At 44.8% G+C, this 141,674-nt stretch overlaps 11 protein-coding genes and 1 pseudogene across 16 annotated transcripts; 4 read left to right on the top strand and 8 right to left on the bottom strand.

Annotated features, from left to right (window-relative positions):
* Window positions 1-2,009: 2,009 nt before the first annotated feature.
* Window positions 2,010-3,406, bottom strand: LOC127763551 (F-box protein At5g07610-like). Its single transcript, XM_052288289.1, has one exon. It carries the CDS (start codon window positions 3,404-3,406, stop codon window positions 2,174-2,176), a length of 1,233 nt encoding a protein of 410 aa, XP_052144249.1. The 3' UTR covers window positions 2,010-2,173.
* Window positions 3,407-4,238: 832 nt separating this feature from the next.
* LOC127761492 (defensin-like protein CAL1) lies at window positions 4,239-4,992 on the bottom strand. The gene is made up of 2 exons (XM_052285790.1): window positions 4,826-4,992; window positions 4,239-4,691 (listed from the first exon to the last, which is right to left on the bottom strand). The coding sequence occupies exons 1-2, from the start codon at window positions 4,887-4,889 to the stop codon at window positions 4,513-4,515; spliced, it is 243 nt and encodes an 80-aa protein (XP_052141750.1). The 5' UTR covers window positions 4,890-4,992; the 3' UTR covers window positions 4,239-4,512.
* An 11,345-nt stretch (window positions 4,993-16,337) lies between these two features.
* LOC127763832 (phytosulfokine receptor 1-like) lies at window positions 16,338-20,290 on the top strand. The gene has a single exon (XM_052288628.1). The coding sequence runs from the start codon at window positions 16,568-16,570 to the stop codon at window positions 19,724-19,726; it is 3,159 nt and encodes a 1,052-aa protein (XP_052144588.1). The 5' UTR covers window positions 16,338-16,567; the 3' UTR covers window positions 19,727-20,290.
* Window positions 20,291-21,481: 1,191 nt separating this feature from the next.
* On the bottom strand, window positions 21,482-25,112 carry LOC127763833 (probable aquaporin PIP2-2). The gene is made up of 4 exons (XM_052288629.1): window positions 24,707-25,112; window positions 24,305-24,600; window positions 22,460-22,600; window positions 21,482-21,897 (listed from the first exon to the last, which is right to left on the bottom strand). The coding sequence occupies exons 1-4, from the start codon at window positions 25,023-25,025 to the stop codon at window positions 21,787-21,789; spliced, it is 867 nt and encodes a 288-aa protein (XP_052144589.1). The 5' UTR covers window positions 25,026-25,112; the 3' UTR covers window positions 21,482-21,786.
* Window positions 25,113-32,485: 7,373 nt separating this feature from the next.
* On the top strand, window positions 32,486-33,485 carry LOC127763628 (uncharacterized). The gene has a single exon (XM_052288392.1). The coding sequence runs from the start codon at window positions 32,647-32,649 to the stop codon at window positions 33,157-33,159; it is 513 nt and encodes a 170-aa protein (XP_052144352.1). The 5' UTR covers window positions 32,486-32,646; the 3' UTR covers window positions 33,160-33,485.
* Window positions 33,486-35,518: 2,033 nt separating this feature from the next.
* LOC127764380 (uncharacterized) lies at window positions 35,519-38,030 on the bottom strand (annotated as a pseudogene).
* Window positions 38,031-50,681: 12,651 nt separating this feature from the next.
* Window positions 50,682-53,358, bottom strand: LOC127764387 (auxin response factor 8). The gene is made up of 3 exons (XM_052289267.1): window positions 52,125-53,358; window positions 51,131-52,044; window positions 50,682-50,981 (listed from the first exon to the last, which is right to left on the bottom strand). The coding sequence occupies exons 1-3, from the start codon at window positions 53,184-53,186 to the stop codon at window positions 50,912-50,914; spliced, it is 2,046 nt and encodes a 681-aa protein (XP_052145227.1). The 5' UTR covers window positions 53,187-53,358; the 3' UTR covers window positions 50,682-50,911.
* Window positions 53,359-64,436: 11,078 nt separating this feature from the next.
* On the bottom strand, window positions 64,437-68,269 carry LOC127761258 (UDP-xylose transporter 1-like). The gene is made up of 8 exons (XM_052285522.1): window positions 67,949-68,269; window positions 66,856-67,008; window positions 66,482-66,666; window positions 66,344-66,411; window positions 65,820-65,952; window positions 65,501-65,662; window positions 64,750-65,022; window positions 64,437-64,653 (listed from the first exon to the last, which is right to left on the bottom strand). Exons 2-8 carry the CDS (start codon window positions 66,968-66,970, stop codon window positions 64,564-64,566), a joined length of 1,026 nt encoding a protein of 341 aa, XP_052141482.1. The 5' UTR covers window positions 66,971-67,008; window positions 67,949-68,269; the 3' UTR covers window positions 64,437-64,563.
* Window positions 68,270-73,645: 5,376 nt separating this feature from the next.
* Window positions 73,646-83,864, top strand: LOC127763073 (putative disease resistance protein RGA3). Of its 4 annotated transcripts, XR_008015666.1 has the most exons (5): window positions 73,646-73,829; window positions 74,918-74,980; window positions 75,831-76,059; window positions 76,137-76,258; window positions 81,102-81,539. XR_008015666.1 is itself a non-coding variant. In XM_052287659.1 (4 exons), the coding sequence occupies exons 3-4, from the start codon at window positions 82,087-82,089 to the stop codon at window positions 83,510-83,512; spliced, it is 1,347 nt and encodes a 448-aa protein (XP_052143619.1). In that variant the 5' UTR covers window positions 75,911-76,059; window positions 76,137-76,258; window positions 82,035-82,086; the 3' UTR covers window positions 83,513-83,864. The 4 variants fall into 4 exon arrangements, 3 of the variants coding, with proteins under 3 accessions (XP_052143619.1, XP_052143617.1, XP_052143618.1); XM_052287659.1 differs by lacking the exons at window positions 73,646-73,829; window positions 74,918-74,980; window positions 81,102-81,539 and adding exons at window positions 82,035-82,217; window positions 82,297-83,864 and having other exon boundaries at window positions 75,911-76,059; XM_052287657.1 differs by lacking the exons at window positions 73,646-73,829; window positions 74,918-74,980; window positions 81,102-81,539 and adding exons at window positions 81,624-82,217; window positions 82,297-83,864 and having other exon boundaries at window positions 75,911-76,059.
* Window positions 74,224-77,603, bottom strand: LOC127763074 (probable cytokinin riboside 5'-monophosphate phosphoribohydrolase LOGL2). Its single transcript, XM_052287660.1, has 7 exons — window positions 77,353-77,603; window positions 76,871-76,968; window positions 76,665-76,695; window positions 75,846-75,945; window positions 75,389-75,459; window positions 75,154-75,297; window positions 74,224-74,635 (listed from the first exon to the last, which is right to left on the bottom strand). Exons 1-7 carry the CDS (start codon window positions 77,494-77,496, stop codon window positions 74,489-74,491), a joined length of 735 nt encoding a protein of 244 aa, XP_052143620.1. The 5' UTR covers window positions 77,497-77,603; the 3' UTR covers window positions 74,224-74,488.
* Window positions 83,865-93,986: 10,122 nt separating the features above from the next.
* On the top strand, window positions 93,987-112,492 carry LOC127761516 (cyclin-B1-3-like). Of its 3 annotated transcripts, none has more exons than XM_052285824.1 (7): window positions 93,987-94,165; window positions 94,450-94,635; window positions 94,726-94,851; window positions 94,938-95,189; window positions 95,347-95,525; window positions 95,623-95,808; window positions 110,035-112,492. In XM_052285824.1, the coding sequence occupies exons 1-5, from the start codon at window positions 94,112-94,114 to the stop codon at window positions 95,419-95,421; spliced, it is 693 nt and encodes a 230-aa protein (XP_052141784.1). In that variant the 5' UTR covers window positions 93,987-94,111; the 3' UTR covers window positions 95,422-95,525; window positions 95,623-95,808; window positions 110,035-112,492. The 3 variants fall into 3 exon arrangements, with proteins under 3 accessions (XP_052141784.1, XP_052141782.1, XP_052141783.1); XM_052285822.1 differs by having other exon boundaries at window positions 94,447-94,635; XM_052285823.1 differs by lacking the exon at window positions 110,035-112,492 and having other exon boundaries at window positions 94,447-94,635; window positions 95,623-95,856.
* Window positions 112,493-112,945: 453 nt separating this feature from the next.
* On the bottom strand, window positions 112,946-116,370 carry LOC127761863 (protein CNGC15b). Its single transcript, XM_052286195.1, has 7 exons — window positions 116,306-116,370; window positions 115,485-116,064; window positions 115,181-115,393; window positions 114,791-115,080; window positions 114,586-114,697; window positions 114,235-114,471; window positions 112,946-114,145 (listed from the first exon to the last, which is right to left on the bottom strand). The coding sequence occupies exons 1-7, from the start codon at window positions 116,368-116,370 to the stop codon at window positions 113,534-113,536; spliced, it is 2,109 nt and encodes a 702-aa protein (XP_052142155.1). The 3' UTR covers window positions 112,946-113,533.
* Between the last annotated feature and the right edge of the window lie 25,304 nt (window positions 116,371-141,674).

Genomic DNA, 141,674 nt, shown 5'->3' with positions numbered 1-141,674 from the left:
TTACTCACTTCGCCTTGGAGTACATTATTCTGTACGCGAGACATCCAGCTTGTGAATTGTGTGATAGAGACAATTCACCGAGTGCAACTGCGCTGCTCGCGCGCCGAGGGAGCCTGCGACCATGGCGTTTCCAGTTCCCAACTTGTGAGGTGACCGATGGGGATGAAAATCCTTGCGATTTCAAGAAGGGAACACGGCAAAAGTACAAGCTGATTCGGAATTGGGACGTGAGTAGCTTTCTCAGCGGATAAGTTGACTTTGGTTCCCTCATATATATATATATATATAGGTTCAATCTAATTCATATCCTGTAACTACAATACCAGATATCCTAACTCTCTAATTATTAAAATCAGTGTAATTTGACTCCCTTAACGGATTTGAGAGTGGTTTTTTTGCTGACGTGGTACGTTGACCTGCTCTAACCGGCTACGTCATCATACAGGCCCCACGTGTCAGTGTCACATTCTCTCCTCCTTTTCTCATTTCCCAACACGATGCACCTAGCACGACAATGGTTGTGTCCTCCACCAAGGCACCGTCGACACCCTCCGCTGCTCTCTCGCCTCCGCAAGTTCTCCATCAACTCTGTGGATGCGCTCTGGCGTCGGACCACTTCCGAGCAGGTGAAGCAGCAGCCAGCCAGCTCCCGCGTGAGAAGGTGGCGGAGCCCGTCGGCCTCTTCGCCTTCCTGCTGTCATCAACCATGGAAGCGTTGCCCATCTTCATGCAGGAACAGGAGATCCTGGCCAAGGAGATATCGTTGGGCATATACAGCATGACATCATCCACGGTGGTTCCTTCCGTTCCAACTGGCGCTGACCGTGGAGTTCACAGTGGTGGTGTACTGGATGGCGGGGCTTCGAAGCAAAACGTTCGGGTATTTTGTGGTGCTAGTGTGGCTGATGTTGTACAAGGTGAACTCGGAGGGGATTGCGGTGAAGAGATACGTCGGGTGACGAGCAGCGAAGGACGGACAGAGGGGATTGCGGCGAGATATGCGCGGAGGAGATTGCGATCGGCTCAGGGGCTTTGACGAGCCCCCTTCCCTCGAGGCCGCGCCGCCGTCGCTCCGCCTCAAGCCGTGCCGCCACTGCGCCTCATTGACGACGAGCCATAGATCCGCGTTGAGGCCGCGTCCCTCGTTACGCCTCAAGGCTGCCGCTCCGTCTCGAAGGGCACCATCGCTGAGCCTCGAGGCCACCACTCCGCCTCGGGCACGACATCATTACTTCGGGCATAGAAAGATCGACTAGCTCGCATTCGCACTGCATGTGACTCTGGCGGCATCAGCCGCCACACAAGTTCACGGAGCACAATGAAGGGATGGGGTTGCTGCGCAAACTCACTAGGTGGAGCCCCATCAGGGAGCCCTCTTCTCAGCCATCACTGCCACTCAGCCTCCTCGGTGAGAGATGGCTTTGCCTTAGGCCACGCCCATATCTGCCAAAGCCACTGACCACCCTCCCCGCTCTAGCTCGTCGGTGTCGCTGTCGTGCAAGCCACGAGAGAGTTAGTAGAGAGAGAGAGAGGAGAAAGGGGAGGAACGGTCCCTGCCCCATGGGTCCCACGCATTATTTTTATTATCGTTGTTATTGTAACGTCACATGAGACTTGAAGACAACTTTAATTTAACAAGTCGACGCCATGATCAGCGAAAACTACCTTTATAACCATTAGGGAGTCATTTTGCACCGATTTCCATGTAGAGGGTTCAAAATATCTGGTATTTTGGTTAAGGGGTATGAATGAGATTGTACGTGTAATTGAGGGAGTCGACTTATTCCTTTCTCAGCTTAAAATTTCGGCCCAAAAATATCTACCCACACTATGCAATGGGCCAAACATTTACAATAGAGGAGCCCAACCACACCGAGCCCACCGCAGACGCGACCTGTCGTCTTCTTCATTTGCGCAAGAAGACCATATGCCATAAGCCCATAAGGGCAATGAAGCCGTGCTCTACAATGGAGCGGTTCAAGTGGGTGCCGGCGGAGCTCCGGCAACCTCCGGCGAAGATCATTGCCATCGAAAGTACGCAAGTGTTTTTGACGCAAAATACAGCATTTAGCGCCTAGTTGTAAGTATTTGTCACGTATATCCTGCCATCCTGATATCCACCAAACAAAGAGCCCAAAAACGGCCCTTTTCTTCTCAAACAAAACTGAACTTGTTACACGGCAAACAAGCCTGCGGTGTACGGATAAAAGTCGAACCAAGCGTAGCGGAAGAACCGAGGTTGTGGCGGCGCGGCATCTTCCCAGACCACCGAAATCGCCTGGTCCTCCATGCCGTAAGCCATGATCTTGCCCGGAATTCCGAAGAGCAGCAAGCTACCGTGCTCGGCGACGTGCAGCGGCCAGAGATCCAGGCAGTCGACTAGCCTAGCGCGGCGCGGCCAGATCAGGTGGTGCTTCCGCGTTTTCCGCTGTATATCCGGGTACAACTCCTTCATGCGCGTGAGGTCGACGCGGTACAGCACGCGCCACTCGCGGCAGTCTCCTGCCATCCCCACCACGTCGAAGCGGGCGGCGAGCTTCTCCTCCTCCGTGTAGCCGATCATCCGGAGGTGGCCCCGGCCGGCACCAGCTGACTCCCCGACCCCGAGGTAACCGCAGATCCAGCGATTCTCCGGCTGCAGATGCCTCGCCGGCGGCATCGGCAGGCTGCTCAGCTCTCCTTCCCCGTCGTCGACGGCGAAGCGGAGCAGGGAGCGCGAGCGCGATGTCATCCACACCAGCGAGCCGTTCCAGTGCACGCCCCGGGAGTGGTGGATCCCCGCGAACGGGTTGCTGCCGCGCTCGTAACGGAGCGCCGCCCTCCATGACCGAGCCTGGGAGGAGTACACGTGGACGCCGGCGAGCCCCAGCGCGACGACCTTGTACACCGGCGACCTGGACGGGTCGTACGCCAGGTTCAGGTGGCGCCCGCGGCCGTCCGGCGGCGTAGGTATCTCGACGAACCTCTTGGTGGCCGGGTTGCAGACGTAGTAGCAGCACCAGCGCGCCCCGGAGGCGACGCTGCTATCCATCGGCCGGCGGCAGAGGAGCAGCCCGTTGCACGAGCTGGTGACGTAGATCTTGCGCGGGACGGTGGAGCCGCTCTCCGGGACGGTGTCGCCGCTCTCCGGGACGAACGAGAGGTCGGGAGCAGCGGGATGCGTGGCGCTACTGTCGCGTAGAGGATTGTAGCTGAACTTCTTGTGGAGCTCGTTGCTGAGGAAGAAGCCGGCAACGGAGTGGCCGTCTCTGCTCCTCGAGAAGTTTGTGTGCATTAAATGGTGCTCCGATGTCACGGCATGCCATTGCTTGCACACGAGCCGCATACGAGCGGCATTCTTTGGAGGAAGCCAGGCGAGGATGTTGGCGATGATATCGTCGGAGAATAATATCGCCTCCCCTGCCATTTGAGAGTTGACACAGGGCTGCAAGAAGCCCAATTAAGAACTCAAGAGGGACCCGAAAAGAGATGAAGAGGATGTTGTTCTTTAATCAAAGCACTTTGTATATGTGATTAAGAGGAACATTTTTTTTTATTAGAGGATGTTGTTCTTATCCGGCTGGGCGGCTCGCAAAATTCCTTGCTGATATCGATAACTTAGATCGGAGCTCGCTCTCACGTGGAATCACCTGACAGCGTCCTTGTTTTTATTTGTGGTGAAATAAAATATGCAAAGTAGCGAATTTATGTGAAGAAGAACTTTAAATCCTTAAAAAATTGTGAAGTGATATATTACATATTAACCTATCTTGTGATTTTTTTTGGAATTTTTTCATAATCATTTAGGTGGCATGCAAGAAACGGGTGGACGTCTAGGTTAATATGTAATATATCACTTCACAAACATGCAAGTTCAAATTCGACTTGTACAAGTTGTAACAAAAATAACAAATCTGACTGTGAATATACGTATACTAGTTAGAGTTTGATTTGTTATTTTTGTTACAACTTGTAGAAGTCGAATTTTAACATGCATGTTTATGAAGTGATATATTACATATTAACCTATCTTGTGATTTTTTTAGAATTTTTTCATAATTATTTAGTTGGTATGCAAGAAACGGGTGGACGTCCACCCGAGAGATTAGAATCCATCCTCGAAGATCTCGGTGTTGTCGGAGACGTCTCCGCTGACAACGGCTGAACAACTCTTCAAGCTAAGGCCTGATAAACTCATTTTGGACCAATGGTGAAAGGAACACGCCGATTAACTGATGAAACGATCGTAAGCACACAGATTCATCACGTATGCCAATTCATTAATGCTGAAATGTGGAACCTTACATGACAGCAGCTTGCAAATACCCAACAACTAACTAAGCTGGAGCATGTATCCAGCGCGTACTTATTACTTATTCTAAGCAAGGATAATCGAAAGCAACTCAGCTAGCCTGTAAGCCAAGAACAGAAGCTCGTCATGAACAACAGACAAAGGAGAACACGTGACTACAATCTCTGCAGATACACAGCCGACGAGCAATGCGACTGCAGAGACAGCGGGGCTAGCATGCACTAGCAGACCTTCTTGCAGAAGCACTTGCGCTCGAGGCCGTGCGACTTGCACTCGCCGTCGGGGAAGCTCTCCGTCCTGCACACGTTGGCGCAGTTGTTGCTGCTCACGCACATGCCCTTGAACCTGTGGCTCTGCGACAGGCAGTGCCTCGCCTCCGCCACCTTGGTCGTCCCCATCTCTGCACACACAACCACACAACCATCACACATTGCACTGCATCCGTGCATGCAAAAAATGGCTTAACGCAGCCAATGTAGCATCTCTCGGATCTTTCTTCGGATGTATATGCAGTGCTCGACGAGGAGCACGTACCTGTGGCGACGAGGATGGCCAGGAGGAGGAAGGCGGACGCGACCATGCGACGAGACGGAGCCATCTGTACCGGCGACTCGAACTGCGCTCACTGATGAGTGATGAGGCTGCTACTTTGCTACTGCCACCGGTGCTGTGCTAGCTCTTGGTTGATGGGCAACGGATGGACGGGAGGGGTTTATATAGGGCAACCCAGATAATAAAGACGAGAACAAATTAATGTTTAAGCTGCAATGATCCAAAACTATAGACTGATTCACATGTTGCTAAGCTGGTAGCTCACCGCCCCTAATGCATTGTGGACCAAAAAAAAGAAATTCTAACAATTCGAGATTCTACTGGAGCAACAGTACAAAACGCCACCGGCCCAATGGGCAGCGGCCACTCCGGCTCTGCCAATCTGACGTGTACCTCGAGCTCGAAGTGGGCAGCATAGTGCTACTCCTTTTATCTTTCACGGGCCACGCTTACCGCTGATGGCAAATTGTGGACTTTAGCGGGTTGTTGCAACATTGCTCAAGAAACAGGGGAAGGGGGGGCTCGCACGCGCAACATGCTCGCTGAAATGCTGAGCTAGCCGGTCAGGCCGGGGCCCGTCCTATCGAGAGCATTCAGGGTACGGCTGATTCCAAACTGGTGGCTGGCAAGCCGCGGATCGGAGGTCGGAGGAGAGCAGCAGGAGCGCTCGTGACGAGATTGGGCCACGAGCTGAGCGCCCTGAGCCTGACCGATCGACAAGCAGGCGTGCGCCACGCGTGGACCGTCATCTTGGCCACGTTTGGGTGGCAGATCGATCGATCGCACTCCATATCAAAGTTTCATCTTACCCGTTGTGGATGGGGTTATCGTCATTCCACTTAAAACAGTTATCGCGGTAACCTTTTGTTTACCTGAAAACCATACGGTTACCGTAAAAATAATCGTGATTTTAAAAATTGAGAAGGTGTGATAACCTGCAAACCATGCTCCCGACGTGGGATTTTGTGCGCTGAGGAAGAAAAAGAGACGGTGAAGTGGTAAAACTAAACGAATTATTATACTATGTAACTTAAGTCACATGACTTTCAGCCATTGGTATTCTATATCTTGTTTGATTCTAAAATTACCAGATTTAAGTTATGGATCTTAATCCAAAATGAACGTGCTCGTGTTCCGTGCACAACACTGTCCGCTACTGCACATCAAATCCCCAGTGTGCCGACGCGTTTCGTCCATTCGAGTATACAAGGCGAACAGCAACACACGGCCCATAGGCTTTTGTCTCAAATCTCAATGCCCATCTGCTGCCGGAATAAGTTCATCTGAGGTCCCTTAACTTGTCAACAAATCCGATTTCCATCCCTCATCCGGAAAACCAGACACAATAGGTCCCTCAACTATCAAAACCGGTGCAGATTAGGTCCCTCGGCGGTTTTGAGGACGGTTTTGGCTGACGTGGTGCCTACGTGGCTAATTTGACTCGGTTTTCGTCTGACGTGGCATTGACGTGATGCTTACGTGGCAATTCGATCCGGAAAAAATAATAAAACCCGTGGGACCTACATGTCAGTCTCACACAGAAAAGTTTACTTTAGACTCCTCAATTTATCTCCGAGTCTTAAAATTGAGGCCGATATGTGTTGTGTTCTACCGGGCCTGGACACTGCTGCATCTTCACGGTTGTCAAGAGCGACAACCAAGAGGCAAGAGCCCGTATCGTTGAAAATGGGCAAGACGACATCGTCTCGAAAGAAAAGGAATAAGTTCACTTAGGGTCCCTCTATTTGTCGCCCAGTCTGATTTTCGTCCCTTGAACGCAAAACCGGGTACAACCCGTCCCTCAACTTATGAAAACTGGGCAAACGAGATCCCTCGGCAGTTTTGAGGGCGGTTTTGGCTGACGTGGCGCCTATGTGGCTTGTTTGACTAGTTCTCCGTCCTACGTGGCATTGACGTGGCGCTTACGTGGCATTATATCTTGAAAAATTAATAAAAAAACATGGGACCACCTGTTAGATGCAAAAAAAAAATAATTTTAAAATAGCGGGGCCCACGTGGGCCCACAAGTCAGATAATAAATATAGTGGGGCCCACATGGGCCCCACCTTTTTTATAATTTCTATGTGGAACTGACATGTGGGTCCCGCGAGGTTTATTTATTTTTCGGGTTGAAAATTGCCATCTAAGTGCCACGTCAATTCCACGTGGGACGGAGACCTAGTCAAACAAGCCACGTATATGCCACGTCATCCAAAACCGCCTTCAAAACAGCTGAGGGACCTCGTTTGCCCGGTTTTCGTAAGTTGGGGGACGGGTCGTACCCGGTTTTGCGGTCAAGGGACGAAAATCCGACTGAGCGACAAATAGAGGGACCCAAAGTGAACTTATTCCGAAAGAAAATATGGAAAGATTAAGAAAGGGACGGCCTATCTTAGATAAGTTTTTAAAAACATTTGCAGAAATGCAAAAGCAGCGCCTAGATAAATTGCGATCGTACATATTTCATAGAGTATAAAGGCATCGAGCTTATGCTATCCTTTTGCTGTCCGTGTCACCTGGCACTTCAAAAGCTCAAAGTTTGCGGTGAAAGTGAGCGAACAGTTTACCATGTATTTACTGGCAAAGTGCCGAACCATCTAAGCTAAGAACGCTGGAAACAAAGGGGTGAATATGATATAGTGAGTTTCTCATTATTTGAAAGGGCCTTTCTTCAAAATATGTAGAAAATTATAAAAGCGTCATTTGATTATGGAAACCGACCAACCGATCGAGGTAGCTGCAATTTACTGGCCATAATACGTGCCCCCACTAATCCTTTGTCGAGCTTTTTCTTCTTTGGGTTTTTCACGCGTTCGAATATGCGTTCTTTATACTCCTTGACGAGTTAACACCACCAAAGTCCTATTTCTTTCCTAGTGTTGCCGGCCTCTTTTACCACCACTGATGAAATTTGTAGTGCTAGTATAATTCAACTATGCAAATAGATGGCCTTTTTGTTAGCTAGAGTATATGCAAGTTGTCATGTTGATCTGCCCTTTTTAACTTTTAAGTTGGCTTATTTCCTCTGCCGCTTGAGAATTGAGACAATCCAGAAGGTTAGCTAGTGTATGTGCCCTTTTCTTTGACAAGGAGGACTTGGTAGTACCACTACTTTACAGTCAGGTTAATCACCAACAAATATGTTCACCCTCTTTTATACTTGTGGCACTTACATTCATAACCTAAGGTCATCGATGAAGGCCGCCTTTGCAATAGCTGCTATATATACACATGGAGCACCAAGCTAACAGTTTAGCAATATATTACCAAACCACCCACAATATAAAAATAGACGATTAATGCGGTACCATATTCCGTACGCACACTGGCACACGACTAATTAACCGAAGATTCGATGCACACACACATTCGGAAAAGAACACCGGAGAGGTCAATCCAAATTGCACCGCGCGCCAGCCAGTCCACCTCGCTAATTAACGTTCCACCTAAAGGCACGGACGAACCGGAGTCCACTGTATGGTGGAGTCACGCAACGGCAAATCAGATCGGCCACAACTCGAAAATAATCGCTGATCGGCCACAACTCTTGCGCCTCCCACGCGCCGCGCGATTTTCGTTCAACGTTGTGTTAGATGTGGTGTGGTGGTGCTCTGACGAGCCGCGACCGCGACCCCCCGGTTGGTTAGGTCGTGACAAGGAGATAAAGCGGCCGAGCCGAGCCGAGCCGAGCACAACGAAATCCTCCGCGAAATGGCGGGTCCGCGCGGTGGTGGCGGTGGCCGTCGCTCGTGGCGTGGCACACGTCGCGCTCGCGCGGTTTTGCCTTGCCTTTTTTTTTTATATCTTTTCCCCGCGCGTTCACTCGCTGACGCTATCTGCATCTGATCGAATCGATCAGGCCGCACGAGCGAGCGAGCGAGCGAGCGCGCGAGTGGTGGCGGGCGGCTGCGTGGGCGTGGGCACGGTGGGGGTGATGTCAGGGTGCGGGGAAAATCTGATTGGGGGGAACCGGAGGCTTTGGTGGCCACTAACGTGAGAAAACTAGCATTATCTCCGGTCGGAAGAGGATCGAATCGATCGGTGTGGTGGTAGACCACAGGGTTTAATTGGAAGATGGCTGTTAGTGGCCAGTGTGCTGTTGTGTGTTTACAGCGAGATAAGGCGCACCATTTCAGCTAGCTAGTACCCAGCCACGTACGGGAATCAGGTTCCGCGACTTCGATTAGTTTAGCTGACAGGCTAACCTTGCGCTATGATTGTTAATCGATCGCGCGGATATGTTAACCTTTTGCAAAAGAGACCGAAGAGATACGCACTAAAACATACATCCTCCGTTTCATACTATAAGACTTTCTAACATTATCCATATTCATATATATATTAATAAATATAGACATAACATAATATATAACACTCATATATATATATAACACTCATACGGGACTCCATGGTGCCCAGGCACCATGGTATGAAATACACAAATTCGTCCAAATTTTTCAAAAATTTCAAATTGTGAGTATATATCTAGTTATAAGTATTCGATTTATACATATACCTAGCAATAAAACAACTCAAATTTATCTTTATTTCATAATCCAATATTACATACCTAACTAATTATATTGTTGGATGTCATATACCTAGAATCAAAATCTAACATAAACATGTTTAAATTCAGTTCAAACTTGTTTGAACTAGTTAGTAAAGTAGTTAATATTAATACCTAAACATTTAAAAAAATTCATACCCATTTGAATTGAGTATATACTCAATTTGAATCATGGAGCCCGGGCACCATGGAGCACCAAACAAATTTTAATATATATATATACACACACACACTAGCATAGTGGCCCGCACAGATTGCGCGGCTAACATCATTATATTTTCTCTCATATAATAGCATATATGCTTTCTCATTATATTTTTCAAATATATTAAAACGACAACATAATTTTAAATTTTGCAATAACTTTACAAAACTACTAATGTGTAATGTTTATATTATATTTTATATACATGTTAGTTATTAATTATGTTTAGTATCAAATTTTAGTTATTTGTAAATTATATATATTCCTATATGGACTCTAAACTCGTCTTTTAATATTTATTTTTTTAATTCTAAATTTTCTTTAAATTGTATTTCTATATAGACTCTATGCTCTTCTTCTAATATTATTTATTTTTATTTCTGAATTTTTATTATTTCTAATTGTATTTCTATATGGACTCTAAACTCATCTTTCAATATTATTTAATTTTTAATTTCGAATTTCAGTTACTTCTAAATTGTATTCCTATATTGACCTTAAAATCTTCTTTCCATGTTTTTCTTAATTTCGAATTTTAGTTATTTGTAAATTTTATTTTTATACGGACTCTAAACTCTACTTTTATTTTTATTATGTTTATTCCAAATTTTAGTTAGTTTTAAATTCCTATATAGACTCTATATTCTACTTCTAATATTCCTTACTTTTTTAATTCCGAATTTCTATTTTTTTCTTAAGTGTATTTCTATAGACTATATACTCTACTTCTAATATTCCTTATTTTTAATTTCAAATTTCTATTATTTCCTAATTGTATTTCTATATGGACTTTATACTTTACTTCTTATATTCCTTATTTTTAATTCCGAATTTCAGTTATTTCCTAATTGTATTTCTACATGGACTCTATACTTTACTTCTTATATTCCTTATTTTTAATTCCGAATTTCAGTTATTTCCTAATTGTATTTCTATATGGACTATATACTCTACTTCTAATATTCCTTATTTTTAATTCCGAATTTCAATTATTTTCTAATTGTATTTCTATATGGACTCTAGTCTCCTCTTCTAATATTCCTTATTTTTAAATTCCGAATTTCAACTATTTCTAAATTTTATTTCTACTAGCTAAATACCTGTGCGTTGCAACGGAAAAAAACTAAAATTGCACTAAATATTAAATTATGGTTTAATTTTTTTATCTAAGACATATTTTTCAGGTGGACCTTGTAGTAACTTGTTTGAAACGGTCTGTTTTATGTCCACCAAAGTTCAACATCCTTTAAGGTTTTGTAGGAAAAAAAAGCTCTCACACCATATCAAACTGGGTTTAGTGGCATAATATCTATTGCCTACATATTTCCACTCGTCAGATTTCTATCTTAGATCCATTTACCATGACCTCATCGCATCGGATTCGATAGAGATGATAATAAATTGCAAGAAAAAAAATTACAATTTAGAATTATGATTCATCACTGATCCAAATTTTGTTTTGTACAGCACAAAATCACCATTTAGGTGGAAGTGGAATATTTTGTGATTATATTCTCCATACTATCTCATGCTACAAGCATCCGTTTGCACCAGGCTGATAACAAGACTGTTAAAATGTGTCTCTATGAATATGTAAATTTGGCATCTAAGGTTTCATTTATTAGCATTGGTGGGTAATTTTCATCACAATTTAGAATTATGATGGTGAGCGTCCGAAAAATCATTACATCCTAATTAAATAGCTGGAGGATATCACATGCCGAAAAAACAACATTCAGTTTTTGGTGAAAAGAATGTGCACCGTATGAGTATATTGCAGTTACACAAAATAAACATACATACATGAGAGTTGCGTGTTTAAGAAATCGATGCGTTTTGTATTTGGATGTGTGGAAAATTTTTGAATCAAACTCAAACAAATATGAACGTGAGAACAGTGTTACGTAGGATGAGAAGATGGGCTTTGTATTCATCGATACATCACAAAATAGGTGGCTGCCAATCTCGCATTACACCTACAAACGTTCCGAATTGATCACACGCCCATCGTGTTCTCGTGGACTGAGTCGGACACCTACCACAGTACCACGCGTGCATTGCGAACTGATATGGATACAGAGTCGGATGACAAACGAAAGGATAATGAGTAGATAATCATTTTTTAAAAAAGTATAGCTAAGGATCTAGAAATCGTAAAAGGATTCGGATGACGTACCAAAATCTTGGCAAAAACATCTTAAACTTTTATAATAGTAGAGATATGGACTCTAGTCTCCTCTTCTAATATTCTTTATTTTTTTTAATTCTGAATTTCAGCTATTTCTAAATTGTATTTCTATATGGACTCTGCCTTTTCTTTTTCTCCGATTAATGTGAGAATTTCTAGGCCATGAGAGCGAATGTGGAGGCTCCGTTTTCTATTCCTTTAATAATATAACTAGCTGGGTGGCCCGCGCAATTGCGCGGCTAGCACCCAAACAAAATCATATATTTTTTAAGTATGATTTTACTTAAAATTTATTAAATAGCTATCTATCTATTTCATTGTATTAAGACTTTAAAAGACCAAACCTTATCATCGTCGTGTTTCTAATTATATAGTTTTTAAAAGTCACACCAGTTGCTACCCTTTATGTCATCTCCTTCTTTATTTGCTTGCTCGATCTACCACTATTTTCATTCATTCTTTTTGGAACCTTTAAAAATTGGATTTTATAGTTTTTAGAGTTTATTGTCATGTTGGGTTTCATTTTTATAATTTCTAGATGTCCCATCAAACATTGCCATTATACTACTCTATGGCCCGTCCACTGTCTCTTCTCTATGTTGTCATTGAGATTTTAAAAATCAAACATAATTATCGTTTGGGTTCATTTTTTACTTTCTAGAAGTCCCGCCAAACCGTCAGCGGCTTTGCTATTGTACTCCTCTACGGCTCGCCTGCTGCCTCCCTTCTTTATTGGCATTGAGATTTTAAAATCGAACATGATTATCATTGGGTTTTTTTACCTTTTAGAAGTTCAAAACCTTTAAAAATTGGACTTGTAGTTTCATTTTTTTTATAATTTTTAGAAGTCCCGTCAAAAGATGCCACTATGCCCCTCTACAGCCCGTCCTCATTGTGATTCTAAAAATCGAACATAACTGTCGTTGGAATTCATTTTTTATTTTCTAGAAGTCCTGTCAACCGTCGGCGGCTCTGCAACTATACTCTTATACACCCTACCCGCTGCTTCTCCTTTTTATTATCATTGAGATTTTAAAAATTGAATATGATTATCAATGGTTTTTTTTTTTACTTTCTAGAAGTCCTGGCAATCGCCTTACTCGTTTGCTTCACAGCCTGCTTGACGTCTCTCATTTTAATCGTAATTAGGATTCTATTTGGTGTTTTATTAACAATTTTTATATCTCGTATCAACCGCCACCACTCTACTTCTTTATAGGCATGTTACTTAATTTATCTCGTCATGTGTTTTAGATGGTCTTTTCTTTCAATAATCTTTATTTTTATCACAAATTTTAGTTATTTATAAATTGTATTCCTAACTGATATCTTATTTTTCTTTTTCTAATTTCAGAATTTTTTTTAAAAAAATTTAGTTAATATCGTATTATGTTATTTTAATGTTTTATTTTTTTTATTTTCAATTTTCTAATTTCAGAATTTTTTTAAAAATTTTTTAGTTAATATCGTATTGTGTTATTTTAATGTTTTTATTTTTTATTTTCAATTTCAGTTGTTTCAAAATTGTATTCCTATTTGAACTCTCTTTTAATTTTTCTAGTTTTAGATATTATTTTATTTTTATTCTAATTTTAATTAATCTCGTATTGGATTCTTTTTTCAATATTGCTTATTTTTAATTTCGAATTTCAGCTATTTTTAAATTGTATTTCTACTTGGACTCTCCTTTCCTTTTCTAATTTTTTTTATTTCGAATTTTGATTATATATGGAAACTTCTTTCAATATTGCTTATTTTTAATTCTGAATTTCAGCTATTTTTAAATTGTACTTCTACTTAAACTCTCTTTTTTCTTTTTCTCCGATTAATGTGGGAATTTCTAGCCCCCACAGCGAACGTGGTGCCTCCTTTCAAAGCTGTTTTAATAATATAACAGATAGATGTGAGCCATGCTAGAAAGTCTTATAATATGAAACGGAGGAAGTAAATTGCTAACACAGGGTATATATGACTGCCCCCTAAAACCTCTGGGTAAACATTTTTCTTCTACTAAAAGGAGATACACTAGAGAGTGGACGCAGTCGAACTAAAGTGGATCCATTTTATAACCGCGTGTCGATCCGAGTCCATTCCTAAATATGAGAAACTCATAGCTGTGCTTAGTGGACCTACAACTCCACTCGTATAAGACCGGTGGTTAAACATATACCATGTAAAAAAAAAGAGCAAACTTTAACTACATAAAAATATGATTAGATATTTTTTTAGGACAGAAGGGTATGTTAATAACGTTATATACATAAAAATAGGGGAGGGGGAGTAACTTCGTTAGTCTCGTAGCCTAACAATGGAACAATTTGATGGTTTCATTGCATGTACGACACAGAGCATTTGGAAAATCATGATATTGAGCGTGCAAGTTTTTTTTTTCATAATTACTAAGAAACCATTTATTTACACGCAGCGTTTATCACACATCCAACCCTCCACGATCCATAATTTTACTACCCCCAGTAGGAGTTTCCCCCAACCTAATTTTGTTTTTAGTGGAACGACGTGCAAAATTCTAGTGTTGAAGTCCACCCTTCTGTCTCATGAACAATACTGGTAATTCTTTCGTGAAGAAAAGGAGGCAAAGGAAAAGCATGAAAGTTACCTTGGATACATAGTTGGAGGGTAAGTGGTGGCGTAGCATTTCGGTAACTGGCAACGCCTGCCTGAGTGGCCATATAGGCGAAATGCACGCCATCAGTAAAGTTGCATCGTATCTGGCCAGTTTTTACTTTTGATAGGTCCATGTTCTTGTTCTTGTAAGAAGACAGTCTACACACTTCAACTGCGGAAGTTACTGATGCCCGCCAGCTGTTAAGTAATTTCACAAGAAAGCGATCTGTTAGCAAGGAAGCGGTGAAATCTGCAATCTAATTGCAGCAACAGTTAAAGTTTCATAATCTTTTAAAATAATCACATGTTTGCCGTCTTGCTAATGTACCTATCAACTATCGAGTCCAATTTTGTCTCTTTTATTTCCTCAAAATAATAAAAAAAAATTAGGTGATTGTACTTGAATGGATTTTTCCAGAGAGACCCTCAGCCCAATCAAATTAAGGGCTCCTTTATCTCGCAAAAACAAAAGACTCTTTTGAAACACGAGAATTAATTTCATATGACAGTTCATTTCCACCAAAATTTCAATGAAATTCCTCTATTTTAAATAGTCATAGGCCGCATGGTACTACCAAATGACCACCTTGTCTTGGTGGCTTCGTCAACCACAAAGCTTTGGACCCAAGCCGCCGCCGAGCCTAGTAGAGTAGTAGTAGACCAAAACTCAGACGCAAAGCAGCAGAAATTTCTCCGGTCCTTGGCATTGTACAAGCTCCAAGTTTTGAGTTTTTGGAGCCGTGCATGCCGTGCGTATTCTCCCTAGCACTAGCAGTCGGGTCGGGGCGTTGGCCTGGCATGGCCGAAAGCGGCTGCACACGTGTCTCTTGCCGCTGGCGGTTGACTTTCCTGCCAACCTTCCTATACATAAGCCGTAACCATGTCGCCATCGTTCACCAAATTTCCTGCAGAATGTCCAGCTACAACATCGCATACTTTTCAGCTTACAAGCTACTGTAAAAAATATATAAATTTTAAAACTTAATTTTAAAGATGTTTTAAGATTTCTTACGATAATTTATTTTTAGTATTTGCTTTTCGATCGTCAAGGACGAATATGCAAAAGTTTTAGCTATAAATTATTTTTTTTAAACCATAACCGTTACGGCTTATAATCAGTTATGGATCGAAAAAATGAGCACCAATTTTTGAAGAAAAAATTCAGCTGTCACATTGATTGGCTTGGCTAATAAGCTGTAGACAAATAAACAATACTATGAAAAATAATTTAGAATAAGATTTTCATTTTTTTTTGTTATTTTTAGTGGTGCAAAAGCCAAGGAAAAAAACAGAAGAGGATAAAAAACGACTAGAATAATTTAAAATTATGTTTGAAAATTTAAATTTTAGACGCGGCTTATAAGCTAATAAGCGAGCCTAGCAATTATAGGGAACTGCTAGCTATCTATCCCCTGATAAAACCGTAGCCATTCATCTATGATTTCCATTTTGACATTATGGCCATGGCTAGCGTCAACTAAGTGCAGATGTAATGATGTTTGCAGCAATATGGTTAGCGTTTTCTGAATGCCCTTTGAGCAATTTGTGGGGTAATATCTTCAACGGCCTCGCTTTCACTATTTCTGAGAAGTAGACACGAAGGGGACTGCGAATAGTGTAGTTATCTGGTTCTATAATATCTATTAATATCCATGTGGTATGCAGGTTCTATCCTTAGAATGGCCTGCTATCGTGCTAGTTATAATAATCATCTCAATAAAAACTGCCGAAGGGAAGGAAAGCGAGAAAGAAAAGGATGGTTAGGCCAATTTCGAAAAGAAGTCAAAAGATCTCCGACCATGGATTGTTCGAGCAAGTTGACAGGGACAATCAATTCCCCGAAGAAAAATTGGGTCTCCTCCAGCTGAGTGCCTACACAATCACAGGTCAAAACCGGAGCACGCCACGCCGCCCCCTGACCTCTCCCTACTACTGTCGTATCGTCTCCTACCTCGCCTCTCTTTCCTTTTTTCCGTCGATTCACCATTGTTGCTTGGGGTGCAAGCGCCCAGCAGAGGCCAGTTTTACGCACCAAATGGCTTGCATATCACATATCTCCTGAAGAAGACCAAACGAGAAGCCATCTTCACTGCCCAGTCCGTGCCCGGCACCATCAGCATAGCTCTTCTTTCTTCTATGGTGTGTTCCTTGATGATGCAACTCACCACCACATGGCCATGGCGTTTCTTTTTCTGCTTGTTTTTCCATCTGCTGTTCCTCTTCCCAACCAACTCCTTGAATCAAAGCTACTGTGACCCTGGTGATGCTAGTGCACTGCTGGGCTTCATGCAAGGTCTCAGCGGAAGCGGCAGCGGCTGGACGGTCCCAAATGCCACTTCTGAAACAGCCAATTGCTGTGCTTGGCTTGGAGTCAAGTGCAACGATGGTGGCCGGGTCATCGGGCTGGACCTCCAAGGCATGAAGCTAAGGGGCGAGCTGGCAGTCTCGCTCGGGCAGCTGGACCAGCTCCAGTGGCTCAACCTGTCCAGCAACAACCTCCATGGTGCCGTCCCGGCAACCCTGGTCCAGCTCCAGAGGCTACAACGTCTTGATCTTAGCGACAATGAGTTCTCTGGTGAATTCCCGACCAACGTGTCTCTCCCAGTGATTGAGGTCTTCAATATATCCCTCAACTCATTCAAAGAACAGCATCCCACGCTCCATGGTTCAACGCTCCTTGCCATGTTTGATGCGGGGTACAACATGTTCACAGGGCACATTGATACCAGCATCTGCGATCCAAATGGAGTGATCCGTGTTCTCCGGTTCACGTCGAATCTCCTATCTGGGGAGTTCCCAGCAGGGTTTGGGAACTGCACAAAGCTCGAGGAGCTATATGTTGATCTAAATAGCATCACTGGGAGCTTGCCAGATGATCTTTTCAGGCTGTCTTCGCTGAGGGACCTGTCTCTGCAGGAGAATCAGCTCTCTGGTAGGATGACACCAAGGTTTGGTAATATGTCTAGCCTTTCTAAGCTGGACATATCTTTCAATTCATTCTCTGGATACCTTCCAAATGTTTTTGGTAGCCTTGGCAAGCTTGAGTATTTCTCTGCACAGTCTAACTTATTCAGGGGTCCGTTGCCTTCATCACTGTCCCATTCACCATCACTGAAGATGTTGTACCTGAGAAACAATTCATTCCATGGACAGATCGATCTCAATTGCTCGGCAATGTCACAACTGAGCTCACTTGATCTTGGCACAAATAAGTTCATCGGCACAATAGATGCTTTGTCAGATTGCCATCATCTGAGAAGCCTGAATCTTGCCACAAACAACCTCACTGGTGAAATCCCTAATGGTTTCAGGAATCTTCAGTTTCTAACCTATATCTCACTTTCAAACAATAGCTTCACAAATGTGTCCTCAGCATTATCTGTCCTTCAAGGCTGCCCAAGCCTAACAAGCCTCGTGCTGACAAAGAATTTCAATGATGGGAAGGCCTTGCCGATGACTGGAATAGATGGTTTTCATAACATCCAAGTGTTTGTCATTGCTAATAGCCATCTTTCAGGATCAGTACCTTCATGGGTAGCAAACTTCGCACAATTGAAAGTGCTGGATTTGTCATGGAATAAATTGTCTGGGAACATCCCTGCATGGATTGGCAATCTCGAGCATTTGTTTTATTTGGATCTTTCTAATAATACACTGTCTGGAGGAATTCCGAACAGTCTAACAAGCATGAAGGGCCTTCTTACATGCAACAGCTCACAGCAATCCACAGAAACTGACTATTTTCCTTTCTTCATTAAAAAGAACAGGACAGGCAAAGGGCTACGGTACAATCAGGTTAGCAGTTTCCCGCCCTCCCTAATTCTCAGCCACAACATGCTCATAGGTCCCATATTGCCAGGCTTTGGGAACCTTAAGAACCTGCATGTCTTGGACCTCAGTAACAACCATATTTCTGGTATGATTCCTGATGAGCTATCAGGCATGTCGAGCTTGGAATCCTTGGATTTGTCACATAATAATCTTACTGGAAGCATTCCTTCTTCATTAACAAAGCTGAATTTTCTATCGAGCTTCAGTGTGGCATTCAATAATCTAACTGGTGCAATTCCATTAGGAGGGCAATTCTCAACATTCACAGGTTCTGCTTATGAGGGGAACCCCAAACTCTGTGGCATCCGCTCTGGCTTAGCACTATGCCAGTCATCTCATGCTCCTACCATGTCTGTAAAGAAGAATGGAAAGAACAAGGGTGTCATATTAGGAATAGCTATTGGCATTGCACTTGGAGCAGCATTTGTGTTGTCTGTTGCTGTTGTACTTGTGTTGAAGAGTAGCTTCAGAAGGCAGGACTATATAGTTAAGGCTGTTGCAGATACAACTGAAGCTCTCGAGTTAGCACCAGCTTCATTGGTTCTTTTGTTTCAGAACAAGGATGACGGCAAGGCAATGACTATTGGTGACATATTGAAATCTACAAACAACTTTGATCAGGCAAACATCATTGGTTGTGGTGGCTTTGGTCTAGTGTACAAGGCAACACTACCAGATGGAGCAACGATTGCCATCAAAAGACTGTCAGGCGATTTTGGCCAGATGGAGCGTGAGTTCAAAGCCGAGGTGGAGACTTTATCAAAAGCTCAACATCCTAATCTTGTACTTCTGCAAGGTTATTGCAGGATTGGCAATGATAGGCTACTGATCTACTCTTACATGGAGAATGGTAGCCTAGACCATTGGCTTCATGAAAAGCCTGATGGTCCATCTAGATTAAGTTGGCAAACAAGGCTTCAGATAGCAAAAGGAGCAGCGAGAGGTTTAGCGTACCTGCACTTGTCATGCCAACCCCATATACTCCACCGTGATATCAAGTCAAGCAACATACTTTTAGATGAGGATTTCGAAGCTCATTTGGCTGATTTTGGGCTTGCTCGGCTTATTTGTCCCTATGATACACATGTAACAACTGATCTAGTTGGCACACTAGGCTACATCCCCCCTGAGTATGGCCAGTCTTCAGTAGCCAATTTCAAAGGTGATGTTTATAGTTTTGGCATTGTTCTTTTAGAGTTATTAACTGGAAAGAGGCCTGTAGATATGTGCAAGCCAAAGGGAGCTCGGGAGTTGGTCTCATGGGTTTTGCATATGAAAGAAAAAAACTGTGAAGCTGAAGTATTGGACCGTGCAATGTATGACAAGAAGTTTGAGATGCAAATGGTGCAGATGATCGATATTGCCTGTTTGTGCATAAGTGAGTCACCAAAACTGAGGCCTCTAACTCATGAACTTGTACTATGGCTTGACAACATTGGTGGTAGCACTGAAGCGACAAAGTGAGGCAAATTCTATAATAGCAACCACTGTGGAAATCCATGTGATCAAATTCACCCCCACCCCTTTCTCTTTGTATTAAATTTTCTTCCACAGTGATGTGAGATATTGTGTGACGATCGTATACAAAATAAGAGTTCCGGGAGTCTATCTAACCTGCTAATTCAATAACAGCAGAACCTTTTGTTACATGATGTGCAGTAAATGCAATTTTCTGATAGGTAATGAAATATGTTTGCTTTTTTTTTCATTGTTTTCTCTGAACTTTTGATATGTTGCTATGTGAGCTGTTGTAAGGAAGGACATAATTAAATGTTTCTTAATTCTTCGAACAGGTTTGGACACGCTGCACAGTTCAGTGTGTTCCTTACATTTCCCACCATACCCTACCCAACTTATAACTAAACATTGTGTCATTTTGGAACTTATAAATTAAAAATTACCATGACCGAGTACATGTACAAAATTTTACATTCCTATTTGCTACAAGCTTTAGACAATTATTTGAGATCAAAACTAGTTGTCTTTGGACGCCCACTTTAAGTCCTAGCCTGCCAACCTCTTAGAAACGAAAACAACATGTTCAATATTCACCCGGACAATCACCGGGCGGTCGCCTCTGTTACCTTACCGCTGGCTAAACGCCCTAACAAACGATTCCCTTCTACATTTCTAGTCGTCGGACGTGAACTTCAGCTACACGGCGCAAAACAGGGAGAAGCAAAACAGCAATCAACATTGGATAATTTGGATGCTAAAGCATACCTGGTGGTAGCCCCTTGGGTCAGGCATTCTGTCGAACAGGTGGCATGCGCGTGAGGCCACTCGTGAGTCCGAGCCAGCCACCACCGTCCCGGCCGCCGAACCTGGCGGCGAGCGTGCAAGTCCCCTTCCCACCGCACACCCAAGGGCAGGACTCGCCATCGGTGGGCGTCGCCGTCGTCGTCGTCCACGGCTGTTGGATGTCACGGCCACACCACGCACGCGACGCGGACGGCGCACCCCCACCCCAGGAGTGGGGTCTTCAGGAGGAGATCCGCGACGGCGACGCTCAGGACGGCATTGCGGCAAGATGGAACTTGGCCGCTTTCCTCTTCAGGTGCATTGCGTCGAGACCATGTGGAGGGGGGGGGGGGGGGGGGCATCCGCGGAGGCCGCCGTTCGCCGGCGACGCGAACCGGAGTGGACGAAGGCCGCCGCGGCAGTTGGCCTAACACCCAACGGCAAAGCCTTCGTCTCGGTAAATCTCCAGCCTCGCCGATGCGCTAGGCCCAGCAAAGGAGCGTGGCCTTCTACATGAGTCCGTGGGCTCGTGCAGGCCGAAGTTTCCAGATGCAAGCCCAAAGACACGACAAAACAGAAGTAAAGCCCATGTTGGGTTAGACATATTGGCCTATAAATAGGCCCATAAAAATCTCTCTCTCTCTCTCTCTCTCTCTCTCTCTCTCCCTCCCTCTTTGTTTTTCTCTTTTTTTGTTGTTTTTTCGAAGGAGAAAATTTGCTTTTGAAGGGAATTCTCCTTTTTGTTGTTGCTCTTCCTTTAAGTAGTAGGAAATTATGCAGCGAGTTTGTTACTTCGTATCAACGCATGATTTGTGTCTGCAATCGTCATCCTGAATTCATAAAGCTCACTCTCCCACGCAGCCGAAGATCGATGATAGAGATAGAAACGCAAGATCACAATTCGAAAGCACACAAAGCTAATTGCCTAATTTACATCTCCACAGACAAGCATGCAGAAAGTACTTAATAAATCGCACATAATAGTAACTATGATCTTCAAATTCACAAATTCTCCATATGAATATTACATACATGCAGAATGTGAAGGAAAATTAACCAAACTTGGAAGCACCAGCGGGAAGCAACATATGGCGGACATAGTTCAAAGGAATGGAGACCATATGCATGGATACATAGTACATAATAGTGCAGTAGAATCTATCCACGAGGCGAAATGCAGGATGCGAAGGCTGAATTCGTTGATCTAGTGCTGGACCGAGGCGGCCATCTTGTACGCGTATCTACACTTCAGCGCCACCTCGCGCGCGCCGCCGCCGCCGCGCTCAGGCGTTGCTCCGGTAGGACCCGAGCTTGGCGGCGCTGGCCCTCAGCACGTACTGGTGGTAGGCGGCGGCGATGGCGGCGCCGATCAGGGGGCCCACCCAGAAGATCCACTGAACAAACACAAATAACATCATCGTCAGAGTTAAACGATAACTTATTATCGCCAAAGTAACAAGCTATCATTAGCCAATTGTTATTGCTGGCTGATTATCTTCTAATGATTTGATTAGTCATGGTTCCAGCAAGCGTATGTAGTTAAATGATCGATCAAGACACGGTGTACGGCAAACGGGTGGTTGCAGATGTTGGCATCTTCTAGGTGGCTGAAAGGTAGTGGGGATTAGGTTGTATATTGCGTTCAGGGATTGCGTATGTCATGCATAAACTAGACAAATTACACTAAACAAATCGATCAAATGACACCAGCCACCTCTTTTAATTTTCTACAGACTTATCCTGAGCCGTTCGTTTATTCATGCATTTGTCAGCTAGCTAATGAGCATGAGCAATAAGTCAGCACATTTCCTGTGTGTGTCACTGTCTACTTAGTTTGAAATATTGTTAACAAGTACTAATAGATGGTTACTTGTGACCAAAGTTTGTTCTCAGTAGATAGTGATACTACTACTCCAGCAGCTTAATCAAGGTAATTACTAAGTCAGGGGTACGCACTTGGTCATCCCAGGCCTTGTCCTTGTTGTAGATAACCGCGGCTCCCAAGCTCCTCGCCGGGTTAATGCCGGTGCCGGTGATGGGGATGGTGGCCAGATGGACCATGAACACCGCAAATCCAATTGGGAGAGGAGCCAACACCTGATGAACACATCAACAAAAACGTTAAGGCAAAAATCATCATGCAAACATGTTATATGTTCGACATATACTGATGTCAAACAGCCAATGACAAAACAGAGTACAATAATTTATTTCGTTCCAAAACCATCTCCAACCCAAAAGTGACACAAAGTGGATTATGTTTTTTCTGTTAAAAATAAAATCGTCCGTGGTCCTGGAAATGAATGGTTCACGGTATCTGAAGGAGAAGTATATCTGTAGGATGCTGTGTTCGTTTCATATCGTCAGAAATTTCTCTTGGAATTTTGCTCTTTGTTCCTATCCATAGATCAATATATGTCCTCATTAAGTACCGACCATTTGCGATTTGCCACCTCACGTTTGCTGCGGACGATCGACAGCAAGACAGGGACTACTAACAGTGCGCTGCCTACGTGAGGGAATCGTCCTATCTGTTTATTGGCATGCAATGCAGCAATGCATATCCGGCAAGAAGATACAACTGCGTAGGTGTCTGATGTTGACTGGAGTGTAATGCACAATTAGGGTCACTTCTATTGTCTGATTAAGTTAATTTGTAAATTAGGCGTCATTAAAATGCTTAGTTAATTTCAGGATTCATGAACTTGCATGGCCTATTAACTACTGCACTCTGTTTAATCAGGTAATGTAAGACTCGAGAGTTATCTTCTGAAGAAGTCCTGTCTGTCATTATACAGGCGAAGGCGAGGGGTGGGATGGTTTAGCTTTGAAAGGAAATTAAATTGGGTATATGTTTGATTACCAGTACATTACCAAAATTTATAAATTAAAGGCAAAAAAGGTTCATATACTTTACGTATGTAGTTTGTGACCTTATCAAACTTTGGCGTGGTAGTTTAATTTTGAGAGTGGAAGGTTCCGGATTACAGAATGTTGATATTGTGTTGTGATGATGATTAGTGTTTTTCTTTCACCTAGCTATCAACCAAAACGATTATTTCGTCAGAAAACAAGAATAAACTCTTCTTCCACCTAATTATTTATTTATTGTTAAATGTTATATACTCTCCTTCCACCTAACGATTAGTTCGCAGCTAGAAGTCTCTGAAAATTAGCTGTAGTGTTTCTTAAAGCTTTGATGATCTGGGAGAACTGTTCAAAGTCTTACTGTGCATCAACATAGTTCAGTACAGTGCTACTCTATGAGTGTCTTATACGGGCAGCTGTACTAAACGTTTTCTCCATACTAATTATATAGTTCATGATTATATATATAATATATCTAGTTTCTACAGTATACTGAAGTAGGACTAAACACTAAATTAAGAGCAATTTTACAGTTCTCTTGGTACCTAGCTAAAGCTATTATGAATACCAAATTTATAATAGAAAAAGTGAAAAACCTCATGGTAACTCCTTAAAAACCGTAAAATTACTTCTAAATTAAATTAAATTAAGTTCTTCCTATGCAAAGCTAGCAAACCATATTCAACAGCTTCCTCAAGTCTCAACACTGTATCAATCGATATCCAGCCCTTCCATTTGGTCACTAGAATCAACTCTAAAGTACGGAGTAGCTATCAACGGTCAGGAAGTGTGCAGCAGTGGTTGGCTAGCGCTAATTAGTAGGAGTATCAGTTTAAGCCTTATTCAGTTACACTAGCGTATACTACTATGTACAGTGCATGCGTCAGTGTGCAAGTATGCAGCGTGAGGCGCGCACACGTATAATTAACTCACCGGGATGTGGGAGTCGCGGGCGTTGCGCTTGGGGTCGGTGGCGGAGAAGACGGTGTAGACGAGCACGAAGGTGCCGATGATCTCCGCGCCGAGGCCGGTGCCCTTGGAGTAGCCGTCGCTGAGCTCGTTGGCTCCGCCGCCGTACCGCGCGTAGTACGAGCTCTGGAACCCCTTGACGAGCCCCACGCCGCAGATGGCGCCCAGGCACTGCGCGATGATGTACAGAACCGCCCTGATCAGCGACACCTTCCTCGCCAGGAACAGCCCGAACGTCACCGCCGGGTTGATGTGCCCACCTGCACCATGCTCGATCACGCGCACACAACCGTGTTAAGTTCCTTTCGCTAGCCTTGATTCAGTTTTGTGTTGAGCGTGCATGATCTGATCGGTTTAATTTGGGACCTGAGATGCCGGCGGTGCAGTAGACGAGGATGAAGATCATGCCGCCGAAGGCCCAGGCGATGCCGAGGATGCCGACGCCGCTGCAGGCGGCGTCGGTGGTGTTGACGGTGGCGTCCGACTGGTGCTTGTACCCGATCACGGTGGCCACCGTGATGTACAGGAAGAGGAGCGTCGCGATGAACTCCGCGATCACCGCGCGGTACAGCGACCACTTGGTCAGCTCCTCCACGTCGATCAGCGGCGCCGGCGGCGGGTCGGTGTAGTCCTTCGCCGAGAACTCGCCGCCCTCCGGCGCTGACGCCTCAATGTCTTTCGCCATTGAGCTAGCTAGAATGCTAAGAACAACTAACCAAGCTAACGCTAGCTCTGTGCAGCTTGCTGCGGTTGAGTGTGGTGTCAAGAGGTAGGAGAGGTATATATGGGGGGGCGAGAGGATGACTCGTGCCACGGACAGGTCGAGCTCATATGCTCAATGATGGCTGGTTTAGGGATTGATTAGTGCCAGATTAGTCAAGGATAAGGGGATTAATGGTTTCTGGTTAGGGTTTTTTGTGTTAGAATTTGCCGACCACAACCGACTTAGCCTCATCATTATGTCACTCATGAACCTAACTGGTGGCTAGTGATCAATCGGAGGGATTATTCTAAGTGATGTGCTTACATATACTGTTCCGGGAAAAAACAAATCGGTCTGAACTGAACTTCAGCAAAGCCACTGTATATGTGACTTCAGCTGGGGTTTGAAGAGCTAAAAGGGCGGCTATGGTCAGGCATAATAAACTGGGGTAGTTAGCATGCATGTATTTGTAGGATCGTAAAGGGCATTTTCCACCCAAAAAGCTAGCCATTGAGGTGAGGATGTGGAACTATTTGACAATCTTCCCCTTCACACATTGGTGTCCTCAAAAGCTAGCCATTGAGGTGAGGATGTGGGACTATTCAACAATCTTCCCCTTCACACATTGGTGTCCCTCAGCCGTTCACCATATCCGATATACAGGGCTCCCCCACTTATATCTTAGGTCCTTTGCCCTTCCACAACCAATGTGGGACTATTCAACAATCTTCCCCTTCACACATTGGTGTCCCCAAAAGCTAGCCATTGAGGTGAGGATGTGGGACTATTCAACAATCTCCCCCTTCACACATTGGTGTCCCTCAGCCCTTCACCATATACGGGCCCCCACCGGCCTACGATTCATCAGGTATACGGGCCCTGCAGGCACCCACGGTCCATCAGGCCTTCACACGTGTCCATCGGACCAGAGATGTTAACCTAGTCTGGCTCTGATACCAATTATAGAATCGTAAAGGGCCTTTCTCACCCCAAAAGCTAGCCATTGAGGTGAGGGGCTCCCCCACTTATATCTTAGGTCCTTTGTTTTTTCACAACCAATATGAGACTATTCAATAGTATCTTCTCAGTTGTTCACAGTTCACTGCTGAATTTTTATTGCATGCCAAATGCATGTTTGATTTCTTCTGCTGTGCATAACTGAGCACACTGGCGTGCAAGCGAAATTCAGCAGCACATCGTTGTGTCGATTAGCCTAAGCGTAATATGGTAGAAACAGGTATAAGTAGCCTAATCTTTTAGAAATCTTATCCTGTACAGCCATTTATATACACTATACGTACTTGTCCACCAATGGAGATGCTCGGAAACTTTATTGCTAACAATAATAACAAAGACAGCGAATCGTTTCGTGGGCAGACAACGGGCTGTAGCTACTTACAAATTGAGATTCTTATCACCAGGCTCGATTAGTTGCAACCTACAAGCTGTAAGAGGTGACAGCATTAGCTGTCGTAGCTCGTCTTCTCCCACAAAGGAAATCTCCAGAAATTTCTGGCCAAAATCTTCAGGGTCTCTCTCTGTCCCAAGGACCAGCTGTGAAGAGAGTTAGAGACAGACACCAAACCCCAACAAAAGCCATGCATTATGATCCATGAACAAAAATAGCGTTGCAGAGAGCATATTCTTCATGGCCAACTTCTCATTACTGGTTGTCTCTCCATGAATTGTGAACTTGCTCTCCACTAGCTCCTAGCTAGCTAGCTGTACATAATTATGCATTTCTCTTCCCTGTACATGATTAAGTGGCCTGCGTCGTCGTCCTTCTCTCTAAAACACTCTTCCGGTTACCACAACTCATCCCTCTGCCGAGTCGCTTTCTGTGAGGAAAGACGCCCGCGAAAGCAAGACAGGGAGAGGCGCAGAACGTTCTCCTGTCTGCCGGAGTATATTTCTAAGGAGATCACATCCTGTTGCTGCCCTTTTCTCCGTTTCTTTTTCGCTTCGGATTCACGTTTTTTGTTTCCTCTCGAGATGCGCGACGTAAGTGTTATTTCCATGCGTCCATGTCGTAGGACGCGTGGGTGAACGGTGGCCTTCAGATCGCCGTGGCCGGCCAATCCGGCGCTGCCACCTACGCTCATCTGTGGCTGGCAAGAGCCGGGCGGCCCAGGTCACGGTCGCTGGTGGGCTGGTGGCCCCGGTCTCCCAATCATTCTGAGTTTCTGACGATGCGTCGCCGCAACTGTGCTAGAAACGCAGGACAAGAGATAAATAGGAGACAAATATACTCCTCACTCACCATGCTGTATGCAACCCACAGGATTCGTCTGCGTTGTGAATTTTGTGATGGTGTGTTGTACTGATTGATTGAACCGTTAAGCTGCGGCTGTGTGACTGTGTGAGCATGTGGGGCGGTGTTCGAAAAGGACGGCGAGCCAATGGCATTCCACAGGTGGATTCATATGATTCTCGTCTCCTCTCGAGAGGAGGCGCCTGAGCCAGCGAAGTTTTAAGCCCCATCGTTTCGCCAAACGGTATATCTGCAAATGAAAAATACTTTGATAAAAAAAACCCTCAAAATCGGCTTTAAATTTAAGGTTGAAAAATTAAATTTTAGCAGATAAGTATAAATATAAACGAAAAGATAAGGTTATTTGTTCATCTGAGATCAAATTAATCCGTAGATTGGTGTGCAGTATCATACTAGACTGATTACTAGTAGTTGACAAGTGGTACTTCTTTCGCAGGTCAACTTGGTTTTCCTTCCACCGAATAATAGCAAGTTTAATAGTATAGCCAACTACTGACTTCAAATCGTCTATAGTTAATCTAATAGCAAATTCATACAATAGTTACTATACTACAGAATTTATACATGATCCCACATGTCATGCACACATGCATTTTAGAGACCGTGCTGTAACTGGCTACAAATCTGTAGTCCGATGCTTTTCTCTCTCCTCTTTTATCTGCTCGAAATGTGTTTATCGTTAGCTTATAGTCTGCTATTGTACCTGCTTTAATAGGGTTGGTGTTATTGTAGTCTGGAACTCTTTCCAGGGACGAGGCTACAAAGTCCATGTAACGTGATATTGCGATAAAATTGAACATCCTGAACATAATGAATTTAGGCTGTACAACAGAGAAAAGTTCTTACGGCCCAGCCGAACAAACTGGGTTCGCCCCTCTTTAGCACACCACAAGTCCTATACTAGTAGTAATAGCCCATAAGAGCAAATGGTTCACTTCAGGTCCTTCATCTTGTCATGGAGTTTTAAAATCATCCCTATACCAGAATACCAGATAAACACACCCCTAATGTTGCAAAAACGGTTCATATTGGGTACCAAGGTAGTATTGCTTCTAGTTTTGACTGACGTAGCGGCTGAGTCCGCGTGGGATCCATGTAGGCCCCATATGTCAGCATCCCAATTTCTTCCACTTCTCCCCTCTCTTCCTATCTCAATCCAGGGCTAGGGGGCGGCGATTGGTGAGGATAATGGTGGCGGTCGATGAGGGGAAGCTCAATGGCGATGGCCAGCAACCAGTAGGGAGAAGAGTGGGGGCCAGCCGCTTGATCCAGATCTATACTTGTGCCCGAGTCGTCTACATTGCCTAGCGTGCTTCCCTCCCCATGGCCTTGCTGTCGCTACTCATCCGACTCGACCGCTTACATGTCTCTGCCTAGTGCATGTCCTCCACTCTCCACCAAAGCCTCGATCATCCTCTCTCCCACGACGATGAAGCGTTGCGTCGGCTCCGGCCACGGTTGGGCTGCCTTGTACGATGGCGAGGTTGCCAGCCTCGTGAATGCCCTCACGACAAGGAGATCCTCTTCCATTGTTCCCCCATAAAAAATGTTGTGTTCGTGTGAACCCAACGCCGAGCAGCTTCACTGTGGTGGCCATCGCCGGGGCACTCCACAAAGGAAGAGATCTCTGGTCGCTGAGACCATGACTACGAATGAGGTCGTTGCAGTGCATAGGACTGTGGAGCGGTGGTGGTGACGAGGGTTGAACCATGATATCAGATATATCGTGTCTCTCAATATTTCCCTAGGACCTCACGTACTCTGGTTTTGTTAGCTAAGAGACACGATATATAAGCTATTATGGTTCTAGGACGTGATCTAAACTTGACGACAAAATAAGAGACCTAAATAAGGAATAAGTTCACTTTGTGACCCTCAAAAGTGATCGAAATCTAATTCGTGACCCTAAACCACAAAACCAGATATCTCGACCCCCAAACTCTTAAAACCGGTGCAATTTGACTTTCTTGGTGGTTTTGAAGGGCGGTTTTGCTGACGTGGCGCCTACATGGTGGTATTGACCGAGTCTCCTTTACACGTGGCATTGACGTGGCGTTTAGTTGGCATTTGGAATTAAAAAATATGTGTGGGACCCATTTGCTATTGACACATAAAAGAAAATTGTGGGACCCACGTGTCCCTTCACTCTCCCCTCACTCCGGTTCCTTCTCCCTCCTCGTCGCTCCCTCTCTCTCTCACCCGCGGAGGGCGGCGAGGGCCTGAGCGGCGGTGAGCGGAGACGGCAGCAAGCGGCGGAGGCGCGGGCGTGGCGCGGCGGCCTGCGAGTGGTGGGGACACGGGAGTGGTGGCGGCAGGCACTGGAGCGGCGACGGCGGCGGCACCCGAGAATAGCTCCCCCGGCTCCTTGCCGCGGAGAAGGGTCGACGCGGAGGAGGAAAGCAAACGCCCTGACGACATGCAACTGGGGCGAACCATCCGATACCCCCGTTCAAAAACGCGACACCACATGGAGCTCCGGCGGCGAGCGTCGTCGTCGACGACGATCCGACGCTGCTCACGTCGTCGACGTTCGCGAACCACGTCGTGCGGCGACCTGGGAATCGAACTACGGCAGAGCTCGACGATGTTGTCTATCAGCGCCCGAACCTCCTCCCTATCTTGCTCGGTGTACTCCTCCCAGCTCTTCATCCCAACCTCGTTTATGAGGATGTTGTAGTACAAGCACTGCATCAGCCTGGCATAATGGATGAGAATGCGATGAGCGCCCAAGCGTGTGAGCTTGATGTACCTATCCTCGCACAATGAATTCAGGCCGCAATTGTCTCTCAGAAGCAACATGGTCCTCCTGTGTAGCCACCGTTTGACATCGATCTGGACCATGTACCACCACGACCGCCGCCGCGGCCGCCTCCGCTCCTGGAGATCTGCTACTGCTTGTTTGTCTTGCCCCTCCATGTTTGGTCCCTGCAACTGGAGATCTGCTGCTGCTTATTTTTGTCTTGCCGCTGCCCGCCGTCCTCCTGCTAGAACGCCTGGTCGCTGTCGGCGGGGAGGCGGTGGAGCTCAGCCCGGGCGCCGCAGCCGCCGCCGCTCCAGTGCCTGCGCCGCCACTCCCGCGTCTCCTCCGCTCGCAGACCGCCGCGCCACGCCCGCGCCTCCGCCGCTCCGGCCCTCGCCGCCCGCCACCCGCCGCGGGAGAGAGAGAGGGAGCGGCGAGAAGGGAGAAGGAACTAGAGGGAGGGGGGAGAGAGAAGGGACACATGGGTCTAACAATCTTTTATGTGTCAATGACAAATGGGTCCCACGTATATTTTTTAATTCTAAATACCTCTTAAACGCTACGTCAACGCCACGTGTAAAGGAGACCCAGTCAATACCGCCACATCAGCAAAACCTCCCTTCAAAACCGCCAAGGGGGTTAAATTGCACCGGTTTTAAGAGTTTGAGGGTCAAGATATCGGGTTTTATGATTTAGGGTGGATTAAATTTCGATCACTTTTGAGGATCACTAAGTGAACTTATTCCCCTAAATAAACTTATTGCCCCATGATACCATGTCGACCAATACGCGGCCGGATTGGGCTGGCCATAGCCCATATCATCAATAGATCAAACGGCCTACTTGGAAAGGTTCTTGAGCCTCTGGCCCATAGCCTGTTTGTACTACTTCTTCGACAACTCTCGCGCGTTCAAGCTGTTGCTTCTTTTGCGCGTTGAGCCGCTGAGGAAGTTTCCCGTTATCTCTGCTCTGCTTGCTCGAGTCTTCGCCTCGACGCAGCCCTGCATCCTATCGCGAGTTCGCGACAGCGTCACTGCGTCAGTAATTCACATCAGACGACCAACTGGCTCATCAGCATCACGTGCTGCTGCCGCAACCACAACGTTCCGACGGCTCCGGCGCACGTGGGGTCCCAAGGGAAATTTCGAGGAATTGAGGCCACCGCCAGGCCCGCACGCTCGCATGTCGGCACGTATCATGTCCAGCGCAAAACGGCACGAGCAGATATAGATACAGGGCCACAGGCCGCAGCTCATCTCCTCCTCGATCTCGTCTGGCTGCCGCTGCGGCAATGCCACTATTGCCAGCCACCACGGATGCATCCATACATGGATCGCCCCATCGCCGCCAAACGGGATGGCCAGCTCGCTGTTTCGTCGGACCGCTACACGATCTGTCCGATCGAGCTAATCCGCCTGCGCCCCGCCGCGGATACAGGCGCGAGCAGGGCGAGCCCACGTGGCCGCTCCCGCCTAGCCACTCCGGCGGCGACACGTACGTACGCCGACACCCGCGTGCCGACTGGGTCTCCTACGACGGTGCATATGTTGCTCCCCGCGCCGAAAGCGACGGTGAGGCGGATGCGCAGCTGCGGCCGCGCGCGTACGTGTCCTTCCTGGGGACATTGCCAGCCTTAATTGTATAATGCGATTACCTTATCCTCGCTAATTAGATGGATAAACTTCGTTTATCGCGTCCCAGAAGAATGCTGGTTCAGTGGTACTCCCTGCTGGTCTTAAGAGTAAAAAAACAACCATACTGTCTCGTGCTGCTCGTCTAACCTACAGGCGCACCTAGCAATAGCATAGCTAGCACCGCCCTTGTCTCTGCCAGAATCAAATGGTCTTGTTCGGATATGCAGCACATCGTATACTCCAAAATATTTTGCCTCAAAACCAGATAACCGGATCTACCTGGCTTCTTGTCTCTTCTATACGTGGTGAGCTCAGGTAGCTAGTGTAGTTAGCTGGAGAGGAAAAACTCTCCGTTACGAGCAGCTTGGCTAGAGAGACCAACTCGCGATGAAACTCCCCCAAATCAGTGTTGCTGGTTACGGATAAGCCTCTCTTTTCCAACATCGCTAAATCGTTGATGGACTCACTTATCCAAAACAAAAAGACACCGGGCCCACTACGTTTCCAACTGGCCAATCGCAGCTCGCCAGCAGGCGTTGCCCCCACAAAACCCAAACGTAGCCACAGCCTCAAGTCCGGATACGGAGGATACGTACGTGACACGTCGGAAACCTTACGGCCTCCGATCCCCGGGCCCCACCCGCAGCGAGACAGTCGTAGATGTTGTAGGTGTCGTCCACGTAGCAAATACATAACTGTACACGGGCGAGCCAGGGGTACAAGGGTCAATCCATATACGGCCTTATCCACTCCTACCGCTTTCTGCTCTCGTCCCTCCGGCTCCTATAAAATCCCGACGAAACCACCGCCGCGCAACCTCTTCCACTTCCCTTCCCTCTCTTCTTTTGCCGCGCTCCCAGATTCTCCGGTCGCCACGACTGCCTCGTGAACAATCTGCATCGCTCCGCGATTCGTGTTGGTTCTTTTTTTTGTTTCTTGGCATTCACGGCGGCGGCAATGGCGAGGAGCACGCGGTCGGCGGCGACGGAGCAAGCGTACAGCCGGTTCGCGCCGACGGCGGCGTCGTCGCGCGGCCGTGGCGTAGGTGGCGGCAACGGTTTCGACGAGTTCGACGAGTCGGACATCTGGGGATCGTTCGAGCCGGCCGCGGAGGTAGCCGAGTCACCCCGGGCGGCACGTCATCAGGTGCCGGCCGCCCGGCCGCCGGGGCGGAAGGCGGCGGCGGCGGCGTCGAAGCCGGCGGCGCACGGGTCGCTGCCGGTGAACATACCGGACTGGTCCAAGATCCTGGGCGACGAGTACAGGGGGCACCACGCCGGCGACTGGGAGGCGGACGACGTGGACGACGACGACATCGACGCGGCGTCGGCCGTGGCGGTGCTGCCGCCGCACGAGCTGGCGTGGCGCCGCCGCGCCGCGTCGCTGTCGGTGCACGAGGACGGGATGGGGATCGGCCGGACGCTCAAGGTCCGCGACGCGGTGTGGAAGAAGACCGGGTTCCAGGCCTGACACTTTAGCTTTTGCACGTCACCTCCATCCATCGAGCTGTTTTGTTTGAACGAACAGAGGATAGATTAATTTAACTCTCTCGAGTGCTATTGGTAGTTGGTGTTTTTTTTAGCAGCACTTAACTGCACAAGTGTTTCGTGCTTTTGCCCTTCTCTTTTTTTGGGCTTTTTTCTTTTCTTTTCTTAATTTTCTCGGCACATTCAGGAGAGGATCAGAAGAGGTAGTAGTCAGGTAGAGGAATTAGTGCTAGCTGCTTGTTGTTGATTCATCGTGACATGTACTATTTCTCGAGAGAATGAAGATGATAAGCACGACATTTTTGTTTAGTATTACTGTCATTTTCATTTGTGTACTGTAAAATTTTTTACTACGATTAAGAGTAATTAAAGGCAATTGTTACTGCTCGTCGTACACGCGCAGTAAAAGCGATTTGTCATGGAGCAGATTAATGCATGAATTCTCCTCAAAGCTGCTGACTGCTTGTCCTTATCTGGATCAGCAGTTCAGAGCGGATATAATTGGTGGCCAACCTTTTTTTTTCTCCCTTTGTGCCAACTGCAACATCCCGAGTCCAATTCTACAGCGGAGTGAAGGCATATGCCATCCGTTGCCGCTGGCATATGCGCCAACCGGTTTGGTTGAAACAACATCCTGCGATAGGGTGATACGAGTAGCAAGGAGAGTTTGCACGGCGACCACAACTGCAAAGTCGCACCAATGGTAGTAGTAGCACCGGAGACCGGGAGACGAGTTTTCAAGGGAAAAATGATGCAAAGGCTACGCCTACAAGCAATGCCGCGTCATTTCCCATTCACCAGTGATATCCTTGTTAGTACTTTCTTTTAGCCAAGATTTGTGTCCATTAATTGGATGCTTCGATTCATTTGGGTTATTACGCCACGTACTAGTACGTACCCAGCGCACATTGGAAAACCAGAAAAATACTTGTAATCGTCTGATCGAGCACAGCAAAAAAGCTCCGAAATCCCGGCGAAAGCATCTGCACAAGAAATACACTGAGGCCACGACCACGAGGTCGCACCAATGATAGAACTTTACTGGGAGGACCACACGATTGGAATCATATGCAACGTGTACAGCAGACGATACTCTCGCCAGTCACCAGTGCAAGCTATGCTGCATCAGTCTCCGATCTCCATCGTCTACCACTGGACCTTGTGTTCATCCAGTCAAATATTATTGTCACAAGGTTTATATACAAGCAATAGCGAGATTACACAATAGGCCTACTCTCGCAGTTAAGAGGTCTCTAAGCTATGCTGTCCCCGCGAAGCATCAAGCCTCCTTGATTTTCGCTAGGTCCTGTTTATTTCTCCAACAAGAGTTGGATGAAGATAAAAATTTCCGTTGCACGCTTTTCAAACTATGAAACAACGTGTTTTATGCGAAAACTTTCTATATAAAAGTTCCTCTAAAATATCATATTAATCTATTTTTTAACTTTGTAATAATTAAAACTCAATCAATCATATGTTAATACCACCTCGTTTTGCGTAAAAAAACCTAATCTTTATCTTCAGGAGTAAAGAACACCACCTAAGACGGTAGGCATCAGGGCATGGATGCAATTCGTTAGAAGACTTCTGTTTCGCTTCTTCTAAATTTTAGCTGGCCTGAGGGATGAGCGACCGTAGTGAGTTTTTGGGATCCGTTTTGTCTATGCTAGACCTATCCTCTATGTTTTCATTGTCGATGGTGTTCCACTAGTTCGTTTGCAGGTCGACTTGCATCCATGTCGCTATTGCTCCCAATATTCTCTTTTGTGACTATCTAGTGCGTGAGGTGGTGAACAGTCGTCTCGTCACCTAACTGGCATAAAGGATAGAGTCTTGGTTCTACCACTCTCCTTCTTTATCAATGAAAAGAGGCAGTTCTCCTACCCCTCACCCGCTGGCCGGCTTGGCTCGATTTGATATAGGTGCCGATTTTTTTAAAAAACCCGACACCTATAATATATTTAAGGTGCTTTTTTTAAAAAAAAATCGACACCTATAGTTAAAAAAATTGGCACCTATAGTTGCATAAATATACCGATTTAATGTATTTTCAACCCACTGAAGAGGGAAAAACACTATAGATGCCAGTTTTAGCTATTTTGGCACCTATAGTGCCGATCTCTATGTGCTTTTTTATGGTGATTCTCCTCCAATCCCCCAATTGCTTGTCGTCTCTCGTCTCTACGATGTTAGAGGATGTCATAGCTGACTTATCGAGACTAGGACAAACCGATGCACGTTTATCCTAAGAGCATCCCTGCCGAGTGTTCATTCGGCGACATCTACCCATTCCCTATGGTGACTAAGTCTTTGGATGCCGTCGTAAGTTGCACATAACGTGTTTAAGGTGTCGCGGCGCGATTCTATATCAACAAACATATCTAGTTTCAACAGCGGGAGAACTAAGAAACATTGGGGAAAAAAATGTTAGAATGATTCATCTTCTTGTGCAAAATCCTGAAATGTTGGGGGTAACTATTGAGTATTGAAGTCCTGATCGATAGTACTAGGTCGCATTGCACTCGTACATCCAGTTGTTCTCATTGGAACAGCTTCAGTCGAATCGAGCTCCTTCAGGAAACCCCTGATGGTCTTCTCGAGCTCTTCGCGGTCCATTTTCTTAGACGAGCTCGGGGCGACCGCCTTTTCTTTTTCAGAGTTCTGCAGGTAGCAGAAGCAGATCCCTGCTTAATCAGTTACTAATTCAAATCCAAATACTTTTAAGCTACACGGCGTTGGAGAAGCTCTGCTTGTACACATTGTGATGCTACAGAACGGAAGTGACAAATCTAAAATCTTACCGTTCACCCTGAACCAGAATGGCTGGTTTCTTCTGAAGAAAAGAACGACCACAAGAAATACGGGTATACGCACGAGAATTACAGTAATTCATACCTTTGATCGCTTCTGCCTCTTCTTTGGTTCATTCTTTGCGTCCAGCTTTTCTATCAGCTGCCGGCTCTGCGTTGCGCGCACAGGGAGAAGGAGAGAGTCAATGATCGATGCAAAAGTGCGACATCTGTAGTTATCTAGTGCGGTCCAGCATCACAGTTAGGCAATTGCAGAGAACAACGATAGCTTACCTGCTTAACAATTGCCATGTAGTCTTGCCGGCACTTGGCTTGCCTCATCTCGACCTCGTCTGACATTTGAAATGGTGAGCTACCACTGCAAATTTGCAATTCAACTACTTTCTGCTATGAACTTATAGCGTGTACTGTTCCGTGCTCATTAGCTATGCTTCGGTGCTTCTTATAGAAGATTTTCAGTGCATCATTTCTTAACGAAACAGATAAGACACGCACACACACTATGTCATTCTTAATGGCGAGACTATATTACTAGCACTTATGATCAAATGCAGACTTGCTGATTTAGGTCGTTTCACATTCAGTAAGGGAAGGCACAGTTTCCTCGCAGCCGCGGGAGCGCGTCGCCGCGTGAAGGTTCTTAAAAGAGAGAAGCCTTTTCGGCCCAAAAGAGGGTAACAAATGGGCGATGAACTGTTGAAACGCTGCGCTAAGAAATCCTTGCTCTGTGCCGAACTTTATCTAGCTTTTGCGAGTCGCCGGAGGAACAACGGAGGATTGGTCGGTTACAAAAGGAAGAGTGTGGGAGAAAGATATGCCTGATACTCCAGACTTTGACGGGAATTCTGCCATCTTTTGTTACCTCTTTTCAGTAGGAGAGGCTTCACTACCATGATCGGTTAGTTAGAGATGATAAGTCATAGAAAAATAAAAGAAGAAATTAAAAATAATTTATGAGTAAATATTCTATTTGGTTTAGAAACGCCTAGAAAATATATTATGATAAAAGAGCCCTACAATAAAACCAAGTTAACAAATAAACGCGTAGTGTGGCGTTGGCACACAAGACAAAACTTTATGATTGGCTAAAATTTATATTACCAAACTAGTACTCCTACGTGATAGAGGCTAGAATTTATACTTTTGTATTAAAAAGATAAATATGTGACAGTTATATATATAACAGACCAGCTCCTCATTTGGTAGGGCTAATAACAGAGTGAATTCTGATGAAAACAAGCGTTCTCTAAAACTTATTTAGCCATAATCGTGCTCTACTAGGTCATAAGGCAACGAGCTATCATGACAGCAATTGCCACGAAAAGCCTATATGCATAGTTGTTCATGGTGCAAAAATCACCATGGATAGCCCGCTTCCTCTCGAATGCTATACAAATTTAAATATTTATTGTTTTTCCCATTCATATTCTTTCCCCTTTTAGAAATCTTCAATCAAAACTTTCTACTTTAGACTTTGAACACAAATCTATAAAACTTTCTACTCTTAATATCAAAGCTTTTTGCCAAATATTATTGAAACTTTCTTAAAAAAAAAGTTTTATGTTCAAAACATTACCTTTCACATAACCATTCCTTCGAATTAAGAAATTTCATCTCAATACATTAAAAAAAATCTTGTTGACTTTAAACTTTCAAGTCAAATCTCTAAAAGTTTCTACAAGAATTTTCAATAGAAGTGCAATTTGCAAAAGCCGATGAAAGAGGGTATATATCTCACCTGCGGGTAGATCTGAAGAAGAAAAATGTGCACAACGATGACCTTGTGTCGTATCGTTGGGGACGAGGCACGGGTTGGTGGCTGAGGACTGAGGAGGAAGAAAGGGATACCAATGTCTCGCCAAGGAAGAGGAAGCAGTGAACCTCAAGCTCACTATTGTCTCGCCAAAGTGGTGGAAGAGGAGGGAGGAGGCACGGTAAGTTCACCAGCATCTTGCTGGGGAGAAGAAATAAGGGAAGAGGAAGCAAAAAGGGAAAAGTATAGCCAATAATTGCCTCTGTGTCATCATGTGAAGGTCCAAGAAGGAAAACCATTATTGGATAAGGTTTTCACTGCCTATCATGTCAATGAACGTCTGCTAATTAGACTCTTGTATAGCCATGTAATCATTAGCAAGTTAGGGCCATGTAATCAGTAGCAAGTTAGGGAAATAACGTTAGGGTAAAGTGTTGCATGAGATTACACTAGGATGTGATATTGGACTATTAGTATAAGAACAATCACATGGATTATACAAAAGGAGTGTGTGGTAATTACTTAATGGTAGTGATGCATATCTCATATCAATGATATGGTGAAAGAGGAGGGGGAAGACTAGTTGGAATTATGTGGGACAAAAGCCCATATTGTGAAAAATATTTTCTACAAAATCTCATAGGCCAATCGTATGAAAGGGTTGCATGTGAAATTTACAACCACCTTGCTAGGTCCTTACCAATAGAGAAATCCATGTGCGTGTCTGGTCCAGTTTGTCCACCATGGCTCATTTTCAACTACAATCAGGCACTCTGCAACTCTATGTCATTGCCAACATCCAATACCTGTTACGACATCTACTGCAAACCCGATCAGCATCGAGAAGAGGGATGGTGACCTTGATCTCAAGCACCACCTAGCTCAAACTAGGCAAGAGGAAACTGGGGACATTGGTCATTAGAGATGCATTGGATCTGGTGGCCCAAGATCCTACTACCCATCACATGCAGATAAGCCCGCCACCAAGCACCTATAGTCTTCCGTTGCTGTCAAAGTAGAGGAGGTGCAATACGGTGACCATCGAAGGGATGAGCCTCGAGGTGCAATGTGGTGACCATCAAACGTGAAGAGAAGAAAGTCGCTTAGCCTGAGAAGACGCCTAGTGGTTTGGCGACTATCGACAACAATGGTGATGGCACGATGTGAGGAGTGTATGGGAAGGAGGGGACATAAGAGTGAGTTACTGAGATACGAGGGAGTTATTAAGGTTACGTTGGCTACGGATGTGCTGCTAGTTTGCTTTTACCATCATTTTTTTTGTTTTTTCCAGTTTGGCCAACCAAGACAGATGTATTAAATTCGGTTAGTTATAATCAGTGACCGTTTTTTTTTCTCGGTTAGTTTGGTCTCAGACTGGATCTTTCAATTTTTATATCAAATTTGCCCTTTCCTAGTGTTGTGCTTGCTCAAAATAATTAGAGCGAATTCTTTCGGCTGTCTCAGGCTCTCGTGTCGGTATACAGGCTCTCGTGTATAAAAGCTGAAATGCACCGGTCATCACATCTCATACTTCGGTCGGTTCTGGGCAGGCTGAATCCTCCAATCGGAGAGGTGTGCTCGCGTGTTTGGTTTGACTGGTTTTGCACATCCACGAATAGCCGGCCAGTCGAGTCGGAAACCCAGTTTGACACGGTTTCCGATCCCACTCGCCAAACCGACTCCATCACCGAACCGACTTTCTTGTGGTAAATAAAAGCACACCAATCTCGCTCGCACCACGCCGAAACGCACGTCTCGTCGTCTTCATCATCGTCGCCCCGCGATTCCCGTGTTGCTTTCGAAGGTCGGAGGAGGAGAAGAGGAAGAGGAAGAAGAAGAAGAAGAAGGGAGCGGAGATGATCGAGGTGGTGCTCAACGACCGGCTGGGGAAGAAGGTGCGCGTCAAGTGCAACGAGGACGACACCATCGGCGACCTGAAGAAGCTGGTGGCGGCGCAGACGGGGACGCGCGCCGAGAAGATCCGCATCCAGAAGTGGTACAACATCTACAAGGACCACATCACCCTCGCCGACTACGAGATCCACGACGGGATGGGCCTCGAGCTCTACTACGACTAGCCGACCTGCCTGCCTGCCTGCCTTCGAGTATGGCCGATCGAATCGATCTTTAATTATGATGAATAATTCCGTCAGGGTTTGTGTGTCTTAGAACATCTTCTGGATATGATTTGGCTTGGTGTTTGTGTGAACGATGTTTCATACTAATAGAACGCTACTGTGAGCCGAATCACGTTGATTTGGGGGTGAATTTTTTGTTGCTTCCTGTTTCCTCGTTGGTGCTTATATATCTATACATATCAATCCGTGCCTTAGATCGGAAGATTGGTCGATCTCCTGTTGCAAATTGAGATCCCCCGATGCACTTTGTAGCGGATTATATGTAGGGCGAGAATTTTCGTGGGGGATTTGCATCGTTCTGTGCGGGTTCTTGATCTGAATTTGCAGAGTATGCAAATGGGGAAAGCGAAACTATTGTAGACGACGACCAAAAAGAAAGGATTCTCTGAAGTTATCTGTCTCCGGCCCATGAATTATCAGCGCAGGATGGCATAAGTTCACTCTCTATCCCTCTACTTTCCGTCCAGTTTGTTGACATCCCTTATCTCCAATACAGAAATCTCAATAATCCCTAAACTATATAGAACAATGCAATTTAAGTCTAATAGCAGTATAGATGTCTAGTTTCATTTACATGGTATCCTAGTCAGCAAAAAAGAAAAGAAACATATGTGTGGCCCACATGTCAGCCACCCTCTTCTCTCTTCTCTTTATTTCCCAAGCCTAATGGGAGAGGGAGGCGGCTAGCGGAAGAAGGGGGGATTGGCGGAAGAAGTGGGGATTGACGGGCGACGAGCCTAGGAGGGAGGGGGTGAGGCGGCCGGAGAGAGAGGGGGGAGAGGCAGCTGGCGTGCCTGAGAGGGAGGGGGAGGTGGACGACGAGAGGGGTTGCTAAGTGCGAGGGCACCACCGACATCGAGTCGTTCGACCTGGCGCACATGTCATGGAGGCATGAGTTATATGTCGTCGTCTTGACGGCGTCGTCATGAGAGAAGAGGAACACGAGGTCCTCATCATGCTCCTGCTGCGAGAGACAAGCACAACAGAGCGCAACTCCTTCCCGTCAAGCCACTGCATGACACGGTCGGCCTTCGAGCCTGCACCGATGTCGCCGGAGTCCACGAGTAGCAGGCCGCAGGGGATTATCTCCTTACCGACGAGCTTGGACTCCCGGGCCGTCTCTCTCCTTCCCCATCTCCCGTCGGCACCTCCCCATCCCTCCTAGGCCTGCCAGTCGCAGGGGATTATCCCCTTGCCGGCGGGCTTGGACTTGTCGACTGCCTCACCCTCCATCCCAAGCCTGCCGACCGCCTCCACCCTCCACCTCCCCTCCCCCCGGCTTTGCCGCCTCTCCCTCCCTCCAAGGCCTACCAGTCACCTTCCCTTTTCTCTGGTCGACCGCCTCTACCTCCCTCATCTCTGGCCGCCCGCCTCTCCCCGCACTCTCCGGCCAGCTGCCTCCCATTGTCCCCATTGCCACAAGGAAGGCGTATGATGCTTTTCCTAATTATGTACAAAGAGTACAGAATTAGGAAAAAAAACAAGAAAGAAGAGGACGGCTATCATTGTGGGGCTCACATACTTTTTTTATTCTTTTGCTAATTAGGATGTCACATCAGCGAAACCAGACATCTATACTACTATGAGACCTAAATTGCACAGTTTTATATAGGTTAGGGGTAAAGATTTCTGAAATTGGAGATAAAGATGTCAAACAAACTCAACGTAAAGTTGAGGGACAACAGTTGGACGTATATTCCGTGCAGGATAGGCTCAAAAGGCCATCAACTCACTATGCGGGCTTTCTTAATTCTGGTCCCTTCCTTTGGCCCATTGATACATCTGTCTGCCGAAAAGGCCTTAACGTCCCTCTTTGACCCATGGATACATCTGAAGGCCAAAAATACCTTAACGGCTTAACGCCCTTCTTGAGGACTTGCCCATTCATTTCGAGTGATTGGGCTGGGATCCTAGTTGTTGAGTCTCCCAAGCAAGCCCAAAATATCCCATTAACAAGGTCAGGATGTCCCAAAATTTCCAACTACATAATCGCAAAAAACAAAGTCTGTTTTTATGATCCCGAGGTCTGCCTGTCAAGGTTTTCTTTCTTTTTTTCTGCCTTTTGTTGAACTAGTAAACCACCTCCCCGGCAGGCTATCCACGATATTTGACTTTGAACAATGCCATTACGTCAAGGAATTAATCGTTGAAACTTCCAGGGTATCCCATGTCCCATGATGCAACGCCACAGTTCAGTATTCACACGAAGCATAGATCATCATCTATCTCTACGTTGAAACTTTCTGCCCCACCTGTCATCCGCACCAAACACATTTCCTGCAAACCTGGGATTCCAATTGAGATTAGCCACCACCACCGCCACTTCCCATGGCAGCAGAGTACCGATGCCCAAGGACGTTCGTGCACACAGGAATAGAGTTTTCCATTCCAAACCTCTCATAATTAGTCGCCATCCAACCGAGGCAACTTTGACCGCAAGAAACACACAAAACCAAACCAGAAACAAAAAAAAAAAAATGCCATTGTGTGCTTATCTTCTTCTCCGGGGACACAAGACCCACAAAGCCGGCACCGGAGAAAGTGCCGGCGTCTTTCCCTGGCCGGAGCTTAATAAAATGGCTAGCTGGTCAAATGAAGATGACAAAGCTAACCCAACCCAAGCCTAGATTGGTAAGCGCACCGGCGCGGAGTAAACAAATCCACACCTAACCTAAACAAACCCGGACACGAGTGACAGGCCGGCGTTGGGATCACTGGAGAATGCCTTTTTGTTGCGTGGATCTGGTGCCTGGTTGTGGCAGCTTGCTTGTGCATGGGCACTGAAAGCAAGGGCCTCGTCTCACCCGTTTTTGTTTATTGGCCGGCGTGTGATTGTGTATTAACTGAAAAATTATCTGTCACATACTCACAACATTGGAGTAGGTTGCACGTTATTGTAGCTTGGATCTCCTAATTTGTGCTGTTGGTGGGAAGGTCTTCTGTCTTCTGACTGTAGTAGCACTACTGTAGTAGAATTATTTGTATACCTACAAAAGCTTCTTCTTTTTTTTGGACAGGTATGATCATATATTCAGGGTTTTTCTTCTTTTCTCTGTTCTCAAAGAACTGGAGCAAATCATTTGAAGCTCCAGCTTTCTGGATGGGCCATAGATTGGGTACTTTTTTTTGGTCTGCCAGAACGTATCCCTACTATATAAAAATATATTTTTTTCACAAGATTGTAGTACTTGAATGTACTTCAAATTCACATGCAGTGGCGTTCCTATATTCATCTTCATGATATTACATGATCCTGGGTAGATTATTCGATTCTAACTGATTTATACTATGTTAATTAGTATATTAGATAATAATTAGACAATCAGTGTGTATAGGATTTATGGTATTTTTTCCTTCCGTGTTCGTCAGTGTTCACGTGAAGAGGAAATTTCAGCTGTGGATGTAGGAATACCGTGCTAGTTTGCGAGTGGTAGAAGTATGAATTATGAAATTCAGTACTAGTACTCCTGGAGATGAAAAGGATTGTAACCTTTACCTTGTCCGAAAGATGGCATGTCAAAAGATGCGTCTTCTTTTTTCTAAAAAAAAAGGACATGTCAAAAGATGATCAGAAAAGAGGGTGAAAGGTTCAAAGGCCCCATATATATGCACGGCACAAAAACGTGGCGTGCAGCGGGGCCCGGCGGTTCCCACAATGCGGCGGGACATTCGCCCTGGCGCTGTCATCACCGCCGCATCACCCGCACGAGCAGACGACGAGCATCATCTACTCTACCCATCCCTTCCCCCCTCTCTCTCTCTCTCTCTCTCTCTCTCTCTCTCTCTCCCCATGCATTATTTAATCTCTCTCCCTCTAATCCCAGTAAACGCAGTAGTAAAGGCACCCGCAATAGTAATCTATAGGTTCTCTACAAGAGATCCCATATTTTTCTACTTGGAAGAGATTAAATGAAGAGAGAGAGCAAAGCTATCTACTAACTTAGAGATAGTCTATAGAGAAAAACGAGGCAATGCATTAGAGAGCTATAGATACCTATGTAGATATACTATTAAGGTGGTTTACTATTAATCTAATCTATTGCTGAGATGTACATATTTTATAGAGAACATCTTACTTTATCATTGCGGATGCTCTAATACACAGGCAGGTGAGGGGGCAGGCCGGCATGTTGCAATGTGCCACGCCGTCCCCACCGCACCGGGTGGGCCGGACGGACGGACGGTGCTGACCTGAGACCTCCTCCTCCTAACCTCGCTGACTTCTCCCCCTCACGGCGCCTCTCGTAAAAAAGCCATGTGGTTTCGTCTCGCCACCGCTCTACTACTAGCAATCGGCAGCGAGAGAGAGCGGCAGCTGTTTGTTTAGCCACGGCACGCGCACCGGGACGCCGGGCGCGCCGAAGCCCCCGATTTCCCCCGCATCCCATCCACCGTTTTTCACCTCCGTTTTCACGGTGGGTGCATCTCGTGTGGGCAGGCAGGGGGACCCCTCGCCGAGAGGTGCAAAACACCGCGCGGCGCGCACGCGCGGAGGCCACTTTCCCAACCGCCGGTGAAGGGCGCCATGCGCCCCATGCATGCACGGTGCGATCGGGAAAAGGCGGATGCCACTTTGAGGGGACGATCCGTCGAAGAAAGGCAGCAAAACGCTGTGTGGTGTGGCCTGGTGGGGTTTAATCGTGCAGCGCTTTGTGGCAGTGGCCAGCATATAGCAACGCCATGCATGTTAAAAAGTGTTCGTGTAACTGTTCATGCATTGGCTGCTGTATAATACCTGTTAAAAGTAGTACTCACGATACTGCAGGCCTCCCTGCGGATTGCGAGTCCAACTAGCGATCGAATTGACCACCGGTATTGAGGTTTCTGGTTTAACCGACAAGTACTTGTAGATCAACGGCCTTCGGCCAGAAATTAAAGCTCAATTTGTCTGTTTGAATTTCTCGAAAAGTTGTCCAAGTTCAACATTCAGTAAAGTTCTGTTCAAAATTTTAAATTTTAAATTTTGTTTGGGAATCAAATACTTGGAATTCCGTTCCTCCTCCTTTTCTTTTAATTCCAGAATGTAAAGTCATGATTGAACCTTAACACGATAGTGGAGTCAAGTGCAAAATAAAGGCCTGTCGGTACGATTATCTTTTCGAAGCAAGACGATTAAATTTACGATGGGATTCATCGGATGCTCACTCTCATTCCTTTGCCGGAAGAAAAAGCTAAAAAGATGACGCGAAAGTTGATGGCCATGGCATATCAGCGCCGACAAGCAAGCACAATCATAATCATCTGAAACTAATTGGAAAAAGCTAGGAAAAGTGATACCGGTCAGTTCATGCCCTCGCTCTGATTGCCACATAAATTTGCTCACAGCTTGTAAAGGCCCTGATCCCAAACAAGCCTGGAGATGGACAAATATTTCGCCCTGTAGCAGTGGAATCATGAAGCCATCGGCAATTTCTGGGGTCGAAACAATCCCAGATGTGGCACAGTTTAAGCAGCGTGTATTATCCAGACTTGGTTCCTCTATTTCCAAATGTACCATCTTTTCAACTCTTCTCTAAATACAGGTCATTTTAGATTTCTGAGTTACCTTTCCACTTTTTCTTCCATTTTGTCTTTGTTAAATAAATGCTATCACTCACACAAAAAAAATGATTTATCGCCTTCACTGTAGTAGTGTAAGTAAGGACAACAAAGTTATTTGAGTTGTTTTTTTATTACATAAACCTAAAACGACTTACACTTAAAATCAAAGTGGTCGAGTCTGCTCGAATAAAAGAAACCGTAGAATCTTCCAGCATAAGGAGCTATCACCGGGGAGTCTGCTGGCTAAAATCAAAGAGAAGGCCAAAACATGGTCATTGGCTGGTGCGAGACATCTTGGTAGCTGGCTAGCTTTTTAATTTCTTAGCTCATCTGGACCAAAGGTCCGGAGCTGTGTTTCCTTTCGTACTAATAAAGTTTTCTCCATTCTCTATTCAATGAAATTGGCAGCTTACCAATTCGTTAAAAAAAAGTGGTCGAGTAAATATGGTTGATAGGGCTATAAAATTTCCATGTTCGTTAGTTAGAAACAACTTAATATATATCTATAGATATAAGAAACATGGGAAGCTAGGAACCGATAAGAATTTATAGTAATCTCTTTGGCCCGTATCTTATGTTTAACTAATCTATTTACGATCGAGTAAAGAGACAACTTTTTTCTCTTATTATTTATCCATATAAGCATAATGAGTGCTCAAACATAATACTTCCTCCATCCCATAATATAATGATTTATTGTACTAAGATGTGTCACATCTACCCAAAATCCCTTAGGGTATCCTCAATATTTGTTTCAAAAGTAGGTAGTAAGGTGGGTCCATGTAAGATGGCAATAGTATATTGAAGATGCACCACAATGTGTATATATGTGTAGGGTGGGTAACTGGATAATAAGGTGGGACCCATCTGAAAAAAGACTCCAAACATAAGCCATGCCACAATTAAAAAATAGATAGGACCCACCACAAAGTGCTATAACCTGGTAGTAAGCTTATGCCTTGATAGTAGCTATTTACTACTTCCACGATATATCTTATCTAGTAGTAAGAATATTTTAATTTCTAATAGCCACTTTTCCTGTTGATGCCCTTATATTATAGGACCTAGAGAGTATATACTTCTCTAATTAAAGTTATACATACCCCCTAAAACCACATCCTCCACTGAAAAGAAAGTTAAACTGATCACCATGTAAGTTCAGCAGGAACGTTTAGCCAATCCCAACACATGCAAATACAATTATGACGGCATTTAGAAAAACACAAGCATGCATGTCAACTTGCAGTGCAGAATGGAGGTCATAAAGTAAAGGATTACAAATACTCCATCCGTTCCATTGTAAGTGCAGTTATAATTTTCCGTGTCTAATTTTGATCGTTCATTTTATTTAAAAGTTCTTTTAAAAAATTTTAAAACATAAGTTACACATAAATAACTATTCATGTTTTATCATCTAATAACAATAAAAATACTAATTACAAAAGAGTTTTAAATAAGACGGACGATCAAAAGTTGGATACGGAAACTCATGGTTACACTTATAGGATAGAGGGAGTACTCTCCATTCACCCATAAAAAATAAGATTAAGTCACTTTCAACAAAAGAAAACGTAGTAACAAAAGTACAGCTAAGGTGATGTCTGTTGTACTTTTGCACATTTAACGAAAAAAGATAAAGTAGGCCATGTTTAGTTCTTTCAAAATAGCAAAAGTTTTTATAAAAGTTGGCAATTTGGTATTTGTTATTTGAGAGTCTACAGTAGTAAATTTTGCCAAAAAGTACATTGGGAGCCGTGATTTCTCTGTCTTTCCTAGTAAAATGACAAAACTTTACCATGTAACTAAACACCAACTAGCAAAACTTCAATGCCAAATCTTTTGCCACTAAAACTTTAACAAAAAAAATTACCACATTAAATTGATCTAAACAAGTCCGTAGTATACTCCATGTTTGTTCATGTCATACTTTTTATTCTCCCCGGGATCTCAAAACCCTTAAATTCGTGAACGGATGAAAATGTGAAATTCTCTTTGGACAGAGAGTACGTACTCCACTACAAGTAGCTAATATGTAACCGTGACTTACACTAATCTCTGCACCACAATTAGCCGCCCTTCCAAAAGAAATTATTTCTTATGGTACCCACAGATGAATTGCCGCTATTCTTTGATTGAATAGACCAGATTCTGTCGTACTACGTCTCATGGTAGGATTTTTCAAGAGCAAAATCTATCTATTGTATTATTAAAACAGCTTTGAAAGGAGACACCACGTTCGCTGTGGGAGGCTAGAAATTCCCACATTAATCGGAGAAAAAGAAAAAAAAGAAAAGGAGAGTCCAAGTAGAAATACAATCTAAAATAGCTGAAATTCGGAATTAAAAATAAGCTATGTTGAATGAAGTTTCCATATAACAACCCAATACGAGATTAATACAAATTCAAAATAATAATAAAATAAAATCCAAAATTATAAATTAAAAGGAGAGTCCATGTAAGAATACAATTTAAAAATAGCTGAAATTCGGAATTAAAAATAAAGAATATTGAGAGAAGAGTCCATATAAGAACCCAATACGAGATTAGTTAATATTCGGAATAAAAATAAAAAAAATTCGAAATTAGCAAAAAGAAAAGAAAATTTAAAGTAGGAATACAATTTAAAATCAACTGAAATTCGGAATTAAAAATAAGCAATAGTGAAAGAATAATCCATATAAGAAACCAATATGAGATTAATTAATATTCAGAATAAAAAATAAAAGAGAGTTCAACTGAAATTCAAAAGATAAAAAAATAAAAATATTAAAAAAAACACTATACGGTATTAATTAAAAAAATTAAATTAGAAAAAGAAAAAAAGATTTTAATTAGGAATAGTGGTGGCAGTTGATACGATATATAAAACTGTTAGTAAAACATCAAATAGAATCCTAATGATGATTAAAAGGAGGGACGGGCAAGACGGTTGCCGGGACTTCTAGAAAGTAAAAAAAACCCATTGATAAATATATTCGATTTTTAAAATCTCAATGAGAATAAAAAGGAGAAGCAGCGTGCGCGGGGTGTATAGGAGTATAGTTGCAGACCGCCGACGGTTGGCGGGACTTCTAGAAAATAAAAAATAAATTCCAACGATAGTTATGTTCGATTTTAGAATCCCAATAAAAATAAAGAATAGGCGGCGGATGGGCCATAGAGGTGTATAGTGGCATCGTTTGACGGGCTTCTAAAAATTATAAAAAATGAAACCCAACAAGACAATAAACTCTAAAAACTACAAGGTCCAATTTTTAAAGGTTCGGAACTTCTAAAAAGTAAAATTAAAACAATGATAATCATGATACATTTTAAAATCTCAATGACAATAAAGAAGGGAGGCAGCGGGCAAGCCATAAAGGAGTACAATGGCAAAACCGCTGACGGTTTGGCGGGACTTATAGAAAGTAAAAAAATGAACCCGAACGATTATTATGTTCGATTTGTAAAATCCCAATGACAATAAAGAGAAAAGACAATGGACGGGCCGTAGATGAGTATAATGGCAGCGTTTGACGGGACTTCTAGAAATTATAAAAACAAAACCCAATGAGATAATAAACTAAAAAAATATAAGATCCAATTTTTAGAGGTTTCAAGAAAAATGAATAGAAATAGTGGTAGACCGAGGAAACAAAAGAAGGATATGACAGAAGTAAGGGGTAGCAGCTGGTGTGACTTTTAAAAACTATATAATTAGAAATACAAGGATAGCTATTTAATAAATCTTAAGTAAAATCATACTGAAAAATATATGATTTTGTTTGGGTGCTAGCCGCGCAATTGCGCAGGCCACCCAGCTAGTTACAATTAAAATATACGATGATGTGAAACATGGAATACAACATATCCTAATATCCTAATAGATCGATGAGCGATCTAATTTACCCTTATCAGAATCAAACAAATATTCCTATTTTAAATAGTACCTATAGAAACTACTACCACCAGACACCCTTAAAGTGAGAAAAGCTCTCTTATGTTCGATTCTTTTTTGGCTATTTGTCAGATTATTTCTTCTGTGCTTTAAAAAATATATTTTATAAAATAGTTTTTTTCTGCTGCATTTCGACCATTTATTTTAAGCTTTGTTAAGTTTAGTTTTGTAAAAAAAAATTAACTATAATCGAGTAGATAATCTAAATTAGAACAGGGCTTGGAGTATCAAACAATGTGTCCCTTATGGAGTTGTAGGCTTGTGGTAGTAGTACACATCCGTGGTTTTGTTTGGGTGCACCGTACACGGCTCTATCTGACACTCGCCGTAGCCCAACGGTGTCGTATGCGGGTGAATTTTTTTTGGGCAAGAGACAGCAACTTGTCCGGCAAAAGTGTGCCATCGCATACCTTGTCATCCGTGGTGTAAACATTCTCTCAGAGCGGCTGGCAGCGCCGAGCCGGACAACGCCCCGTGACGGCAAGCGATATACTCCCATCGTGGCCTCTTGTTAATACTAGCAGGGGGGTGGTAGTACTTGACAAGATAATAAGGATAATAAGACCATGCATCTACAGCCGAGTCCTTCTTGGCTAGGCGTTGCTTGCTTTGAATCTTGTTGTTTTGCCACAGAGTAACAACGGGGCCAACAGCTATGGCGGGGAGCAAGCGTCCAAGGGGTTGGCGAAATATCAGCGCAAGGCAAACAAATGGCCAGGCTTCAGGTAAGAGACACGCACCGGCCATTATCCGTGGACCAATACGCGAATCGCGACGCGCCTGCGAGATCCGGCAGGTGAAAGGGGCAGTCGCTCCAGTAGATGAGGTGTCGGCCTCAGGTCAATCAAAGCTAACTCCACCTCCTAAGCAATGGCAGGAGCAGAACAAATCGCAGTTAATTTCACACCCTGAGCAACAAGGACAGGTTGAGTGTGTGTGTGTGTGTGTGTGTGTGTGACCCTGACGCATTTATGCCCGAAACGCAGCGGCTATACAGCTACAGCTAGCTCTCTACTAGCCAGGGATACGCAGCACGATGCAGATCACAAATCTCATCATCATGGGTAAGCGAGCTTGCTGCCAAGGCAAGAGAACCAAGAGGGATTGCCTCGCCTGGAGGCTGGAGCCTGGAGGTCAGGCCACCGGAGAGGTCAGAAATGGCGCAGCGCTGTCGTAATGATATCCCAGCAGCACACATTACATTGTGGCCTGCACCTGCGTCTGCGTCTGCATGCTGCATGCGCTTGTCCCTTGGGCCAAGGGGCCGCGGCATTCAAGTCTCTGATGAGTGGTCACAGGATTTTTGCATCGTAGTACACGGGAATCAACAAGTACACGCAGCTGATCGTTGTTGATGATGATGAAGAAGGATACAGGAGAACAGGATACCTGTGCAGATTGAGCTTTCTTGTTGAAATCTCTACCGCAGAGTTGGGGACATTACTAGTTGAACGGAAATTACTAGTGCTGCTACTACTGCTACTAGTTGATACAAAATCATAAGCTCATTCAAGCTGTACATACTACGGCGATGCTCCCGGTTGTCCTCTTGCTCTCTAGCTCCCTAAGTTGTCGCTCCCGGCGTCGGTTAGTATGGTAAGCCTCCTCGCCAACTTAATGAACTCGCTGAAATGTCAGGGAAAAAGACTGTTTCATCAGTTCAAAGGTTGCCCGCTACATGATTCGTTGCAACTGTAACACGAACAGCGGGCACATGACATGCATGATGCATGGGATGTTGTCATTATTATGTTGCTGTTTGATGTGTTTCTCACCTGAATGGCTCGTCGCCGGCGTGCCTCACTTCGCCGGTGGCGCCACGGTAGAGCACACGGCTCCTCAGCTCCGCGCTGTCGATGCAGAACATCTCGGACAGCCGGCCGTAGAGCTGCTCGAACGAGGCCAGCGACGAGAGGTCGAGGTTGCGGCCGACCGTGTCGGACTCGATGAACACCTTGCACTGCCCGGGCTCCAGCCCGAGCTCGGAGACGGTGCTGTTCTCCCTGAACCACTGGAGCCTCTCCGACGACGTGTTGTCGGTGGGGCTGTTCTGGATGACGCCGGAGCCCGAGCCCTCCGAGGCACCTTTCTCGGTGTTCCAGTTGAGAGAGCTGTTCCCGGTGGCCGCCGGCGAGGTGGTGCCGCTAAGGCTCATCTGGCGCTCGGTCAGTATCCTCTGCCCGAACAGCATTAGCCCCGGCGGCTTGGCGTCGTCGGGCTTCTTGGCGCCCATGGACAGAGCGCGCGCCGGCGGCGAGCTGCCCATTGTCAGGTCAGTGCTGATTCTTGGTGGTGGGATGGGTGTTGGACCGACATGATCGGGGTGGCGGAGCCCTGGGTACATGAGGCTCGACTGCAGGTGGGTAAGGTGGAGATCTGATAAAGATGGACCGAATTGCGCATGCCTGGCTCCCTGTATGCCTGCAGGAGCACTAACGTCGGGGAACGGGAAGAAGGACGGGTGGTTGTGATGGTAATGGTGGTGGCCGTGTGCCAGCGGGTTTGGCGGGAACGCCGGGTTGAGGAGCTGCCCCTCGAAGGGGAACTCCGGGTACGCCGGAATCCGGGGCTTCTTGCGCGGCGGCGAGAAGGACGAGAGGTGGATGGCCGGCATGCTCGACACCAGCTCGACCAGCCATGGGCTCACCCGCTTCACGTTCTGGAGGAGGTCCGGTTCGTCCCAGGTCACCTGGAGTTCATTGATTCAGGAAGTGAGAAAGGAGCAAAAAATTTTGATTGGTTTGCGGTGGTGTAGATGTTGTACCGTACCTGGAGAAGCCGCCACGGCGACTGCGGCCAACGGATGGGGTCGGCGACCTGGACGCCGGCGACGGTGCCCATGAACCAGCTGATCCGGGAGGAGTCCTCGGTCTCGAACGCCATCTTGAACCGCATCCCGGGGCACCACTGCACCCGCATCGCCGCGCGGACCGCCGCCGCGCGCACGCAGAACTCCGGCGTGCTGGCGCGCGGGTAGTACACGACCTCGAACGGCTGCCCGCCGCTCGCCAGCCTCGCCGCCTCGACGACGTCCTCCGCGCGCACCTTGCCCCGCCCCTTGGCGGCCGCGCACGGGCTCGCATTGCCTCGCATCAGGCCGCCGTACTGGTCCCACCCGGGCAGGGAGGCCTCCTCGGCTCCGCCTCCGCCGCCGCAAAACCCGCGCTTGGCGCGCCGGATGCCGACGTGCAGGTCCCCTCCGTCGCCGCGGAGGAACACGATGGAGTCGCCGGCCACGAGCTTCTTCTGGTTCACGAACGTGCTCCACCCCGTGGTGAGCAGGTGCCGGCGCGGCGTGCCCCGGTAGATGTGGCGGAAGTTCCAGGCGACTCCATGGACGTCCTTGGCGACGACGGTCTGCACGGGCGGGTCGGCGGCGTAGTCCAGGCGCGGGAAGATGGTCTCGGCGCAGTACCTGGGCACCGAGAACCCCCCGCCGTTGTTGGCATCCGACTGCGTCAGCGTCTTGGCGAACGACGCCGGTTTCTCGTGCTCCTCGCCTGCCGCGGCGCCATCCTCCTCGACGTCCCCATCCTCCGCGGCGCGGAGCGGCACGAGGCGGATCCTGGCGAACACCTCGTCGGTGTCCGGGTCGGCCATGTACCGCACGGACGCGACGCGGCAGGGCACGAGCGCCGGGACGCGCGCCGCGGAGAGCTCCGGCGCGGCGAGGCCGAGCGCGTGCTCGGCGTGCCCCTGCGGGAAGTAGTACACGGCGGCGCCCACCGGCGGCACGGTGCACATGCCCCCCGCGCACGCGAGCCACAGCTGCCGGTCGACGCACCGCTCGGCGCCGGGCGCCGGCTCCGCCAGGTCCGCGAACGTGATCATCGCCACGCACCCACCACCACCACCACCACCAGCAGCGCCAGCAACCGATCTCGCAGGGGTAGTGGTGTGACCGTGTGAGTGTTCGTCGTGAGGGGGTGGGAGAGGAGGCGAAGACGAGAGGTTGGTGGTGGTGGCTTTTGGCTGCCGTTCCCACGGTAACACGCGTGGTAACCCCGCCGGTTGGGCGACTTATAAGCGGGCCGTTCGGCGAGAGGCGCAAAACCGCGGGATGACACGGATGGTGCGTGGCGATTCGCGTAGTAGAGGGGGGGAGGGGTAGTGGAGAGCGAGGACCAGAGCGAGGTTGGAGAACCGCGCGTGGAGGACCGTGAACTGCCAAGCCTGTGTGACTTCCAGTGTGCGTTACTACTAGTGGTACTGTGCTACTTGCCCGATGCCATGGGGTTCGGTCGACGCAGTAAATCATGTGACTGTGACGAGCCGGACACTGTTGCCGGCTTGGTCCGGGCAACAGCCTGCGAATTGTCCGGCTCCTCTCCCAGCATTGATTTTCACTAATTTGGGGAGGGTAATTCTAATTCAGGTCTTGTTGCGACTTAACTTCACCATGGAGATATGGAAACGGTGTCTGTCCTCTGATCATGGGCGGACCACAATACGGTTTGCATCATTCATGTATGTAGGTTCAAGAGATTATATCCCTAATAAGCGTGAGATGATATCCTTGATTGTTCATATATGTTCTTTTCGGGCTCTAAAAAGCTCTTTCATCCACTGCTGGCTGCGATGAACAGCTAACGGTTACAGTTCGTGGTGGTGATCGTGCCAAGGATTCTTCTGTGCATTGTTATAAGATGTAGTGTTGTTAATGTGATATACTAAAGTGGAATTACCATATGTCATAGAGTTGTCCGTTTAAGTAAATGATACTAACATATGAAGGTCGAATTTATACGTAGCAAGAATGACACTGTTTTGGGTATTGACAGTATTGACGGACACAACTCTTAAACTAAAGATGGGCGAGATGCTCGACAGGGCCGTATCTAGAAACTTGAAGCCCCGGTGTGAAATGCACTTTGAGGCCCTAAAAATTATGCCATTGTTACCTTTGTTTATTCTCTCTAATCTATCCAAGCTGTGATCAAGGGTATTTGGCCTTGAGGGCCTTTCTTTATTTCCTGGTTAAGCATATAATACTCGAGAAAATAATTAAGATTTGGGGCCCCAATATTTTTGGGGCCCTGTACAATCGATCAGCTCGCTCATGCTTATCAACGACCCTGATGCTCGATAAAGATAACCAGACACAATGCACAACATATCTATATTATTAAGACTGTCTTGAAAGAATACATCACATCAAAGGATACAAAGGCAAACCAATAGAGGCACGATTGTACACCCACAGGTCTACGCACGGCACGGTGTTTGGGCACGCAGACTGACGCTAGTGGTTGGCATAGTCATTGACAAGTATGAAGATGAATAGTCATGGGCTCATGACCAAGGGATGCGTAGTCATCGAATTATAAGATGAATCAACGATAGATAGTCTCATGCCTAGCCTAAAGTACCTTATTAATTTGATGGGTTGCTTATGAGCTAGTGGGTGATGGCTAATTTGGACGGTCCAATACACTAGGAGGGGGTTCTAGGGTTGTGTGGTGTCGCTGGGCGTAGTAAGGCCAGCTGACCTACCCGTCCAATGGATACGTAGGTCCGTCACTAGTGTTAGGGTGGATTAGAGGTTAAACATGTAGGGAAAAAATAAAGCCCTACTTCACCATTTATAAATATGACTAGAGATTTAATTTTGAAAGAACACAAACTTTCAATATATGCTTTAGACTTGAAATAGAAACATCATTTTAGATGAACATTTATATTTCAAATCAAAACTCTTGTCTTCATCCTGAGTAGTTATAAAACATTGAACCTATGATTTGACCGATTCTACATGGACTCGACAGACTTGCGCTGAGGTGACGAGGAGTAGATGATAACCTACGATTCCATAGAAAATTGTATGATGCAAATTAATAATTTGAGCAAATGCCCACAATATAACATGTGAAAATGAACAGGAAGTATAAACATTAAATCTATCGGATCAAAAAAATTTATGAAGCAGCTCGCACTACATGTACTCCTTTGTAGGAGTTATTATTGTTAGTGCGTTATAGCTATATAAAAACTGATCAGTATTTACACCGCTGACCTCCGCGGTGCCAAAGGAAGAGAGCATGACACATGGTTAGTTACTGAGGCCGGCAATTTAGGCCTGGGCGTCTCTAGTGGAGAGAGAGAGAGAGGCCACCAAATAGAAGGGATGTCGTTAGGAGGCAGGTTTTTCATGTTGTTACTGCTCATGCATGTTGGCTTGATCATTAAATTGACATGCAACGTGAACGTACTTATGCATGTGTGTGGTTTGGTTTTCCTGCTTCTATCTAAAATCAAGACGGTAAAAATTCTTGCATACGTACGTGTGTAGTTTGTACATTTGCATATATTTACACAATATGATGTTAATCTCTCGCACTGCAAAAATGCGACTTCTTTGTAAACCATTGAAGGTTTATTTTTGTACTTATTGTTTCGCTGCCATATTTTTTTGACTGGAATTTTCACTGCCATATTGGCCTAGACTCACCTTGTTAGTAAGAAAACTATGTAACTCTTTGCAAACTTTTACTTTTATATAAGGAGCTGATTCTAAAGAACAAGTAGCATTTTAGGTATGGGATGCATCTATTGTTACTATATTGCTAACAATAAAAAGAACATGTAATAATATAGGACTCCATCGGTTACCCATAGCTTATTATAAATCACAATGCTCTATTAGTGGTTAAAAAATAATTTATAGATTATATATATATATATATATGTTATTACCGACTTAAAAGATATGTCAAAACAAAATTGCATTACTCAACTTCAAAATCAAGTTTTAAATCCAAATTATGACAACAACTTATAAATCATAGGGTAAATGATAAGGCCCATATACTTTCATATTATCATGTAGCAATTCCTTATTTACTAGTAGATGTTTGCCCATTTTTCTTATTATTACTAATCGTCAACATGTACAATGCATGGGCAATTGTTATCAATATTATAAATATTAAATTATAAAATATGTTGGCTATTTTTCAAATTATAGTGGCTTAAATTGAAAAAAAAATACGTTGATTTTTAATTTTGAAATTAAATAAATTAGAGTCTAAGACTGGTACAGTTTATATTTATTAAATTAATAACTGTTAAATTATAGGTGAAAATTAAAGATAAAATTGTTCACGGTAGTGCAGATAAAATTGTTCACGTTAGTGCAAATAAAATTGTTCATGGTAGTGGAAACTAAAGAGACCATTATATTTCCAGCAATACATTTTATTTAACACAAATTACTAGTACAATTTACCATCGTGAGATCTGCCTAGCCAACATATATACTACTCCTTCTATCCCAACATAAGACGCCTTTTTTTACCATATCTGGTAATACAAGGGATGTATGCATGCATGCATATAATTAGCACATCTCTCCTCTTAATCAGTTTTATTAAATCATTCTCAAGATCTCTATTCCCATTAGATCGATATACGGATTATATTTATTGGATTGATCCAAACGATAAAGTGATAATGATTATTTTTCTGATTTTTGCGCTAGTGGTTATTGTGCATTATATTTTGGGATGGATATAGGATATCTTTCTAGCTAACACGAAAACAATGGTGGTCGTTCCATGTCCAAACCATGGGATTAGCTGATCCAACAACCATTTTAAACACTCATACAAATCTTGATTTTCACGTACATATCTAATTTTTTAATTAAAAAAACCTCACTTGAACACAAACTAGTAATAATTGACTCATACTCATCTCTTCTATAAAGTTATAACCCATTACATTCTAAAGCTCCACATGCAAAGATGTCATATCATTATCTACTAACAATTATTATATCTTAAACATCATGCAATCATGCTTTATTATCTATAATTTATTAAATTTTAGAGCTTTAAAATGTAACCATGTTAAATCATCACCCCCACATAATTCACATAATATTTTAATATATATTTTCATCATTTTTATAGTATCATATATATCTATATAGTTTATCCTCACTTAGTTAATATTATTTTTACTTTTATAATTAAGTCATATCATCTCAATTGTTTTTAGCTCTCAGATGACGAATCTATAGTCCAAATTATCTCCCTCCTTTTCTTCTCTTATTGAGCTATATTACTTCAATTGTTTCAAGCCCTTAGATGATTAATCTATGGTCCAAATTATATCCCTCCTTTTCTTTTTCTCATAAAACCACGTCATCTTACTTTTACTGTTTTACATTTGTATCATCATTTTATATACTATTTAAATTATCATAAACCGCATCAACTTATATAAGCTTATGTCATTTAGCTATCTTACACATTATTTTATACTTATTATTATCATAGTAAATTCCCGCAACAACATGAGGGGTTTCATCTAGTATGGGTATAAAATTTCTATCTGCCTACACAACTGCACGAACACATTTTAAACACAATTTATGGTTGTAATAATATGATCCATCTAACCAATGAACCGATCTTTTCAATGAACGTAAATGCTTTTTAAGTGTGAATTTCTCTCTCTCTCTCTCTCTCTCTCTCTCTCTCTCTCTCTATATATATATATATATATATATATATATATATATATATATATATATATATATATATGTATGTATGTATATATATTTCCTTGGAGAAGAGGACAGTCTTTTTACTCAAGGCATTTTCATTGCTCTGATTTCACGATCATGAGCTTGATTGAAGGGGCCTAAAAAATTGATAAGTATGACGGGTTGATGCAGTCTTGGTTCAGTTTGACAATAATAAATCCAACACAGCCAAACACAGTAGTCCAAATGATCTTTTAGAAATCCAGAAGAAATGGACTATGTGTATACGATAACGTTTAATTTTGGAACTTCGTTTCATATAGTCTCCGGCCGGGCGTTTGCACGCACGCATGGAGAGTGACCATTTAGAGGTTTCGATTGATCAATACTCTAATCAGTTCATACGTCGATGGTGAGGTTAGGATGAGTCAGCTAATTACTTAACCGAGAGACGTGTGGTAGAGTACATATTTATGTCAGCACGCGAAACTCTTCGATTTAACATATCTTGTGTTCCCATAACCTTCTGAACTAGTATTTATCAGCCTCTGTACTTTTATGTGCTTGATTGGCCATTAAGGAATGACCAGCTAGGTTTAGTCCACAAGCTATCGTATAGTTGCATCATGGAATTTCGAAGGAATAATTGAAGCAATCAGCATATGATAGTATAAGTTTGCGCCCAACATGTTAGCTGCTTCGTCGGTCGCGTGGTGGTTGACCGGCAAAAGTACTTGAGATTCATGTTAGAACTTTGTTCTACAGTTAGAGTAAAGAGAGAAACAGAGCTGTTGCTTTTACGTGCTCGGGGACGTTTACTTTGCTTTGCCGCTGAAAACTGTTGAAGACGCACTCCATTTCGGGCTACACGAATGGTGCAGTTGTTTAAGCGACAGTACAGTAGTTTAGTTAAGACGTTGCATCACTCCGTTGACACAGTTACATTGGTTAGTTAATGACGACAAGACGATGTACCACCACCCGAGTTTATTCATGACGCTGCATTGTCTTTACTCCGTAGTCTGTAGACTGTACTCACTCCGGTTCTATATTAATTGACGTTTCGAATAAGGTTAAGGTTAAACTTTTATAACTTAGACTATCAATAACTTTAAAAATATTTAGTTTAAAGAAACTAGAAAAACATATATAGATTTATCTTTTAAAGTACTATAATAAAAGTAAACATGCATTTATTTATTATATAGATTATAATAGAAAAATAAGGTCAAAGATGTATCTTATAAACCGTGTCATTGTCCAAAACATCAATTAAAATGAAACTAGAGGGAGTAGTGCTATATACAACAAACTCTCATCAGTTTTCTTTTTTTCTTAAAAAGGAAGTTCTGATCTTCTGAAAATTAAAGCATACCGGCTACTGAAAGAACAGGGGTATCAGAAACCTCTGCGCTGGAAACCGTTTGGTGACTTCATCTTGCTATATCCCTTTGACAATCCAGACAAGTCAAATTACTATCTTGAAGCTTCCCTTTGACAACAGCTTGGGTTAATTTAGCTTCTCTGTCTGTAGCAAACTCTCCTCGTTCCGAGACGGGTATTGATTTGGCCTCACATCTCCCATGCCCAAGACCTAGCGAAACAACAAGCAACGACACGGCGAGAAGCACTCCCCGAAGCAACACACCCACAAATACATGTGGGTGGCAGGTCAACTCTCCTTTGCCCCCCGTAACGGCGCCGTCGGCAACGGAGATGGCAATTGGCAACTCACGTACGCGCGCCTCGCCTCACGGGGTCGCGAGTCGCGAGAGGCGAGGGCCCGGGCGGTGGCGGGGCCCCGTGGACAGCAACCGGACAACCGGGCCAGGTTGCACGGTGGAGAGTAATAGTAGGGCGTCGACGTCGCTGACGAGGGGGGCTAGCGCGCGCGCGCGCCCTGTGCCTCGTCACGCGCGCGAGGTGGGATTTTTGTCGCGGGCGATGCGTGCCCGTGCCATCGGCGTCGCCTTCTGCTGTCGCCGGGCCCGCCCCATCGTCGCCGTCGTCCCCGCCCGACCCAGTTGTGGGGTACAGGTAGTATACACGCCTAACAACAGCGGAGTGGTAGTAGTGGCGCTCACTGTTCACAAATTCCAGACAAGTGGAGCACATCACAAAATTCACGACACATGCCCATTTTTTTTCTTTTTAAGTAAATCAAAATGCTTTTGGAGCCCGGGTCATCTAAGCAAAGCTGCCAAAAACCCGTGTCAAGGGTCGAGACAATCGTCATACGCTCGGAATACAGTATATTGTAACGTCGGCATATCTCTCTGGGTAGAGTATTCAGCACTTGTTCATGTGAAAGGGACATAGCCTGATTTAGCGCAAGACGCCAACAAGATCACTGCCTTGATTAATTCGAGCGGCTTTAGAAAATACTAGCTCCAAGTCTCCAACTGCTTCATGTGGGGGGAAAAAAGAAAAAGAAGTGGATAAACAAAAACCATTGGTTCTCCACTTTGTTTAATGATCATTGGCTCGATCTCGCCCCTGATGTTTGTTAGTTGGCAGTTCGCTTTCCTCTGCCTCTCCTTTTTCTTTCTCTGGAACCATTCACACACGTTGTGCATGTAACAATATTTCTCAAGACATGGGGCGGATCAGCTTTCAGCTGAGGCTAGATTAAAAGGCACAGGGTATCTGTCAGATTGGCGCTTTGGCAACGCTGTGGATTCGGACAGGCGAGTTTGCAGGGCCTTTGTTTTCCAGCCAGTGCAAGGGGGCACATCCGCCTCAGTATACAGTTCAATTCTGTTTCCAATGCCTCGCTACATTTTCCTGCCCCCTTGCTTGGCCTTAAGCCTGCACTGCACCCCCTCCCACTTTGTAATCTTGCGCCTACATACAGTGCCCGGTGCGTCACCACCACAACAGTTCGTGCCAAATGGTCGCGCATGGCACAGTATACTGTATGCTGCACAAGCAGCACAGCTGCAGTCCATGGTGACGGTTTGATCTTAATGGCGATCTCAAATTCTCGATTCAATTATCCCCGACAGATCTGTGGAACCGCATTTGTTGCCAACGATTAACATTTTTCACGTGAAGAGTAATTAAGTAAGAGGTTAAGAGTAGCATTTTGTAACTAATCTTGACTTGAGCGCGCGAACGTGTGTGTGTGACCGAGGACGGTGCTGATCGATGAAACTTCAAGGAAGATGAGACAGGGGTAGCGGGCGACGGAAGTGTAGAAGGAACACGCGAACATGGACATGAGTCCGTCTTCCTCTACCCGCCATGAACCACGGAGCAAAGACCGCCGCATCGGGATCACCCACGCCCCAGAAATAATGTAGTTAACGTGCGAGTCGCCTCGTCCATCGTCCCCGATCAGTTCGATCGAGCACCAAAAAGTTTGACTTGCAGATACCCAGGCGAGCTAATACTAGTAGTAGTAGCTTAGCTAGCCACAGCAAGCAACAGATGTTGGCAAGAAACAGAGAGAGAGAGAGGAAAAAAGAAATGCCCCACCAGCAGAGTGATCCAACGAGAGACTCATGCGCCATGACGATCGAGCGAAGCCGACGACCCGATCGATTTTGATATTGGGATCGTTGGAGGTGGACAATATGATACGGGAGTACGAGAACCGCAAGAGGGGGCGGGTTAATTGCGGTGGATCGATCATGTCGGCCTCGGAAACAAAGATTCCCGGGGTTTTGCAGAGCATGGAAACGTGTATGCCGCCTGTCCCACGTGAGCGCCCCCCGCGGCACGAGGCCGCCCGCCCGCCCCGTCGCCGGCTCGCCGGTTGCGCCCACATGCCCGCCCGTGCATGCCGTGCCGCCTGCCGCCTCCCCCGCGCGCGCGCTCTCGCTCTCGCTCGATCGCCAGCTGCGGGAGATCCGAGCAGCATCCGATCCATGCGAGGCGCGCCACCCGTTCGTTCGATCGATTGGCGCTCGCAGCTGCCGCGGACTAGCTCGTTGCTAGCTGTGTGTGCGAATACTATATTTGCGCGGGATCGAGGCCGTTAAGGAGGAGGGCGTTATGCGATGGAGCAGGAGTTCTTCGGGGATTGATGCACATGGTGATGTTGGCGTGTGCTTCGGCACAGGTCAATGCTGCAAGAGAGAGAGAGAGAGAGAGTTGTAGTAGTGTAGTAGTACTCCGTAACAGGTAAGAGATCAGCGGCATGATGAGTTTGTGTAGAGTGGAATGAAAACGCCATGTGCTTTTTTATTGGGATGTTGTGTGCAGCTACATCCACATGCATCCTACTTACGCTAGCTGTCTGTCCATGTACGTGTGCACAGTGAAGTAGTGCTACTTGTATGTATGTCTTCAACTTCCCGTGTCGGTTCTTAAAAAAACTTGTGTCCCAGCTTAGCAACAGTCTACTGCTATTATACATTCTCGGAGATCTGGGACCGCACTCGGTGTTTTTCGTCTGGTTCGTCTAACACCCCACCCAAGCTACGTGGGCCGAGGCTGCCCGCTACGAAAAAGAAGTCTTATAACAGGGTCTGTGCTTCCGTGGCGGCAACGACTGGCAAGTTCACTTCGCACCCTTCAGTCTGGACCAGCGTCTAGGCCATAGGCCCGCTAGGCACGGCAAACATGGCACGGAAAAAGTCCATCTTCACTACTCAACTATTGGCTGAATCTGAATCATTTAGCTCAACCGAAAACCAGGTATATCGTCTCCCCAAGCTATTAAAATCAATGCAAATGATTCCTTCAGCTGTTTTAAGAATGGTTTTGGTTGACATGGTGCCTAACTGTCTTTATTGCACGTATGCCTAGTCTTTTCTAAGGTGGTGTCTATGTGACACTATAATTAGAAAATTAATAACAATAAAGTGGGGCCCTCATGTAATTTCTCCATGTCATCTACTTCGTCACCGTGCAACAGTATGGTCCTCGATTTGACGGGTTCAATGAGTCTCGCCTACCGCCACCTCAACTATGACCTTAAGCTCGACGAGAGCCCCCCCTCCCTCCCCGGCTCCATCCTTCCTGCTATCGGTCGTGCCTCTCGTGTGGCATGGCAAGAGCACGATTTCCCTTATCTCCTCGTTGGGCGTCCCCAAGTCCCATACGCCCGCATCTACTTAGTGTCTTGAAGAGGCCTCCTACTCCACGACACCATCTTTCATCTGAGTCCGAAGGTAGCGACGGTGTGAGGTGCCTAGTGTTGTTGCCTCGAGTTTCATCTCTTCCTTTATTGAGTTCCATTGCCATCTTCACACATGGTGTCGGCGAGCTTCACCTCCACGTATATTCTGCCTACAATGAGAGAAGATGCGGAAAGAAACCGAGAGAAAGAGAGAGGGGAAGGAAGAAATAGTCACGTGGGTCCTACTATAATTTTTATTTGTCAATTCTAATACCATGTAAGCGCCATGTAGGATGAATACTGGGTCAACATGCCACGTCGGTACCACGTCAACCAAAAACACTTGAAACAACTAAGGGAGTTGTCTTTCACTGGCTTCAATACTTAGGGAGGCAATATCAGGGCTCACAAAACCGACCAATTTTTTTTAATAAAAAAAGCTCAATTTTTGTTAAATCCCTAATGATTGGTTTGTGGAAACTAATTGGTTTTAGCTGGTTTTTCGTGGCATTGATTAAAACTAATTGGTTTTTTTTGGCTTTTATAGGTTTTCAGTAAACCTGTGGGTAGGGGTGAAAACGGTACGGAAACTTTCCGGATTCCGGGCATATTTTCGAAAACGGAATCTATCGGTTAGAATTGTTCGAAAATAGAAACGAATTCGGAAATATTTTCTCGAAAACAGAATCGAATATGATAAGGGCAGTTTCCGTCGGAACTCGGAATCGGTCGAAAACTTTCCGGAAATTTTCTTGGAATTTCCGGAAATTTTGTGACTGAAATACCCTGGATTCTTTTTTTAAGCACTAAGTAGTGAATACCATAATGTTTGGCTGTTATTTTTTGTAAAAAAAATATTTTTTATGCAAATATGAAGTTACATAAGAATATTTTTTCATGCATTGGAATTTATCAATAGCATTACTCTCTTAAATATAGATAATTTATTCCATAGACTGTGTTTTGTGATGTACTGTTGAGACTTAACAATTGGACTTATATGATTGTGTTTTATGATAAATTGTTAACCATTGAGACTTGAGAATAGGATTTGTCAGTTTGAGGGGGTTTTTTATTCCGATAAATTTTCGTTACCGTATTCGCGCTAATTCGTTTTCGGTTTCGATAATATTCGATTCCGTTTTCGTATCCGGGGTTTCCGATTCCAAAAAAAAATGAAAACGGAAACGATCAAGGTGGTTTCCGTCCGTTTCCGTACTGTTTTCACCTACCTGTGGGATTTATTTTTATTTCCAAAACAAAAATAATAAGCTATTGGCGACATAGCCTGTTTTGCGATGAGAGATTCAAATTAAGTTCGGCCAATGAATTTTTTAATAGAAATTCGGCCAATATGAGGGACTCCAAATGGACTTTTTCTTACACGGGGCTTTGCGTATCATCCATCCAGAAGCAGGGGCCGGAGCAGTCTCGTACGTCTCGTGGTGCCGGGGGCCTCGAGTTTTTTGGGCTGCTGCCTGTACCGGCTCCGACGACAGGTACTCCGCTTCTTACAAAGCGCAAGAAATCGACAAATGGAAAGGAACGGGTTCCCCGGCCATTCAGAATTTCAGATACAACGGGTAGGCTTACGTGTGCCGGTGCTACACAGCTAAATGCTGGGCTAAATGCTAAAACAAATGAGACACATATATTCAACAGTCGTGGGTCACGCCGTTCGCCTTCTTGGTGTCACCGTTGACGTCTTTGGTCGCCAGGAGCGGCTCCACCTCCTTCTCCGGCATCTACAAAGAAGCATCAATCACACCAACCTGATTACCCCAATCAAACTGGCAGTAGTAACAATTCTTCAGAAAGCTAATTCTGATGTGAATCAAAACCTGCGACACGGGAAGTGGGTCGCCTGCCGACTTCTTCTTGCTCTCCCGGACCGAGAAGTAGGAGTAGAGCGCCATCCCGAATATGGCGACGAGGATACCCAGAATGTTCCTCATGGTGAAGGGGTCATGCAGCAGCGTGTACCCGAACGACAGGACCAGGCACGTCTTGAGGTGGCCCAGCACCTGGTACGTCACCGGCGACGTCGTCCCGATCACAAGGAACGTGCTGAAGTTCACGGACACCGCGATCAGGCAGGACAGAACGATGAAACCCTGCAAATATGAACAAAAAACGTCCGTGATCGGGACTGCACTTTTGGAAGCAGTACTACAGTACTACTAGCAGTTTGCAGGAAACGACAGGATGCAGGATTAAATGTTGGTAGGGTGCGTTTAATCCCAAAATTTTCGACCAAAAATATCACATCAAATATTTGAACTCATGTATGGAGCATTAAATGTCGAAAAAAAATAATTACGCAGTTTGCATGTAAATTGCGAGACAAATCTTTTGAGCCTAATTGCGCTATAATTTGACAATGTGATGCTACAATTAACATTTACTAATAACGGATTAATTAGGCTTAATAAATTCGTTTCGCAGTTTACAGACGGAATCTGTAATTTATTTTGTTATTAGTCTATGTTTAATAATTTAAATGTGTATCTGTATGCTTAAAAAAATTAAATTTAAATGTGTATCTGTATGCTTAAAAAAATTTGGCCAAATTGGCTTTGAGAGAGAGCGTACCACGACTGGAGCCGTGTATTTGTGGGCGAAGACGCTGCGGCTGGTGAGGAGCTGATCCACGAAGGGGCCGGTTGCGAACAGGATCGCCGCTTGGTAAGGCGCGGATTGATACAGAAGCTGCGTCGAAGAGACCTTTAACCTCTTCTGTATTGTGTTGGTGAGCTTCGTTCAAGTTTAACGGGTTAAGGATAAACGCTGGCAACAATAGAATTCGTTTGGCAGCTAAAATAGCACGGTATGGAGCATGAATGGGTAAAGCAGAAAAGATGCAACTTATGTAATCTGAATGATTAACAGTTGTATTTAAACTGTAGGATACAATTTGGCCAACACAAGTTGTGGCGATGGCGAGGCCAGAAAGGACAGACCCAAGAAGATTTAACTTGAGGTCAGTGACAGAAGCAATGCCAACTCCAAGTAGCAGGATCAGCAGAGAAAACTTGATACTCTCACTGCACATTGCGTGTTAGATTCGTGTCAGCATAATTCTAGACAAAAGGGAATGGTTGAGTTCCCTGAAAAGAAAAAGATACCGCAAGTCTGCATGGACTATTGAGTATTGAGCTCCAGAAAAGTAAATGAAACTAATCATATTTTTCGCTTTATTATATTTGACTGCTTTTTTTTGGCACAATTACCAAACAATTTTGTCAAAACAAAAATAACATTTGGTACAAATTTCAGTTGGGAGTTAAATCCATCAAGGTTGCACTTTCAGGATATTTAGTAGGTGATTCTAGTCAACCGTACATTCTAAATACAATAATTTTGGTTAAATTAACATGATCTGAATGCACATGTATTTTAGGCCACATGATAATACTTAATAGTATGCTTTGTAACCTGAATCTTTTCTTTAAGAAGATGGTCTCCAACATTACTGTGAAGGGTATGATGGCCAACTTTGTCATCTGCAGAGCATACCAAATTTTAGTATCTGACTAATGATTTCTTAAAAAAGACAGTAAGAAAAGAACTGACCTGGTAGAATCCAATGGAATTGAATCCTAAACTGAGGTTGAGAAGGCCTATTGATGTCCCATTCAGCAACCCAAATAGGATTACAGTTTGCCCATCGATCGCTTTCGGCTCAAAAAAGCGCATACGTTGTGCGACATGAAGGGTGCAGAAGGTCACCATGAGATGCCAGCTTGTTAATGTAGTAGCTGCAATAACAATCGACACATCATAAGTCATAAGTGATAATAATGTCTAATTTTTTTTATTGAACTGGTATCAGTATGGTGCAGTGTCCATAAACCATACTTGGCGAGTAAGCTGAATGCTCATGATTTATGTAATGATGCCATTCAGGTTTTGCCCATGATTACAAACAACAGAGATGAGGCACGAACCAAATGGAAATCCGAGAGTGCTGATGAGAGCTTTGTTGCAGATGACAATGGAAACCGATGATGCCACTGAGAGCGTCAGTGATCCGATCACACCAAGCTGGAAACCAGCAGTCATCTTGGCCACCTGTGTCTCTTTTAGTCTGAAGACTGAACCTGCATTCTCATCGAGAAACTCAGGAGTTTAAATTCTATGTTGCCGTAAAGAGTCTCTTCTTTGTTTACAGAGGATGACTAGATGATCGGCCTAACTCCTAAAACGGGATGACGTTAGCTCCTACCAAGTGTCTGAAATAAAAAGACAATCCTGGCCAGTCTAAAAGATTCTGTTCGAACAGTGCAAAATTCTTTTCTTATGCCTGGAGAGCTGACCAAGCTCATATATTCTTCAATTCTTGCAGCTGCTGGCTTACAGCTGCATGTGGAACTAGTTCAAAAACATTGGCTGTAAGGTGAGTCCAAATGGACAACTGCTGGTTTTGCTTGTTTAGCCGGCAGAAAGTGCATGTAGCAAAACTGAAAAACATGGGCAATGCATGCAGCCGAGAATGCAGTAGTGCCATCCAGGTCAGAGTCAGACTTGGCCAGATTAGGTCCAGCGAGTCTGTACTGGTCTGTATATGAGTTGAGAAAAATCTGGTGGGTAAGAAATTAAGCATAGTTATCAAGACGTGTGTACTAGTCGGTACATACCACATGGCTCTACCTGTTGGATTCAGAGATTCAGAAAATTCAGAGGATGATCTTTCAACAGGAAAAATAAGAAAAGAAAAGAAATGGAGAGCATCAACAGTAAAATTCCTGAAACGAGAAGCAGTTCTCAGTTTGTCTAACATGGCTGCAATTCTATTACAGATGCCTAACCTAACGCCGCAATTCAATTTCAATCCAACCATGCAACACAGGCAAGAAACAATTCAACATCACTCGCTATTTGCTCTGTAAGTTGGAATTCAGCATGCTCAGACTTGATCCACCTTTCTTGAAATAAAATTATGTACCAAACCATAAGAAACACGCTTGAAATTCAAGAACAGAGCTAGGGACACCCAAGACAGAATGTAACTCCCAAACCACATAATTGAGTGATACTCACTTCAAAAATCCTTCAAAATGTACAGAGATCGCCTCCTCCTCCTCTTCCTCCTGAACAGCAACCTACATAAGTACCTCTGCAGCTATGGTGTTCTTCCTTGATTGCAGTATCAATTGATCAATTCTAGGCAATGGCGCCCCGGAGTGGACGGAGGAAGATGAAGAAGGGAGGGAGAGGGAGAGGCATTTTTATGTCGAGGTACCACACCAGTGGGCCGGCCGAGAGGGGGAGAGGGAAGGTGTTGGTGGCGTGTGTGCGTATGCATTTGGTGTGGGTCAGTCAGTTTGGTCCTTGCTCTGACGACGCCGGAGTTTCCATGTTCGCCTTCATGCTGGCTGCCGCTGCCACAACAAACGCAACCCAAAAAAAAAAAAAAACAACAACCCTGTGCGCACAACAACTTCCTCCATGACTAGCCAAGCCACCGACTGCTGTACCGAGCCTACGCCGCCGCCGACAACGAAAAGGACGATATGCTCCGGTGGTGGGTCTACCAAGGCTGAAACACTCCTCTCCAATCGTGATCGGTTGTACTGTTGCCGGTTGTTTTGTTTTTCTGTAGCTGGGGGATGTTGATTTCGGCTGGTTTTGAATTGCTTGCAGATGGACGCATACAGCAATTATTTGTTTTCAAAGTATTGTATCATGTACATAGTACTGCTAGTATATTAATAAGACTACACATAACAAGGCGTCAAGGTCAAGTTGTGGGTTGTGGCCTAGTTTGGAGATCCTAGTTTCTGGTTACTTGTAGGCCAATAGTGCCAAAATGTGGATGCCGGCTCAAAGCTCGGCTGGACCATTTTGCCACCGTCCAAAAGGACGTGGTATTTCGCTCCATATGCAGCGACAATCGTCCAAAGTGACCAAGAGTGGGTCATACTCATACATATATATAACAAACTGTACTGTATGCATTGTAATTGGATAGTGTAGGTCATAGTTTTTTTTTCTTAGGGGAGGGATAGATCAAAAGAAGGAATTGGTTATTCCTTGCAGAGAGAGAGAGAGAGAGAGAGAGAGAGAGAGTGGTTGTTGATTTAAATAAATGAAAATTTGTCTAAGGTAAGGGTCATTCGTGGCATATGCATGTAGGATATACTTGTTGTACACCTGAATCTGAAACATTTTATACCTCAATAGTCATTTCGAAAAAAAAAATATACCTCATTACACAACGACAAGAGGTAGTGAGAGAAAAAAAAACTAGGGGTACTGGTGAACTGGTAATACGTCATAAGAAAAAGACCGACATTGTTGATGTCAAGTGATGACCCTTGATGCTGAATCTCCTTCACAGAAGTCCAATGATATGACTGTCAATAAGGCAAAAACTCTGATGTGGATTCATATAATTAAGAATCACCTAAGTGTAAAACAACTTGATTTTATAAGTTTGTGGGTTAAAGCCCAACTTTTGTAAAGCTCAAGAGGGTAAAATATACTTATTCCTACTCTTATTGAAAGAGTACGTACATTGTTTTCGTAATTCACATGCATTTCACTAGGAAAAGCTCAAGGGAATAAGGGTTGGAAGTCTGTGAAGCGCCCTTTGCTTTAGAACCTTTGGATCATTGGCTAAATACGGCACAGATGCACGGGGATATATCCTACGCACACAAGTTTCCCGTGCACACTATATGAACACCAACTAGAAAATGTCACAAAAAATTCTATAAAAAATTGGACATTTACTTCTAATAGTATTACACATATCTACAAAGACTCATATTCAAATTCATTATATTTTAGCCGTTACAAAAAAAAGGGTGAAAAATCTGATAGTTTTAAGGCTAAAAATCTGTCAGAATTTTATCTTTTTGTTACGGCTAAAATATAATAAATTTGAAGATAAAATTTCACACATAGGTGTAATACTATTGGAATTATGTATCCATTTTTTGCAGAATTTTCTCTGATATTTGCTAGTTGGTGTGCACAGAGTGTGCACGGGAAGGCTGTGTGCATAGTATATGTTCCCCATATGCACGCGCTCATTTATATACGTGGTGTATTCACCCATACGAATACACACATGCACACTCTATCCTTATGAGTACCTCCAAGATTGGGTTAGCATCTCACTGTTGACAAGTACGTCGTTCACCATTAAAAGAATAATTAGTCGTAAATGCAAACACCTATATTAAGTCTAGAATCTTAAATCGGGTGTGTACAGGTTATACCATAAAAAACCTAACCACTACGCTCAATTCGTGGCTGTGAAGCTATTTTAGCATTGCAACAATTAGTTGTTTTTGGTAAAGCAGTCACATTTAACCTTTCACCAGTCACATCTGAATTTCTTACTTTCATAAAGCATCGAGACCACAGTACTGTTTTTAGTAATTTTGTAAATAATATGTGTAAAGAGGACCCATGATCTTCATTGACAGGACAAGAACTTCTGTTACACTAATTAGGGGTTGCATATGTTTAATCATGTGGTGGCAAGAACAATAGATAGTTAATGCTTTCGTTAGTTGACATACTAGGGATAGCATCATACGCTGAGAAAGTTCATATTCTCTCTGAATATGAATGTTCTTTTGTACTCCCTTTTGCTAGTAGGTAGGATGGAAATCATCGCAGCTGAGGTGTCATGTTATTTCTATCATTATTGCTACAACAGCAGAAATCAGTGGGCATGCTTTACAGTTATCCAATACTCGAAAGTCTAAAGTTGTTGCAACGAAGAAATCAGAAGAAGACATACACACAGTGGCATATGCCCCTCTACACATTTATGTCATTTGCTGAGATCTGTTATTCTTTTGACTGGGTGACAAATGCAAATTTTGGTCTTTTGGGAAAAAAAAAAGGACAAGTGCAAATTTTAGCAGAAGTAGCATCAAGACACAGGCGCTACTCAAAGCATGCATACAACAAATGCATCACTTAAACTACAGCAGTAGATCAATGTGGCATCTCTAAAGTTGACGCCTCAATCTGACGAAGGTGCATCCACTAATTAGATTAAATTAATAAAAGCAAGGAACCGCCAAACTTTCATTAATCCAATAATTGTCATGGGCAAAATTTTCTTTTGTCACTTGGAACACAAGGTTGGAAGGAGGCAGGTGGTTGTAGTAGTAAAGCATCTGCTTCCTGTCAATGCAAGCAAAGGTTATGGCCCAACAGCACATCTAGCCTTAGAGCAACCAGCTCTATTATTTTAGCCGTTGGGTGAGACTTCACACTCATCTGTTTTGTACCTCTGAATTTTGACCCCACATGAAGGCCTAGGTAGTCAAATGTGAATCAAATCAAGCTTCAAAATCACGAGTTGAGCCTAACGAATTAATATTAGAGCACCTGCAGGGTGATCCCGTCCACTTGACTAACATGAGGCACCATTCTGTTGCAGTGCCTGTGGAGAAAGTCTCAAAAATAGTATGACTAGAAGGGCTAGAAACAATGGTGGATACTTTAAGCTTAAGATGATTGCATGTTAATGCTGCATTAGGTCAGGCCGTAATAGGATATGTAGTACTACATTGGTGCTCACACACCGACACAAGTTTAGCTGCAGCCTGGAAAACCATGTCTAAGAATTTGAGGCCCTGGTGCTACTATTGTAGTAAGATCTTCTGTTTACAAAATACCATTAAATGACAAGTAAATTTCACTTTGTGATAGTATATTAACCAAAATTACACAGTATACCAATAATAGACCCACCTTTTAGCACGCATATTTTACAATTTGCCGCAAGGGGTCTCCATTGCCATTATACTTTGCTCGATCCACACCACGTACGACCGATGATCCTCTATCTGCATTAAGAAAATTATTGATCAATCCAACGGACTCTCTAACTATGTTCCATATGACTGACGAACCTTACCAGCTGCCAACGGTGGCGACGTTTTGTTTAATTTAAATCTAGGGAAAGCATTGCAACCTGATGTAGTGATTTGGTTTTCTTTAGGAATTCAAGTAGAAAAATGAAATGTTCAGTGCCTGGAATGCACATTCTCACATTGTTGTTATGAGCTAAGGATATTTGTGGTGGCTGCTATTACCAACAAAAATATGAAGATGGGAATTTTCTCAAACATAATACGGCTTGTATTAAACATAAATTTTTGGGCCTCAAGAAAGTGCAAGTTTTTCAGGGCTAGTGATCCAAAACAGATAGCACAGACGTTTGACTGCGCGGATGGCCGAACAACGCCTACTACCCGCTAAACTGACATACCTTGGAGATGACCCTACACCTCTTGGTGGAATGTAGTACACATGAAGAGAGTCTAGGGAATGCTGTCAACATGAATCTCCAAGGAGCAAATATGACCGATAAGTTGTGGCTCGGCCACAACGGTCCACGAATGATGGATAGGACTAGCTGTAAGCCTGAGTATGTAAAAAAAGGATTGCGCACCTTACATTACTAATTTCATAGGAAACTTAGAAGAAACGGATCCAGAGAGTTAGAGAGTTTTAAGGCAAAGAACTATCAGTGAGGAGGATAAGATATGGGTCCTATCAGGAGCAGGATTTTCAATTTTGAAATTATTTTTTTTCCGGGAGGAGTGAAATTACTGAAATTTCAGATTTTTTGTCCAAAATTATTTGAAATTTTGATTGATTTTGAATGAATTTGAATAAAATTTGATCAAATTCACAAAAATTTGCAAAAAACCAAAAATTTCGGGTGAGATGTGAGCTTGCTGGTGGGGGACGAAATTACCAAAATTTTAGAAATTTCGAAACGAAATTGCAAACCCTAATCAGGAGCAAAAATGCTTTATATCTAGCATAGACTTCATGTTTTTCTATATAGGACTAGTAAATATTCTCCTATTTTATTCAATAAAATTGGCACATTTAAAATACCAGTTCATTAATCAAAATAATTAGGGGCACTATTTTTTCCCTGTGTACTATGCACAACGTGTTTAACCAATGCATATGAATTAATAAAACTGATGCATGCTCAACTTACCCGATGTTGATCACCAGTTGATGCAGACGCAGACGCAGAGATGTCCCTTCTCAACAAATTAGGTCCAGCCGGGCACCGTGGTCCAGTCCAGCCAATTTAATGGTCTGAAGCGAAGCTAGAAAGATGGACCTTTTAATACAACTCTGATAATATAATGATGTTTCTAACAAATGTATAATACGTAAAAAAATATTTTTATCAAACAAGTTGTATATCTTTCTTTTCTAGGCTTTCTAAATCTAAGTTCCTATAGCCTATAGGCTTCTATATCCATAGCATAGATATATGAGGTTCGATTCCTTGACTTCGAGGGATTAGTACGGTGGCACAGCTCGACCCCCTCAAGCCGGGCCTGATCCGTGTTGTCGACCTGTCGTTCAACATGTTCAGGCAGTCAGGCATTGCAGCGGCCTGTGATACGTGGCTAACTAGTATTCCTAAATCCGAAGAAATTTACCAGTGCTCCTAATTGCTACTGATCACCGAGTAGCTCGTTTCACCTACACTGTCGAGATCACCGCGAGGCGTCGAGAAACGAATACACCGTGGAGACGTGGACGAAGAAGCACTTTCTCCCTCGACGGACGACGAGTCTCCGAGGCCTCTCTCCCGACGGCGACTCGAGAAGTTGAAAGGAGTAGGTTTAGCCTAACATCGACGGCTTGGCTCTACGCGCTAGGGCGCTACGTGTTGCCTACCGTCGATGAGCACGGCCGCCGCCTAGGTTTCGGGAACCGTCGGATCAGATTTCCATGGTCCAGATCGACGATGAAGCGTCGTCGATGGTTAGATCAAGTTTGAACGGCCTAGATTGGCTTCCCGATGCGGATGGGGGAATTGGGGTTGGAGACGCGGATTCGGAGGGCTCGTGGGTGGCGGCGGACTCCGGCGACTGGTGGCTTGAGGATCAGCGCCGTCAGCGCCTGCATCCAGGTAGGCAACTCAATACGCCGGTGGCCGTGGTTGTTCCGCCCCCGTGGCGGCGGGGCCGTCGATCCGTACTGACGTCTACTCGCCGGCGGCGGATTGAGGCGGAATGTTTGGGTGGCCGCAGGCGGAGATTGTCTCCGCAAAGGAGGAAGGGAGCCCATGGTGGTTCTACAGCGAGGAGGTCCCTTGATCCTTGTGGTTGTGGAGGCCCAAATTGGCATTCTCCCTTGCTGAAATCTCACTGTTCACTGTTTCTTCAGACTGGAAGTCTGGAACTGGTTCAGATTCCATTCTCTTTGGATCACTTCTATATTAGAATCAACAGAGATGATTATGCTTGTGCATAGATTGCTAATTATCACTAGTTTAGCTGTAGAATAAGTATACAGATAGCATATAGTAGTTCTATGTGATTATGTGAAGGATGAAGCAAAAGGTTCAGTAGTAAGCACCTTCTCCCCAAGTTACAGAAACCAAAAGAAAGAGGAAAAGAAGATAAATGAGACATACATACTCCTGGCACGTACATACACATTCTAGGAATTCTGATCACACCAACAAGCAATCTACACTACTGAAGTACTGATCTCATATTAGTAACTTTTTTTTTTTTTGGACAAGTCATATATTACCACTTGCCTGCTTTCTTGTCGTTCTACGATTTACATCCATAGCCTGCTTCCCCGTTGTGCTTCTATGATCATCTTTCCCTCCTTTGGCCTGGGGATATCGTAGTTCTGAGGGTAGCTCATCTGTTCCATCTCCCATTTCATCTTTGACACGACTTTCTCGTGCTGGGGAGAGTACTCCTGCAAGACAGATACTGGTTTTAGACTTTTAGTCCTTTTCTGCCGACATTTAGTCTACCATTGTTTCAGTTGATAGGTCTCAGGTCCACAATGTGCATTTATTAGTGCAATAACGTTTTAGTGCTACACTAGAAACGGAATTTGTACTTTGATTGCTCTTGCAGTAATGAGGACCTTGACACTGGACCAAGAGCATATGCATAATTGTGATATAATCCTCATTGACAGTTTTACTTAATTAAAACTTTGGCCTTGCAGCTAACTCTCACATTTTTTTCGCAGTGTCCAGGTGTTTAACGACAAAATTGGTGCTGATTGATCAACAAGTTAAGCAGACCAACTCTGGTGAGTAGTAACCTTTGCTTAGAAGCAAAGCTTATATACAGTTCAGAATAAACCATGTTAAGGACCATTACTCTAGAAAGATTTAGTCATATATGAAATTTTGCTACATGTGGATTTATTTGCCAGTTTTGGCACAAGTGAACTGAACAAATGGTGAGGATGGCACATGATACCTCTAGCTTTTCAATGAGTTCTTTAGGCGTTGGGGCCAAGACGATGATATGGCGGGCACTAGGTCTGATGAACCCTTCCTCCACAGCTTTGTCGATGAAAGACAGCAACGGATTGTAGTAGCCATCCACATTGAGCAGCCCAACCTGCAACGTTTCAACGACAAGTCTGATGTCAGTTTTAACACATTATAGTTCAAATTTAGGACGAATTTTATCATATTGGACAGTTGGGTACCGGTTTGTCATGAATTCCAAGTTGAGCCCATGCAATCACTTCTAGTAGCTCTTCAAGTGTTCCATACCCCCCTGCAAGTTGAAGCCCAGCAGGATAAGGCCTTCTCAAGTCCTGAATTCTTATAAATTTTGAACTGAACCCATAATTTTAAGATTTTTCAGGCTCTGAATTTCCTATTACAAGATAATGCATGCGGTCGTTTTGCTAAAAAAGAAAAATCATTGTCTAATTTTTCTCTCGCAGACATAGTGCAGACTGCACAGCAAATGTCTCACAGGACACAGGGCCACATAGCCTAGTGAGAGTCAAACCATGCAACCTGAACTTTAAACTTTCCAGTCAGAATGCACTACCAGTGAATCATAACAGATTAGAGAAAGTGATGACCAAATTTACCATTATAACTACTACTCTTCACTGATTGGTTGCTTTACTTACTCAGGTGACATATACTCACCAGGCAATGCTATAAAGGCATCAGACTGCCTGGCCATCTCAGCCTTCCTCTGGTGCATATCGGACACTGCTTTCACCTCCCCCACTGTCTCACCTGATATCTGCATGTACATACACCATCACACGCGCAAGAAACACACATTATATATTAGCAGAGGAGCCAGCTTTTTGCTTAACCAAAAGAGGACCAACTTTCTTCAGATGGAGAAATAAAGGTAAGATGACTTGACTGTTTCACAGCAGTATTTTTTTATTCAGAGGCGCAAGTTCAGGAGAGGCAATCATGGTGCAGGTATGGGGGACAAGAGAAAATGTGATGGGCTTTTTCTTTGTTAAATCTAGCCAGCATCCCTGCTTGAGAGATTGCAGTCAAGATCAGTGAGATATCATCTATCATGGGGGAACAAGATTTCAGTGAGCATTTCTCCTGATCCTTCATCATAAGTTCTCTTTCTTCTTTCCCGCTAGCAAAAAAGACAAAGGAACAAGATCTACAAACATTATCATATTTCTATCGTTACAATGCTTAAGTGCAGTAATAGTATACTATATCTGGAGATAAACATGATGAGATGACCATGCACTTAAAGATTAGCATTAGGATAGATTCGAACAAATATAATTTTAGTTAAAAAAAACTGGTCATATATAGGTGAAATTTGACTAGTGATATATCCTCCTAGTGGCATTCCTAGTTCCTTTGTAACTATATCACTTTACATTTGACTAGTTAGATGGAAATAGTAATGGTATATTCAAGGGAACCATGGCATGGCGAACACTGAGAGAGGGCTATTGGAGAGTAGAAAGAACATGGTACCTCTCTAGGCATGAGAGTCTTGGGAATGACCCTGCATAGGGACATGACAAAACAAACGTTTTAGAACATGATGAGGAAGACACAAATTCATCACTTTTGACATGAAGCTATTTCATCAGTTTCTAAGATAGTTCTTCAGTTTCATGTATTACTTTTCAACTCTTGCTAATGGAAGTGTGCTAAGGAATGATTATCGTGTTACATACCCAATGACATGCCTTCCTCCATTGTGTACTGCTTGAGAAACCAAACCCATCAACCCTACACTCCCTCCTCCATATACTAGGTCAATGTTTCTTGCCACCTGAAAGGATAACATTAGACTATTCAAAGACAAGAAAACTAGAAAGTCTTTTAAGGATTGGACATTGCCTTTTTTGTACATGGCAAACTTTCCAACCAATACAGTTCCTGCACTAATACTTTGTTTTTCTGTGTATTATCACTGATGAGAAATGGCTGAACATTTGAGTACAATAACATAATCTGCATGCATCCATGCAAGATAAAACAAGGTGTACACTGTGAAGTCTCTTGAGTTAGATGACCAAACAAATATAATTTCCCATGAATCCATATAAGAAAAGGTTGTGTCAAGGATCAAACACTTCAGATTTTAATTACTTAAATGAATAACATAACAAAAAATGCAAATCCTTATGAAAAAAAAGCAAATGAAAGAATTTACCAGCTCCTTCCCAAGTTCAATGGCAGCATCCTGGTAGATCTTCTTCTTGCCATGGCTGCTCCCACAGAACACGCATACCCTTCTGAACCGCGACTGCACCACCATGGCCACCTCTGCCGTTGTCTCCTCGTCCTTGATTTCCATTGCTTCTTGGTGTCTTCTCTTCAGGTTCTGATCTATGTTTGTATCTTTTCTCCTGCTGCTTGGATGGTTGTAGCGTGTTGCTGCTTGTTGTATAGTGGTGACACACAATGGAGAGATATATATATTCCACTACAACAAAAGACTTGGCCCCAGTTGGTTGCACTCAAGTGCACACCACCACTTGGGAAGTTGAGGTTGTACATATACTACGCATATTTCGTTTGGTTAATTTTTGTCCCATTTAACTAGCCCTGTATAGCACATTGTTTTAAAAGAGAACCCGTCATGCGTTGAAATTTGAACAGATTAAGTCAGATCAGTCCCCTAGATCATGCCCATTTACACAGATGAGATTCCAGCATGACATTTGAGAGTGGTCCTGTTTGAAGCTTATTGAAGTTTATTTCGGTGCAACATTTTGAATTCGGTTTAAGTCGGCACTAGCTTCTCGTTGCTAGCATGTCAAACTATAGTGTGAGCTCTATCTTGATCAAAAAGAGTTTTAACATCACAATAACGTTCATATCTATCAAGTATGCCACTGCTAATTCAAGTACTACAACGTTTTAGGACACCTCTTGGTCAAGATTCAGTTATTCCCGTCATATCTAGCGATAGATTGAAAGAACATATGAAGTCTATTCTTAATGATTTTGATTAATTAAGCTAGCATGTGGCTATGCCACTGAGATGATATGGCCATCACCTTCAAACAAGGTTCGGTTCTCTCATTTTTCATACGATGCCTGGCCATCTAGTCCTTCAAATACTAATTAAAAATATTTTCATGATGCCCTTCATGCGAGAAGAAAAAGGTGACAAGGCGTTTTGATTGACTGGAAATGATTGAGTAACACAAAAGGTATGAATAGTTGGATCCTCGCGAGACTTCAACCGAACGGTCAGCCTTGCTCCATCCAAGATCTAGATAAGAATTATTGTGTCTCAAAAATGCATTCACTAAAGTATAACAAGATAACAAACTGCTCCAACCAATGTGCTTTGAAGCATATTGATGCTCTATTTGAAAGCATGGAATTTTTGTTATTTACTCTACTAAAACGTTTTTACAAGAGAAATCAAATCCACCAAATGCAGGGATTTTATAGGATTTTCACGGGACTTAGGGTGCATTATTCTTAGGGTGCATTATTTTCCTCGTTTCGCATTTGTAACTCTCTCATTTATCGTGAATATAATTTTCAAATTGCTAAACGATACATTTTGTGAAAAAAAATCTTTTTATATAAAGTTCCTTTAAAATAAAATAAACTAATTTTTTAAGTTGTAATAGTTAATACTTAATGAAATATATGCTAATGGTATTTCTTGTTTTTTTTAGAAAAAAACAAAAGCTAAATGACCTTTCAAATTTCAACCCCGCGGAGAATACTTCAGAATTCCTTCATTCCAATAGAGAGCTACGTGTAAACTCACTACTCACTAGTCACTAGACGTATGCTTGGTACAAATGCACAATGATTGTTCATAGATGTTCTTTTAGAAAACAGAGGTGTGCCATAGTAGTGCATACTGGGATGGCATAGTAGTTATAATAAACCTGCGCCCCTACACACGATGGTCGCCCTGCCGTAAGGGCAGAAGACATTGCATGTCCCGGTGAACTTTTGCTGCAGTCTCCGGTGCTCATGAGACAAGGCATGCTCCGTGCTCATCATTCTCCCCGTGTCCCCAGGGGGCAGCCAGTGGTGTTCCTCCCCCTGTGCCTACCCAAGCTATTAGCCAGTGGTGTTCTGTAGACACACTTCCGTTTCCATTTCCCAAAGCTTTTTATACTTGCCCACTGCTTGCGTCTGTTGTATATGGTCACTGATTTGAAGCATTTCCTTGGAACAATTATCGCTGCCACGACCTAATTGAAATACTCCACTGGATTCTTTTCTCCTTTTGTAGGCTTAGGGTGTGTTAGTTTGGGAGGAATGGAAAGAAGAAGATTAAAAAGATATGTAAAACAAGATGAACTATTAGTACATGATTAATTGAGTATTAATTATTTTAAACTTGTAGAATGAATTGATATGTTTTTTTAAAGTAACTTTTCTATAGAAATTTACAAAAGAACACTGTTTAGTAATTAGTAAAGCGTGTAGAAAACGCGAGATTTTTCTTCTCCTTCTGGTTGTCTCAAACGCAGCCTTGATTTTTTTTTAAAGAATGTTTGTTGGATACAGTACACCTCAATATCATGAAGAGAAAATTCCTTGCATTAGAGACAATATGGTTTGAGTTTATGTCATCTTGTTTTTTCTTTCTAAAAACTAGTTCAATACAACAAGAATGTTTAAACTGCATCTGAAATAATGACATTATAATAATCTTTAGATCACTAGGAAAGTAAATTTTCTGATGTATATTAGTAAGATTGATGTAAAAATACAAAACACATTGTTCTATAGATAGCAAGTCAGTGACCATGAGAAATAAAGCAGACTAATAAATATAGCAATATTTTTCATGTTGTTTACTTTGGGTGGCTTGGGGGGGAGCGTATCCTATGCACACAGGCCCTCGCGTGTACACACCGTGTACACCAACTAAAAATTATCACAAAAAATTCTAGGAAAATTCATACATGTACTTTCAATAGTATTATATCTACGTGTAAAGTCGCATCTTCAAATTCATTCTACATAGAGAATAACAAAAAAGATAAAATTCTGACAAAATTGCAACCTTAAAACTGTCAGATTTTTTGTTTTTTTTGTTACGGCTAAAATATAATGAATTTGATGTTAAGATTTTAACCCTAGGTGTAATACAATTGAAAGTATGTGTATGATTTTTTCTAGATTTTTTGGTGACATTTTTTAGTTGATGTGCACGTGTGTACACGTGAGGGCCTGTGTGCATAGGATATGTTGCCGGCTTGGGGAATGGATAAAAGTCCGCCTACTCACTATTTGTGGTCCTACTTCCTTTGACCAAATATAAGTGTAACATATGTAATATGTGATATATCTTAGAACTATGCAGTTACATTAGCATGGAGAGAGTACATGATAGTGGTTGGTTGGTGGGAGTGATAGACTCACCATCACCACTAACATCTTTTATAGGGAACATATCCTATTTATAGGGAACATATCCTATGTATACAAACTTCCCGTGCACACTAATTAGTAAATGTCATAGGAAATTATAGAAAAGATTGGACACATACTTTCAATAGCGTTGCACCTATCTATGAAATCTCATGTTCAAATTCATTATGAACTAGTTGTAACAAAAAAAAGATAAAATTATGACAAATTTTTACTCTTAAAATTGTCATATTTTTCGCTTTTTTGTTACATTTAAAATATAATGAATTTGAATATAAGACTTTGTAGATATGTGTAATACTATTAAGAGTACATGTTAGATTTTTTCTAAAATTTTTTGTGATATTTGGTAGTTGATGTGCACGGAAAACTTGTGTGTAGGATATGTTTATTCTTTTCGGACTGTAGATGTTAAGGGGCGCATTGAAATATCATAGCTCACTTAAAGCAGTGCACTGTATAAAAAAGAATAGTATCAAAAACAGCTTAGCACCTTTTAGCTAGGATGAAGTTGTTTTGATTACTAGTACATATACATTGCAGCTGAGGCCCCCTGTGTACGTACACAAGTAACACAGCGAGAGGCGCATCAGTGTATCGTGCTGTCGTGCTTCACAGGGACTGGACTAAGGCCCAAGTGCCCAACATAGGCCTCGAGCCCGCGAACACCGTACACGGGCGCGGGCCGAGCGGCTGCAACTCAGCGAGGCAACAAAGGCTTACGCCGACATGGATAGGCAAGAGGCCATCAGCTTGGGCAAGTTGAGCATCAATAGTCAAGCAAAAGATGGAACAAAAGAGTATTTTCTCAACGAATAAAACATGAACAGTTGCATGATTTGGACCGTAATCTGTCACCTAGTTTAATTAATTACTCTCTGACCGGTTTCATATTATAAAATATTTTAACTTTAATTTAGTCAAATTTCTTGAAGTTTACCCAATTTATAAAAAGAATTAGTGCAACACAAAATTAGTTTCATTAAATCAAATATCGAATATACTTTAATAGTATATTTGTTTTGTGTTATTAATATTGTTATGTTTTTCTATAAATTTGGTCAGATTTGAAGAAGTTATGGCTAGAGAAAGAGTTAGAAATGAGCTGACGCCGGCTAATTCTAAGGCTGCCACGTGCTCTCAAAATCGCTGCCTCTCACCAGCCTTTCATTTTGTCGCCTATTAACTTGACTAAATGATCAGTCCACAACAGAAACCAAAGCTTACAAGCACAAGCCGGCGGCGACCCGCTGTGTATTGCACCTAGACGCCGGCTATGCATAGCAATTGAACAGCAAGTCAGCAACACGACGAGTTGATGACGACAACCTGTGGCCAGTCTTATGTTTAAGTTGCTGCCTGCCGATTGCTTTCCCTTGTCCAAATTTCCAATCCACAAAATCTCAGCATGGAGACGTTCCTTTCTGCGGTTCTCGCTGATCTTCTCAGCAGATCCATATCCTTCGTGATCGACAGATACTGCCAGCAGCAGCAGGGTGTGGAGGAGAATCTACAGCAGTTACAACGCATGCTGCTGCGGATCCAAACCGTCGTTGAGGAGGCCAACGGGAGGAGAATCACAAACCAAGCGATGCTTCTGCAGCTAAAGACGATGAGAAATGTGATGTACAGAGGCTACTACTTTCTTGATAATTTCAGGTAGGGGAAATTGCATAACTAACACCAGTGTTTATACTATTTGTCAATCTATCATCGTTTTTTCCCTAATTATTCTCAGGTATCAGATCGCTCTAGGGCACGCTCCGGATGAAGTGGATGATCACTCTTTGGCCTCGTTTCCTTTCAATCCATTGAAGCGGTTCCGTTTCTCTACGATGGCAAGGAAAATAGTGTCTGAAGACCAGGAGAAAAAAGAGCTTCTAAAGATGCTTGGTCGCCTTGAAAGCATCATTTCAGAGGAGTTTGTTATGTCACTCAGAAGCTACCCTCGTATGGTTCGCCAGCCTTATTGCAGCTACCTGTTGTTGGAGAACTGCATGTTTGGCCGTCAAGCAGAACAAGAGAGGATCATCAGCTTCTTGCTAGAATCACATCGTGCTGGCGCGGAAGGTGTTGCAGTGCTTCCGATAATTGGTCCTGCAAGAGTTGGCAAGAGCACTCTTGTTGAGAATGTCTGCCATGATGAAAGGGTGCGTAAATACTTCTCCACGATTGTTTTCTATTACACCGGTAGTACTGAGGGTGCAGTTGCAGATACCGGTGTCATCAAACATCAAAATCCTGCCTCAACTAAACAATCACTAGTAGTAATTGAACTTGTTGATGACATGGATGATGAAACATGGAGAAGAATATTGTCTAGTCTGAGAGGAGACAACATAGCGGCGCCTGTGAGTAAAATCATAATAACAAGTCAATCAAATAAGATAGCAACTTTTGGAACAACCGAAACACTTCAGTTAGATATGCTCCCAAAAGAAGCTTTTTGGTATTTCTTGAAAACAATTGCATTTGGCAGCACTAATCCTGAAGAGGAGCCGAAGCTAACATCCATATGTATGGAGATCGCGGCCCAGGCCAATGGAGCATTCCTACATGCAAACATTATTGGTGGCATACTCAGATCTAATTTTAGTGTTCAATTCTGGTACAAGGTTCTCAAACGCATGAAAATTATCACAAACTGGCATTTCCGTCTACTAGGTGAACATCCAAGGGACATGTTTGCAGCTAAAAGTGGGCGGACTATAGTTTGGTTTAGTAAATTAAATCGGTTTGTACCAGTGACATACAATGAAGCAAGTTCCTCTCGGCTCAATGATCATCCCACAAGCAATGCTTTTATAGCCAAAAAGGGCCAGCTTGATGAGAACATTGATGCCCTGGAATGGCAATCTAGCATTCCTCCATACTATAAATACCGAACGCGTTACGCAATGATTGAACAACCGAATATGTTATCTACAGGGAAGCGATCCCGCTCTCTCTCATAAGGGTCAGTTTGATATTGAAAGTCTTGATTTTATTTTTTTCCCAGTTAAATAGTTCCAAATGTTGGGAATTAACCTCTTCAAGGCCGGCGCCTCAAGCCACCTCTCGCGTTGTCCACGTCGGGTAGCAACCATGGTGGAAATTTTACGAAAAAGCCCTTCGATTTATATGTAATTCAATCTAAGTCCCCCGCACTGAGGTGTTAATTTACATATAGATAGATAGATTTGTCCACATTATGAATCTTAGTAAATCTTGTGAGAAGTATAGGTTTGTATATCAGGAGCTGTTATTGGTTTTAAATTTTCATCTAGCTCCTAATTGTAATACGAATATTTGATTCAAGTGAAATGTATTCAGACGGATTCGCTTTTTTGCTATTCAGTTCAATCATGTTCCTTAATTAATTCACTAATGTTCAACTGCCAATCTATTGTAGTACAGCAAGCTTAGCATAGTACTGTAGTCTTGACACTTGTGAGCGTTCTCATCTTAATTTACATCATATGTTATGCAGCTCTGCAAGCTCTCTTCTACTTTCAGATGCACTCTGAAACTGAGAACTGAGTTTGAGCTGACATTTCTGCCAGCTTCTTGTGCGTCAGCCGCACTGACAACAGCGAAACCGGTGGCGCCGTGGTATCATCGTCGCGATGGACCCCCGAAGAACCTGAGGCTATCGATCCTCGCCGTCGCCGGAAAACAAGACCGTCACTGCCACAATTCGGCTGTCGTCATCCTCTAGGCCGGTGACAAGAACTCCTTGAAGTTTCCCAGCCAGTGGTAGCCCGAACTCTTTCTTGCCATGGAACTTGTCGTCGACGACGGCCGCCACGCCGCAGCAAGCCAGCCGCCGGAGTGTTGCGATGAGGGAACGCCGACAGAGCATCATGGTCTGGCGTAGAGCGTCATGGCCATGGGAGGGAGGGGAGCGGGTTTGTGGCTCGCCGCCCGGCCGTCTTCATTCGACAAGCTGTGCACAAGAAAAACGTAAAATTTTCCAAGGTGCCCCTATCGAATTACCACGCCTATAATGGCAATAAGGCCCGATGGCCCGGCCCAGGCATGGTACGGTCCGATTGGGGTAGTGCCTGGCCCGGCCCGACCCGACAGCTGGGCACGTCCTGATCCAATGAGGGAAGAAAAGCAGTTTAGGGACTAAGATTAGACTTAATGAAGGCATATAATTCACGCCCAAGAGAAGGGATACAAAATAGACTTAGGGCCTGTTCACTTTAATGCCATTTTCAACATTACCAAATTTTGGTAAAGTTGCCAAAAAAGTGGCTACATTTAGTTTGCTGCCAAATTTTAGTAACTATATTAGAAATCCTGCCAAAATTTTGACAACTATGCCAAAATTTGGTAAGGTTTTTTTTGGCATCAAAGTGAACAAGCCCTTATTACAATAATTCAGACATGGCCTAAAGAAATCAGGGATGAAAATTAGACGGTTTTATGAAAAAGCACGATGGGCTCTCATGCTTCAGCATGTGGGCCAGCATGGCACGGCCTGGTGTGCTGGTCGGGCCATGCCAGCCCGATAAATTTTGGCCCAAGCACGGCCGTGCCTAGAATTTTTTTCATTTTTAGATTTTTTTTAAATATTTACAGAAATAATCTATTGGCCAAAAAAATTACAAAAATAGACCCTGCCGCCCACCTTTGGGGCGGCAAGTTGACGTGGCAAACGGGGGAGGGACGGGCGGTGATGGAGGGAGGTTTATTTTGCAGGAAAACCCTTGCCGCCCTCTGTTGGGGCGGCAAGGGGCCCCAATGCAAAAAAGCTAGCCGGGACCGACCATTTTGCAGGCGGCCCCTTGCCGCCCTCTAGCCAGGCGGCAGGCCTCGCGGCCTATAAAAGGCCTGCCGCCCAGCCCCCAGCCCTCATTCCTCTCCCCACAAATCCAGCAAAAAAAAGAAGAAAGGGGAGGAGAAGAGAAGGGGCGAAGCTCTGCCGGATTCATACGCCGATTTCAGGTAATATTCATAGATCCTATATGTGACTATTGAATTAAATACTGTGTATTTTTTAAAAAATTTGTTTGAATAAATGCATTATATTTTTAGGGTTTTAGTTGTACTAATCTAGAAATGCGTATTGTAGATATCGGTAACTACGTAGATCTGCTAGTTTGGAATCAGTACTTTACCGTTGCATTGGCATACACAAGAAGATATTATGTTGTAGATGTTTATTGCATGAAAGAGTAATATGATCTAGTTATTTCGTTGACAGATATATCGAACAAACAAATATTCCATGTTTACCCCATGGCCCAAGAAACGTTCGTTACGGGCCAACTGGGGTAGATCTGTCAGAATTTATTGTATCAGAAAGGGGAATTGATAGACCGGCTGAGAGGAGTGTACCTTCTATAAAAGGATGGTTAATGAGGGGCTTGAGAGTTGATCCACAGATAAGTGACATAACAATCAATGTTATAGTAAGTCAGGCAACTGAGGGTTTTTATTGGGAAATGCCAGTTCAAAACTCTCGAGTGTGGAGATGGTATATGGAAAATGTATTGCAACGCGGGTGGCCTCTAGCTATGGTTCCGTTTGTTCACCCGAAGGATCCAGGTGTGCAGATGAACATGGATGATGGCGAGGGACCAAGTGCTGAAGTAAATGAGACTTCTGTGGAAGATGTCAATGCACAAGAGGACGGGGGCGTAGTAGCTCCAGTGGGCATTCAACCAGGTGGTGTGGCCGACGAGGGGGAGACTGTCGGTGCCATTGTGGATGAAATGGAGAGGGAGGATTCTGACAACGAGCGTGTAGAGGAAGGTGATCCGTCAGATGATGAGACGGATATTAATCCAGTAGAATGGGCTAGTGAGGATTTTTCTGGTCTGGTCGTCTCTGAAGAGGATAGTGTGAGATGGGAGTACAAAGAAAATGAGGTTATTCAGGGAGCGATTATACTAGAGCAGAAGATATGAAGGAGGCGGTAAAACATTTTGCAGTGTCACTTCATAGAGAGTTTTGGGTTGCCAAGTCCAACCGGTCGCAATATGAAGTTTGGTGTGTTAAGGAAAAAGATGGTTGTCCCTGGAGAGTGCACGCTTATAAGGGAAAATGGAAGGATTATTGGACAGTGTCAGTCGTTACCAAGCATACATGTTTTCTACCTGGTGTTCAGAAATACCATAGGAACATTACATGTGTATTTGTTGCATCTGAGATGTATGCGCATGTCATCGATAATCTCACATATGAACCAAGGTCAATAATCCAACACATTGAAGAGACATACAAGTATACTATTAGCTATGCCAAGGCGTGGAGGGCCAAACAGAAAATAATAGAGATGAGATTTGGAACTGACGAAGCCTCGTATGACAATTTGCCACGCCTGCTTGGTGTTATCGAAGAAAGAAACCCTGGGAGCTCTTACGCAGTGAAGAAATTCCCCTCAATTGAACATCCTGGCAAGAGTGTGCTGCAAAGGGCGTTCTTAGCTCTATATGCATGCAAGATGGCATTCGTGAACTGTCGTCCTGTTCTCTGCATTGATGGGACATTCTTGACTGGAAAGTATCGGGGCCAGATACTAACAGCAATAGGGGTAGATGGGAACAATCAGGTATTTCCCTTGGCATTTGCTTTTGTTGAGAGTGAGAATATCGATAGCTAGTATTGGTTCCTGAAATTGGTTAAAACAAAAGTTGTTAGTATGAAGCCAAATGTGTGCCTGATACATGACAGGCACGCTGGCATTTTGCGAGCGATAGAAGAGTTGCAGTTTGGGAGTATGGAACGAGGATACCCTGGTGAGTGGGAAGATGTACAGAGTAGGTGGTGCATGCGTCATATGGGAGCTAATTTCTTCAAGCAATTCAAGAACAAGGAGCTCATGAACATGTTCAAGAGGCTATGCAATCAGAACCAGGAGAAAAAATTCAATGAGCTTTGGAAGAGATTAGATGAGTTGACAGCCAAATGCAGTGATCAGCGTGCAGCGGCTCCATCGACCACCGTTGCTGACTCTCCTCAAGCTCTTGGACCTCTCCCAATGGATAGTCCAACATTGGTTAGAAGAACTGGAGTGGAGATTCGGAAATTTTCTCAGTGGATTCTGCATGAACCAAAAGAGAAATGGGCCAAGGCGTATGACACAGGTGGTGCTAGATATGGAATAATGACAACAAATTTGGCAGAAGTTTACAACTGGGTGATGCACGGTGTCCGTGGACTCCCACTAGTTGGCATAGTGGAGTTCATTTTACATGGGACATGCAGGTATTTTAGGGATCAGTTCCAGGCAGTTCTTCCCTCTATGCCGAACAACAGCATTTTATTCGGAACTTTCATGCAGAAAAAGCTAGTTGCGTATAAAGGCCATGAAACATCGAGCTCTAGTGCAAGGTACCCAACAGCACAGGTTTGAGATACTATGTCACGATAAGGCAGGCAGGGGTATCTACCGCAAGAGAGTGAAGCAGGAGTGTGTTCTCAAAGCCGACGGCACATGTCATTGCTCTTGTGCAAAGCCGAAGCTGCTCCATAGGCCATGCACCCATGTCATTGCTGCCGTAACGGAGTGTGGCATACCAGATGCAGTATATGTGTCACAGTACTTCAGTAAGTAAGCAGTATATCATACATGGAGCGGCGAGATTTATGGGTTCGGCATAGCTGGGGAGTTCACAGAGACTAACGATGAAGTACTCAATATTCCTGACCCATCGAAGCTCCGAGACAAGGCTGGAAGGAGGAAGACTCGTCGCATCCGCAACAATATGGACGAGTCGGAGGCTGGCAGGGTGAAGCGTTGCAGCAAATGCGATGAACGTGGGCACACCTACAAGCATTGTCCTAAAGACAAGGAGAAACCAAGTGCGGCGGAGGCAGGACTATCAGGATCAGCAGCAGATGGAGCTCGCCCTACGGGTGAAGGCACTACCTCCACTCGACCACGTCCTAGGCGTCGTCGTGCCACGTCTGGCTACGTGGTGTAGTTCTTGTGTTCTATGTTGGCATGTGGCTTTGCTTGTAATCTGTTTCGAACTTATCGATGTGTTTATGTTTCGTCGTGTAATGTCAGACTTCGGCATGTCATGTCTTTAGGTCTCGTGATGTAACGTCAGACTTAGGCTCCCGTGTCTTTAGGTATGTTGATGTAATGTCGGACTTCGGCATGTAATGTAATGTTATATTATCGAACTCTACATATATGTTAAATTGCACGTCATCGTTATGTACCCTTAGTAACGTTTGCTATATTTAAATAGCCTGTACTCTTGTTGTACATAATAATTCTTATGATTTTATTACTTTTTCATAATTTTACAAGTTATCTTTTGTTCTACATTACTACTTTTTGAATTTTTCTAACATGAAACACTATATTTTTCAGAGATGGCATGTCAGGATACACCTGAGTTGTTGGACCCGACGATAGATCACCGACACCGGTCTCACCTTACTGCGGTGCAGGGGGCTCAGCTTGGGACGTTCCGGGCACGGACGTGCGGTGAGCTACTTACGGTTCACGACTCCTTTGTCGAGAGGTACGAACAGTGTATTACTATAAATTAGTTGCATTGTAATAATTTTTATAATGACATATTAATTTATTCTTGCAGGTTGCGTGAGGCCGGCCTCCTACCGATGTGTCGGCTGGTGGAGGCTACCGCCGGCGACGCGGACCCGGCTAAACGCTGGAATGTGGACCGGTCCCTCCTAGCAAATTTGGTCGACCGATGGAGGCCAGAGACGCACACTTTTCACTTGCTGTGCGGTGAGGTAGCCTCTACCCTATAGGACGTATCGTACTTGTTGGGGCTACCGCTCGCGGGAGACGCTGTTGGGCCAGTGACCACGGGTGTGGACTGGAAGGACGATCTGACGGCACGTTTCGCACCAGTACAGCGCGCACCACATCTTCCGCTCCAGCCGTTGGCACACCACCGCAACACCGGACCTACGAAGAGGTGGCTGCTTTAGTTCACCGTGAGTGTTTTTGTACCGAAATGACAAGCGTACTACATATTTAGTCGTAAGGTAAGGTGCCTAACATTTTATCGAACGCTTGCAGGTCGAGTAGCTACAGGCGGAGGCTGACGAGTACTCCTACAGCCGCTGTTTGGAGGCGTACTTGCTCTGGCTTTTTGGCTGGGTGATGTTCTGTGGCGGTCACGGGCACGCGGTAGACAAGGGACTCATGCACTATGCCACGAGCATCGCCGACGCCGCAGTAGGCGAGGTGCCTCAGTGGAGCTGGGGTTCCGCGTTGTTGGCGGCTCTGTACCGTGGCCTTTGTGAGGCTTGCACGAAGACGGATCCCAGCGCGACCTTTGGTGGGTGCCCTCTCTTTCTTTCTATCTGGGCAGCTGAGAGGATTGCGATTGGCCGCCCTGAGGTGGACCAGCACGCGTACGAGGAGTCACTGTACGTGGAGCGACCGGAGGTCGACTACCCTACGATGGGTACTCTGTGGTGCCGTCGTCAGGTACATTGCATCGATCTTCTCTTATTGTTAAGTTCATTGCTAAGTTCATTGTACATCACATCGATCGTCTCGTATTGCAGCGCCGATGGGCTCACGTCCAGGTTAGGTGGTCGTATCCTGAGTTTGTTATGGAGTTCGACCGCCTTCTGCCGACTGACGTCGTGTGGGAGCCCTATAGTGCCGCGGCTACCCAGGCTCGTGCGCCGTTGGGTCTGTCCACACTTTGCACAAGGGACCAGGCGTACTGGATGACTACAGTTCCGATGGTCTTCGACATCTGTGTTGAGCCTCACGCCCTTTTCCGCGTGATGCGGCAGTTCGGCTTCCATCAGCCCTTTCCAGTACCGTTTCCGACGATCGTCCCAGCTGCTGTTCACCGGTAAGATCTTTCACTACACTTTGATTTGTTGCATTACAATCTACCTGTCCACAACAATTTGAAACATCTGTCGATTGACACTAATATGACACATTAATTCGCAGGTACTCGCGCAAGGGTCAGTAGTCAGCTGGCGACTGGCCCGCCAAGTTGGTGACTTTTGTTGAGGACTGGTTGCTTGCAACCGAGGAGGTCATGGACCACGAGGGAGAGCCACACACTAAGGAGGCGTACCAGGCCTACCTACGCTGGTACCAGCCACGCACCCATACTAGGGTCACCTTCGCTCCCTTGGAGCAGCATGCCCACGTTGCGAGCACTAGAGACCTCTACGCCAGGCACCGCGACTAGGACTTCGCTCGTGCTGTGAGTACCCTGCATCGCACCATTCCTTTATGTTTTCAGGTCTTTCTCTTCGTCAAAATTTACGAATATGTACGAACAAATTAACCATGCAGGTCGACGACATCAACAGGGTCGTCATTGACGGTTCAACGACGATCCAATGTTTAGGCGCGGGGATTCCAGTACCCGTAGAGGAGCACCTGACGACGTACACGCGGATGGTGGAGTCGATGCGCTCGATTCTCCGAGTGCTCACCTGTCGTGCAGACGACGTTGCTCGGGCAGACGCAGCTGTACAGCGGCCACCCGTACCGACTGGTCCCCGTCCAGCTGCGCACGTTCCTAGGCCGACTCCCCCTCCGCACGGAGGTAAGTATTTTTAAGGATTTTTTTGTACATGCCTCGCACATCTATGTGAGCCGATTCATCCGATTACTTCAGGGTTTCGTGCACCGTTCAGCACCCCGCCTTCCTTGGCTAGGCCTTCTGTTGTGCCCTCCACAGGTACTTAAAAAAACAACAGTACTTCGACAATCAATTTACATGCATTTTATGTCTTAGTTTACAAGGGTCCCGTTGTTGATGTGTAGGTTTCGCCCAGTTCGCTACGACGCAGGCCACCCACTTCTCCCAGGCTGCAGGGTCAGCGTCTCAGGCAGCTGCGTCGACCTCGCAATCAGCGCAGTTCTGGCAGTACACCAGGACTTCGTCACAGGCAGCCGGCACGTCGAGTCAGGGTCCACCACTGGACCATGATGGGACCTCGTTGGACCACTTGGTGGCTTCCGCCTTGCTCTTCGACATCACAGACTTCGACTTCGCTTCAGGCTCGACAGGACGTCATCAGCCCCTCACAGCTGGGAGGCGCATCGCCGGTGCAGACGCAGGACCAGGCGCAGGCCACTCCGCCGCCAGACACTCGTGCTACCTGTGCTGTGCCACCGGATCATTTCACCTACTCTCAGGACCACGTGCGAGCACAGGCCCAGAGGACCAAGCGTGGTCGCGACGCGGGGCAGGGCCAGTAGAGCAGACTTCTCTTTGTTTATTTGCTTCACATGCTAGTACTGTATGCTTGTGTAATGAATACGTTGTTGTTATATGTGCACGATACCTTTCGGTGCATGCACGATATCTTTCGGCGCATGCACGACTACTTTCTGCCGCACCGATGCAGCCTCCTTTATTCGCGTGCGATACGAGTATTTGCCCGCCATTTGCCGCATACAACCAATGTAACTTTCGGCACCAATCAGGCATGTAACTTTTGGCGCCAATCAGGCGTACCCACCATGCCCCGCCACGTTCACATGTCAGGGATATCACTCGATTTTTGGTGCCTATATAAGTCGTCTTAACGAGCGAGGCCTCACAATCTTTCAGAACTCAGTCACATTCAATACTCTCTTCCCCACTTGCTTCATTATAAATCCTACCGGCTTTCGTCAATGGCTAGACGCCTGGGCGTTGAGGATCTGAACTGGCGTAGCGATCCTTGTGTATACCTACTACCACCTTGGTACCAGCGTCCTCTCTGCCTATGCGGTAATCGATGCCAACTATTGGCTTCGAGGAATCCTGATATTCGAGGAAGACGCTTTTTTAGGTGCCCTAATTATGACCGTGAGGTATTTTACTATCTGCATATGCTTATTCATTCCGTATGGGCAATCGTTTTATTCTTCATAACACTACTCTATTCGGCATACCAGCACTACGGCTTACGCATACATCAAGTGGGTCGATACAGAAAATCCCGTTCTTGACCTAACCACTTGTTTACAAGGTCGCTGGTGTTTCGCATCCGAAAGTACTGAGCAATACTTACAGAGAAAAGCGGCTTACGAACGACAATGTCGTGAACAACAGTGTGATTGGCGGGTGCTAACTACGGCACTCCCTCCATGGGAAGCCCATCCAAGATGCAGGTGTGGTGATCGTTGTCAGGTTCTTCGTTCCATAAAGCCTACAAAATTGGGTCAAAGGTTCTTTGTTTGTCCAAATATTCTTGACGACGATTTCATGGTAAGAATATTTTGATTACATGAATCCTTATTTTCTCACAACATTTACTAACTTTGCTCGCTTCACATCTACTATTTTCTCCCAGGAACCACCAAGGAGATGTCAATACAGAGAATGGATAGACACCATACGGGTTCTAACTCCACCTAGCCGTGTTGTGCAGCTTGAACTACCAGAACAATACAGGGTTACTAAAGCGCGGTTTGAGAGAGGAGAGGGATCCTCACGTAGGGGTTAGCTATTATCGGACAACTTGGCATATTGAAATTTCTACTGTCATGCTTCCTTGTCCCATTACTACATCGTCGTTGTGTTCAACTATTGCACTACCTCCCTCCTAGTTCGAATCTAATATCATCTATGTAACCGCAATGGAAATAGTTGCATCATGTTCAAGTTGTACTACTATTTCTTCATGTTACATAATTCTCCTTGTTTAAGTCCATATAATGTTTCTACGACCGAGACTGCGATAGGCCTATATCAATTATCCGAGTACTAATACGTTGAATAAGTTACAAAATAATACCTTACTTAACATATGAAATTGCGAAACAACCAACTTCAATACATTTTTATAACAATATTAACAAGTTTTACCAATAAATATTTCTTTAATTATTATTAACATAACATAGAAAAATCATTTGGGGTACTTTTTTAAATGCAATTTTGGCCGACGGCGGCAGACGGCGCGGTCGACCCGCTGTCTGCCACGTCAGCTTGCCGCCCACCTCTGGGGCGGCAGGGTCTATTTTTGTAATTTTTTTTGGCCGATAGATTATTTCTGTAAATATTTAAAAAAAAATCTAAAAATGAAAAAAATTCGCCGTGCCTAGGCCGTTCCGTCCAGATGGCCATCTATAACCACGCCGCACTTTCCATCTCCGGGCGTTCCACTCCCAACGTATTTTCCCCTCCCAGCTATTTTTATTTTCCCCTCCTCCGTTTAAACGGCTCAAAAAACCCGAGCGCTGAATCTCCGCCGTCCGATCAGCGATCCGACCGCCGATGCGCCGTTGGTTTCCCATTAATAAAAATTTGACCGTTGGATGATAGACGTCACGGGAAAATTCCCTCAATTCGCCCACACACACACACACACAAAAAAACCATCGCCTACAAAGCCATAGGCCCCCTCCCACTTCCCCGTCTCCTTCGCAGCCAATCCATCTCGCCGTGAAGAATCGGAGGAGCAGAGGAAAGAGAGAGAGAGAGAGAGAGAGAGAGAGAGGAGAGAGAGAGAGAGAGAGAGAGAGAGAGAGAGAGAGAGAGAGAGAGAGAGAGAGAGAGGAGAATTCGAGAGAGGGGGAGGAGGAGGAGGAGGCATGAGAGGTTTAAGGTCGCTGATTCGTGCGGTTTGCTCTGTGGACGCCGACCACGGCCGTTCGGGCGATGGCGTCGAGGAGGACGGCACCGGAGATGTTCCTGCTCAGGAAAGCAAGGGAGGTAAGGCGGCCACCGATCATCTCCTGCCCGCGTTCTTTACCGTGTTCTTGTTTGGGGGGCTCTCATGGCGGCGGCGGCGGCGGTGGGGAGGGGTTTTTCTTGCCGCGATTGTGGTTGCGGGGGGATAAAGCTCGCGTTCTTTGCTGTGTTCTTGTTTGGTGGGGGTTTCATTGCGGCGGTGGGGAGGGGTTTTCTTGCAACCACCAGGAATCCGTCGAGCCCTCGCTGACGTCAGTAATCTCGTCAATGGCCGGGCTGCTCTGCCTGTCGTTAATCGCCAGAAGGCACCAGCAGCAGCTGACAAGTGCAGGAAACCAATCAAGCAGCGCAACGAGAACAACAAGGCTAAGCCAGAAGTCATCGTGATCAGTTCGGACTCCGAGAAACAGAAGAAAAGTCCAGCCCAGAGAGCAGCCTCCCGGAGGGCACCAATCCAAACGCTCACCTCGATTCTGACCAAGTGCAGCAGGGTATGTGTTGTTTGATTCTGTCGAATGTTAGGAATTTTTGTCTGAAGAATCTTTTTTGTTCTTCTTTTGCTGAACTTGTTCTGAACACAGGCTTCTGGCGGTGTGATCAGCCCGAAAAAGGAGCTGATATACGACATCGATGCATCTGATGCTCACAACGAGCTGGCAGTGATTGATTACGTCGAAGATATCTACAGATTCTACAGGAGCACTGAGGTGAGCTTAGCTTCCTCTTCTTTTATGCTTATGCCAAATCAATTGTTGATTAGTGATTGATTACTCTTGCTTCTTGATTCGTCCAGAACACCTACCGGCCTCTCTGCACCTACATGGTGTCACAGACCGAGATCAACGAGAGAATGAGAGCAATCCTGACTGATTGGCTCATCGAAGTGCACTACAGGCTTATGCTGATGCCGGAGACCCTGTACCTCACTGTCTACATAATTGATCAGTACCTGTCCCTGGAGAATGTGGCCAGGAATGAGCTGCAGCTTGTCGGAGTAAGCGCCATGTTGATAGCCTACAAGTATGAGGAGACTTGGGCTCCATTGGTAAGGATTCTTCCACCGATGCTATTCAATTTTGCATTTGATGTTCAGCTTGCTATTGTGTTCAGCGCTGCTCAATTTGCATACGATGTTCAGCTTGCTATTATGTTCAATGCTGTTCAATTTGCACATGATGTTCAGCTTGTTTCTTGTCTTGCAGTTGAGCTGCCATAATTGCAGGTTAAGGACTTCCTTGTCATATCAGACAACTCCTTCAGCAGGCAGCAGGTTCTGAGCACAGAGAAGTCCATACTTAACAAGCTCCAGTGGAACCTGACTGTTCCGACAATGTACATGTTCATCCTTCGATACCTGAAAGCTGCATTGGGTGACAAGGAGGTAACTAACATGCACAGTCCATTTTCAGTTGTTCTTCTGCTGATGCTATACATCTTCAATCTGTTGTAATGTGCCATTCTTTTTTCTGTCAATGCAGCTGGAGCACATGACATTCTTCTACGCTGAGCTCGCACTGGTTCAGTACTCCATGCTCTTTTTCGCGCCATCGGTGATAGCAGCCGCTGCCGTCTACGCTGCTCGGTGTACCCTTGGGCCTTGCCCTGAGCCCACTATGGAGCAATCTTCTGGAGTACCACACCGGCTTAGCCGAGCCACAATTGCTGTATGTCTTCTTCTTCATGACTTGATCTTTACCCATGAAATTTAATTACACATTGAATCTGAACAATATGAGCTGTGAATGAATTGTGTTGACTGCATGCCCAGAAAGGGATTTCAATTATAGTATCAATTTGGAATGCTAAATAAATAATCCATCTTTTCACAATCGTTGATAACCTATTGTCCTTTAGTTTCATATTCAGAGGTTGTCTTTTTTTCATTTGCTTTAGTTACTTAATCTTGCCTATGAAATTTTGATTACTCAATTTAAATATCTCCTTTGTCTCAGTTCCCTAATGTCAAAAGCCTCCCTTGTCTCAAAAATCCCTGTCCGGAACTAATCTCATCCTTGTATTCAAAATCTCCTTTCTAAACCTCTACCGAGATATTACCCTTCAAATGATCCTAGACCTGTTGTTCTTAAAAAATTTGAGTCCGCACTCAAATCATCTCCGGTCATTTCTTGCGAAGGTTCCGTGATTGCAAACCTCAAGTTCAGCAAACTCGAATCCCAGTTTTCGTTTCAAGTATAGTTTTGAAGTTCGAATCCTTGTATTCGGATTTCGCTTCTAGAACCCTAACCACAGATCTCGTCGAATTCCTGAAACCAATCTAGCCCGAGCATCCACCTTGTAAATCCTAACCTCACCCCTTGATTCACTTAAACAATTCTCGAAGATTGAACCTTTGTATTCGAATTTCTGTCTTAAATCCCACTCGACCAAATTCCCTTGAAATTGTCCAAGTTCAATAATCCGTCAGACAATCTGAACCGACATTCCAGTCATCCCTAATTCCTTGCTACCAAATAAACGTCCCAAAATTCGGTTCTTGAATCCGAATTCAAGCTCTTGAGTTAAACACACACTCTCTCTAACCATATCTCCCTTTTGATTCATTTATGAATATTGTCTTCCTCTTTGAATTCCTTCCCGAATACTCGTTCCGACACCAAGATGTAAATCTAGTCAAATCTCTTTGAAACCCTAAATCAGTCAGATGCTTCACCTCTGAGACCAAAACTCTCCCCGGGTTTCCTTCAAACCAACTCTCGAAATCGAACTGCATTTCTCAAATTCCACCATCTCTCTCTCCACCTTCCTTGGACTCGCTCCGAATAAGTTGATTTGCGATATTTGCATTCAACTCCTATCCTTGCAATCTCTCTACCTATCGCTCTATCAACTTTTGAAATCCTTTGCCAAGCAATTTTCCAAATCCCAAAAACACAGATCCAAATTCAACTCTTTTTAGTGGAACCCCAACTTTTGAGACTTGTTTCCTTCATTGTTGGATCTCTGCCAAAATAGTCCATCAAGCCCAAACACAAATCTATTCCAAAAATACTGAGTTTCCGATTTGACATTCAACCTCACAAGATTTCGCTCCCCTTTGAAATTCCGTCTAAATAATTCCTTGAGCCCACGAAATACAAACCCATCCCGAAAGATATCAAGTTTCCATCTTGATGTCCTTTCCTTGACTCCCCATATTGTTCCTTCGGTCATACATTTGGACTCACCTTCCACTTCAAATGCTTCCCAATTAATCTTACAAGTTCCCAAGTACAAACCTATAAAAAATATCGAATTCCTTGATTTCCTTTATATTTGGAAACTTGATCTCAATTTAAATATCTCCTTTGTCTCACTTCCCTAATGTCAAAAGCCTCACTACTCTCATCCTTGTATTCAAATTCTCATTTCTAAACCTCTACAGAGATACTACCCTTCAAATGATCCTAGTCCTTTTGTTCTTCAAAAATTTGAGTTTGCACTCAAATCATCTCCGGTCACTTCCTGCGAAGGTTCCGTTATTGCAAACCTCAAGTTCAGCAAACTCAAATCCCTATTTTCGTTTCAAGTATAGTTTTGAAGTTTGAATCCTTATATTCAGATTTTGCTTCTAGAACCCTGACCACAGATCTCGTCGAATTCCTGAAACCAATCTAGCCCGATCATCCACTTCATAAATCCTAACCTCGCCCCTTGATTCACTGAAACAATTCTCGAAGTCCGAACCTTTGTATTCGAATTTCTCTCTTAAATCCCTCTCGATTATTGTCAATAATCCCTCAGACAATCTGAACCGACGTTCCAGTCATCCCTAATTCCTTGCTACCAAATAAACGTCCCAAAATTCGGTTCTCGAATCCGAATTCAAGCTCTTGAGTTACACACACACACACTCTCTGTAACCATCCATCTCCCTTTTGATTCATTTCTCAATATTGTCTTCCTCTTTGAATTCCTTACCGAATACTCGTTCCGAAACCAAGATGTAAATCCAGTCAAATCTCTTTGAAACCCTAACTTAATCAGATGCTTTACCTCTGAGACCTAAACTCTCCCCGGGTTTTCTTCAAACCAACTCTCGAAATCGAACTGCATTTCTCAAATTCCGCCATCTCTCTCTCCACCTTCCTTGGACACATTCCGAGTAAGTTGATTTGCGTTATCTACATTCAACTCTTATCCTTGCAATCTCCCTACCTATCGCCCTATCATCATTTGAAATCCTCTGCCTAGCTTCTGTTCCAAATCCCAAAAACTCGGATCCAAATTCAACTCTTTTATTTGGAACCCCAACTTTTGATACTTGTTTCCTTCATTGTTGGATCTCTGCCAAAATAGTCCAAACACAAATCTATTCCAAAAATACCGAGTTCCTGATTTGACATTCATCCTTGCAAGATTTTGCTCTTCTTTGAAATTCCGTCTAAATAATTCCTTTAACCCCCAAAATACAAAGCCCATCTCGAAAGATATCAAGTTTCCATCTTGATGTCCTTTCCTTGACTCCCCATATTATTCCTCTAGTCGTATATTACATTTGGACTCACATCCCACCTCAAATGCCTCCCAAATAATCTTACAAGTCCCCAAGTACAAACCAATACAAAAAAAATATCGAATTCCTTGATTTCCTTTATATTTGTAAACTTGATCTCAATTTAAATATCTTCTTTGTCTCAGTTCCCTAATGTTAAAAGCCTCCCTTGTCTTAAAAGTCCCTCTCCGAAACTAATCTCATCTTTGTGTTCAAAATCTCCTTTCTAAACCTCTACCGAGATACTACCCTTCAAATGATCCTAGTCGTGTTGTTCTTCAAAAATTTGAGTCCGCACTCAAATCATCTCCGGTCACTTCTTGCAAAGGTCCTTTGATTGCAAACCTCAAGTTCGGCAAACTTGAATTCCTGTTTTCATTTCGAGAATAGTTTTGAAGTTCGAATACTTATATTCGGATTTCGCTTCTAGAATCCCACAGATCTTGTCGAATTCCTGAAACCAATCTAGCCTAAGCATCTACCTTGTAATCCTAACCTCGCCCCTTGATACACTGAAACAATTCTAGAAGTTCGAACCTTTGTATTCGAATTTCTCTCCTAAATCCCACTCCACCAATTTCAGGGTCCAAGTTCAATAATCCCTCAGACAATCTGAACCGATGTTCCAGTCATCCCTAATTCCTTGCTCCCAAATAAACGTCCCAAATTTCGGTTCTCGAATCCGAATTCAAGCTCTTGACACTCACACTCTCTCTAACCATCCATCTCCCTTTTGATTCATTTCTCAATATTGTCTTCCTCTTTGAATTCCTTCCCGAATACTCGTTCCGACACCAAGATGTAAATCCAGTCAAATCTCTTTGAAACTCTAACTTAGTCAGATGCTGCACCTCTGAGACCTAAACTCTCCCCGGGTTTCCTTCAAACCAACTCTCGAAATCGAACTGCATTTCTCAAATTCCACCATCTCTCTCTCCACCTTCCTTGGACTCGCTCCGAATAAGTTGATTTGCGATATTTGCATTCAACTCCTATCCTTGCAATCTCTCTACCTATCGCTCTATCAACTTTTGAAATCCTTTGTCTCAGTTCCCTAATGTCAAAAGCCTCCCTTGTCTCAAAAATCCCTGTCCGGAACTAATCTCATCCTTGTATTCAAAATCTCCTTTCTAAACCTCTACCGAGATATTACCCTTCAAATGATCCTAGACCTGTTGTTCTTAAAAAATTTGAGTCCGCACTCAAATCATCTCCGGTCATTTCTTGCGAAGGTTCCGTGATTGCAAACCTCAAGTTCAGCAAACTCGAATCCCAGTTTTCGTTTCAAGTATAGTTTTGAAGTTCGAATCCTTGTATTCGGATTTCGCTTCTAGAACCCTAACCACAGATCTCGTCGAATTCCTGAAACCAATCTAGCCCGAGCATCCACCTCGTAAATCGTAACCTCAGCCCTTGATTAACTGAAATAATTCTCGAAGTTTGAACCTTTGTGATCTAATTTCTCTCTTAAATCCCACTCGACCAATTTCCCCTAAAATTGTCCAAGTTCAATAATCCCTCAAACAATTTGAACCGACGTTCCAATCATCCCTAATTCCTTGCTACCAAATAAACGTCCCAAAATTCAGTTCTCGAATCCGAATTCAAGCTCTTGAGTTACACACTCTCTCACTAACCATCCATCTCCCTTTTGATTCATTTCTGAATATTTTCTTCCTCTTTGAATTCCTTTCCGAATACTCGTTCCGACCCTAAGATGTAAATCCAGTCAAATCTCTTTGAAACCCTAACTCAATCAGATGCTTCACCTCTGAGACCTAAACTCTCGTCGGGTTTCCTTCAAACCAACTCTCGAAATTGAAGTGCATTTCTCAAATTCCACCATCTCTCTCTCCACATTCCTTGGACTCGTTCCGAATAAGTTGATTTGAGATATCTGCATTCAACTCCTATCCTTGCAATCTCACTACCTATCGCTCTATCATCCTTTGAAATCCTCTGCCAAGCATCTGTTCCAAATCCCAAAAACAAAGATCCAAATTCAACTCTTTTTTGTGAAACCCCAACTTTTGAGACTTGTTTCCTTCATTGTTGGATCTCTACCAAAATAGTCCATCAAGCCCAAACACAAATCTATTCCAAAAATACCGAGTCCCAATTTGACATGCAACCTCATAGATTTCGCTCTCCCTTCAAATTCCATCTAAATAATTCCTTGAGCCCCGAAAATACAAACCCATCCCAAAAGATATCAAGTTTCCATCTTGATGTCCTGTCATTTGGACTCTCATGCCACTTCAAATACCTCCCAAATAATCTTACAAGTCCCCATGTACAAATCTATACAAAAAATAACAAATTCCTTGATTTCCTTTATATTTAGAAACTTGATCTCAATTTAAACATCTCCTTTGTCTCAGTTCCCTAATGTCAAAAGCCTCACTTGTCTCAAAAATCCCTGTCCGAAACTAATCTCATCCTTGTATTCAAAATCTCCTTTCTAAACCTCTACCGAGATACTACCCTTCAAATGATCCTAGTCCTGTTGTTCATCAAAAATTTGAGTCCGCACTCAAATCCTCTCCCGTCACTTCTTGCGAAGGTTCCGTGATTCCAAACCTCAAGATCGGCAAACTCGAATCCCTGTTTTCGTTTCGAGTATAGTTTTGAAGTTCGAATCCTTGTATTCGGATTTCGCTTCTAGAGCCCTAACCACAAATCTCGTCGAATTCCTGAAACCAATCTAGCCCGAGCATCTACCTCGTAAATCCTAACCTCGCCCCTTGATTCACTGAAACAATTCTAAAAGTTCGAACCTTGGTATTCGATTTTCTCTCTTAAATCCCACTCGACCAATTTCAGGGTCCAAGTTCAATAATCCCTCAGACAATCTAAACCGATGTTCCAGTCCTCCCTAATTCCTTGCTACCAAATAAACGTCCCAAAATTTGGTTCTTGAATCCGAATTCAAGCTCTTGAGTTACACACACACACTCTCTAACCATCCATCTCCCTTTTGATTCATTTCTCAGTATTGTCTTCCTCTTTGAATTCCTTCCCGAATACTCGTTCCGACACCAAGAAGTAAATCCAGTCAAATCTCTTTGAAACCCTAATTCAGTCTGATGCTTCACCTCTGAGACCTAAACTTTCCTCGGGTTTCCTTCAAACCAACTCTCGACATCGAACTGCATTTCTCAAATTTCGCCATCTCTCTCTCTACCCTCCTTGGAATCATTTCGAATATGTTGATTTGCGTTATCTACATTCAACTCCTATCCGTGCAATCTCCCTACCTATCGCTCTATCATCCTCTGCCAATCATCTTTTCCAAATCCCAAAAACACAGATCCAAATTCAAGTCTTTTATATGGAACCCCAACTTTTGAGACTTGTTTCCTTCATTGTTGGATCCCTGCCAAAATAGTCCAAACACAAATCTATTCCAATAATACCGAGTTCCCGATTGGACATTCATCCTCGCAAGATTTCGCTCTCCTTTGAAATTCCGTCTAAATAAATTAACCCCCAAAACACAAACCCATCTTGAAAGATATCAAGTTTCTATCTTGATGTCCTTTCCTTGACTCCCCATATTGTTCCTCTGGTCGTATATTACATTTGGACTCACATCCCACTTCAAATGCCTCCCAAATAATCTTACAAGTCCCCAAGTACAAACCTATAAAAAAATATCGAATTCCTTGATTTCCTTTATATTTGTAAACTTGATCTTAATTTAAATATCTCCTTTGTCTCAGTTCCCTAATGTCAAAAGCCTCCCATGTCTTAAAGATCCCTGTCCGAAACTAATCTCATCCTTGTATTCAAAATCTCCTGTCTAAACGTCTACCGAGATATTACCATTCAAATTATCCAAGTCCAGTTGTTGTTCAAAAATTTGAGTCCGCACTCAAATCATCTCCGGTCACTTCTTGCAAAGGTTCCGTGATTGCAAACCTCAAGTTCGGCAAACTCGAATCCCTGCTTTCGTTTTGAGTATAATTTTGAAGTTCGAATCCTTATATTCGGATTTCGCTTCTAGAACTTTAGCACTGATCTCGTCGAATTCCTTAAACCAATCTAGCACAAACATCCACCTCGTAAATCGTAACCTCACCCCCTTGATTAACTGAAACAATTCTCAAAGTTTGAACATTTGTATTCGAATTTCTCTCTTAAATCCCACTCGACCAATTTCCCCTGAAATTGTCCAAGCCCAAATACAAATCTATTCCAAAAATACCGAGTTCCCGATTTGACACTCAACCTCGCAAGATTTCGCTCTCCCTTTAAATCCCATCCAAATAATTCCTTGAGCCCCCAAAATACAAACCCATCCCGAAAGATATCAAGTTTCCATCTTGATGTCCTTTCCTTGACTCCCCATATTGTTCCTCTGGTCGTATATTACATTTGGACTCTCATTCCACTTCAAATGCCTCCCAAATAATCTTACAAGTTCCCAAGTACAAACCTATACAAAAAATATCAAATTCCTTGATTTCCTTTATATTTGGAAACTTGATCTCAATTTACATACCTCCTTTGTCTCAATTCCCTAATGTCAAAAGCCTCACTTGTCTCAAAAATCCCTGTCTGAAAATAATCTCATCCTTGTATTCAAAATCTCCTCTCTAAACCTCTACCGAGATACTACCCTTCAAATGATCCTAGTCTTGTTGTTCTTCAAAAATTTGAGTCCGCACTCAAATCATCTCCGGTCACTTGCGAATATTCTGTGATTGCAAACCTCAAGTTCAGCAAACTCGAATCCCTGTTTTCATTTCGAGAATAGTTTTGAAGTTCGAATACTTATATTCGGATTTCGCTTCTAGAACCTCGCAGATCTCGTCGAATTCCTAAAACCAATCTAGCCCGAGCATCTACCTCGTAAATCCTAACCTCGCCCCTTGATTCACTAAAACAATTCTAGAAGTTCGAACCTTTGTATTCGAATTTCTCTCTTAAATCCCACCTGACCAATTTTAGGGTCCAAGTTCAATAATCTCTTAGACAATCTGAACCGACGTTCCAGTCATCCCTAATTCCTTACTACCAAATAAATGTCACAAAATTCGGTTCTTGAATCCGAATTCAAGCTCTTGAGTTACACACACACACTCTCTCTCTAACCATCCATCTCTTTTTTGATTCATTTCTCAATATTGTCTTTGGATCTCTGCCAAAATAGTCCATCAAGCCCAAACACAAATCTATTCCAAAAATACCTAGCTCCCGATTTGACATTCATCCTCGCAAGATTTCGCTCTCCTTTGAAATTCCATCTAAATAATTCCTTGAGCCCCCAAAATACAAACCCATCTCGAAAGATATCAAGTTTCCATCTTGATGTCCTTTCGTTGACTCCCCAGATTGTTCCTCTCGTCGTATATTACATTTGGACTCACATCTCACTTCAAATGCCTCCCAAATATTCTTACAAGTCCCCATGTACAAACCTATACAAAAAAATATTGAATTCCTTGATTTCTTTATTATTTAGCTGAATTCAAACCCCCATTCAATTCCAAATCCAAATCCCCTGAAATTGTCCAAGTTCAATAATCCCTCAGACAATTTGAACCGGCGTTCCAGTCAACCCTAATTCCTTGCTACCAAATAAACGTCACAAAATTCAGTTCTCGAATCCGAATTCATGCTCTCGAGTTACACACTCTCTCTCTAACCCTTTTGATCCATTTTTGAATATTGTCTTCCTCTTTGAATTCCTTTTCCGACACCAAGATGTAAATCCAGTCATTCTCTTTGAAACCCTAACTCAATCAGAGGCTTCACCTCTGAGACCTAAACTTTCCATGGGTTTCCTTTAAACCAATTCTCGAAATTGAACTGCACTTCTCAAATTCCGCCATCTCTCTCTCCACCTTCCTTGGACTCATTCCGAATAAGTTGATTTGCAATATCTGCATTAAACTCCTATCCTTGCAATCTCCCTACCTATCGCTCTATCATCCTTTGAAATCCTTTGCCAAGCATCAGTTCCAAATCCCAAAAACACAGATCCAAATTCAACTCTTCTTTGTGGAATCCCAACTTTTGAGACATGTTTCCTTCATTCTTGGATCTCTGCCAAAATAGTTCATCAAGCCCAAACACAAATCTATTCCAAAAATACCGAGTTCCCGATTTGACATTCAACCTAGCAAGATTTCGCTCTCCTTTGAAATTCCGTCTAAATAATTCCTTGAACCCCCAAAATACAAACCCATCCCGAAAGATATCAAGTTTCCATCTTGATGTCCTTTCCTTGACTCCTCATAGTGTTCCTCTGGTCGTATATTGCATTTGGACTCACATCCCACTTCAAATGCCTCCCAAATAATCTTACAAGTCCCCAAGTACAAACCTATACAAAAAAATATTGAATTCCTTGATTTCTTTTATATTTAGCTGAATTCAAATCCCCATTCAATTCCAAATCCAAATCCCTCTCAGTCGACTTCCCTAAAGTCTATTTTACCTTCCTTGTGATGCTTTGGGCCGAAATCCGTCGCCGACCCAACCCTCTGCGGCTCCCTCGCTCTCTCCTTCTCTCTCTGACCGTGTGGCCATCATCGCCCTTGCGCTGACTCCGCTCGCCACTGTTTGAATCCGTCGTACCGATTCCCTCACACGCAGCGTCGTGGCCGACCAGACTGAACGCCGACGTCACCTCGTCTGCTGCGTCGACCGCCTTCGTTTGTGCTTGCTGCCAACCCACCCTTCTCCCCTTTTTGCCATCATCTGCTGCATCATATCGGCCCCGCCTCCGCACGCCCTAAGCCGCCAAAGCGGCGACACCGCTCCCACGCGCCTCGCTAGTCTCGCCGCCCAAAAATAGAAGGAGCAAGCTCCCCTTTCCACCATCATTCCTCCCTTTTTAACTCTCGAGCTCGACCATTCTCCCTTTTACGCCCTTGTCCCCTTGCGCTCGGGGGCAGAGCCGCTGACGCCGGCCGCCAGTTCACCGTCCTTGCCCTTGATCACACCACGCTGTTCCTCCCGCTCCCGCGATTCAATTTCCGCCGCTCGATCCACCAACCTTTGCATCCTCGTCGTCCACCGTTTTCGCGCCACCAAAGAAAACGCCGCTGCCGCTCGCGAGCGCCAGCTCGCGTTCGCCCTCCTCGCCTATAAATCCACCCCCAAGTCTCCGTTTCTCCTTTTCTTGCATTGTGCTCCAAGCGGTGAAGCCCTGCCGCCACCATCCTCCTCACCGTGACTGTCCAAGAACGCCACGCCGCTACCGAGTCGTTCCATCCTCACACGCCTCTATCTCCATCCCTGGCGTGCTCGTCTCGGCACCGTGTTGCCTCGGCGTCATGTTCGTAACCGTGCACCGCTGCCTAGCCAACTTGGTGTCTCCCTGTCAAATAAGTCCGCCGCCACAAACGCCATCCTTCGTCGGACCCGGCCGCCTTCCCCGTCGGCTTCCCGTCCTTCTCACCACCTGGCACCGCCGCCGACGTCGGTTCAAGGCCACCGGTGAGCTCCTCGCCCAATTCCTCCCGTTTACACCTTACGGAGACTCATAGATGACTCCGAGCCGTTCGGTTTGCTCACTCGTCCACCGAGACGCGCCATCGTCGTGGCTCTACTTCTGTCGCCGCCTCCGTGGACTCCTCTGTCGAACTCAGTAATCCCTCAGACGATCTGAATCGACATTCCAGTCATCCCTAATTCCTTGCAACCAAATAAACATCCCAAAATCCGGTTCGAATCCGAATTCCAGCTCTCGAGTTACACACTCTCCCTCTAACCATCCATCTCCCTTTTGATTCATTTCTAAATATTGTCTTCCTCTTTGAATTCCTTCAAACCAACTCTCGAATTCAAACTCCATTTCTCAAATTCCACCATCTCGCTCTCCACCTTCCTTGGACTCCTTCCGAATAAGTTGATTCGCGATATCTGCATCCAACTCCTATCCTTGCAATCTCTCTACCTATCATTCTATCATCCTTTGAAATCCTCTGCCAAGCATCTGTTCCAAATCCCAAAAACACAGATCCAATTTCAACTCTTTTATGTGGAACCCCAACTTTTGAGACTTGTTTCCTTCATTGTTGGATCTCTGCCAAAATAGTCCATCAAGCCGAAACACAAATCTATTCCAAAAATACAAACCCATCTCGAAAGATATCAAGTTTCCATCTTGATGTCCTTTCCTTGACTCCCCATATTGTTCCTCTCTTCGGATCTTACATTTGGACTCACATCCCACTTCAAATGCCTCCCAAATAATCCTACAAGTACCAAAGTACAAACCTATAAAAAAATATCGAAAGATATCAAGTTTCCATCTTGATGTCCTTTCCTTGACTCCCCATATTGCTCCTCTCTTCGGATCTTACATTTGGACTCACATCCCACTTCAAATGCCTCCCAAATAATCCTACATGTCCCAAAGTACAAACCTGTAAAAATATTGAATTCTCGTTTTGTTTTCCCTCCCTTGATTTCATTCATATACAATTTGAATTCAAATCCCCATTCAATTCCAAATCCAAATCCCTTCTCAATCGACTTCCCTGAAAAAGTCTGTTTTACCTCCCTCGTCATGCTTTTGGCCGAAATCCGCCACCGGCCCAACCCCCTTCGTCTCCCTCGCTCTCCAAGTGCGGCGAACATGCCTCCACCGCGAAGAGAGCGCCTTCCTATCTCTCTCCATCTCTCTCTCTCAGCACACGGCCACCTCCATCCTTGCGCCGACTCCGCTCGCCGCCGTTTGAATCCACCGCACCGATTCCCGCGCGCCGCGTCGTGGCCGACCGGCTAGATCGCCGGAGTCACCTTGTCTGTCGCGTTGACCGCCTTGGTTCGCTCTCGCTATCAACCCACCCAGCTCTCCTTTTTGCTATCATCCGCCATCTCACATCGGCCCCGCCTCCTCACGCCCTATGCCGCCAACGCGGCGACACCGCTCCCACGCATCTCGCCAGCCTCGCTGCACAAAAACGGAAGGAGCAAGCTGACCTTTCCACCATCCTCCCTTTTTCCCTCTCGGGCTCTACCATTCTCCCTCTTGCGCTAGGCGGCAGAGCCGCTGACGCCGGTCGCTAGCCAAATCCAAATCCCTCTCAATCGACTTCCCTGAAAAAGTTTATTTTACCTCCCTCGTGATGCTTTTGGCCGAAATCCGCCATCGGCCCAACCCCCTTCGTCTCCCTCGCTCTCCAAGTGCGGCGCACGTGCCTCCACCGCGAAGAGAGCGCCTTCCTATCTCTCTCCATCTCTCTCTCTCAGCACGCGGCCACCTCCGTCCTTGCGCCGACTCCGCTCGCCGCCATTTGAATCCACCGCATCGATTCCCGCGCGCCGCGTCGTTGCCGACCGGCTAGAACGCCGGCGTCACCTCGTCTGTCGCGTCGACCGCCTTGGTTCGCTCTCGCTATCAACCCACCCAGCTCTCCTTTTTGCTATCATCCGCCATGTCACATCGGCCCCGCCTCCTCACGCCCCATGCCGCCAACGCGGCGACACCGCTCCCACGCATCTCGCCAGCCTCACTACACAAAAACGGAAGGAGCAAGCTGCCCTTTCCACCATCCTCCCACCCTTTTTCCCTCTCGGGCTCTACCATTCTCCCTCTTGCGCTAGGCGGAAGAGCCGCTGACGCCGGTCGCCAGCTCGCTTTCCTTGCCCTTGATCGCACCACGCTGCTCCCCCCGCTCCCACGATTCAATTTCTGCCGCTCGATCCACCGCCCTTTGCATCCTCGTCGTCCACTATTTACGTGCTGCCCAAGAAAACGCCGCTGCCAGCTAGTATTTGTCCTCTGTCACACCCGGAGTTTTCCCTTCCCTTAGGATCCAAATCACTAATAAATGGCTTCGAGGATTTACTTTGGTTAACCAGGAGAAAACCCCAGTTAAGAATACATTTAAAAATCGGAATTGTTAAGGAGAATTTTTTTTCAAATTCTCTTTGCTCTGAAAATCACTAACAGGACTTAAAGAGTAAATATTAGATCACCAGAGGCAGTGTTACTGAGTTAAAAGTGTCAAGATAATAATTTCTTCCTTTGTCTTTGGTCATGAATTGTGCCCAATTCACTCCCCTCTCATTATGCGGTTTCGTTTTGCATGACAAACAATATCAGTTTTAGTTCGCGAGACCATTTCCGTCCTTTTCCTAAAACGGCACCGCATTGTTTTTCCTTTGTGGGAAAGTCCAAGTCTCCCCATGTATCCTCCCCCTGTCTCCAGTCGGCCGTGCCCTCCCCCTCTCCCCCTGCGCGCGCCCTCCCCCTTCCCTAGCTGAGTCGGTCTCCCTCCCCTCCTCCCAGTCCTACTCCCTCTAGGACTCCTCCTTTCCTAAACCAGTACTCCCCTATATAAGTGATCCCTCCCCTATTTTCTTTTCCTTTTTTTCCTCCTCGGTAGCCACCACCGCCGCCCTAGCTGTGCCGCCGTCGTCGTCGCCCTCGCGTCGCCGGTAATCCGTTTTCCCTCTTAATTGAATTGGTTGAACCCAATGTCAATTATCTCCCCGTCTAACCTAGCCCGTTGTGTCCTCTCTAGCGCCGTTGTCGTCGTCGATCTCGTGCTTGCCGCTGGACCGCCTCCACCGTCGTTGTGTTCCCTCGTCGGATTTGCTCTCCGGTGAGAAGCTCCCTCATGTTTTTATGGTTTTGTTCCCGTGTGTAGTAGTTTAGTCATGTTGATGCTACCGTGCCGTGTCGCTATGCCACCGCTGTCGCACCGCGCCACGCCGTGCTGCCACCACCACCGTCGTGCCACTGCGCTATGCCGTGTCGCCGCCGCCTAACTGAGCCGCCGCCGCTGCTGAGCGTCGCCGCCTCCGAGGCGAGCCGCCGCCTCCGAGGCGAGCCGCCGCTTTGCGTCGCTGTGTCACAGCCGTGCGCCGTTAAAGCCTAGCCGTTGTTTTGTCCCGTTGCTCGGTAGTTGAGTTGTCTAGCCGTAGGTGCAACCCTAGGTTCCTACCGGCCTATCGTTTGCCGTACCGGGGCTTTACCGTGAATCATGTCTATCCCGCCGGTTTAGCCGCAGCTGTTGTTGAGTCGTTCGCTCGTTCGTTCATTTGTCCGTGTTGAGTTGTCCTTTAGTTTAGAGCCGTTCAGAGCCGCCGGTTCCGTTCGTTGGTTTCGGTTGATCATTTGGGTGATCCCGTGTCCTGTAGAATTGAATCGTTGAGTCGGTATCTCGTGAGGCTCACTTGCCAGTCAATCTATCCTTTGTTCTTATTTTTCCTTTTGAGCATTAATCTCTGTCAACTGATTAAGGTTTTTCTGTTATTAGTAATAACGTAGAGCATCTTGTAAATTTCATAACTAAATAATCTGAGCTCCGTTTTAACCCATTCAAATTGTAGTGAATTCGTTAAAATGTCAAGAATCCATTAAAATTGGTTTCTTTTGCTGTTTCAGTAGCTTTTTAGCTTGTATTTATTGTGTGCCTTGTTTGTCGTTTAGACTTCGGCGGTTCCGACGCTCTAGTTTATTTTGAAGTGGTCGCCGAGGTCCCGTCAGTTCAAGAGCAAGGCAAGTCATATAAATATCATTAATCATATTGATCCTATTTGCAAAACCCCTGCTTTTCTCTTAAAATTGCATTATTTTATAATTTCATGTGGGATGGAATTTTACCCATACTCAGCCTTTGTTTACCTTGATTCATTGATAGCTTGGGATAATAATTTGACTAGATGTTTGGTTTAGGAATGCTTAGCCATGCTTAGATCAACTAGCTCACAATGGGATACACTATAATATAGTCCTTAATTTTATGGTGATGTTATGCCATCTTGGCATATGGTTAATTAATTAAAATATGCTTTATTGGTGGGTCGTGGGTACATGCATGATTTATTTGGTAGTCGTGCCCATGACAATTAAAGACCGGTTGTCGGGAATCCCTTGAAGATATACTCATACTAACCACAAGCCAGATGGGCTCCAGGCTGAATCTTAAGTATAATCTTTTCTAGCTAGCATACCATTGGCAAGGGTAGGCGTGATGGAGTATGGATGGACCGGGAGGCGGTCTATGCTGCTTCCGGATTTACCTAGGCACGAGCGGGGACTGCCCATCGCCTTATAGGGATGGGGGTGAAACCGGAGGTGGGTGTGCTGGTTAGGGTTTGTTATATGGATGGTTTTGTCACGATTTCCCCTATTGCAGTATCATGGTGGTACTTCGGAGCATGGTTTCATGTGCGGAATCGTGTCTTGTGGTTAAAGTTATACACCTCCGATCAGATTATAGGGTGGTCAACCAGCTCATCGTGATTAGTCTCACCTTAATAATTTGCCTTAATGAACTGGTGTAGTTCAGGTGGTTTGGGTTGGGCCTGTCGTAACGTGGTTTAGCGTTGGACAGTGATGGTGTTAATACTGCTTAATTATCTATTGTTTTACCGCTTTCAACTTATGATTTACAAATGCTGCTTTTATTGTAAAATATCCTATGAGCCAATCCTTTGATTACCTTTACATCATACCTTCCCCTTGGTATGACTTGTTGAGTACACTGGCCGTACTCAGTCTTGCTTTATTTTTCCCCAATCCCCCATAAGCCGAGAATCTGTCAGATGGTGTGTTCTATGAAGATTAGGCTTGTGTCAGCTATCAAGATTTTGCCTATGGATTATGGAGGAAACTTCGCTTTACTGATAAGATTAAGTTTAGATGGTCTTTAGTTTTTCGGCTGCTTTTCTGAGTTTATTTTATATTTTTGTAAGGCATGGAACTGTATCAAATTGTCATCTGTATACTCTGGTTGATGCCTGGACAGAGGTTAAATGCACATATATCGAGTGATTCTGGTTGTCAAATCTCTGGCGCGACACCCTCATCGCCTATAAATTCACCCGAGGGCTCCTTTTCTCCTTCTCTTGCATCGTGCTCCAACCGGTGAAGCCCTGCCGCCATCATCCTCCTCACCATGACCGTCCAAGAACGCCACGCCGCCACCGAGTCATTCCATCCTCGCACGCCTCCATCTCCGTCCCCGGCGTGCTCGCCTGAAACCTGGCCGCCTTCCCCGCCGGCTTCCCGTCCTTCTCACCACCGGGCATCGCCGCCGACGTTGGTTCAAGGCCATTAGTGAGCTCCTCGCCCAATTCCTCCCGTTTACACCTTACGGAGACTCATAGATGACTCCCGAGCCGTTTGGTTGCTCACTCGTCCACCGAGACACGCCATCGCCGTGGCTCTGCTTCTTTCACCGCCGCGCATGGTCGTGCGCCGCCGTGGACTCCTCTCGTCGAACTCGCTCGTCGCCACTCTCCAGGAGACTCCTTCAACCTACCCAAACCTTTTCCTCTGGCCGCCACTTCTCTCATGCCCCGCACCGTGCCTCCCGTTTCGTCGCCGTCGTGTGCAGTCGCTCGCAGCCGTCGGCGCGGGACCAGTCGATTCCTCGCGTCGCCACCCTCCTCGAGTCCCCTTGAGGCACCCCGCAGCGCCACCATGGCCGCCTCCCCTTTCTCTCGCTCCCTCGCCACGCCGCCTTTTTTCGCTGGCGCGATTCCCCATCGCACGCCCATCTCCGAGACCACTGGGTCTCTGGCCTTTCTCGCACGCGCCTCTCTCACCGCCTAACCCGGCGCACGGGCCAAACCACTTCGAGCCGTGGACTAGTATATATAAAGTTTGTACACAGTTTACAAGCTCAATGATATTTTCTCCATAGTTTAATAATTTCGAATTTTATTATTAATATACGCCAAGTATAGTTTAATAATCCATGCAAGGTACAATTGACTAGTATTTGTATTTCTCCGAAATAAAAAAAAAGAGAGAAAGAGTTGTGATTGTGTTGGAATCTCATATTCACAACAATTCTAAAATTTAAAGAGTAAAATATATAGAGGGTCATCCAACTTGTATAGATGTATCATATAGATCACTAATATGAGTTAAGTGAGTCGTTTATCAATCTAACTATTGACACGAGTATACCTTGTACACATATGCCTCATAGAATTAAAAAAAAAGTGCATCAAGAAATGTGTAGAAAACTCTTTGTGTATTTTTTTCCCTTTCTTACATCATTACTAATTGGCAATACACGAAATCAGTGGAACCAAATCATTTCTCTTGTGTATGTTTTGACGAGTTGTAGTTTTCAATCACTCGGTTGCCAGTTCATTTTCACCATGTTAATCTATTGACATTACCCAATGTCTTTTCAGCAAAAGTTTCGAAATTAGTGAGTAGATTAGCATTAACTATACTTAGGTTGTGTTCAGTAGACACAGTTGGAAAGTAATCATTGGTGCACGTAAAACAGAGCAGCTCATTAGCGTATGATTAATTAAGTATTAGCTTTTTTAAATGGATTAATATGATTTTTTTTAAACAACTTTCCTATAGAAAAATTTTGTAAAAAATGCACCGTTTAATAGTTTGAAAAACGTTCGTGCAAAAAAAGAGGAAGATTTGTTGGGAAAGGAGAGGAAAGAACTCAAGCTTAGTACTAGCGAGTAACCTCTAATGAAGCTCAAAGAAAACAATTTTGAAATTGTGTACTCGTAATGCTGGACAATATTTTGTACTCTATAACTCAAAGGAGGGAGGCGTCAAGGGTGCTTCGGTCTCCAGGAACTAGAGGAGGAAGGAGGACAAAGAAAGAAAGAGGAGGAAAATGCAAAAGGGAAAAAAGAGAGAAGAGGATCGATCATCCGAAATTTTTTTTAGCCATTGCTACAAGTGAACGACATCTTTCAATGTCACAGCTTCACAGAACCAATTTTCCCGATCTAGCAAAAGCGTCTAAATGTATATCTAGAACATTCACAGGACCAATGTATATCTAGCAAAAGCGTCTAAATACTTACACAAAATGCAACTTCAAGTTGATACAAGCAGCTCAACTTATTACACACCACTCAAAGCAAAAGTACATCAGAACGTAACATGACTAGCTAACTGAACAGAAAACACAGTATGATCGATCTATTCGATCAGATCAGTCCTCTTCTTCGACGGTGAAATCCGGTTCCATGGGTTTCTTGATGAGCGCTTTGCCGTCGCAGCTGTGCCGACGACACCTCACGCTCCCTCCCGGCCGCGCCTCGCCGCCCTCCCGCATCCTGAGCTCCATGGACGCGCGGCGCCGCTTGTTCCGGCGCCAGGCGGCCTGGATGAAGCACGCCGCCCACGTGCGCCACTGGTGGGAGTAGAAGCGGAACCTGTGCCGGATGCGCGCGCTGTGCAGGCGCCGGAACTGCGACGCCACGAACCGGAGGTCGTCGGCGACGAGCGCGAACGCCTCCACCTCCGACACGGCCCGCACGGTGCGCGTGGACAGCGGCAGCGACGCGGCGGGGCGCGGGTCCAGCGCCCACGGCAGGAGCTCCTCCCCGCAGAACTCCCCCGCCCCGATGCGGCACGAGTTGAAGAACCCCGACCTGCCCCCCTGCGTCGTGTACGAGTCGAGGTACCCCCGGATGATGAACAGCATGGAGTCCACCGGGTCCAGCTCCCGCACCAGCCGCGTGCCCCTCGTGTACAGCGCCGGCCGCAGCCGCTCGCAGATCGCCTCCAGCATCCGCTCGTCCATCTCGTCGAACAGCGGCACCTGCAATAACAAGCACGCGTCCACCATTTACATCAGCGGCGCACTTAGCACCCGAGCTCGGCCGTGCATGCATTGATCAGGGTGCCTACTCTCCGGACGAGGTCGAGGCAGAGGTGGCGCTTGATGTCGCGGCGGATGTCCATGGGGAGGTCCTCGAGCAACGCCTCCTCGTCGACGCCGCGGGTGGCCAACCACTTGTACTGGTGGTACCTCCTCACGCACTGCTTCAGCGGCTGCGGTATCTGCCTGTGGTTCATCCATCGCTCCATGTCCGTCCGCTTCGTCCGCCACTCCTCCAGCCGCACCATCGTCGCCTGCAGGTAAGACTGCACGCGTGTCCGTCGGAGACACAGCATCACGACGACATGCATTCATATCAGGCACATGAGTTCTAGTGGTCATCGCTTACGATTTCTTTGATATGGTATAGAGGAAATTACTTGCATATTGCCGATGAGCAGAGCAAACAGCACCAGCCCAAGAACGCCAATGACGGTTGCGAATGTTATTTCCCCGATGAACAGGCTCGTCGACAGATTCTGCCCCAAGCAGCTGTCCAACAGTTTTCGAAGTAAATCAGAAAACCGAGACGTGATTTAAAGTAGTTTCAGTTCACTATGATCGCTCGATCGATCAGTGCCGTACCTCAGGTTCTTCAGCCCCCACCAGAAGCAGTAGAAGTACTTCTGCGTGAAGGACGACGACGTCAGCCCGTTGTCCAGCGCCTCGCCGTAGATGCCGAACTGGTAGAAGCCATTGCTGGGCGTGCACAAGCTCGTAATGTTGCTCAGCTCGTACCACATCGTCCTGTTGCTGCTGACCGTCTTGCAGTCGAAAAACAGGGTCTGGCACGACGGGCCCTCCACGTGGCACGCCTCTCGCCAGCACGCCTCCTGCCTCTGCACCGAGAAGAGGTACCACAGTGCTCCCAGCACCTGCACGTACGTCACACAACATCTGTCAACAAGTTCAGTGCACATGTAGAGTGTGCATGTATATGTGCAAGCGACGTCGTGACGTGAGAGTGACGCGTACGTGGCTCGCGAGCATGTAGAGTATGAGGTTGTAGGCGGCGCCGGCCCACGCGGTCTCCATCATGACGCCGGTGGCCATGACGATCTGCCTCGAGAGCGGGAAGATCTGGAACAGCCGCGGCAGGTACTGGAAGATGATGCTGAAGCGGAGGATGTTCTTCCGGTTGGCCGTCGCGGACTCTTTCAGCTTCGGTATCACAATCCAGATCACGAACTGCAGCACACGCACGCACGCCAAGAAACACCACCGTTCATGTCCTGTGCTCTGACTCCGACAGGTTGGTTTGTGTTCGTGTTCGTGTTACCTGCGGTAGGGGCAGCGCGGTGACGAGATCGAACCAGAAGGTGCCGGCGAGGTACCTCCTGGCGATCTTGCAGGGCTGGATGACGAGCTCGCCCCTGCCGAACACGCGCGACGAGGGGGCGATGAAGGCGGTGCGGAAGCGGAAGAAGATGTGCGCGGCGTAGAAGAGGTCGAGCAGGGAGCGGATCATGGAGAGCGTGAACGCCAGCGAGTACTTCAGCTCGATGCACATGTTCTGCCTCGTCCCCGTGAGGTAGAGGAATAGCGGGTCGACGAAGAGGGAGGCGAGGCAGGCGGCGAGGAAGATCTTGCTCCACAGGTGGATCAGCTGCCCGCGCGGGTCGAAGAAGAGGTGGTTCGCCCCGGAGCTCATCAGCGACTCCAGCTCCTCCGAGAAGGCCCGCGACAGCACCCGGTCCTTGAGGCTGCCGCCGCCGCCGCCGCCTCGCCGCCATTTCCTCGGGTCGTGGTGCTGCTGCTGCTGGTGTTGAGCCTTGCCGTGCTTCGTCGACCTGCTCGACGACGTGCACTCCGGCACGCTTGATGTTTTCCAGTGCGGGAGCTCCATGTCATTCTGAAACCTGAAGAAACAAGGGTTTTTTCTTACAGATTCTGCTGTACCAAGCATATAATTCGCTCAACTTTAACTAGCTGTGAATTCTATCAAGCACATTGATCAAGCTGAAATATTTGTTGAGTGATCTGAAGATGTCAGGTTGGTTAAACACATCTACCATGCTCATGTTTAGAGAACTGGCAATAACCAGTTAATAAGTGATCTGAAGTTTGTGCTGGAAATAACTGATTGGCACAAGGGCTCACCTGACGGCTCGTGAGCCATTGCATGCCATGGTGCTAGATCTACGGCAGCTTCTGGTCAAAACCATTGAGGCATATATATATATATACACAATGGGTAACTTATATAAACAAGAGCGGTGCTACACTATGTGGAATCAGGATCACCATATAAGGACAGCTATGGGAGAGAAAATGACTGCAACACAGTCCTCAGCCATAAGAAGGAAAGGCCAGCTACAACCAATTTCATCAGGGATCTCGTGATTACACTTGGAAAACCTTTTAGTCCACTGTTCCCCATTTTTGTAGGTTGTAGCCTGAACGCGTGGGTAGCTAAATGTACAGAAAGTAGAAACCCCGGGTGGGTAGCTAAAGCGTATATTAACAGCTGCGAAAGGGAGTATAATTTACTAGTAGTAGGATACAGTAGAACATGATCATTTTTTTACGGAAGACAAAGATGAGACGGTTACATTAAACCCAGAAGTTTGCGGATGCTTCTATATTTTGTTTTCCGTAGTTCGCTGAATCATGTGAGTTGCATTTAAAAAGAAAAATAAAGAAACACAAGATGTGACCTAACAGGCTGTACTTATACTAACAAAGTTGACATGCAACATTGACTCTTCTCCAATTCTGCATTCTTTCCAGTAGCATATTGACATATTGTGTGCATAGGACTAGGGGAAACGAAGCGGAGAAGGACAAAACTACCTCTACCACATTTGTTTTTTTAATATTATTTTCAAATTCAGAAACAAAAACAAAAACTATCAAATAAAATGAATACAAAGCAATACGAATAGGATCACAAATGTTTATCGGGCCATAGAAACCCCTTACAATGGGCTAAATCAACATAGAAATATAACTTGCCGTTGCATATCAAAGAATATATCAAAGAATCTTATCATGGAATTTTTCATTGCTATATGGTATATTAGAAAATAAGAATGACTTATTTTAAAGGCTTTAACAATATATATATGCAATAAATTGTTTTTTTAAATCCGTTGCAATAGTATGGAGAAAAGAGAACAAATAACAAGAATTGGGTTTCGATGAGACTCAACTGGACCTTCCCATAACAACTGGGCTAGAAAACTGTGGGCCTGACTTGTGTCCCGGACAAAGTAGCTCGATCATTACCACTTGATACAGGATGCCAACTTTGACATGAGAAATACAGGCGGTCACGTCGCAACACGGTACCAGCAGGCGAAAAACCGCCGGTTCAGGTCCTGTATCCGTATCGTGATCGCGCTGGAAAATTGTACTCCTACTGAAAAGAACGATACACGGTAAGTGATTGGCAAACAGATCGTTACCCGGTAATTAATTAACTTACTGGTCTGGATTGGCAGTATTTATTCGTACATGTGTGCTTGACATATCTTCGAATATATAGCTGAGGGACACGGATAAATTTTGGTGGGAGTGTTGAAGTTGTGAAAGTATGGCACCATCCCAAACCACAAATCCTCGTGGGCAGAAAATATGCGTATTTGTGGGTGTTCTGCAGTAAGAAATTTCTGTGCCAAATGCCCAAACCTGTAACATGTCGAGAAAACATGGTGTTATATTTATTACTTATTTTTTTTGAGAAATTATATTTATTACTTCAGGTCATCCTACATGACATATAAAAGCTCTAATAACTAATAAGAGAGTTCTATTTGAAGATATTTCAATAAATTCTTAACCATACACTCTCTTGCAAGAAAGATATATTTGGTTGCAGTGTTAAAAACTGCGCAAATTTGGCATTTGCACATATTTTTTATTTAATAAAAGAACACGCAATTACTCACTTACCAGTGCGACTTCTTTTAACTCATGCTCAAGAAAACATCCACATGTATAAGTTGTTACCTTTTGGTAATATGATCTGAATACTACTGGGACGATTTATGCACCCACAACTTCATCATCTAACTAAAGTTGATTTCCATTTGCATGTGTATTTCCACTGGCTATGTCTGGACCCACCTAACAGCTATCCCAAAAAGGGGTAAACTACAGCTTTGGTTCGAAAAAGCGAGGATAAAAATCATAAACCTAAAAAGAAAGAGAAAATCTATGAAATGTCATCGACAAGCACCCTAATCCCAGAAATACTATTGATAAGCGCAACTTCCTGAAAATGCCATCGTACAAGCCTATTTCTCCCGGAAATGCCATCACACCGTTAGAACAAAATATTTTACAAGAATGACCAAATTGCCCTCACTCCAAATTATACTATCCCAATCCACCCGTAAAGGAAAAAAATTGGGAAAAGATGAAACCCTAAACCTAACCCGATCCAGCTCCCGATGGGTGACGGCGGCGAGGCGGCGGCACGGGGCTCCCAGGCGGCGCCGTGGGACCCCCAGGCGGTACCGCGGGGCTCCTAGGCAGCGGCGCATCAGCAGCAGGCGTCCTCACGGTGATCCCAGGTGTCGACGCGACGGGCAGCAAGGAGGTGGCAGGCGGCGGCACAGGGGATGACGCAGGGGCCGCATGCGACAACACGGTGGTCGCAGGAGCCGGCAAGTTTTGACTTGATTATTAGTTTGCATGTTCAATGTCTGAAATATGTAAACCAAGGAATTGAAAAATGATTGATGGTAGCTCTATTTTATTGTCAGGCAGTCTACCTGTTGTACTCAATTCTGAAACCATGCAGTGATATTTAGCTTAGATTGCTAGCAAATTTCTGAAATTATTAATAGCCCTATTTTTTTGCTCATATCACAACCCTGATGATTGATAGCAAAATTTCTGAAATATTTTGGATGGAAAAATGTGTGAAATTTATTTGTGAATTTAATTCTGAAATAATTTGATTGATAACAAAATAATAATGTCTGTGAATTTAGAAGGTAACATAAATATACATCAATGCAAAATAATGTTGTGTGAGCAAACAATACAGAATGATGTTGTGTGAGCAAATGGTTGCATAGGGGTAAGATTGTCTTTTCATACAACTTAACGGAGAGGTGTTAACAACAGTTACGGTGTGATGGTATTTCTGGGAGAAATAGGTTTGTACGATGGCAATTTTAGGAATTTACGTTTGTCGATAGTATTTCTAGGATTAGGGTGCTTGTCGATGGTATTTTATGGATTTTCTCAAAAAGGAAGGGTGAAATGACAATTACAACTCAAAGCAGAGGCTAGAACACAATTCTCCCTATAATTTACTCTAATCCTGTTTATCTTTTATTGTACCTTACACTAATTGAAATTTGTATACAAAATTAATATATATTTTCTTTTTTTTTCTATTTCATTCTAAGTTTTCATATTTTTATTATGGGAATATTTTTATTACATGGAAGACAACGCACAAGCACACAATTACATACTCGAACACTTAAGAGCACGTCCTCTCAAGACATGCTTAAACAAATGGAAGCCAATGATAAATTTCTTACATCGGATCCAATTGAAAACATACCAGTCGTGCGGAGCTGGAACATAATCGAGGGGTGTGTACCACTTTATCACATATATAGTGGCACATTGCTCTAAATAATGATATTTTACTATTTATAGACAAGTTTTAAAACTAACATTAATGAGTAGCGAGCAAAAATTCTTACCAAAATGTAGGAGGAAAGGAAGCTGTGGAGGGGAACATGAAGAAAATCGTAAAAGATAGACAAAATACATCCTGAAAGATACCAATAGTCAATGACCTACATTAAACAAAAACATGCATATCTTAATTTTGCACTAAAATTGTATACATCTAGTCATAAACAAGAACTACCTTCTAGTATACTCTCATGTTCTCATTTTCATAGAGCGATCAATTGGCAATTTTTCTCATATTCAATCTCATGTTCCCAACTATATCATCTATTTCTGCACATGATTTCCTTGCGGTTGTATTATTGATACTATCCGGCACTTTCTTTTACAGAAATTTGTCCATAACCTGTCAATTGGATAGTTTCATACATTCAGAGCGAAGTTATTAAAAATAAAAATAAAACAACTTTAAAATAACTGTTACTCGGTTACTTGATTATCGAAGTTCTCATTTAGAGACTAAAAGTTCAATTTCTTAAACCCTAATATGAAAAAATGAAAGAAAAAACATTAATCAACTTCACATAATTCAGACAACACTTTTAATTTTAGAGATTTGCACAAATCAGATAAACTTGATTAGAATGAGAAAAGAAAGATCGATACCTTTCCTGTGTCCCTATTTATACGAGAAGCAGAAGCAATCTAGTAGCACAGATGGCAAGTAAGCAAATTAAGTGCGGGGCTGACTCTGAACTGAACTGCAACTTGCCGTGCTGATCGATTCTTCCGTCTCCACGGTAAGACGGCATCGACGGCGATGGGACGATGGTGCCTGAGGGCGTCAGGGTGAGGCGGCGAGCGGTGCGGCAGTTCGAAACGATGGAGCGAATTAGAATCCAAGATTAGGGAAAAAGAAAAAAATAAAAAGGAAAGGAAGGTTCGCCTCTACGGGCGTGCAATGTGGCGTAGCAACCAGCGAAACGATCGAGGCGTCCAGTCTAGGGCATTCTCTTTTCTAGCGTTGCGTATGGGCCAAAGGGTGGTGCACCAAGTTGGGCCAAGGGGTTCCCATATGGTAAAAGGAATAAGTTCATCCAAGGTCCCTTAACTTGTCAACGAATCTGATTTTCGTCCTTCAATCAGAAAACCAGATACAATTGATCCATCAACTATCAAAATCGGTGCAATATAGGTCCCATGACGGTTTGGAGGGCGGTTTTTGCTGATGTGGCGCCTACATGGCTAAATTAACTCGGTCTTCATCTGACGTGGCAGTGATGTGGCATTAACGTGGCAATTTGATTTGGAAAATAATAAAAAAACTATGATCCCACATGTCAGTTACACAAAAAGTATGAATTTAAAAAATAGTAGGGCTCTGGGCCCCACGTGTCATTCTCACCGCATCCTCTTCTTCCTCCTCTCTCAACTCTCTCTCCAGGCTACGGGGTCATGGGGAGGTCTGGCGGTGGCGGCAGTGGCGATGATGCGGGAGCGCTGGGGGAGGGGCTCCACGGGGCGCCGCCCGCCCTGAGAAGCTGCTGCTCCTCGTCTTCGCCCGTGGCGTTGGCGCGGAACCCGCGCGGGGCTCGTGGAGGAGTTCGGTGCCTTGGCACCACCCATCTCCGACGAACTGGAGCTCGCGCGGGTGTTGTGTTAGGAGATGCACGACCGCGTCGTCATCACTTGCTCTTGTTCCTTCTCATTTTGCAGCCTCATCATCTACTGCTTGCCTCGTGCCGTCTCGCTCTTCTTCACATCCATCCAAGCAGCTCAGACCAATTATATACTCTCTTACCAATGTAGTTGAAGTACAACACATGTGTTCACTTCACGCTGGCTTTAACCCCCAACCATAAACATCATGCATGATGAACCATAAGCATGCAGAGTTGCAGACATGCAGTTGAACTCTTCCTTTAGCTAGCTATCCATTGATTAATGGTGTCGTTTAGGACTTTAGAGTAGTCAGCTCCCGCGTCGATCGATGTCAATGGTAGGATCGATATGCAGCTGCCCTTTTACTGAACTTACTATTCGTCTGAATCCATTTGTATATAGCTGCTGCACAATAACATTGGCAATGTTGCGTCGAGCCAATATTGGCTGCAATCGAGCTCAGCTACTTCTCCCTGCGCTTCTGTATGTACAGTTGTACACTGCATATACTACGAGACAAGCAAGCTGCGGGGTGGGCGGCGAGGAGGAGGTGTAGCGCGGCGAGGTGGGCAGGTTGGTGGAGAGCAGTGGCCCCGCCCGCGCGGCCGCGCCCCATGGTCTGCCCCGCTCGAGTCGAGGAACGGCAGCTTGATCGGCAGCGACGAGGCGGAGGATGGACCGCAGCGCGCGGGCTGCCATGGCAGGGAAGGGGACGCCACGACGCGGTCGTGCAGCTCCCAGCACCGCGCCCGCGCGAGCTCCAGCTCGTCGGAGACGGGCAGCGCCGCGGCCCCGAACTCCTCCCCAAGCCCCCGCGGGGGGTCCGCGCCGACGCCGCGGCCCAAGACGAGGAGCAGCTTCTCGGGACGGGCAGCGCCCCGTGCACGGAGCCCCTCCCCCCAGCGCTCCCGCCGCAAACGCCTTGCCCTTCTCCTGCGTCGCCGCCACCGCCGCCGGACCTCCCCATGACCCAGTGGCGCATGGAGAGAGCGGAGGGGAGGGATGGGGAGAGAGAGGAGGAAGAAAAGGATGGGCAGAGAATGACATGTGGGGCCTACGTGGCCCCACTATTTTTTAATTCATTCTTTTGGTAAAACTGATATGTGGGGTCACAGTTTTTATTATTTTCAAATCAAATTGTCATGTCACTGCCACATCACTGTCACATCAGATGAAAACCGAGTCGTAGGCGCCACGCTAGCAAAAACTGCCCTTATTGTACCGGTTTTGATAGTTGAGAGACCAATTATATCTATTTTTTGGTTGAAGGACGAAAATTAAATTCGTGGACAAGTTAAGATACAAAATTAGAGGCGGTAAACACTAAATTTTAAAAATAGGCCAGATGCGTGGGAACCCCTCCAGCCCATTGGGCTCCGCCCCTCATACCAGCCTAGTTGATAAAGCCGTACATCTATGATATTACCATTACCTGACTGGTTAATCAGGTGGCATTTATTTTTCTCCCTTGTTTTATCCCTTGATTAACTTGGAAGCGTCGGCATGTAAAACGGTCATTAACAAAGGGTTCTTAGTCTTGCCAACTAGTAGAAAATATGTTTACATGGAAAGAGAAGAGAAAAACATCGATGTCAAGTTTCATATCGACTCTTTTAGCCTTTATAAAATAAAACGAAGGAGATGAGTTGGAAATCCTGGGGAAAGAATATAGTCTTAGCCTTTGTAAAGGTACTCCCTCTTTTTTAGGTTATAAGATGTTTTAATTTTGGTCAAAGTAAAATCAAACTACTTCAGATTTAACTAAGTTTATGCACAAATATAGTAATATTTATAATACCAAATTAGTTTCATTAAATCAATAATTGAATATATTTTCATAATAAATTTGTGTTGAATTAAAAATATTATTATTTTTTCTATAAACTTGGTCAAACTTAAAGCAATTTGACTTTGACCAAAGTTAAAATGTCTTATAACCTGAAACGGAGAGAGTAAAAATTTGTTATATGAGAATGGGAAAAGTAAATACAAGTAATAGAAAAATTATTCAGGTAGGTTAATGGTTAAAGTCTATGTTATCTGAAATGTTATAAGAGGACGATATATGACTTATGTGTATCATTTAAAAGCACATACCGAACTCTGGCTTTATACGTACGTGCGTACCTACTATTCTAGGTATGGATAGACTACAAGACATTTAAACTCGACTGATGTGTAAGCTTCTTGTCGGCCAGAAATCTTTCTTTGACAATTCGTCCGTAAAGAAGGAAGATCGAGCCGCTAGTTTCTATGATTCTGTCTCCTACTGAGTCCTGAGCAGTCAGTTGAACTGTCTATGATCATGCCTATTTGGGCCCTGCCACACACCCAATCAAACCGTTGATTCCGATGGTTCGAGATGCATTATTGCAACCATTTACACAACATTCTATGGTGCCTTAATAGTAAGCCCCAATGAAAGAACATGACCACACATAGAGATATACTTAGCGGTAGGTCATTACAAATCCACACCAATCTTGAGCAGTACGAAGAAACTTGTTGTATTCAACTAGTTGCTCAAGATTTTTCTTCACCAATAATGTGCCATACCGTTTGAGTGCGTGTCCTACTGTTCAAGATTTGCCTGACCCATGCATCGCCAAGACTTCAGCTTAAGTGCATGTCCGCCTGACGATATGTCGCATGATCCCACCGATCAACCGTCCCATCCAGCGTCCCCCAGTGCGCCAAGATTTGCAAGGCAGATGATGATAAGACATGGCGCGAGAGATGTGAGCAGCATACTGCAGATGCTAGCGGCCCGGACCCCGGAGAGACGGCGCCATGGCTCGCGCTGTCAGGTCGCGCATCGGCGTCACCTTGCGGTGATGTGCCGTGCGCCCGTGCCATCCGTGCGGGCGGTTTCCTCTGCATTTTGCCCACGCATCTGGTCATCTAGTTGGAGGCCTGGGCCGCGCTAGCTCCAAAGCTCACAAGGGCTCCGCCTCCGCGTCAGCGACTGAGTGGACGATAGGTCGATGAGACGATGACACTGACGGATTGACACGAGTAGGGGGGCAGCAAATCGTGTGGAGGGCTCGTCCCAGCTGTAACTAATTAACGCAACGAGAGCCTCTAACCTGCCATGCCCATACCTGAGACGCAACGCGAGACGGAGGCGTTTGCTGCCTGCTGGTGAGTTGCAAGTTGCAACTTGTCCATGCGCGCTTTGGCCGCGGATGTAAGGGCCAAGTCACCGCCAGCGCTAGCTTAGCGTCCAATCGAACTGCGTTTTCAGATGTCGCCATTGCATCCTGCATTACCATTATGTGTTGTTCGTTTTCATTTAAAAAAGATGAAGATAAAGTTAGGACATACTTATAAAACGAAAAGGTTACTAACATATTATTAACTAGCATGGTGGCCCGCGCATATTGCGCGGCTAGTATTATTATATTTTCTCTTATATAATAGCATATATATTTTCTCATTATATTATTCAAATATATTAAAATGACAACATAATTTTAAATTTTGCAATACCTTTACAAAACTACTAATATGTAATATTCATATTATATTTTATATACGTGTTAGTTATTAATTATTTTTAATATCAAATTTTAGTTATTTGTAAATTATATATATATTACTATATGTACTATAGACTCGTATTTTAATATTTATTTTTTTGTAAATTGTATTTCTATATAGACTCTATACTCTTCTCCAATATTATTTATTTTTATTTCTGAATTTTTATTATTTCTAATTGTATTTCTATGTGAACTCTAAACTCATCTTTCAATATTCTTTAATCTTTAATTTCGAATTTCAGTTACTTCTAAATTGTATTTCTATATTGTCAGGGTTACGGGTTAGGCATACCCTTTACCCTTCGATATACGTCATATATCGGTATGGCATACCCACGCGCATACAGATACTCTCTGCATGCACTAAGGAAATCCTTCACGGAGTTTACGGATGGAAAGAGTCCTACTCGGACAAGACTGGGTCGTCAATGTATCGTGTAGGGTCTGATGTCTCCGAGTCCAACTTGGAAACCGCCTGACCTGCGATATAAAAGGGATCCCCCGGGGAGGACCTAAGGCATCGAATCTCAGAGCCAACACAACCCCCACAGCCTACGAAGTCGGAGCCTGTAGGAGCCAAATCGCCGGGGATCTAGTCGAACCAACTCGACTACGATCTTGCCGGATTCATCGAGTTCCATTGTTCCCTTTGTAACCTGTGTTTTCCATCATATAATCCCACATCAACTGGATTAGGGCTATTACCTATCAAGGGGCCTGAACCAGTATAATCTTCGTCTTTTGTTTGCTTGATGTCGTATTACGTGGACCCTTGTACCAACATACCCCAATACCCTCTATATCCGGTCTACGGGTATCACCCGTCGATAGTGGCGCGCCAGGTAGGGGCACTTGGTGCTCAAGGTTATACTACTATGTCATCCAGCTTCGTCGACAACAGCGTCAACACCAACCTCAACCAAGTATTCTCTGCTTCAACAATGCTGGTGTGGACTCAAGTCGGCGAAATCGTCTTCCCAGTTTACACCACGATGCCGATCTCAGCCGGTCCATCAATGACCGGAAACAAGAACGCAGTGGCTACAAACCAAGACGGCTCCATGTCAAAAGATCCTCCCGCCGAGGCGGAGAACGGAACATCAACGACATCCGAACTCGAGAAGGATTCTAATGCGGCCAAACCTTGTCATTCTGACAAGAACCACGAGCCGACGAGGATGACTTCCGAAGCAACAAGGTCCTGGTGTCCTATCCATAAAACCAGGAAACACACTTTGCAAGCCTGCTGGGTTTTTCTCAACGTCCGCGCTGAAATTCGCGCCTGCAAAGAGCGTGGAATTCAGCGTATTTCTCCAACTCGTGATGTCTATTTTCCTATCCATAAGACAAAGAATCACGACCTCTCAAGCTGCAAGGTCTTTCTCAGTGCTATGAAGGCGCCATCTCCTAAGGTCCAACAATCACATCCCCATCAGGGATAAAGACAAGGAACGAGGAGCGACGCTAACTTCAGATCGATTTGTAGGGGTAATCGACATCGATCCCCACGAACCATCAATCTTGCACCTCCTCGAAGACTATGGATCATCGACAACGAGCGCGCCGTGGGAGGTATTGGCTATCGATGATGTCGGCACGTCAGCGTGCACCAATGCAGAAGCGGAGAATCAAGTGGCCACTCCGGCCCAGCACATCAGAGCCGTCAACGCTATACTGAGGGAAACCCCCTACGATCCCGTTCTGAACGACGATCTCGCGCGTTGGACAGAACGACTATGGGAATCAGTGACCAACCTCAGCAACGCGTTCGAAGAGGCCGCTGCCGCAGCGTACCCAGAACAGCCACCAACTGGCGATGCCAATGGTGAAAACCCTGAACGGAGGGAATCGCCTTATGGAGCCACCCCTCCACCTCGCGGCACTGGCGATCTCCGCGATCACCTCAACGGCCGCCGAGAGGCACGACGCGCACGAAACAACAAGAATCGTTCCCGGCGTCATATGTCTTCACGGCGTCATGATAACGAAGATCGAGGAGACCGTTCAAACAAAGACCGTGACCGTGATAACCGCCACAACCGCCACGATCACAATGATCGCGAACGGCGGGTGCCAGGCGATACTGGTCGAGGACGTCGCCATAATAACGACGATGATGGAGACCGACGCTGAGACAATAGCGGGAGACGACGACAGGATTCTCGAGAGCCAAGCCGACATCCTCGTAATCGTACGCTGGAACCAAGCGACCCATCGTCATCGTCATCATCCTCGTCTTCGTCATCATCAGACAGACATCCACGAAGGACACACGATCGCCGACAACCCACCGCCCCCAGCGCTGGGTGTAGAGCTTTCAGTCGTTCCCTGCGTGATGTCCGATGGCCTGAGAGATTCTGACCCGGAGCAATAGAAAAGTACGATAGGAGCACCGACCCAGAAGAGTTCCTTCAAGTCTACTCCACAGTACTCTACACTGCCGGAGCAGACGACAACGCATTGGCGAATTATTTGCCAATTGCGTTAAAAGGCTCTGTACGTTCATGGCTGATGCATCTCCCGCCCTACTCGATCTCTTCGTGGGCAGACCTGTGCCAGCAGTTCGTCGCCAACTTCCAAGGAACCTACAAGCGCCACGCGATCGAAGACGACCTACACGCGTTGACATAGAACTCGGGTGAATCCTTGAGGGAATATGTTCGACGCTTCAACGAGTGCAGAAATACAATCCCCGAAATCACCGACGCTTCTGTAATTCGCGCCTTTAAGTCCGGCGTCAGAGATCGCTATACTACCCAGGAGTTGGCAACAAGACGCATCACAACTACTCGGAGATTGTTCGAGATTGTTGAGCGATGCACCCACGTAGATGATGCGCTAAGACGCAAGAACGATAAGCTGAAGACCGGGGGAGAGAAGAAACCAGCCACGGACGCACCTAAGTCAAGCAAGAAGAAAAATCACAAAAATGGGAAAAGGAAAGCTCAAGCGGAAGTCCTCGCAGTAGAATACGCGGACCCTCCTAAGCGCCCAGACCCACAAGGTAGCGACGCAAAGATAGCATGGTGCCCCATACACAAGACGGACAGACATTCTTTGGAAGATTGCCTTGTTTTCAAAAAGTCGCTCGAGAAGCACATTGCATTTGAAAAAGGCAGGCGAGTATGCGTGGTCGAAAAGGATGCGGAAGCGGCTCCCCAGGAATCGGACTCAGCATATCCATACTCTGACCTCCACGTTTCACACATCTTCGGAGGTTCCACAACGTACTCCTCAAAGCGAGAATACAAGAAAGTGGAACGTGAAGTCTGTTCGACATGGCAGGGGGCTGCACCTAAGATGAAGTGGTCTAAACAGAAGATAGAATTTTTGGAAGAAGACCACCCCAAGACTGCCGTCATCCTAGGACGATATCCGATCGTGGTCGAACCCACTATTCGGAACATCAAGGTCGCGCAGGTTCTCATCGATGGTGGCAGCTCAATCAACCTTCTTTTCACCAGCACTTTGGACGCGATGGGAGTTCCGCAAAGCGAGTTGACACCAACCGATCAACCCTTTCATGGAATTACTCCCTAGTCCTCCTCCAAACCATTGGGCAAGATTACGTTGCCTGTGACTTTCGGCCAAGCTAACAACTTCCGAACGGAGCAGATCACCTTTGATGTCGCTGAATTCGATACAACTTATAACGCCATCATCGGGAGAACTGCACTTGCGAAGTTTATGGCCGCATCTCACTACGCGTATCAAGTGCTCAAGATGCCGGGACAGAAGGGAACAATCACTATTCAAGGGAACGCAAAGCTGGCGGTGCAATGCAACAAACGGAGCCTCGACATGGTCAAGCAAACGCCCAGCCCACCCGCCACGACTGAGCCACCCAAGAAAGTGAGCAAGACAAACAAGACGCCAAAACCGGACGGCGCAATCAAGATCATTCCACTCTCCAGTGCCAACCCCGACAAGACCGTCAAGATCGGGGCGACACTAAGCGAGAAATAGGAACTCGCGCTCATCACCTTCCTCCGTGACAATGCTGATGTGTTCGCTTGGCAGCCGTCCGACATGCCGGGGGTCCCAGGGAGGTGATTGAGCACAAACTCATGGTGTGACCCGATGCCAAGCCAGTAAAGCAAAGACTGCGGAGATTTGCACCAGACCGAAAACAAGCCATACGAGAAGAGCTCGACAAACTTCTCAAAGCTGGCTTCATCAGAAAAGTACTACATCCAGAGTGGCTAGCCAATCCAGTCATGGTGCGGAAGGCCAACGGGAAATGGAGAATGTGCATCGACTTCACAGACGTCAACACGGCGTGTCCAAGGATCACCTCCCTCTTCCTCGAATAGATCAACTGGTGGACTCAACAGCCGGCTGTGAGCTATTGAGCTTTCTCGATGCTTACTCTGGCTACCACCAAATCAGCATGGCAAAAGAGGACGAAGAGAAGACAGCATTCATCACGCCATTCGGGGTATTTTGCTATGTTAAGATGCCGTTCGGACTGATAACCACAAGGAATACTTTCCAGCACACGGTCCAGGGCGCACATAGCCACCAGCTCGGCAACAATGTCGAGGCATACGTCGACGACATCGTTGTCAAGACCAAGACAAGCGACTCATTGATTGATGATCTGCGGGAAACGTTCGACAACCTCCGACGATATCGCCTCATGCTCAATCCAGAGAAGTGCACGTTCGAAGTACCGTCAGGCAAGCTGCTCGGATTCCTTGTCTCTGGCAGAGGAATAGAAGCAAATCCCGAGAAGATCAAGGCAATCGAGAACATGAAGTCGCCCACAAGACTCAAGGAAGTACAAAAGCTAACCGGATGCATGACAGCACTGAGCAGGTTCGTCGCTAGTATGGGAGAACGAGGGCAACCTTTCTTCGCTCTGCTGAAGAAACAAGACAAATTTCTATGGACACAGGAAGCCGAAGAGGCATTCGTTGCACACAAGCGCTACCTATTAAACCCCACTGTACTTGTTGCTCCCCAACCTAATGAAGAATTATTCCTCTATATTGCCGCCACACCATATTCCGTTAGCACCGTCATTGTTGTCGAGAGAGAGAAAGTACAACGACCAGTCTATTACGTCAGCAAAGCTCTCCACGACGCAAAGACAAGATATCCACAGATCCAAAAGCTGCTTTACGCGGTCATCATGACATCAAGGAAGCTACGCCACTACTTTCAAGCCTATAGAGTCACAGTTATCTCCTTCTTCCCACTCGGTGAAGTTGTGAGAAACAAAGACGTTGTCGGCCACATTGCGAAATGGGTAGTCGAGCTGAGCCAGTTTGATGTCCACTTTGTGCCACGAACAGCCATCAAATCCCAGGTACTCGCCGACTTTGTAGCCGATTGGACTATGCCTGATAATAAATCAGACAACCAAGTCGACAACGAAACATGGACAATGGCGTTCGACGGTGCACTCAACAGTCAAGGAGCAGGGGCAGGATTTATCTTGACGTCTCCTTCCGGAGATCAATTCAAGCACGCAATCCACCTCAACTTCAGGGCGACCAATAACACAGCCGAATACGATGGACTACTCACCGGGATAAGAGCTGCAGCCGCACTTGGGGTCAAACGACTAATCGTGAAAGGAGACTCCGAGCTAGTCACGAACCAGGTGCACAAAGATTATAAATGCTCTAACCCCGAGTTATCCAAGTATCTCGCAGAAGTCAGGAAGCTAGAGAAAAGGTTCGATGGGATCGAGGTCCGACACGTTTACCGCAAGGACAACATCGAGCTAGATGACCTAGCACGACGTGCGTCCAGACGAGAACCGCTCGAGCCCGGCACTTTTCTAGACATCCTGATGAAGCCATCAGTAAAAGAGGTTAGCGGCGAAGTTAGCCCGGCCGCCCCCGACATTGGCTCGGAGGCCACAAAGGCAGAACGCGTCGTTGCCGATATCGAGACCACAGATGACTGGCGCATCCCACTAATCAAATTCATCAACAGCGAGGAGTTGCCCGAGGACGATACAGAGGCCGAGAAAATAACCCGTAAAGCAAAAATCTACTGTATGGTCAGCAATGATCTATACAAGAAAGCGCCAAACGGGATACTTCTCAAATACGTCTCGTCCGACGACGGCAGACACCTCCTCCTTGATATACATGAAGGCATCTGTGGGTCACACGCCACCAGTCGGACATTGGTCGGGAAAGCTTTTCGACATGGGTTTTTCTGGCCAACCGCCCTCAAAGATGCATGTGACATGGTCTAGCGATGTGAAGCCTGTCAATTCCACAGTAAACACACAAAGCTACCCACGCAAGCACTACAGACTATCCCTCTTACTTGGCCGTTCTCGTGCTGGGGGCTAGATATACTCGGGCCATTCCCACAAGGACAGGGCGGCTACAGGTTCCTATTCGTGGCGATCGACAAATTCACTAAGTGGATCGAAGCAGTACCCACGGGGGAAATCAAGGCCGACAACGCCATCAAATTCATCAAGGGGATATTTTGCAGATATGGACTACCGCACCGCATCATAACCGACAACGGCTCCCAGTTCATCAGCGCGATTTCCAGGATTACTGTATCGGGCTGGGAGTCAAGATATGCTTCGCCTCGGTCTCTCACCCTCAAAGCAACGGACAAGTCGAAAGGGCAAACGGCATAGTACTACAAGGGATTAAAACCCGCGTCTATGATAGGCTCATGTCACATGACAAAAAATGGGTCGAAGAATTCCCATCAGTACTATGGGCTGTACGCACCACACCGACAACGTCTAACAAGGAAACACCCTTCTTCCTCGTGTACGGCTCCGAGGCCATGCTCCCCAGCGAGCTACGACATCAGAGTACACGAGTACAGAAGCATTCCGACGAGGATCAGGAGGAGCAGCGAAACGTCGATGTGAATCTACTCGAGGAACGAGTTACCGTCCGAGCAGCCAATTACCAACAGGCCCTCCGCCGGTACCACGAGAAGCGCATCCGAGCACGCATACTTTCGATCGGCGACTAGGTCCTCTGATGGGTTCAAAGCCAAGCAGGGCGAAACAAGCTCTCACCCAAATGGGAAGGACCTTACACGATTACACAAGTCTTGCGGCCAGGCACATTCAAAATTGCAAACGGTGACGGTCGCGAGTTGGCAAATTCTTGGAACATTGACCAACTACGTAAATTCTATGTATGAGTCAATATCATCCATACCTATAAGACACCTTACAGCATCAAGAAAGCCTATTCTTAGGCGCATATTACAATCAAAGTGTTCCTGCCCGAGGATCCCTTACCCAGATGACACCTAGCGTTGAAACCTATCCTTATGTCCGTTTACGCCATCTTGACAAGGCCTCCGAGGAACCTAAGGGATCTTCGGCTGGGGACGCCCAGAGCCGATAAGGCCTTGTTAGATCCTGTAGAGACGAAAGACCATGTAAGACCTGGTCGTGTAAGAGTTCTCGCCGTGCATATTAACCAAGCCGTGTAATCGGAAATCAACTTTCCAACTTCACGGCTGGGGGCTAGGATCAGTGCTTATTCAACCAAGGCAGGTCAAAGGTCCAAGAGCCTTATCCTCCGAGAAAACTCCTCAGACGACAAGGTCGGGGGCTAGGGAGAGTGTACGACTCAAACGACCGACTAAAGTCGTGAACTGAGAACACACTCTTACACACGATATCCGGAGTAAGAAAGATTTGTTAAGATAGATTTATTTTCTATTTCACAAAATACTCCTTAAAATTTTTACACAAGTCTAAGGCTATATTACACTTTTCCCTAAGATATCTATCACAGGGTACAAAGACTACCAAGAAGGCCAATGTCAGTCCATAGATTGGAAGACCTTCTCCGCCAATGGCGCCATCGACTTCGCTAGGTGGTCTATCTCCGCCGGAGTCCTCCGAGAACGAGCAAAACCTTCACGGAGAAAATCGAGGTCTAGTCGCGGGCGATGATATCGTAGGCAGGCTAACACGTGCCCTCCGGCATATCGGCTCGATCGACAACACTCCTGCTTCAAGGCTTCGTCGATGCGCTTGCCGACGCCTTCGAGCTGAGCACAGGCCCCGTTCAGCCAAGAGATGTATCCGGCCGCCGACTCCTCGGGATCCCCACGGGGTACTCGGAGCTCTCTACAGACCTTGGCCATGGACGTGCAGCAACTCTTCAAGTACGAGTTGAACCACACCTCACGACCTCGGAGCGTTTCCACAGCTTGCTCCTTCTTTACTGCCAGCATGGTTCTCTCGAGTTCCGCTACTTCAAATTTCGTCTTCCAATATTGGATACGACGATCTTGCCCAGCAAGAGCACTCTCGAGATCTGTTCAATGTGGGAATAACTAAGTCAAGCTTCACTTCTCTTTCGAGAACACGGCTTACCTAGTCAGAGGAGCAAAAAGGGATGAAGGGACCACTAACCTAAGGAAGTCGTCGCCATCTCCATCCCCGTGGCTAGGATCTGGCCTACATTGTCCAGCGACGCATGTGGTTCAAACGCAAGAGCCGGAATGATCGCCAGTGACTCAGGCTGCCCACGCTGCTGGACATCCTCGTCATCAACATCTCTACAAGGGACAAAAAGTACTCAAGATCAAAATAAAGTTAGGGTAATGACTACACGCACAAAGGCGGTTGAAACCCATTGAAATTTTACACAGCATATCTAAGGAGTACAAGAGATCCTACTCTTCAAAAAGGGGGAGAACAGATTCCCCCAGGTCGCCGACTTCTTCCATTACCTCCTTACGCGTGCCGCTAGCCGCCTCCTGATCCAAGATCTCGTGCAGATCGAGTTCAGGATGCGCCAGCCTCACACACGCAAGGACGTGGCACACCCCAGTGTAGATCCCGTTGGACGTCTCCTCTTCGATCCTGGCCGCATGCTTGGAGGGAATCTCCTCCATCGCCGCCGTTAGCTCCGCAAGAGAAGATGTCAGCGAGAACTCATCGGGATTCGCCGAGATGGTAGACTTGATGCCGCACTCCCCGGCGAGCTGGTGCAGACCAGTATAGGTGACCTGCAACAAGCCACGGATTTCCGACAAATTGTTCCCGAGCTTCGACATACGGTGCTCGAGCTCCTGCCATTGTCGCTCGTTGCCGGCCACCAACTCCCCCATCTTCTTGAGGTCTTCACGAGCTTCCGCCAACTCGTGTGCCAGCCGGTCGGCGCGCTCGTTTGCCGACACCGCCGCCAACCTCGCCTCCGCAATCTCGCGACCAATGCCGTGAACACCAGCCTCGAGGAGACGCCCCATTTCGACTTGAAGCTCCTCCCAGGTGAGGACGGCAGCCGGTGGACCACGACCAGCCGCGGGATCGCTGGCTGGGCCGCTTGGCGTCACCTCGCGGCTCCCGGGCGCAAGCACGACATCCGTTGAGGCTACAGCGGGAGACGCGCCGGAAGTCCCTCCGGACTCGTCCTGCACCGCCTTCGCCTGCGCCACCCTATGAGATGGCTATGGTTCAGACAACGCTCGAACAAAATCGCGAAAACTTAAATTCATCCACTTACTTCTCGCCAAGTGTCACAAGTCGCTGTCGTCGTGAAGGTGGGGGAGACGCGTCCGAGGCCTGGAGAACAGTTGATGCGAAGTAAGGCGAAAGTGTTCTGGCTGTGTGATCAAACAACAGGATAGCTTACCGAGGGGGTGGATGCCTTGCGACGATGTCCGCTTACAGAGGAGAACTTCCTCCCCTTTGTTGGAACATTGCCACCACTTGTGGTGGCAGCGGTAGCAGCAGCATCGGACGCCTCCTTGGCGACCTTCTCTTTCAGTGACGCCGCCACCTGATGGTCCGCGAGCGGCCCGATGATGTCAGTCAGAGGAAGAGCCTACGCTTTATAAAGTCACAAAGCGATCTCAGAAGAAAAACACAGAATGACTACTGAGTACACTTACATTGATGGCTTCATCGCGTTCGGTCGCCCCTTTCTCGCAAAGGGGAACGGGGACATTACCCGCCGTCGTTGGGCCACTGATCATCACCTGGCCAACACGACGTCCCATGGCTTCGCTGCTCAGACCTGTGAATCGAGAACCAAATTTCGATGAGCCAGGAGGAACGCGCACACAAGCATATCAGGATAAATGCGAGAAAGATGCCCGAGGAGAAACCCGGGTCGCGTCCTCCGGTCCAGAATAGTCAAAGGCTGGGTGGGCTCGAGCCTGGAGCAGTTGGATCCGTCTACCAATGAAGTCAGCAGCGACTTCATACCTCGACAAACCTCGTACTCGGAGATCATCGACAACATCGATGAATGACTGAAGAGAAGGGGTCAAAGGGGGTTTTGCGGTCCAAGACGAAATCTTGTCTGGTTGTTCCTTAGGAACAACGAAGACAGGATCCGAATCTTCTATCTGAAGATAGAACCACCTCGTCCGCCATTTACTGTGAGAGGAGGAACACTGGAAGGGGATATATGCGACTTCAGGCCATCCCGAAGTCAGAATCCAACGCATCCAGATACCCTGTTGGATTCCATCCAACGCAACTCGTAGTAGAAGCGAAAGAGATCGAGAAAGGGCTCTACCCCAATGTAGGCCTCACAAAGATGTGAAAAAATTTTAAGAAAGGCTATAGAATTGGGGTTCAGATGGAGCAAAGAAAGACCATAGAAGTTCAAAACCAAGAGAAGAAATTTGGAAGGTGGAGGGAAAAAACCGCAGAGAATGTAGTCCTCGATCGCAACCATGCGACCTAAGACAGGCTGGGGTTCAGTACCTCCTGCTTCCCTTTCCATGGTTCCACGACCGGGAAGGGCGCCGTCCTCCTGAAGCTTCTTCAGCGATGCGCTAGTGGAGGATGATTTGCCGAGATCCATCGCCGATCGGAGATCGCCGGAGAAAGGGCTGAGGTCGACGAGCTAGGGTTTCTTGTGGGAGCGGAGAAGACGAAGAACGCTTGCAGGCAGGAGGTTTTCTTCACAATAGGCGGACTTTAAAATGGATCCCCAAAATTCCTTTAAATAGACGCACTACCGACGGTGCGAATTCTAAGGAAAGGAGAGAGATAGCCGCCGGAAATTTCTGGGTCCGTTACGCGCGGCAGTTTTTTGGACTTCAGTTTAAATTCACTCGTAACCGTTGGGCTTCACATGGTGTTCTCGACTACATCCTGTCTCTACGGTTCTCACACCGGGAACGACAACAGCCTCAACACAAGAAGTCGCGAATGGTTACACGAGTTCATTTAAGCAGAAGTCGGGGGCTACTGTCAGGTTTACGGGTTAGGCATACCCTTTACCCTCTGATATACGTCATATATCGGTATGGCATACCCACGAGCATACGGATACTCTCTGCATGCACTAAGGAAATCCTTCACGGAGTTTACGGATGGAAAGAGTCCTACTCGGACAAGACTGGGTCGTCAATATTCTATTTCTAATATTCCTTATTTTTTAATTCTGAATTTCTATTTTTTTCTTAATTGTATTTCTATATGGACTCTATCCTCTACTTCTAATATTCTTTATTTTTAATTCCAAATTTGTATTATTTCCTAATTGTATTTCTATATGGACTCTATACTCTACTTCTTATGTTCCTTATTTTTAATTCCGAATTTCAGTTATTTTCTAATTGTATTTCTATATGGATTCTATACTCTACTTCTAATATTCCTTATTTTTAATTCCGAATTTCAGTTATTTACTAATTGTTATTTCTATATAGACTCTATACTCTACTTCTAATATTCCTTATTTTTAATTCCGAATTTCAGTTATTTTCTCTAGTTTCCTCTTCTAATATTTCTTATTTTTTAATTCCGAATTTCAGGTATTTCTAAATTGTATTTCTATATGGACTCTGCTTTTTCTTTTTCTCCGATTAATGTGAGAATTTCTAGACCATGAGAGCGAACGTGGAGGCTCCTTTTTCTATTTCTTTAATTATATAATAGATTGGATTTATCTGATATTTAAAACAACATTTTATGTAAATTTTTTTGGTACGAAATATATCTTTAGAATAGTGCTAGCAGAAAATGAGATAAAATCCGTATTTTAATCAGAAAAGAATGAGGTGTGGAGTAGTACTTGGCCACTTGGGATGATTATTTGTCTCCACGCATTCTCGAATGTCGGCATATCTCACCGTTAGTACGTTTGGACGAACAGAGAGCACGGTTGTTCAGTGCATCTTTGCTCTGAAAATTTGTTCTCTGAGTTTTACTTCTTTTTTTTTTTTACTTTTGCATATAGTCTGTAATGGTTGCCATAGACCCAGACCCTGTGTTCGATCGGTATCGATTGAATACTTGTCATGTATCGGATCGCACTAGTACTCCGTAGTACTTACGTAACATTGACGATCGAGTTCGCAACGATAAATCAGTTGCACGAATTCTGAATTTCCCATCGTTGATATCTGCGGTTTGGTGAGGACAGATAGAAAATTTTGCAACGGGAACGTCTCGATCGTGGATACTTGCATTGGCTCGCTTCATAAAAGTGAATCAAATTCATTTTGGGGTTGGGGAAAAAAACGAGAAAAAAAAACAGTGCCAGCTACTACAAAGGTATGGTCTATAGTTTTTTGGGTCGGTGAACTTCGCACTTACAATCACACTCTCACCTACCACCACGGAGTATGTACGTAGCCAAGCCACTTGACAGGCAATGACGCAAGCGTGAGCAATGTGTTTACTACTACGCCCTTTTGGAACGTGATCATGTGAACAATGTCCTTGAAAGAGTTAATTCGCTTTGAATAATGAATATGTGGGTTCGCGAGAACAGATATAAGATTTTAGATTAACTCTTGCGATGTGTCCAGCTTTTTATAATTTAAACATTGTTTGCCGACCTCCAATTTATGACACTTTATCGGAGGCTGCCAGGAAAGGAAAGCCACCGGGGAGTAGGTAGTACTCCCTCCGTCCCATAAAAATTATATTTCTAGTTAATTTAGGACCAAACAGTAGGATTAGAAAATAACCATAATGACCTTATTTAATGAATCCATTGCATGCACATATTCCATATATATACAAATGATTAAAAGGAAGTTTAACAGAATTAACCCATATAATTAGCATATTTAAATTACAAGCTGAGAGAACTTAAGGAAACTTATCTAGATTGAATCAATTTGTTGGGTTCCACATGGCTAGAAATATAATTTTTATGGGACAAAGTCTTAAAGCTAGAAATGCATTTTTTTAGAACGGAGGTAGAACTTAATTGTTTAATCTTCTCCACTGCTAGCATCAATGGTCAGAAAATAAAATAGTGGCATTGCCAATACTGGATTACACATGTTTCAATTCGGATTTTATACCTGCCTCACCAACCACAAGGAACCGCGTCCGGTGCACTTCCTTAAAACTGCATTTGTAAACGGACTAGCTATACCACATTTTACAGTTTTTTTATGAAATTTTCTAAAAACTAGGAAGATAGCCCATGCATTGTCACGACCGAAATTAACCCAACAGGCACTCCATTCGTGCGTGTATTATTCCTTGTCCCAGGAGGCAAGGTACACCAAAAGTTGTTACAATTCAAAGTTTAACAAGCGGAAGCGTAAATAGATAATTTATTACATGGGCGACGAAGGCCCAACACACACGAAGATAAACGGAAAACAGCGGAAGACTAGGGCGACGACCACAGGCACTTGACGGCAGGCACGAGCTAGACACCAAAGCCTTCATCTTCCAGGAACTCCTCTTCTGGGTTGGGGAAAAATTGAGCAAGGTTGAGTACAACCACAGTACTCAGCAAGACACACCCATGGATGCAGAATAAATGCAAAGGAGTACAAGGGAGTTATAATAAAGGGGATTAGGGTTCGCAGTAAACAGCATTTAAAAGACTTTTAGTTGCTCAGGGCCATTTTGTAAACACGATCCTAGAGCTACACAATATTATTAATCAAGGCCGTGAACCCGCACGAACCTGCCTTAACCCAGGTCCCAGCTCGTCCCAAGCCAACCCAGGCCAACCTTCCACATTTTAGTTGTTAAGCAGGTTTTAAGAAATTAAAACACTAACTTAGGTACATTGCTAGGCTTGCCCATAACCGAGGGCGCGGCTATTCGAATAGATTTACTCTGATCAGAGGTGTACATGTTTACCCACAAGACACATCTTCCTCACGTGTAACCATGTGCCACATACCACCATGGCATACGGACGAAAGACGTGACATAGTTCCCAACCCATCCTAGCCATAAACAAGAGTACCGACCCAACCCCGCCTACGACCGGAACCCCCGAGACAGGTAGGCAGGATTGAGCCTCTAGTAGCAGAACACTGGCCCTGTGCCATGACATCTCGACTACCGAGCCGCAGCTCATGTAGCCTTCATTTGTCCTAGAGATGTCCATCGAGCCCCGACTTCGTCCATCTCTATCCGTGTAACTTTGTTTATAACCAAACTGAGCCACAAACTAAGCCTTACCCACTAGACATGTGGAAGTACGGTAGTGCTTTGCAACAGAGGCCCGAAGACCGGTCCTTAAGGTGGCCGAGGTGCTACTATCAAAACCATGCACCCTGAGCCCAGCCTAAAACCATTTTGAGGGTTTTGAATAGAGGGGGAGGTGTGTGTCCATTTCCACATAGTCCAATCATTCCATAATGTCCAAATGATATGAGCATTCCCAAAGTCTAAGGTTATGAAACCACCTAATGTTTGTCTAATTAATCAGCGAAGCATCTACCTAAATTCATACAAGTGGAACCATGAATAGAGTACCCACTAGTTGCGGTTTTATTTTCCTAGGGTGAACAAGGTAATAATAACAATAGCAATAATAATAAGGTCATAACAAAGGTAAATAGGCATGGCTAAATAAAACAGTAATAACGCGGGAATTTAAATAAAGCGATAATGCATTAATTTATATCAAAATAATTTTATAAACTGGGATTCAATATGTTCAAGGATGATGTGACTTGCCTTGCTCGCTTTCCCAAACATCGGCTTCAACCTCCACGTAGAGCGGATCTTCCGAAGCTGCAGCATCTACACGACCAACGGGAAGAAAAAGGCTTTTATTCTTGTTTACGAAGTGTACGCTTAATTTAGCTATATATGTTTCAAAACATATCATGGTGTGACTATGTGTTGTTGAGTTATTTCTTTTTCTTTTGGCAAATTAAAGACGAAAATTTTGTTCCGATACTATTGATTTAATTTAGCTATGCATGCTTGTAGAATTTTTCATAATGACATAAAATTTATTGTCAAAATTTTAAGGTATTTAGATGTGGTGCATAGTGCATGGGTGGACTGTGCCCAAATGCTATAATTCTTATACGGCAAAATATATGCATATATAAATATTACATTGTTAGTTTAATTATAAATAGAGAATAATTGATAGAAATCAGACATGTAGCTTATGAAAAAATTGTAGTTGTTTCAACATTGATTGTTTCTCTTCCAGTTTAGTAGCTACAAAAATGAGGAAGGGGAGGGCAGCGTTTTCTACATGTGAGATGGAGGAGGTGGAGGGATTTTAGTGAAAACCAATGAGAGATGTTTCTTTTTTCTCAACATTTCTTTTATTGTTTTTTTGTAACTTGTAAGATATGACACATGTTGCCTTATGTTTTTTCTAAAAATAGATGACATGTGTTGACTTATGGTTCTTCCAAAAATAGATCTAATTGGTGAAAATAATGAAATCGAGTTAAGTTGGATCGATTTCTATTTTTTGAGACATGATACATGGTTACTTACGAGTGCAATATGGGGCGTTTAATCAATTTTTATCAAGTATACTGATTTAATAGGTCATAATAATTAATGCATATAGTCAACCTCTTCGAAATGTCTCATTCTTATTTGGTTTCCATGCAAAGCATAGGTGTCAATGTTCAAATGATGTATTTTAAATTTATATAAAAATATGGATAATATGGAACTTGAATTATTTATTTAGTTATAAATAAAACAACAACTGAAACAAACTAAAAATAATATGCAACTTTTAGAATTATAATCATTAATCTTTCTAATTATTGTTTTTTACATAATGTTGTCCATTAAAAAAAGAGAGGATGTGAGGGGAGAGAAGAAGAGATAAGTTACGTATGGAGACGTCACTTGAACACATACATGACGTGTGAAGGGATGGGAAGTGGGTCTTTTCCGTTTTTATATTGTTAATAGTAGTAGAAAATAATAGGTACACCATGTTTAAGTTAAAATAATCGAAGGTTAGGTGTATTATGTATTTCTTTAGAATTTCTAAGATTTATTGTAGTGTCACATGGTGGCTTAGGAGTGTTCGTAGGAGTCTCGCGTGGTGGCTTGAGAGTATTTTGTAGGAATTTTAGTGGATTTTTAGCATATAATGGATAGATATGGCATGCAAGTTGTCGAAATGCGCCTACTATATCTCTACAAGTTTCTTTAGGGAATATATTTCTACAAGTAAAATTATACTGGTGTAAACTTCATTTTTCTGCCATTGTAGATCTATTTTAGTTACATTCTAGTGAAGTTATTATATAGCATGAAACAATATATAATGTCACTTTCTTTTCATAATTTTTACAAGCTAAATTATAGTCAACAGGTTTATTAAACTCTAATTTGTGATTTTAATCATAATAACATAATGACACAAATAGAACATATAACTTCATCCGATTGCAAAAAAAAAAACTTCCTTAAAAGAGAAACGGAGAGGAGGTATATACATGCATATGCACGGGAAGAGGGGACGTCTCTTCGTAAGAAAGAGAAA

This window comes from Oryza glaberrima, chromosome 2, assembly GCF_000147395.1.
Source record: "Oryza glaberrima chromosome 2, OglaRS2, whole genome shotgun sequence".
Lineage (NCBI taxonomy): Eukaryota > Viridiplantae > Streptophyta > Magnoliopsida > Poales > Poaceae > Oryza > Oryza glaberrima.
This window is presented reverse-complemented; position numbering and strand designations above follow the sequence as displayed.

What these genes read in the sequence shown, in the direction of transcription:
- LOC127763551 (XM_052288289.1), bottom strand. Translation starts at nt 3,406, where the DNA reads ATGGCAGGGGAGGCGATATTATTCTCCGACGATATCATCGCCAACATC.
- LOC127761492 (XM_052285790.1), bottom strand. Translation starts at nt 4,889, where the DNA reads ATGGCTCCGTCTCGTCGCATGGTCGCGTCCGCCTTCCTCCTCCTGGCC. An exon ending in GGCCATCCTCGTCGCCACAG is followed by an intron (nt 4,692 to 4,825) that starts GTACGTGCTCCT and finishes TTGTGTGTGCAG; the next exon opens with AGATGGGGACGACCAAGGTG.
- LOC127763832 (XM_052288628.1), top strand. Translation starts at nt 16,568, where the DNA reads ATGGTGTGTTCCTTGATGATGCAACTCACCACCACATGGCCATGGCGT.
- LOC127763833 (XM_052288629.1), bottom strand. Translation starts at nt 25,025, where the DNA reads ATGGCGAAAGACATTGAGGCGTCAGCGCCGGAGGGCGGCGAGTTCTCG. An exon ending in CTGCACCGCCGGCATCTCAG is followed by an intron (nt 24,601 to 24,706) that starts GTCCCAAATTAA and finishes AGCATGGTGCAG; the next exon opens with GTGGGCACATCAACCCGGCG. An exon ending in ACAAGGCCTGGGATGACCAA is followed by an intron (nt 21,898 to 22,459) that starts GTGCGTACCCCT and finishes GTGTTTGTTCAG; the next exon opens with TGGATCTTCTGGGTGGGCCC.
- LOC127763628 (XM_052288392.1), top strand. Translation starts at nt 32,647, where the DNA reads ATGGCGAGGAGCACGCGGTCGGCGGCGACGGAGCAAGCGTACAGCCGG.
- LOC127764387 (XM_052289267.1), bottom strand. Translation starts at nt 53,186, where the DNA reads ATGATCACGTTCGCGGACCTGGCGGAGCCGGCGCCCGGCGCCGAGCGG. An exon ending in CGCCGTGGCGGCTTCTCCAG is followed by an intron (nt 52,045 to 52,124) that starts GTACGGTACAAC and finishes AATGAACTCCAG; the next exon opens with GTGACCTGGGACGAACCGGA. An exon ending in GCCGGCGACGAGCCATTCAG is followed by an intron (nt 50,982 to 51,130) that starts GTGAGAAACACA and finishes CTGACATTTCAG; the next exon opens with CGAGTTCATTAAGTTGGCGA.
- LOC127761258 (XM_052285522.1), bottom strand. Translation starts at nt 66,970, where the DNA reads ATGACTGCTGGTTTCCAGCTTGGTGTGATCGGATCACTGACGCTCTCA. An exon ending in CAACTTGTGTTGGCCAAATT is followed by an intron (nt 65,663 to 65,819) that starts GTATCCTACAGT and finishes ACTTGAACGAAG; the next exon opens with CTCACCAACACAATACAGAA. An exon ending in AATACACGGCTCCAGTCGTG is followed by an intron (nt 65,023 to 65,500) that starts GTACGCTCTCTC and finishes TCATATTTGCAG; the next exon opens with GGTTTCATCGTTCTGTCCTG.
- LOC127763074 (XM_052287660.1), bottom strand. Translation starts at nt 77,496, where the DNA reads ATGGAAATCAAGGACGAGGAGACAACGGCAGAGGTGGCCATGGTGGTG. An exon ending in GGAGGAAGGCATGTCATTGG is followed by an intron (nt 76,696 to 76,870) that starts GTATGTAACACG and finishes GTCCCTATGCAG; the next exon opens with GGTCATTCCCAAGACTCTCA. An exon ending in TGCCTTTATAGCATTGCCTG is followed by an intron (nt 75,460 to 75,845) that starts GTGAGTATATGT and finishes TTCAACTTGCAG; the next exon opens with GGGGGTATGGAACACTTGAA.
- LOC127763073 (XM_052287657.1), top strand. Translation starts at nt 81,967, where the DNA reads ATGGAGACGTTCCTTTCTGCGGTTCTCGCTGATCTTCTCAGCAGATCC. An exon ending in TACTTTCTTGATAATTTCAG is followed by an intron (nt 82,218 to 82,296) that starts GTAGGGGAAATT and finishes AATTATTCTCAG; the next exon opens with GTATCAGATCGCTCTAGGGC.
- LOC127761516 (XM_052285822.1), top strand. Translation starts at nt 94,112, where the DNA reads ATGGCGTCGAGGAGGACGGCACCGGAGATGTTCCTGCTCAGGAAAGCA. An exon ending in TGCTCAGGAAAGCAAGGGAG is followed by an intron (nt 94,166 to 94,446) that starts GTAAGGCGGCCA and finishes GTTAATCGCCAG; the next exon opens with AAGGCACCAGCAGCAGCTGA. An exon ending in TTCTGACCAAGTGCAGCAGG is followed by an intron (nt 94,636 to 94,725) that starts GTATGTGTTGTT and finishes TTCTGAACACAG; the next exon opens with GCTTCTGGCGGTGTGATCAG.
- LOC127761863 (XM_052286195.1), bottom strand. Translation starts at nt 116,370, where the DNA reads ATGGTTTTGACCAGAAGCTGCCGTAGATCTAGCACCATGGCATGCAAT. An exon ending in TGGGGGCTGAAGAACCTGAG is followed by an intron (nt 114,698 to 114,790) that starts GTACGGCACTGA and finishes ACTGTTGGACAG; the next exon opens with CTGCTTGGGGCAGAATCTGT. An exon ending in TGCTCATCGGCAATATGCAA is followed by an intron (nt 114,472 to 114,585) that starts GTAATTTCCTCT and finishes ACACGCGTGCAG; the next exon opens with TCTTACCTGCAGGCGACGAT.